This window comes from Thunnus albacares, chromosome 10 (genome assembly GCF_914725855.1).
Source record: "Thunnus albacares chromosome 10, fThuAlb1.1, whole genome shotgun sequence".
NCBI lineage: Eukaryota > Metazoa > Chordata > Actinopteri > Scombriformes > Scombridae > Thunnus > Thunnus albacares.
This window is the reverse complement of record NC_058115.1, coordinates 17,959,572-18,078,883: the sequence shown is the minus strand read 5'-3', so window position 1 is coordinate 18,078,883 and position 119,312 is coordinate 17,959,572. Positions and strand designations below refer to the sequence as shown.

The window sequence follows — 119,312 nt, the reverse complement described above, 5'->3', positions numbered from 1 at the left end:
AGATGCTACTGATGTCCCTGTGTTGGGTTTTGTTCCTATGATGACAATAATGAGGATGGTAACCATAGTGGAGTTAAAAACCCCTGCCAAATGTGAACGTTTTGAACTTGTGTTTTTTAATAAGTTTCATTTATTAGTGCAGATTGTATCACTGTGTGTAGTTTGATACAGATCCTGATCTAAATTAAGCATCTCCAAACATTTTTTATTGTTAAATTAACAAATTTAGAGGATTCTGCAGCCTAACTTGGGGAACATCCTCTTTGCATGCTTTCTACCTGTATGTATTTTGCAAAGGCTTCAGTACATTACAGAACACATAAAGACCCTTATATTCTCACACACACTTGATCAAGAATGTAGCAAAGGCAAGCAGAACAAAAGGAGAGGGACTGTCTTGCAGAAACAGAGAGAGGGGGATTAACCTTTAACACAGTATAGTAAAAGAGGCTGCTTGTCTTTGAGCCAAAATCTCTGGAGATCTGAACAGAACTAGAACATAAGACATGTTGTCCAATCAAATCGGAAATCAAAAGTGCTGTTTTGAATCCCACTTTCGTAGAGATGGGTAGATGTGGGGAATAACAGCATGCATTTTCAGACAGTCTCTCCTGGAAGGCATTCATAGTGCTTCACTCAGTTGTACACATGAAAAGTGACAGAAATTGTTGTGTTAAGAGTGAAAAAAGTATATAGAGAGAAGTTCAAACCCTGGTTCCTTTTTCCCCTCTCCACATTTGGCCAATCATGGTTTTAAGTGGATGTGAATGTCAGATTGTCTGTTTCAGAAAGTTATTTATATGGTCATGTACAGCCCACTAAATTCAGGCCTTGGAAAGGAGTGCGTGTTGGAGGGAGTTTCAGCGGCTAATCATCATCTGACAAGCAGTTTTTTGTCCTCTGATGTGGTCAGATGTTGCCGACAGTGTCTGATAAACCTTCAGTCTTCTCATGGATCTGTCACTCAAATTGGACTTCTTGGATTTCGTTCCATGGCTCATTAGTACCTGAGGCAACACACCCCCACCAACACAGTTCTTTGCATTGTTTTAAAATGAGGCTGTTTCTGTCTAGCCAAACCTCCTTGAGGACATTATATAGATTTACAGCAATTCCCTGGAGGCTTACCCTACCCTTAACCTGCCTGTAATTCCACGATTATCTCTAAAAACAAGTGTTAAATCTTAACATTGTGCCATTAAATTTCTCTCTCAAAATATGGAGTCCCCATATAGGACAGCTTGAGACAGATTTTTGTTCCTAAAACACGATGACCATAGCACACACGTATACAAATATATGAACATATGGACTGCCAGAGTTCACTCCTCATCGCAACCTTACCATTTGTATACTTAACCTATAATCTAGCCTTGTAGCAGGGATTCCCTGTTTATCCTCTGTTATGTAATATTCTTTATGTGTGGCTTGTGACTGGTTGCGTCCTTTCAGTCCAATCTCTTCCTCTCTCTGTCTTTTTAACCGTCCATTTAAACCAGAATGTAAGGGAATCATGACAGCATATCTGGTTTTGGTTTTAACCTCTTTGCTCTTTGGGTTACTGTTACTCCCTAGAAATCTTTTTCTGTCTATTCCTTTCTTGTTAGACCTCTCCTCCTCTACCACATTGAATTTATCCATATTGCACCCAATTAGTCTGTCTACTCCACCGTAAATGTGACTTTACCTTACCTCATATTTAAAATTGTAGAACTGGGCCAGACATTGCAGCGCTTATACAGTGTGGATAGATCACATACTGTAGGGTCATGAAAATCACAGAAGGGTTAGCACAGCCTTCTTTTTCTGCTTTTAAATTTAAAATGACATCTAAGTTTAATGGTGCAATTGTATTAGGACACTGTTGCATAGCAAATATAGCTGTTTAGCTATTTGCAGTATGATTGGTCCCTCGGATGACAACTGTTATAACAATTAAGCAATGTCTGATCATACAGTTTGATAGATCTACATTCAGAATTTCCTACTAATGCTCTCTTTAAAAAGCCAATTCAAAGTGCTGCGTATCCCTCTGCCCATGAACTGCAGTACTTTCATCTGCCTCCGTCATGGACTGTTTCACTCATTTTTATTCCCATGCCCCTTTAATAAATGATTAGACTACTGACAGTGCAGGAGGCATAGCTCAGCACTTTAGTGTCCCTGTGTGTTACACATATACACACCCACCAACATACACACACACACACACACATAGAAACACATGATACAACCTAGTGTGTATACACATTTTTAGACATCACATTTACATTTTAAAGTGTACGTGTATAGTCCTCAGTGGGCAGTCTTCCCACCACAGAAAAGCAACTAATTCTCCTTTTAAGTATCAGTTGAGTACACCTGTTTTTCTTTGGTTCATTTCTTAAATATGGTTATTTGAACAGTTCTATCTTATATTTAGGCCTTGAATATTTTTAAATGAAGTTGTTTTTTAAAATCAAGATACATTTTTCATTGTTTCAGTTGAAGATTAACTTATTTACAGGTTTCATGAAACAAGTGACAATAGTCAGATCAGACATATAACTCCAGAATTAACAAAGGGAGTCTCAATTCAAGGAAAGCCTTGAAACAAGCTGAAACTTTTCATGTCATGGGCAGATTTTGCAATAATCTATAAAACCTTATTTGGAGAATATATGGCTCTTGTATGACTATTATATTTTAATGTCAACAAGTGAGCATAGTGTTGAAATTGTATGTATTGTATTGTATATTTTGCTTTCTTTGTACCCAAATACAATTTGATGACGGTACTACATCACCCTGGTCTCTAGATGTATGGCATCAACTGTTGCTGAAAGTAAAGTTAATGCAGTCCTGGAATAATCAGGATCACAACATCATGCTTGAGTGCATTTTCCATAAAGAAGCATTGACTGATGTCAGCCAGGTTAGCTATCTTTCAGTCTTAGCCTTTTAGCCAAAATGTTTTTCTATCATTTAACAAGATTAATAAATTGCAGCTCTGTATAATAAAAAGTAAAACCTTGCTCAGTCTAGTGGCCAAGTAGACACACGTCAACAAGATTTAATTTTGTAAAATGCTGCAGCTAAGGGACTCAAGGTGATGCCAAAGTGATTAGTTTCTAGTTGTAGCTTCAAGTGAATTTTTTTCTTTTCACAATGGAGTTCAGTTGATGGACATATTGTGCAATGACTGAAAGATGGCATTCCTGTCTCTTGGGAGGGATCCACTCGGGAATTTTTGATATCCCTCCAGTCTGCAGACATCCTAAAATAAAACTCGATCTCTTTAAGGAATAATTGCACCATTCCGCCTGAAATGTGGGCCTAGTCTTATAGATTGGAGTTCATCCACAAAACATCAAACAATTGGAAGTTGAGAGGAAGGCTTTGTTGGCCACACAAAAAAGAAATCAGAGCACATTTCCTAGACCACAAAAGGAAAACATGCCCCACATTCTTCATCTTCCATGCTTTTTTGGCCTATTTCAGTTAAGATTTCTATTAGATTTCCTCTCCCACTCAATATTTTACTTCCTTTCCTTACATCAGACCAAAGACAATTAAATTTCACTTTTCCTTGTTAATTGGGTGACATTACATTTGCCTTGAGGATCATGGTAAAGACTCACAGTTAAGGCTGACTTTATGTTTATCTTTTCGCCTTTCTATCAAGGTTAGCATGATTCAGCCTATTAAAATAGTGGCATAGTCAGTATTTCAAAGAGATAAAGGCTGGAGACAAAAACACCAGACACATTAATGGCTCACTCATCTGCCTAATTATCACTGGGGACACTGATGTTGACATTCTGTTTGTTGATGTGCTCATCTTTAAATATGCAATTCGTGTCTATTACTCAACTTCGTCACAACCAGTTAAATTACTTATTCTAATTTACCCTCCTCATTAACAGAGCCTTTACATTTTGCACTGCACATATCAAGATGATCTGTTTTCTTCCAAGTTGGCACTCTGATTGAACCTGTACTTTAACAAGCTTGAAACTAAGTTAGCTTATGTTTTCACCTTTGATTTATACAGACATGTGTGGTCAGTTTGTTTAACGCTGCAACTGTATAAATCTAAGGAGAGAATTCAGATTTTATTCACTTTTTGGGATAATGCTGTAAATTCCACCACATAACATGCTCTAATGTCAGGTCATTCACCACAGTGAACCTGGAGTAAGGCTGGGCTATTATAATACTATGAAGATATGGATGTTAACTGGTTACTGTCTCAATGTACTCTTTCAAACATCCCCCTCCCTCCACAGATCTATACAGAGTCAGTTATACAGAGAATAAATAGACTTTTATTAACATAGAAAGCCAAAAACTCACACTTGGAAAGACAGAGAAAGAGAAAAAGAGACCAATGACTGTACCTACAACAAAGAGATGGTTGGGAAGTGGAAGTGAAAACTAAATACATTAACAACTTTGTTGTGTACATCAGTCACTCGGCTCCCTCTACAAAACACACTGACACGGGGGCCTTTTATAAATCTACAGTATATTCTCCAGTGATGGAAGTTCATGAAAGTTTGGAAGTTTGAGCTGTGGAGTATTCCTCTTCCTGTCAAGCCTTTAACTGTTGTCTGTGTTGTCAGAGGTTCAAAAGTCACATCGCTCTTCATCTTCAGTGATCATTTATGTACAGTGAATTCCAAGAAGTTCAATGTTCCTGCTCATCTTTTTAAGGTACGTCAATATGGGTATTTTTACAGCAATACTTCACAATGTTTCTGCAGAAAATTATTAAAATTATTTAGCATGTATAGTGTCAGACCAGATGGTTAAGAGATGTACAATACAATATTCAACATGCTGTATTTGACAGCTGTGCATCTTGTTTAACTGGTCAACACCGCTTCCTTCCAGTCAGCACTGCATTTTGATACAATATACTAATTGTTCTCAATATTACTCTTTTCCAAACTACTCTTATTACATTACAGATTTGATAGTTTAAAATAAAACAGGCGAGATGAAGTGAAAAGTGATCCCAAATAAGCATTCCTACTCTGATATACCTGAAAAATAATGAAAAGGGCTCCACATTTGTGTAAAAGCAATACAGTTGTGTCTAGTGGTCAAAGTGAAAGCAAAAAAACAACAAAGTTCACAGTGAAACATCTCATTTTAGTAACTAACCTAACATTATTACAGAGATGGTACATCATCAGAAAAAGCTTCTTTATGAGAGTTCAGAGAGTGAACATTTGGAGTGTGTGTGACAGAGGCAGTATTTGTACATATGTGTGTGGATTTGCACATACAGGTCAACAATAATTAAGATGACTGAAATCAACCAGAGAAGATGCAGTGAAGTGGGCCTTTGTGTCATTGTAATGTGTAATGTATGAACATAGTTTTTAAATGAATAGTGCAGATAATACAATATTTTTACAATATTATACACAGTTTTCAATAAGGCAATAAGCATCATTATCTTCGCCTTATTGATATCTTACCAAATGTGAAAAAGAAAATTCAAACTGTGCCCTCCTCGACTGCTCCAGTGATTCCCAGCCTTCTGCCTTCTTCTCCTCTTCTAGATATGAACAATTTGTCACTGACATTAAGAATAAGTGGGACTATGAATCAGTGTGTTTTCAATTAATTTAGAATGTGATCATGTAAAATAATGATGTGTCTTTGTAATTACTTGTTCATCAATTGTTCTGATTTTGTCTCCTGACTGGTCTAATTTACTACATGATTCAGCAGTTTGGCAGAACCCCAAGGCTTTACTTTTTTGCACCTAGTTTTCTTCTTTTCACAAAAATCTGTGTAACCCACCACTTCCTTTCATATAGGCTGTAGGTTGGGAACCACTTTCCTACTGCTCTTTACATTTTTTCCTTCCCCTTTCCACTTTCTCACTTCTTTATCTCTTATCGTTTTGCCTCTTCTTCTTTACTTCTCTCCTGCTGCTGCATCCAGCTATGTGAAGTCCTTGGAAACAGCCTCTATGAAGTTGGGTGCTGACATGAGGATGGTGAAGGTGCAAATTATGGAGAAGAGAGAGAAGGCCACCAGGCACAGCCGGTCTACCACCGCTGCTGCAAACTTCCACTCGCTGCAGATGGCCTCAGCCTCATCCTGGTCCCGGAACCGCTGGGCTATGTAGGTCACCTCCTCCAAGATGCGCTGGATCTCTGGTGGGGGGATACCAACTCCCATCCCACCTCCAACACCCATTCCCAGGCTTCCAATACCACTGCCAACTCCTCCAGGTGGCCCAGCCTCCTCACTGATGGAGCCATGGGCACGTCCCCCTAGCGCTACTCCTGAGTCGCTAGAAGGTGGGCAGTGTGGACTATCTATGGGGTGGTAGCTGCCGAAGTAGAGGCTCATGGAACCATTGGAGGTGCCTGTGGGGCAAGGTGGGCAGGAAGTCTGGGAGAGCGGCGCGGTAAGGCTTGGAAGAGCACCCATCTCAATGGAGCTGGTGCTGGAGTGATGCTGGGAGGCGTGACGGTACTTGTAACCGGGGCGCTTGCGCTCATCACCAGGTTGTTTCATACGCAGAAACCAGGCACACCAGTTCAACAGAACCACTCGAACCTGAGAAGAGAGAGGCAGTGGCACACATACAATGTAACATAATCCTGCAAACTTGGGCATTTGTGCTAAATGTTATCAATGACAATAGTAATGATAATCTGACTAAATCAGTTTCAGTCACTTACCCACTTGGGCATCTTGCCTCCCTGAGGGTCATGATGGTGAAACTGTAGGACTATAACAGTCACTACCACAGACATTCCCACAATCATCATGGTGCTGGCAAAGTACTGAGCTGCCAAGTACACAGAAAACATCAACCTTAAAAACCCTAACTTACATATAAGGTAATGTGTTTCTTTACTTTTTAGCCCCTCTTAAACTACCCCATGGTCATTTAATTAACATGTACTAACAGGTAAAACATTAAGCTTGAATTAATTCCAAAAAATAGGTTGATTTCACACTAACATGAAAGGAAAGTAAATGTGATCAATCTGTGTAATAAGTTACATTGCCAAGGGGCAAAGATGCACACTTGGACTAAAAACAGGGGAAACAAATCTATGCAAAATTTCTGACAAAACAGAGAATAGGGGTAAACAAACCAAAAAAGAGTAGGAGACAGAGAGATTAGTGCTGGTTCTGGAGGGATGTTTTCACCCACTTAAGGGAACAGTAAGAGAGAGCTGAACTGAACACTTTATTCTCTCCCTGCACACACACACACATACACACAAGCACACAAACAACCTTATTTGTTTGGTCATGGAAAGAAAGATGGGAGGAGAAAGGGAGGGGGACTTAAGCAGAAGGAGAAGATCAAAAGAGAGGTGGAGCAGAAAATGATAAAACAATGAGATGGGAGGAGAGACGAGTGAAGAAATAAGAGCCATAACACTGAAAATGGTGTTGAAGGATGTGTTTACAAGAGGTGGAAGAAGATTAACGATAAATCACTAATCACTTTGTTTGGGAGGAGTGTCAAAAGAAGACTAAAGATATGATATAAAATAATCCAAAATATAATTGTGAGACATTCAGTCACAAACCTCAATGTTGTTCATGGCTGACTGACTAAATTAAAAATTAGGATTAAACAGAATTAAAATGAACTAAGCCAAATTGTCTTGAAACACATTAGATAGGTCTAACTAAATTAACTACAATGAGTTGAACACACTTAGCTTATATGGTGATTAAGGGCTGATGATAAAAGACATATGTTCTCATTCAGGCAGCAGTGTTTCATATATTTACAGTTGAGTTCAAGCAGCCACGATAACTCACATCCACATTCAGCCACTGTGTTGTAAAGGGGCATGAGTCATTTTAACAAGCCCACTAAAAGTGTCACAGTTGGCCTTGTGTGTGGGAAATAAAGATAATAATAATCACTCTGTTGATGAAGCATCTATCAAGCTTTGCTCAGTGAGGGCACTTAGCTAAACACTACTTGGATCAATACACTTGTACTGTATATTAATACTATGTATGGCATGTTTCATTTTGTAAAACTGCAGTTATAATTCAAAGTATGTGTTGTGTGCTTGGAGTTTTAACACGCCTGCCTCTTCACTTGCTCCACAAAGCCTTTGAAGACTCTCTCTGACAACTTTAGTCCCAAGGTTATTTATTCCCTCCTCTTTGTCTCTTTGCCTCTTCCCTTTATCCTTTATTTCTCCATCCTCCTTTTTTCCCCTTTCTTTCCTCCTCAGTAGAGAATCAGATGTTTCACAGCCTATTAATGGTGCTGACAGCTTTAGTTCTGGCCACCCAGTTTACTCCAGCCACTGTCCAGGGGCAGTGTGAATGATGTATAGATACCCTCAAGCTACTCAAACCAAACCACAGCTTAAACCGTAAGATGGGTTTTAAATCATTATTTTTTCAGGTGACTATATACTGTATAGTGTATCTAGAGGTCAGGCAACTGGCAACATTGAAAAAACTCAACAATAATGCATGTTTTATATTACTGGTGTTTACTGGAAGTGCAAGAAATACTCTGAGGGATAGTCAAGTTGTTACTGTGAACTGGCCAGTAATGTCTGTGTGTTGACAGACTGAATCAATATTATAGTCACTTTAGGCTGTTTGGCTGTTTTCTAAGAAACCCTTTTCCATCAATCGGTTAAGCCTTTCACAAGGAGTAACCATGCTTGAGCAGTAATACAGTGCCAAATATAGCTCTGGTGAGCTCTTGTTCAAAAATGAACACCTGTCTGGAAAATGACTTCCCTTCTTAAGCTGGAATTATGCTTCTCCGAAGATACACTTAAACGTCTCTGTGAACCTTCACAGAGTAGGGTGTTATGAGTAATTGTAGGTCACAGAAACATGCAGAGGAGCCACACACACATCTTCTCAATAACGCATCACGCAGATTCAATTTCTGCTGGGAGGCAGGTCCAAAACTGAGATGAAAACAAACAAACATACTACATGCAAGTATAAAAGAAACAGTAACATAAACATCTCAGAGTGACCCCAGTGTATGTTTGCATATGTGCAGCCTGGAGAAGCATAATTGCCGCTTCATACATGGTGTTTCTACATTCATACATTACAATATGCTACATGTAGACACACATACACAAAATTATAACCCACCGATGAGAGGAACAGAGTCGGACGTGGCCGGCATGATCTCTGCTACCAGAAGCATGAAGACAGTCAGTGAAAGCAGCACAGTGATACCTTGAGACAGAGATCAAGAGAGACAGAGCGAGAGAGAGCATAAGCATATACAAAATTATCTGATCAGGGTCACTGGTGTGTGAAATTATTCTTGTAATTACTTATGTATATAATCAGTTATGTTCTTATGACTACAGCCATTTGTCAGCTCCGACGTGTCCAAGATAGGTTACAGCTCCAGAAATCCCTCAAACACTTTGTAACTTGTGACTGCTCACCTATGGATGGCTATTCATCAAAACTCAGGCACTGATAGAATACCAAAATGAATTTAGTGGCAAGACTCTTATTTTAAAATTCAATTATTCCAAGGGGATTTGACATGCATTTATTCATGGCTTGCTATATGATTCATAATGACAAGAATGCATTATGTTTATGTATTGGTTTATAGTTGTAAGAGTATTTGTATGAGCACCTTCAAACTGGTATATGAAAACCTTATTAGTCCGAGTTTTGATTTTGTTTTTTACTTTCCAAATGCACTGTAGGCCTACTTTAAAATAAAATACAAAAACCTTCCTTCCATATTTCTTTCATTAATCAATAACACATTTTAAAACTCATTTTAGTTGTCATTTCATCCAAAGAATATGTGTTCAGCATCCCCTCACCCAGAGAGATCTTTTCCCCAGAGTCAGCAGGGAGCAGGAAGACCAGCAGGGCCAAGCCAGAGATCAGAACACAGGGGATGAGCAGGTTGAGTCCATAATACAGGGTTCTGCGTCGCATAGTGACCGTGAACGTCACATCAGGGTAGGGCTCCTTGCAGCACTCGTAGTACAGCTCATTACGCTTGGCTGGAACACCTGAGAGACGAGTACACACATACAGGTAGTACACCAATTCCTGTAATTACCAAATGTAACGATCCCATCTTTCCATGTATCCATTCATATAGATGGATGGAAAAAAGGATGAATGGAAAGATGGGTGAAATAATTCATGGACAACAGGAAATGCACCAATGACATGATTGACTGGAGTGGATCTGAATGAATTTTGCTTTGCCTTTATTTTGATGAACTTTAAGTTCATACTAAAAGTAAAAAGCCAAACAAGAGGAAAACAAAAAAAAATTTAATAATTTTTGATTCGTCATAGTAGAACTCACCTTGAACTCCAACTCTGGGGATGTGGTGTGCTGCTCTCACATATGGTCTGGCTATTTGCCTGCCAATGTGTCAAACATTGCTATTGCATGCCATCTGCTCATGTCTGACACCCATTTCCAGCTAACCAACACCCACGGGGGTTCAGGCACTTGGATCTGCTGCTACTCTGTCCCAGCTGGAAACACCCCACTTGGGAGGTCTTCCAAAAAATGTCCCCTTTCCAGTTCATCCAGCTACAACCATCGAAAAAACTGAAATTTATATAACAGTAATTCTTTAATTTTGGCTAAATTTATTTGTGTAGACGTTAAAAGAGGGTCTCAGTCAGTTGTGCCATAATATTTCAGCTTATAATATTTAAAAACCATCAAAAATGTTGATTAAAGAAGGCAAGGGATTGTTGTGTATTGTTATACTCTTTTTTTCAAAGTTGTTTGTGCTCTTATTGAATTATACAATCACTATGGATTCTCAAGTACGTTCATCTACCCTGATAGTTATACTTGCAGTGAAAAACCCACTTACCGACAAGATCCCACTCGCCGTTGGATATGTAAGTGGATGTGTCCACATCCAGCATCTGGAGGTCCAGCAGCCAGCCGTTGTGTGTCCAGGAGCCAAACTTCAAGTCGCACTTCTGTACGTCAAAGGGGAACCAGCGCACATCGATGTAGCAGGTGCTCTTCAAGATGCCGGGGGGGATGTACTGGCAGTAACCTGATGCATTCACCAGTACATTGGTGTGGAAGGTGGCGTCGAAGCGCTCGTCCGCACTGGAGAGAGATTAACAGAGAGTAATGTGTGTGTGTTCAAACATTTAATCATCTGGCTGTGAGCTAAAGGTGTGTTTTGTTGAAATCTCTTTATTGCCTTTTTAATTGTTTTTGACATCATGCTCGTGTACCACAAGCTGGCAATTACTTCAAAATGGGTTTTGTCAATTTGTTTGAATGTAGACTGTGATGGACGATGTCAGAAGAGGGTAATTTTTCATTTTTTCTTGTTTGCTCCAATAGTCTGCACATTTGTTAAAGACAAATTAAGTATTATGAAAAGTAGATATTTGGTTTTTGGTGCATATCATATCTGTATGTTTGAGGTCATTTGTTTGTGTGAAAAAAGTATAACAGGCCTGAGAGTCTCTTTGCTGTTTCAAATTAACCTGCCACAGCAGTGAGCAGGCACTTGATGTATCTATCCAGCCACCTGTGGATCAACCAGCCTGCGGCTTCGGTCCTCTAACCCACATACAGACGTTTAAAACCCAAGTGAAATCCATGGTTAAGGAAAATTAATTATTTACTTCCATTGCTACGCCAAATAAGCAGTGACAGGAACCAAATCAGTGACATGAGAAAAAGTCACAGATGCCTCCTTCAAGGTTCCTCAGTTCACAACCTGCTGCCATGGACAGGCTTTGTTTGTGCAAAGTTTCAAATATTCAAAGTTTGAGATGCAATTGACTTGACTTGCCAGATTCTCAAACAGTGTTCATTTTGCCAATTAAAATTTGATGATGAGTATTCATTGACGACCTTTATTTTCATGACTAAATTGTAATGACAGCATAAATTAAAAAATATTGACAACAAAAGTTACAGCAAAATCTCTGTTCATTATGCACTGACGAGTAAAGATGAGATGAAATAGCTGGCGGACAACCTAGATCACAGTAGCCATCTCAAAGCCTTGGTTGTTTTTCTTCACATTTGCATCCCCCCGCATAAAACCAACACTTGCAACACCGACACATGCATGCGCACACGTACACACACACTTCAGCATATAACCAACACATGCATTTACAGACACTCTCTCTCGCTCTCTCTCTCTCTCTCTCTCTCTTTCTCTCTCTCACACACACACACACACACACAGACCATCCTAAACATCTTATTAATTTATGCATTTTTTTACTAATTTATGCAACTCGTCCAACCACATAATCGACCGCTTAACGGGAGAGGGGAAGAAGCAATTTAACTTTAATTAGTTTGTCTTTTTTGTACTGTTTTATGTACTTTCTATTTATGAAGTAGGATTATTGTAAATTGTGAAAACAAACATGTTTTGCACACAGTTAAATGCTTGTTTAATGGGTGTTTTGATGCCCTAATAACAAAAATTTAATCAAAATGGGCATACAGTTAAATTTGACGGCTTTTTGATGCCCTAATAAAAAATTAAATGGGGAAAAAGTACAAGTAGCTATGTGTTGTAGATATATGCAGAAAATAAATACGACATGAAGGAAATATGATTGTATTGCACTTTTTCTAACAAACTTTAGGCATTTGTTTTCATATAATATATGAAAGAAGTATGGTAACGGTAGATGACTGAACACGCACAGTAGTTTGAGGTATGCTTACTTCTAAACGGAATTTTTACAGCCAGGAGAAATGTCCTTCGGCAAAATCCATTATAGTATCATGAAACTGTCTGAGAAAATTATGACTAAACCATTAACTAAAATTAGACTACAATTAAAACTGTGTTCCACTGACTAAATTCTGACTAAAACAAAACCAAAAAGGACTGAAATGTGACTTTAACCAACTACAATTTTCAGTAAGCGACAAAGACTAAAACTAAATTAAAATTTCTTGTCAGAATTAACATTGCTCTCAAAAAACCTCAAAAGTCAATAAGTAACTTGAAGAATTTGTTGAACATAGTAGAAACTGTGTGTACTGAAATTCTGGGGACACAAAGTACACTTACAGTTAAAAAGAAATGCTCAAGACATCTAACCCTAGATCTACTTCAGCTTTGGCACTCCAGCTGAACTCTAATTAAGTATTAAAGAGTCGCTCCTCTGGTGTTGGTGAGAGTGTGAACTCTTAAATAAAGTGCCAGAGGCAATGTGTGAACTTTGAGAGAATTTAGGCAGTACCTTCTGTTTTGTTTCTGTGTATAGTATATAGCCAACAATCTCATACAAATAGATTCTACACTGTAGCAACTAGCTCTCTCCTTTTCTTTATCACTAATTTTTATTTCTTCCCTGTTGTTACACCCTTAGGGACACCATGCAGGAAGCCAAAGAGAAGAGATGATTTATATTCAACATTAACCAGTGATTATTTTGAAACTTCAGAAAAATATAGAAAATACAATTTGTTGTTGTGCTATATGTGTTTTGGATTAACCTTTTCCCCTCACAGAGAAACTAATGTTCTTTAATTGAATGTCAAAATTTATCTGGATTTACATGCCCCCATTTACAGTTACATAACACTTGTTTTAAATCTGTTTTCATCAGCCAGACAACAGGCACAACACTTTGTCAGTTGTTTTTCTAAGGAGACAGTTTACCCCCAGGAGTGATAGCAGATTTTTCACTTGTTGACAGTCTGCATGGAGGTAACTGAATAAAAACCTCCACAGGACAGTCATATACAACATCATGCAACATTTAGGGAACAGGAGCATTTTTAAAGCCCCCAACTAATTTCAGTTTTCTGAATTAAATTTCATCAGCTAAAGCCAAGTTTTGCATTTTGAAAAATGTACAACATTTTGGTCTAGAAAGCAAAAAGAGGAAAAACTTATCATGGAAAATACTGAAAAAACTGCAAAACATGGTCCAAAGTTTAGGGCTACGGGAAATAATTATTTTGGATGCTATAAATATCACATGAAATTAAAAATGATAAACAACACATTCACAGATTTATACTTGTAATTTGATCCAGTATGTTCACATTTAAGTTGCAGTTAAGTTAAGTAGTATCCCCCCGGGTTGCTGTGGGTGATAAATGTGGTTCTTAAAGCATGTTCTGACTGAGAAAACTAGTAGTTTTTCATCAGAAAATAATTGAGTGCAGAGGCAAAAGCAGTAGGAAATGTTGCTGAAATGCAACCCCACACAACACCACATCAAGAAAAAAGGAAATTGATACTGTAGAAAACTCAATAATCAGGCAGGGAAATGACTGAGTGAGGACAAAATCCCCCCTCTACAGGCTCCTGTCAGTTTTTAGTAGTGGGAGAGAATAATAAATATTAGTAGTATAGTAGCATGGAGATTTTATTCATTCTATGCAATGCCCCTGAAATGCACACTCACACACATTCCTATCAGCCAAGTGCAGCGTTTGTCATTAAAGACCATACAAAAACCCAGTGGAGAGTTTTTCACTATCCACACCAACTTGGACGTACATTGTCAGTTGTACATACATACAGTCTAAAGGCGCACACAATACATCTATACATCCACTCACAAATCAGCACACTCAATTCAGTCCCCAGCAAAAGAGATAACGCCAGTTTGTCAGAAACATCCTAGAGCGTCTTTCAAAGCCTTGAGAAAAGAACATGGCCTACATCTTAAGAGAATTTGTAGGTGGACCCATTTTATTTGTCCCTGCCTTCCCTGAGATTGAGTGATTTACCTTTTCAGTGGGGTTAAGTGTTGTAATTTATTTCTTCTGTGTGTGTTGTTATCAGCTGTGGCTCTGGGTACCGGGGGAAGGGATGTGTGGGTTTGCCAAGGCGGAGTCATGCGATGAATTATTCAAGCTTGGGCCTTACTTTATCTGACGGTGTGCGCTTTCCTGCAATCAGCGCTTACACACATCAAAGCAGAGTGCGTGTGCGTCTGTGTGTGTCTGTGTGTGTCTGTGTGTGTGTGTGTGTGTGTGTGTGTGTGTGTGTGTTTTGAATTTTGAGTACATACTGTACAATATATGCACATGTGCAGAGCAGTAAGTAGAGATGTGCAGTACCACACAACTTTTTTTTCATTAGGTCATGCACACAGAGACAGTGGGACGCATTCCCTGTTTTAAAATGTGAAATGTGCCAGAAGAGTGAGACGAGTTGTTTTCCACAACTTTATTTAGCTTTCTTCAAGATAGAGATGGACTGAAAGCAAATGCAATTATCTCGTCAGGACATTAGAATATTTTTTATATTCCTGTTAAGACAAAATACTGTTATATTTTGAGACAAAATACTTTGAAATAATGATCTTTTTTTGCAATGTTCATATTTTAATTATTAAAAATACATACATTTGTGACAAGTTCTATGTGTTGTGTGACAAGCGATAGCCCTGGGAGAATGGAAAGTGGTCATATTTGCACAATGCACCCTCACACACACACACACTAAAGACAGAGTACTGTGGACATGTGAGAGCTGGGTATGGGGGAGACCGACCAACAATGACAATGGTGGCAGTGACAGGTTCCTGCACCATGGGACATGAGTCACCAGGCTTTCATCTCACTCACTCAACACCTGCTGATGTCCTCACACAGATACACACGCACACAGATTTACTAATGACAAAAAGAAGGAAGTCCTAACATAAAGAAGTGTATCTGCGATAGAAAGAAAGCCATGCAGGGTGGAATAAATTATCATGTACAATTAAAAATATGTTAAATGCACTGTCTTTAAAATGAAGTCTTTAAGCAAGAATACATAATATAATAATATCATGTGCCTTAAATGTTGTGATTTGATTTTTATACCTCAGGCTTCTCAGGCTAAAAGAGCAACAAGGACCACAGAGTACATTTTTGCCCTTAGCTATGATATTATTTCATTGTAAACATTTATTTTAACTTTTCCACATCAAGACAGATAAGAAGAAAAGAGCGCTCCTCTGCTAAACAAGAACATAAGGCTTATCGCTCATGGGGAGAAAGCTAACACCTTCCCTGAAGCTGTTAGCGACTCACAGTTAGAGCTACACAGGTCAGTGCCTCCTTACCTATCCATCCATGTGTGTTATGTCATATCCCAGGAATGAAGCATTCAACTAAACAGCCTCAGGGGGTCTTGACATCAGGCATTCTCTTTGACAGCCTTAAGGCTCTGTGGTTAACTAGATGGGCAAGGAAGCTGCAGGCAAGAAGTACAGTATATTTCCATTTTACAGTGGGATATATTTATAACTAGGAAATACAGGCAGAGCGCAAATACACATAATGAGCCATGCGGAATAGATTACTTAAAACATCTTCATCTTCAAATCAGCAAGTAAGTAAGGAAAGATGGAACAGGAGGACTGGAATGATTTTGTTAGGATAATGATATGTTATATAATTGTTCTAAGTGTAAATTCTTTTTTTTTAATCTTGTGAGAAACTCACAAAAAAAAAAAAAAAAGGAAACTCCCACATTGTTGATAAGAAGAATAACAATTGTGAACAGGCGCTCCATTGTGTCTTTATGTTCTATTTCCTAAATATAAATCTTGTTATTATCATGCTTTTCAGTGTTTTTAATGTTAAGCAAAATCTTTCCTTCAGGGCTGCAAATAACAATTATTTTCATTATCCATTAAGTTATTACTTTCTTGATTAATCAATTAGTCGTTTGGTCCATAAAACTCTAGAAAAATGGTGAAAAACGACAATCACTGTTTACCAAAGTCCAAGATGCAATCTAAAATGTCTTGTTTTTTTCCCGACCAATAGTCCACAACCCAAATATATTCAGTTTATTATTGTAGAGGACAAAAGACACCATCGACTAATCATTGCAGCTCTAATTTACTTACTTAATTAGGCTCCTGGGTGCTAACCTCCTCAAGTAAAAGTGATATTCATAGGACAGTACTGGACTTGATACCCCCAAACTGTACTCTTTTAACATTTTGTATACACACATGCACACACATGCAAATAGTGACTGGTTCAGCTAGTTTTAAATTTTAAACAAATCTTAAGTATAACATCATTTACTGTAGAGATTTACAGAAAAAATGTTTTTACTATCACATTCATGTTCACTGGGTCTTTTATAAAACACATATTCCAAAAGAAAATGTGCTTTGAATACATACATACATACACATCAATAAAAAAGATCTGTCTGCCTTCTATGAAATGTATGTTACTAAATTATGCTTCTGCTCCATATTTTCTTTTTCTTTTGTTTGTTCATTTAAGTAATTACAGAAAAGTCATCGAATCAGTCCATCTGTCCAGTCATTCAACCATCCATCCATCTAAATACAAAAAAAATCCCCCAAACTACCCATTTATTTGATTATTTCCCCTTTCATCTTTATGGCCTGTCACAATGCTCTGTCTGTGTTGTGCATCCACCTTCCCTGCTGCCAGCATTAGGATTCTGTCTGTGGTTTACCTGAGTTGGACGTCCTTCATGTGCCTCATCGATCCTCAGTCAAGTGAGACCATTGACTTTTACCTCTAATCAGAGAGGGGGTCAATGGCTTATATATCTGTTTTATATCTGTCTATTCCTTATGCAAACACAATCCCACATGCACCACTTCATGCACAAGAACAAGCTTAAACAAAACATTCATGCGAACACATGCATGCACAAACCCTCGTGGCTTATCAGCCGTTATGACAAACGAGATGGAGCCAAACAACCAACATGAAAGTTTACAGTTCTCATGAAAGAAGTGGAGCAGCTTCAGTATAAACATGTTACTCTGTTTCAGTAGAGGCCAAGTGCACAACATTTTGAGACTTGAAGTATTCAGTTCTTTGGATTTTCTTATGTGTCCTGCCCCATGTTTGCGATAAATTCAATAACAAAGGGGGTGATAGCCAGAAGACTGGAATGGGAGGATAATCTCATATCACCAGAGGGTTTACTTTTCAAGAGTCAAGTAAAAAATAGCCAATTAGTCTGAGCCATGCTAATAACACCTTGACATACAGTTAAAAGCCTTTTGATCTGAATTGGAAGATGGCTGCTGTCAATCACCGTATGAAACCATTGCAAATATAGTGAATAAGAAAATATTCTCCTCAGGCGGTATGCCCGGATATGGTCTGGATGGTAAATCCATGACTCACAATATGTATTATCCATGCGTGAAACATCATTGTGACTCAGTGAGAGTGCGATGATCTGAAAATATGAAAAGCAATATGAGAGTGATATGAGAGATTTCACACTGGGATAATATGAGTTGAATGACTCATCACAGACAATATCAGATTTTTTCTATTCTTTTCATTGAACACGCTCCATGTTGAGATGGTATCTGACATCCTAAACATCATTAACTTCATATTAAAACAATAGAAACCTATGAATGGATTTATGGCGAGCTCTCACCTGAGCAGCATTGTATTAAGTCTGAATGTATCCGCTATTCAACAAAAAAAGAGTGAAGCACCGTGTTATTGGCTGCGCATTGGTGGCCCACTGAGTAATGGCGTGTGTTGTACCATTATTGCCTGTAATGGTGTGACAGAGTATATGTGTGTGTATGCAGTGTGCTGGTGAAGTGCGTACTGCCTGCACACATGTACTTTTGTGCATCCCTGAGCTGGATTGCATCACATACTAAACTTGTGTGCATGTGTGTGCATAGATATTTACTGTGCACTAGTGGATGTGGTGGAGAAGAGGAGCTTAGAGGTGAGTGGTGTCATTAATTTGGTGTGTGTGTGTGTGTGTGTGTTTCCAGCAGCGATCCATATTATTGCTGGAATTGCTATAAATTTTCATCTCTCCTCAGGGTGCATGTAAACCTTCTGGCTCGACTGTTAACTGAATCTTCCCCTCCAGCTTCACATTATTGTTCATATCCGCCAACTTCAACAAGGTTACCAACAGCCTGAGGGAGAAAACTAGCAACATCAACACAGATTTTTTTTTTCAATTAACCATACTGAAATAGAAATGGCCGATTTCATCAAGTTGTTGTGAATGTATTTTTTGGTTTTCAATCCTGTCTCCTAAAAAATAAATACAACTTATTTACATTAGCAAATAGAAAACGTAATGCTATTAATTTAACATACTGAGAAAATGCATGTTGAACCTATCCCTGTCCATCATTTTGGTTCAGACTTAAATATCTCAACAACTGTTGGACAGATTATTGGGAAATTTGGCAACAGATCAAAATTTTCACCTCTAAAGTGAAATATCTCAACATTTACTAGATGAATTGGTTACCCACAGGATGAACCCACAGGATAACCGTAAAATCTAGCGCCATCCTCAGGTCAAAACTCTGATTTTTCCTGTCCTGGTTTATGACCAAATACCTACAAGACATAAATGCTGTACCTGCTAAACATCAGCATGATCCATTAGCATTGTCATTGTGAGTATGTTAGACTGCTAACATTAGCAAAAAAACAAAGCATCGTTGTGCCTAATTACAGGCTAGACTCCATTTGTGTCCATTTGTTTGGGTTCGCAGGCAGGGAAATGGAGGAAAGTTGGCTGGGTCTGGGATTAAAGTTCACAGCATTACATCACACAACTGGGTCCTCACCATTGCACACCCCTGCACTATAATGCTGCACTGGCATTTTTGGTATGAACATACAATATTTAACCAAAATGAAGAACTTTCCTTTCCTTAACGTAGCCTTAGCTTTAGAAGCCTAAACCTAAACAACAAAGTTCGGTGCTTTGTACACTTTCCTGAAAAAAAAAATAATATTTCCATTGAACATAATCCAAGCATATTTGGCAAAGCAAATTAGAAATATCTTAAGGCATTTTTTAGAAGACAGAGTTTTTGTTTTCATGTGGGCACAGATTTTGAGCAGGCAGCCAAGTAACACACAGAGAGGAGAGTCAGGAAACTAGCGAGACATAAAAGGAGGAGAGTAACATGCTGACACCTTGACAGAGACAGGTAGATGGGATGATTTATAGAGAGGAGCGCTGAAGGCTGGGAACGATAAAATATGAAGGGAAAGAGTTGATTGAATAGAGTGAATTATGGTGAGACAGTGAGTTATGAAAGAGAGACGGAGGGAGCCACAAATGGAATGAGAGAAGAGGAGAGGAGAGATGGTAAGGCAGGATGGATGATGAAGGGAGAGAGGGAGGAAGGGAGGGAGGCAGAGGGTAAAAGGCAGAGATGGGGAAAGAGAGGGGTGAGAGCAGAGAGATTAGGATGGGTAATCCTGGCAGGTCTAAAAGCTGAGCTTTTAAAATTTGGGTTAATACGCCCAAACCTTTGTTTTGTCCTCGTGTTCCCTGTAATGGTGTGTGTGTGTTTTTGTGGGAAATACGGGCATGAAGAGAAACATCTGAGGTTCCTTTATTCATCCATCCATCCATCCTTCCATCCATCCTTAATGTCAGTGAAGATCAAAAGCAAAGCTGTCTATCTCCCTTGTTTTACAATATTCTTTCCATGGAGGGCTATATACACACTTTATCTGTGTCATTGTCTTTCTCTTTGTGACTGAATCTATCCATCTCACCTCTGTCTGAGACCCAATCATCCATCTCTCACTCAAGCACGCAAACCCAGTGCAATTAGTTGTTTTGGAGAAAAACAACTGGCCCACATTTTTAATTGACCTGAGCGCCACACACAGAAGCGTGACGAACAGCTGATTAGCAAACAGCAATAGCATGACCTGAATCATTAAATGCAATGAGCTCACTCAGCGACACTTATAAAAAATAAAATACTTTGACCTAATGCCTCCTTAAAAAAACAGCGACTTTTTGTTTTAATATGAAGAAAAATTACCTGCTTTTATTTATGACATTAGTATCTTTACTGATAACAGGCGAGGCTATTCCCAAAGAGACTGACAGACTTTATCAGCTACTACATTACATCAACAGGTTGAGCTGAGACAGCTGAGATTTAGTCACTGACAGAAAGAGTGAATGAAGTATTTATCATGGCAATTTTCTATCAGTGGGCAAATCCATCAGCTGCATAAATGCAGGGAAATCTCTGTTTAAGTTATTAAAATGCAGCCTCTCCTCCTGCTGCCTGTGTCACTGGCTTTTGTGTTTGGGTGTGATTATTTATCAGTCTGGTTTATAGTAACCCTGACACTGCTACGGTTTGTAGAGATTAAAGACAGAATTTAATAAAATAGTGGCTTGTAAGAAGGATTAGAATGATATTTCACTCCCCCGATATACTTCTTCAAAAATAAAAACAGTAAGAAAACACTCCGTCTCTGACAGGTGTGTTTATCTGCTATAGAGGAGTGACAGTGTCAGATTACACCTATTTTATTACACTTGATTACCCAAAAAAGAAAAAAACAAAACATATATAGGACAATATTTAAAAAGGAAAGAAAAAAGTCACCATTTTTCCAACTTAAGTAAAGTGGTGATGAGTAGCAGCAGGCAGCTCTGACCTGTTGTAAAGGAGGATGTCAGGGGTCCAGATCTGGTCTGAAGGGAATCGGAGGTTCTGGACGCCGGGGTATTTTTCTGGATTCCAGCTCAGGTAGATGTCTGTCCAATACTGAGACAGAGAGAAATTTTCATAAGAGACTTTCAGATGATGTTCCTTTTTTTTATTTATTCATTTTTTTTTTACATGTATGCAATAACTCTTAAACTCTTCAACTCTGAAAAATCCCTTAATTTCTAACGGCTACTTGAACTAATCTAATTAAATTTTACAAGGAAAAGGCAGATGAAATGAGAAGGGTCATATCTTGGAAATGAAAATAGAGTAAGTGATCAAGGAAAGAAAGAAAAGTTAATTCTTCGAAAACATGTTTCTCACCATGACAGGTATACTACAAGGCTTAAAATGTAGCAGCCTCTGACCAGCTTTCTGCAGTTATAAAACAGCTACATTCAATGTGAAACAGCTACTGTGGATCTCATGCACACATACTTTACTTTCAGATCTGCTTTGACTAACAGATCCTCATGTATAGCTTTCTGTTGAACTCTGGATAGCAGCACTGTATATAACCAATAACCACCAGTGCAACTAGCTAGAGATGGTTCTTCTCTCTGCTTCTTGTAATCTACTTGTTCAAGCTACCACGACTTCTCAAAGCATCAAGTTGAGATTTCAGTTAACAGTAAGCACTGCGCAAATTGTGTCCTATTTGAAAAACCTATAACTGATGCACAGATTATTTTGGCTCGAGGCTATGAATCTATCTGTAGAAGTTTTGGCCCGTTGGCATTAACAATCAAGTTGACTTCCACTTAAATATGCTGCTTAAATATGCTGCACTGTTCCTCCCTCCCTCTTCATTATTCTCCTCCTCTCCTTCTGCTTGACAGTCTGCCTAAAGTGAAGCTTTCTTGAGTATGCTGATGCCAGCGTTGAACATGCTCACACAAATGCATTCTCTCTCTATTTCTCTCACACACATATACACATGGATGGATGGATGGACGGATATTGCTTTTAGACTGTGAGCAAGTACAAATAATTAATCCAGGAAATAAACAGTGTCTCTGGATGTGTTTTGTTAAAATTGTATCTAATGTAGTTGTACTAGTAATGAGAGACACACTCACAGAAGATAATTGGATAATAAAATCAATGAATATAATTTAAAAACATTAAATTGGTGATAATGAGCTGCCACTCACCAGCTGCAGCCAGGCGTTGGTCATGAGCACTTGGTTCTTCTCATCCTGAGGACAGAAAAAGATGAGAAAGAGAGGAGGAAAAAAGAGAATAAGTTTTTCTTTTATAGAAGAGAGGACAACCAGGCCAATCCATATTTAATATAGTTTAATATAGTGGAAAGGGCTTTGTCATCAGCAAGTCAGTGCAGTTGTTTTGCATATCCAAAAAAGAACAAACCAGGCTATTTAAAACTGTGTAAAAACTGGTTTTATGTAACCAAATGTAGCTCTGTTGAACAGTTTCACAGTGGAGCCATCTTACAAATTACAGCCCTTTTAAGGCAACTTAAAATACAAAAGTCCTAGTGGGTTTACACTGTGGTGATGAACTTTAAAATGTCATGGTGTCTCTACCAAAAAAAACATGAGATGAATAAAATCATATTCACAGACAAAAATACAATTACAAAAGTAATGCTCTGACTTTTTCTTTTCTAAACTCACAGATTAAGTTTTCATTAAGGTGTACGTTATCATTTAAACACAGTCTGGAAATTTTAGTGAATGTTGTCATCACTGTATCAATTTAGGAGCACTACTGCAAACAGCCTACTGATCATATACAGACCTTAATTATCCATAAATGAGGAGTAATCCAGAGCATTAAAAATATCAAAAGCAATCAAATTTCATATAAACAACATATAAACATAAACATGTTTTCAAAATGGACAAACTACTTATATAAATAAATATAGGATTTGGGAAATTGCAGTATGTTGCTCATTTTCTTAAAGCTTAAAGCTTAAAGAAATTAGCATTTTTGCAAGCATCAGAATTTTATCTCTCAGTTCAGAGTAAAAAAAGTGTGAAGATGAATACCTACATGGATTCTTAAGAGAAACAGAAAGGCTGCATGAGATCAAAAAGGTTTCCTATTTCAAAGCATTGGATCGGTTTATCCGCTGTACATCCATCTTTTGTTCCTCCTCTATAAGTCCTTTTTTCTGAGTTTGGAATTGGAAATGTGTATGGAAACCACTTTAATAGTGTCTTTTCTGAAAGCAGATGACCCAGATGATGGTGCAAAAGTCACAGCTGAAGGTAATGATTGGAATGCGTGTCTCCTCAAGGATTTCAAATCCCCCAGTGGTTTGCGTGTGTGTGTGTGTGTTTGCAATTTTTTGAAATGACAAAAATAGTACTGTGGGTCGTGTAAAATTTATTACTTGAAAATATTAACTTTACCTCACTATTCAAGGTCAGAATACTAGAATGCCTGAAGCATTCTGCTGATGGTGAACATACACACAATATACACACTGACACAGACTTCACTTTCTTTAATCCACTTGAAGTAAAATATTTATTGTCCATCACTCTACTATCAAAAGGCCAAGCTTGTAACTCTTATACAGGCAGGAGTGTTCATCCACATTTCCAGGAACACTTATTTGACAGTATACATGGGCAATGAAAAGCCTATCAATGCAGAAAAACTGATCCTGGGTGGATTCCACCCATAAAAAAGGAAACTAAAACCTTGTGTTCTCTACAATCACAGTGAACCATCTGCAAACACTTCTTTACTTTTATATTTCTGTTAGATAAATGTGTGCATGTGTGCTTCTTTTCTTTTCTATGTGTCTCTGTATGAAGGATTTTACCTATACTGACCTAAAAACATGTTAACACCAGCCAGTCAACACTGTTTTCTTTAAAGCTGATGAATAAATAAGATGAACGAACCATCGGTGCTCCCATGACATCTGTACATTAAAAGTCCAGCGTACATGTTAATTTTGAGCAGCTCTCAGCTATTTGCTGAGAGATGGGATGAAAGATGTTTTAAGTGAATTGAGGGGTGTGATTTTTACCTTGTCATGTTACAGAAACAGTTCATATAAACTATTATAAACATCTGAACGGCTGGTTTGACTGCAGCTGAAGTATCTCACTCAAAGCGTCCGTGAAAGTAAAAAACATATTTTACCAACCAGTTGAAGGATTTGCTGGCCTCTGACCTGAATTGATTTCTAGGTCATGGGTTGAAGGACAGAGGAAGGGATGGTAATTTTCATAAACTGGGAATGTGTCAAGGTGTCAAGCTCAGGTAGACACATGCACTGTCAGGACAGTGAGGAACGGAGGTTGACATCTCCGAACTACAGTTTAAACAACATGTGAAAATGTGGATGGGAAAAGTAAATAATCAGTGCCAAGTGAAAGAAGACTTGGAATCGCTGCAGAAAAGCAACCATTCTCAGCCAGATTTCCCTGGATTAATATAGATTTAAAAGTGTTAATAGAGATATCAGACATACAAGATTTCAGTTTAGTTATGATTTTAGTCTGCAAGAGAGCATTAAAGAGATAAAGTTAAACAGTGTATGAAGATCTCAAAGTCCCCAGTGTGCTTGTGTGTGTGGCAAAAATTATCATGTGTCCCAGTCCAGAGGGTCTTTATGTAATAGAAGTCAGACAGCAGAAGTGCATTATTTCCACCAAAATGTTACTGTTTCATAAGCACAGACTGTCCACTGAATGTGTCACGTATTCCATGAATGCTCACAGCATCAAACATACACTCATCCGAATAAAACACATTCACAGAAACTATTTGTTATATTAGTTTGTCACCTAACAAAACATACTGTATATCCAACTTTTTTAAACATTACAATGTAATTTGATTTAAAAACATTTAAATATTTTTTTTAGTTTTTCATTTTCAAACATTTCAATCTCTTTTTCTGGGACTTCTTTACTAAAGAGTTGTCCGCCATACATCATCATTCAGTGACAATGGAATGTTTTTTCATCGATCCAATGCATTACTGTGATGCTGACCCTTACTTGCGATGATTGTGTTTATGGTTTTTTTCCTGTTGCCATCATATAGAGTCCATCAGCTAAATAACTAAAATGTAAATTATGCAATAGTCGGAAGCACACTTGAGGTTTCCATTAAACAACACATGCCCACCATAACACAAACCACATAACCTGCCACCTATGTACACTTTCCACCGCCCAATACTCTGTCACACACACACAAGTTGTCCTAGGTCACTTATGGAGACATTACATAGACTTACATTCATTTCCTGGAGATTTACCCTAACCATAACCACTGACCCAAACATAAGTATTTTAACAACTGGGGACACAGCTTTTGTTGTTTTGTTGTTCCAGTTGGACAGGCCGTCCCCAATCAACTGGTCTTTAGTCAGAAATCTGTCTCCAAAAGTAGCCTATGACAGACCTACACACACACACACACACACACACACACACACACACACACACACACACAGGTTTACTTAAGTCACTTTTGGGTTATTTACATAGACTTACATTCATTTCCTGGAGACTTACCCTTACCCTTACCACAACCATGACTTGCCTAAACCTAACTCTAACCCTAACCTTAACCACTTACCCAAAAATCTGCATTTTACCAATTGGGGACACAGCTTTCGCCTCAATTGCACAAGCTGTCCCCAGTCAACTGCTCTTATGTCTGGTGTATGTCCCTGAAAGTCATACACAGATGCACACACACACACACGTTATTAATACCAACAAATACTGTTGTCCTCACCACATCTATGATCTGCAGCAGTGTGAGGCCTAGCTCCACCAGGATGGCGGCTGAGTCATTGACGACAGGTCTCTCCAGTCGGTTGTAATTAGCCAGCAGCTCTTTGTACAGCCTCCTCTGGTGTTCACCCTGCAGGGACCCTGGGAGAACAAAAGAAACAAGAGGAAAAGTGGTTTGTGTGGTGATTATTTGGAATAAAAAGCACCATATTCACTAAAAAATGTTCAAAAAAACCTCTGTGGAAGTGTGGATCTTTAGCAACATGATAACAAGTAGTTGTAAACTTGTCTCTGGATTGTTTTTGGCATCCCTGTAAATGTCTTCTTTGAACTTTCTTCAGTTGACCACTGACTCCTGGTTGATTTTGGTCAGTGGGAAGCCAGAGAGCTTTGGTGTGGAATTTATGACATATGATAACACCTAAGCCAGCTCCATTTGATGACGAATACTGTGTGAAGAGGTTGAATGCAAAGATAAAGCTAGTTAGTGGATCTTTGACTTCAGATTATTTTGTCACAGATAAGCACCAGCAGTTACCACATATTTCAGAGTTGAAAGGCCAGCCCTCCAGTCACTACAGTCAGTCTGGGAAGGTCACTTCTTGATTTACAGACACAATGTGCGTAGTCTTTTTCTTTCCATTTTTAAACAATAAATCTAGTGTTGAAATAATTATGTTCAGGAGCAGATTTTTTTTTTAAAATGCTATCAGTGTTTTGGCTTAGGCTATCTTTTTTTTGCAAACTGTACCTTGGCACATATTCTTGTGGACTGAGGCTGAAATCTAATCCAGAAAGTAGCTTTAATAGTCTACTTAACCTTGTAACCTTGCTTTGCTTGCACCAGCCTGCAGCCAGATTATAATTTGCCTAGTGGTCTTTCAAATATATATTGCATCTATTTGCTCTAATGGTCCCTGATTCATACAGTAAATTCTTTAAACTGACCTTTGGTGTGAACAATGCAAAAGAGGGAAGTCAGTTGCAGAGCTGAAGATTTTGACACATGTGCTGAAATCTGCATACATCCATAGACTGAAGCATGCACACACACACACACACACACACACACACACACACACACACACACACACAAACGCAGAGTGGCAGAAGTAAGCTTGTGTGGTCTATGGTGCAGGGTGATTAGGATGATGTGTTTGTTGGCCTGACTCTCATCACCATTATTGATCCTCTCCACCTCACCTTCCACAGACATCAAGTACTCTCCATTTGTCCCAAAATAAAGACACACACACACACACACACACACATACAAACACGAACAAACACAAAAAACATTTTATTGACATTTAGAAATAAAATAAATACAGTGCACTAAAGAAAAGTTTCTCTCTTACAAGTTATTAAGTCTCATATTCAGCCTTAAAGACACTTTTTGGGGGGGCGGGGACACTGAGACCCAAGTGCATTATTTCTGGTGTAGTTTCCTTTTCCCCTTTTCCAACTTTTCCAAAAATATTCAAGAAAATGGTGTCAGTGTCTTCAAATAAGACTGCACCACAAACAACAGCAATTAAAGAAAAATATGTCCCAGGATTTTGTTTTCCAGCACTAATGACAAAGACCTTATTTATTTCTGAGAAGCAAAAGAGAGCATATTCTTTAAAAGCATAAATTCATGACATGATCTTGGGTTCATTGGAACTAAGATGGGAATCTGCAACATTCACATATTAGTTAGCTCAATAGTTTGTACTCGTAATATGGACAATGTTCACACTGCAGGTGGCAGAGGCCCAAATCTAAATTTTCCCTTCATATGTGACACGTTGGTTTCTTTATGAGCAGATCAAATCACACATGAATCTGTCTCATGATATCCAGCTTTGACTTCCTGGATCCATGTGATGACAAAAAAAAAAACATAATACACACACACTCTCATAAACAGCATATAGATTCGGAAGAGCATTCACATAACATTTTCCATGTACACAGATACATGATAAACAGACACAAAGAAATGTAGCTGATAACAGGCACACATAAAAAACATGATACAATAATTCACTCTCTAACATATTGAATGAGCACAACCTGTCATTGATATGCAGACACAGTGCTCAGCAGGTCACTCCATGACCAGACAGTATAATCACTCCTCATACAGTACAAGTACACTTGGACACGGTGTGAGAAGGCGAAGGGCAAAAGTGAAATATGAAAACAGACAGAGAGAAAAATAAGATGCAGTGTGGGTGAGAAATAAGGAGAGAGGATTAAAGAGAAGTAGGGAAAGAGCTCTACAGCCCTGTAAAGCTGTGAAGGGGAGTGGAGTGTGCCTTTGGCCCAGCATGGTGCTGATTGGCCCATTAAGGCTGTAATGAGGAGAGTTATGGCAGGACTGAGCCTGAGGTCAGAGAGAGAGGAGCTACGAGAAGCTGCTCAGCGCAGCAGAATCCCTTTCACTGCTCCTAAGGAGTCACCCCAATCTTGATTAATACATGATCAGACTTTATTCATTCCTTTCCGTGCAACCATCTATCCAGGTCCCACTTCCTCATGTGGAAGTTTGACTATGTTATGTCTATAAACATATTTGAATTGACACCCAGGCAAGTGATCTAATAGCTGTTTTGCTCATGGGTTCAGCACAGACAAAAACACAATCTCAATAAATCAATACACAGCACAGAGTAGTCATAAATCTGTGCATCTATGCACAACAAATATAGCATACACATGTGCATGCACACACACAAATTTGAATACAGCCTCAACTACAGCTGCTTTACCATGTATTCCATCCTATGTGTTTGTGATTTATCACTGTGATGTATGAACTGAGGTCCAAAGAAACATAACTAAACTAATAAAGTCAGTGACGAAGAACTGAATTCTCTGTTGAAGCTTGTCTCATAAAATCATGTTCGGAAGGAATTAAATAATCAAATAAAATAAGCCACTGTGCCAACTTTAATTCACAAACAGTGTGCAGCGTACACCAGGGATGAAGGGATAGATCCATGCCTTTCTTTTTTTAATCATCTCACTAATGAAGCTGATATGAGAAGCTGGCAAGAAGACATCATTTTCCAAACGCAGCGAGAAGCCTCATCAAACAAACTCCAGCAGAGGGAGGGAATGAGAGCGGGGGAGTGGGACAATTTGTCGCTAGTTCAGCACCCTCTCTGTTTATCTCCCTGTTCTCCACCTTTGTCCTTTTGTTTAAAGAGCGTGACAGAAAAACCTCTGGAGAGGTGTTCCTCAATGGGGAGGAAAGAAAGTCAATTGTAAAGAAAACTTTTAACAGTCTTATGTTATCTTTAATCAAGTATATCTTTTGATTTAGATGGATTTAGGCCAATAACAAACTGTAGCACAGTGCTGTAATTCTTTTCAAGCTGTCTTGTTTAAGTACCTAAACATATGTGACACAAAACATTGATGAGAAGTTAAACAACTGTTATGGAGCAAATGCAACTAATGTAAGCACTATTACTAATTATTTCTTAATAATCTTCTTTATTACCCTCTTCCACCCTTTACTGGTACCACCTATGTGTTTATGTATATTAAGCAAATTGACTGGATAGAAATGTAGGATTGTGGTCCATCTTGCCTTTATCTTGTCCCACAGTTATTATTAAACCTAAAGCCATTTCATGACAGCTTTGCCTGTCAAACTCAAGCAAAATAAATACCATGGCTTTACAGAAGATGAACAGAAGATGAAGAAAAATATACAATATGTATCATATTAAAAAGTACTTTTGAGAGTTATGTTTAAAAAAAGCAATTTGTTTTTGCATTTGTCCTCTGACCCAGTTGCCTTTTTGACACTAAACTAAATCACTGTTTCTTTCGTCATTAGATGTCACTTTATTATAGCTGCACTGACCTTTAATGTCTTTTATACACACACACAAACACACATAACCTGCACTATTAACCTTACTTCCCTGCTAAAGAGAAGAAAGATGAGTGTCATCATTAGTATATCTGTGTTTAGAAGTGTGTGTGTGTGTGTGTGTGTGCTAAACTCAGACATGCTAACAATAAGCAACTAAAGCTGATCAATACTCCATCACCATGTGGGTCATTACAGGAAATGTCAGGGGTCACCAGTGTGTCCTGTTCAGGTCTATGAGAAGGTCATTCATTAGTGGAATTATCTACATGATCAATTATCAGTAAAACATACAACAGAGAATATGTCCATTATTTATAAATATCTCAATATGTAAAGGTCAAACATTTTATATGTATTGTCATTGGAGGAAGAGGAAACATTCATCTTAGTTCAGGGCAGCAAACTCAGACATCTAGCCTGGTGATGTCATCTGAGAAGTTCCTGCCCCCTCTAATGAGGTCACAAATGTGCCCTTTGAACACAACCCATAGTCCAATCCTAAACAGCAGATACGTGTAACTTATTTTTGTTACTGTGGATTATGAAGTTGCTACAAAAAATCAGAGTGCTTAGTCGTTCTGTCCCGGTTAACAGCTAACTGTACTTGTCAGTACAGTATGAGTGAAAGACACCTTTGAAAGAAATGGTCAGGATTTGTAGAAGCCTGTCTTACTTCAATCAGAGACAGTAACGTCAAGGAACTGATTATTTATAGCAAATGGCTACACAGTTACAGTTGTGTGTGTGTGTGTGTGTGTGTTCAAAGCCTGTGTACACTGATGTGTGTATGTTATCCAGCACACTGAGGTTGCCCCTGAGCTCCAGCGTGTCTGCGTATAGAATTAGTTCAAGTTTAATAAGCAGAACCAAACTGCTTCTGGGCACCTCAAGACCCCAAGGGTATCAGCGCCCAGGGGGAGCTTTTATTTCAGCTCGGCAGCACCCCGCAAAATATTAATGCATTTCACATATTCACAAGGTCTCCTCTGAGACCAAGCCAATTTTCTTTGTGCACGCGTTTCCTCGACATCTATATTTATTAGAAGAATATTGGACATGAGAGCTTTCTAGGAGATTATTGAAGGTGAATCAAGAGGAAATGAAAATGTGAGACATGTAGAGATGTAAATTTGGTCTGTATATCTTTATGCACTATGCTTTATGCCCTGTGGTTGTGTGATAATCTGTCCAAGAATGTGTCACTTTGCCTTTCAATCAGTCTGAGAGCCGTTCCAGCCCCTAATGTTAAATTTTAAAGATGTTCAAATACTAAAATAACACCCACAACATAAATTATGTTGCAAAGTGGAAGGAGATATATCAGGCGCCCTTGGTTTCATTTTCCCCATAGAAAATTTTATGTGACTCACAGTTGGAGCACTTGGATTGGCATTAAAACTGAGTTTAATCATCAGTGCAATAGAGGAACAGCCAGTTCTGGTTCTTAATGTCTAATGTAAATACCTGTGTACATAAAAACTCCCATGGTACAATTCAGGAAAAAAACATCCAATCACTGAGCTTGAAATTTGTGACAGGCACTGCTAATGGTGGACAGAAACTAAAGGTTATGCTATTGAGAAAACAGGCAATACAGTTTGCAGCTTAAATCAATTTACTTGTGGATTCTAGGTCAATTTTCGGTTAATTCAGCAACTTTGTCCTCAAATGTTCTGCTCAGCATGCTTTGTTCTCAAATCATTCTATGACAAAGCGTTTAATTCGCTAATGCTCTGATTCACATCTCTGACTGGCTTCTTCTTCATAGCAGCGGCAGCACAAGCTCATGTGTATTGTAGTATTTTGACCCGACTGCCATGCTGAAATGACATAATAACATGATTTCCCAGAAATTAAGATGAAAGAATTAGTTCTGGTGGTCATGACGTAAAGCTATATGATCATTACATTATCTGGCAGACTATCATATTTCTTTGTTAAGCAAAAATGAGGAAAACTATTTAAAACGGGAAAAGGAGGACATTTCCAGACCAAGCAGCCTCTCCCACTTTGCTACCCTGAGTCAGGATGGGACTGTTGGAGCCATGAATCTACAAATAAAGCATAATTTGTTTTATTTATACTTGTTCATACTTCTTTATTTTTTAGTCTTAAACTCATGCTTGTAAACTTAGTTTGGAATTTTTTAATTCAGCCTGCTAGTATAATTTTCAAGTTTCTACATTTACTTTGTAACTTGAAACTTCCATTTTGCCATGATAGACATGAAGGTCTTTCAAACTTAACTTTGCAGAGTTTGCAAGTTTGAACATTTAGTTCTGTGTTTGCATGTTTAACTTTACATGCTCTGAGGCAACTATTTCAACTCAACCCAATGTGTATCCCCAACACATTTGATAGCTTAAGTATCCTTAACTTTCTGTTTGCTGCAGGCGAGAGTGAACCCGAAGAGACAGAGAGGCCTTGATGTATAAACTCGCAAAACAGAATTTACAAGCACTGACCCAAATGTTAATGCTTGTAAACATAAGGGCTTTTTTACATTTAATATTTGATACCGGACTTACAATTATGTATAATTCAATGCTTATAACATTTTGTAATTCTGTTAGAGTTTCTTATAGAGTTGAGGCTCTAATAAGTAAAGATAGAAGATCAGTGCTGGGAAGTTCAAGTGTTTGAGTTGTCTCAGTACACTCCAGTACAGACGTCTAAATGTACCAAGTATTTAGCGTACTGTCAAGTTTTCTAGTATTGGGTGTTGCTCAACTCTCGGACCACTATAATGCAGGACACTCTAACCAGTGGTAGCAAATACATTTATGCTTCATTGTCCTCCCACAATATTAGGCTGTATGCTAAATACAGCTGATAATTTTTTTACATCAGTTCTTTTTTTACTTAACTTACAGTGATAATTGTGGTGATGCTACATGTGTATGATTCTTACAGTAAATAAAGAAAAATACAGACTTGTATTTGTACCATGACAAAATAAGAAATTATATGGAGAAAATAAAAACATTTCAATCAAAATGCAAAACAATTATTAACAGCCACTAAAGTAGTCTAACTATTTGATTGATTTGATAATAAATCATTGGGACAGTGTGCAGTTTTAAACATTAAAGCATCGGAGCCCCCCACAATCAAAACATACAACAGCACAACAACAAACAATACAAAGCAAAAAAAACAACAACAAAAACACACGGAACACACCATACAAAATACAAAGTTACACACAACAGCACATCACATACACCCACAATGTCAATTGGAAATTAATAATGTAAACTAGACTCTGTATCAACTAAATTGCAGCAGAGAGTATCTCAAAAAGTCTGCAAGCAGTGAAGTATCCACAGGCTAACAAGCAGTGTGGCCCTGTTCATACCTGGCATTAAATGCATCTTGGGTGATCCAATCACAAGTGGACAGCTCTAAGTACAGGTGTGAATGCACCCAAGACACATTGAGGACGCACTGAGATCCGATCACTCAGACCAAATTTGGAGGTGGTCTGGGCCACATATGGCCACATCCTTTTAGCAGTGTGTATGCAAATGTGTCCTGAGCCACACCACCTACTCAACTGATGTCCTATGCATGATAAGTTTTAAAAGAAGAAGAAGTATTAAAGTATAAAAGAAGAAGAAGAAGTCTCAACAACAGACAAAATGGATTCTCGTGGATGGAGTACACACAAAACATGCTGTCTGATTTCCATTTGGGCCAAAGAGTTTTGATTCTTCCTGCACGCAAAAGTCTTTACAGACTTCTTTTTTTAATTTCTGGCAGACTAGGCACAGGAGGTGCCAGTTAAAAACAACAACACATTTGGTCTTTGCAAACAGAAATGGGAAATGATGTAGGTGTTTATTTCCATATAGGATGAGGAAGTGAGATCCAATCACAAAAGGTCACTCAAGACGCATGTGGAGACGCATGTTAATGCCAGGTGTGAACAGGGCCTGAGTCCTCTCTCTCCAGGCTAACAGGCTAACAAACTGTCTGACATTGGAACAAATGAACGAATCTGGTGAGCCTCGGGTGGTGTTCGGTATTCTTCAGTATACGGGCAGTAGATCAGCATAGGATGTGTCGAGGGCAGCAAGTCTGTATGAGAGCTGGTATCAGTATCAGCAGCCGAGTTGAGTCTGGTACACAGGTTTTAAGTATTGAACTGTCTCAGCACAGCAGTCAACTTGAGTTGAGTTGAGTTTGCGGGTTTTCAGTACTGAGCGGCCTCAGCACAGCAGCAAGGTGAACGCATTCAGCTACAGCAATACTCGAGGGACAAAACGTGTCAGTCAGTTACCACTTGCACTGCTCAAAGCAAGCTAAATGTTGTCACACAGTACTCAAGTAAGTTTTTAAAACAATTTAAGGTTGTAATGCTTTCATTTTTATCGCTGGCACCTAGGCTGGTGACATATAAAGCAGTATATACAGAAAGTATTCAGGAGAAAGCGAGGGCTCTTGTATATGAGTATATGGCTACGTCCCAGAGGCAGTACATACCAGTACAGACCCAATACATATTGAACCCACAAATGAGTCATCACTTTGGGTTTGTTCGTTCATTTTATACCAGCACTAATCTCAATTCCTCACACCGTCTGTATAAAAGCTCCAATTTTTGCAAACTCCCCATTCTGCTGCACCTTTTCTGTTCCTCTCTATTCTGTATGTGCCTCTCTTCCTCTATGAATGCTTTATCCCTTTACAAGCCTTTCCAAATCTTGTGATATCCCCTCTTTTGATCTCCCTCTATATATATACCTATCTCTTGTTACCTCTAGTCCTCCCTTTCAGTCTTTTAGTCTACCTCGAATTTGCTTGTTTTTTTCTTCTGTCGACATTTTTATTTTTATTTGTAATGAATGAGTGAATTCTAGAGTGGATTAGAATGCGTTCTAGATTAGTTTGTGAGGAAATAAACAAAAAGCCAGAAAAACATGATCAGTACAGTCTCCAATTGGTTGGGGTCATCTACAAAGAGGGAATTTAGTAAAATGTCACTTTGGGTAGAGGACAGTTGTAGCCAAATATAGCAGTAGAATGTGAATTATGTGCCACATTGTGATCTGTAAAGTCAAAAATATAGGTCTTTGTTTGGGGTTGCATCTGAAAGTAGAAGAACTGTGCACACAGGCACTTTATTATTCTCTCTCTCTCTATCTCTCTCTCTCTTTCTCTGTCACACACTCTCACACACACATTAACATATACTGAGAAAGACAGCTAGGTGAATCTGTCCCATCTGAATATTTTTTACTGGGTCAATGTGTTCAGATGAGGCCTCCAAACACACTCATCAGACACAGGCTATCCAAACACAGACGGCCTGAGGGACCCATTCTCCCTCTCTCTTTCTCTCAAACACACCATCTCATAAACACACACCCAAACACAGAAACAAACAGGAATGCTATTTTAGGCAGAGCACTAAATGACCACCTCTTACATCAGGGTGTTTTAGTGCCCCTGATGAGACTAAATCCATCCAGACTGAGCCGCTGTCCAACACACATGCAGACACATATGATGCAGAGGAATGATCATGGTTTTGTTTCTCAGTCTCTTTCTGCCAAGGTAAATTAAGTACGATGATTTGAGGAAATAATGTCAACAAACCTCTGAAACAACTGATTGAATAATCCTCTCAAATTCAACCAAAGCTAATATGAGGCTTCAGCAGTCTAAGTTAGACAAATCAAGTGCATATTTTCTAAGGTCTTTTATTATGAGATTCCATCTTTGTGTTACTATCCCTCCATTGCACCTTAGAAAAGAAACATAATTATTGTTTAATGAAGAAGATGGCACTGACTGGATCTTTTTCTTGTTTTAACAACATATAGAATTTTATTACCAGCTCATGTTGAAAAACTCAAGTTTTTTTTTAATGAGATACTTTCATTTTGTAAAACAAAAAGATAGTTTTATAACAAGATAAAGTGATGTTGTTATTACATGAATCATTTCTTGTAAAAACAGAATCATCTGGTATCTACTACTAATAATATAATATAATAATAATAGAATAATATTTACATAACACAAAAAGTATCTTGTTATAACATGCAAAGTGTCATTAAAATGAGAAACTGAGCAAATAGTTTTTGTCATGGTGGCAGCAATGAACTGCTGTAGTTGGGGCTAAAAATGTTTGGTTGATTGACAGGTGTCTCATCCTATTACTATTATTTGGTGGCTCCTTACTCCAACTTTCTAAACATACCTTCAGAAATCTAAGGGCCGCATCAAAGATGCTACGTCCATGTTTTGGTACAACTGAATTGTCTTTGTCACTTGGTAGATAGACCCTGTAGACAGGTTTAACATGGGGTCTCTAGCTTGGGCCTCTGAGGTTCACATTAATGTAACATGAATCCTGATGAATGTGGTGAGAAAAAAAGATTAGCAAGGTTAGTGGCTTGAAGAAAAGACACACCATTTAATTAATTTAATTTCAGTTTGGCATGACATTAATTTACATGCTGACAGCAAGTTACTATTGAGACAAATCCACTCCTCAATTAGTGGTAGTGTATCTTATTTCATATGATAAACATGCCTGCTAAACCTCAAAAACTGGTGCCATACTTGTGAAAAGCCAAATCTATTATTTGGTCTGGAACATAAAAGGGCTCTGATCCCAGAATGCTCTGGGACAGTGGAACCAGTTATGAATCTGGACGGATAAGAGCGTTGCACAAAGAAACTGCTGACAGCCTGCCACTCCCTGAGGCCCCAAAGATTTGACACCATGACAAATGCTACACATCTACAGCCATTCTGATGCAAATATTGTGTGTTAGTTTACGTGTAAGTGTGTGGAGAAACAGAAATAAGTAGTACTACACATACACAATCTAATGGTGACATTGAAAGACTGATATGACTGAGGCCAAGCTCCTACAAGTACATTTTTGTACTAATAAACATGCTGGAATAGTTAAGGGAGTTATGCAGTTCATTTGCAAATACCCATGATACACTTTTGTTTCAAAAACAGTTAGAAAAAAAGCAAGACATCATGCATGAGACAGAGAGAGAGAGAGAAACAGAGTGGGTGCATGAGAAAACAATACTAACCTGAAACTGAAAGCTATGACTATCATTTAATTGGTCTTTCTGACTAAATTAGAAATATCAACAGAAACACTCAGGTACATCACATACTAAAGACAGACACTGCTGAAGTTTGCAATGAGTCTTACAAATATCAAGCATGCAGCACAAATTGGACTTCCACGGTAGCAGTGTGGACGACCTCACATGAATGTATGAAACCATCTAACCTGACGCACCAGATGGTTTGTTACACAGAACCATATGAGAAGTCGTCCTTGTTAACTTTTTGGAAAGGGCAGGCACTTTCAAAAAATACTTGGCAGGTGAATGGATGAACCATCTGTCTATCACCGTCTATAGAGACAGAGTGCAACTTGTCATGCTCTGGAAACCACACCCACCGGAGGGGAAAACAACCGGCGCAGTAATATGCAACGAAGGGCCGAAACGCTAATAAAATGCCTGTAGCTAATTAAAAACATTAGATTTCAGCATGTCAAAGGATTATTTTAACACCATATGTCTACCAGAGAGGAAAAGATAGTTAATAGCATAAGCTGAAACCTGTCACATTGTATATGCTAAGATGTAATACATGAATGCCACTTTTGAATGACACTTTTCACAGCTGATATGGTGAGTACAGTTTGTAAACATAGGCGGAGAAATTACACACATAGACATGCAATGATTTCCAATTCAGGCTCCTTTTATAGGTAGCATTTTAGCTGAATACAGGTTAGCTACTAGTGATTTAAATGTCTATTACAAAGACTGCACATCTTTCAATGAAACAACTGTTCTATTTTTACATTTACACTTTTGTCTTCTTCAGTTTTTTGGTTCAGAAGCTTATAAAAACTCTCTCTTTAGCCTGTTGGTAGTGCATCCCACCACACAGCAGCTTTCAGACATTTTTCTGTTGTTTGCTTGCAGACAGAAATGACAAGGAGGCACCTTCACTCAATACAAAGTCAGTGGAGAGTAATGAATTGTTTTCCCCTCCGGGGTGGGTGGAACATAACTGCACTCTGTCTCTATCACAGTCTTACCTTGCGAGGCAGCTGGATTCATGATGCTGATTGGTCCGAACAACCAGTGGTTGAGACACAAGAGCATAACTTGAAGCCTGACAAGATGGATTCTCACGTGATGTTGTGATCTTGAGAGTCCAGCTGCCTTGCAAGGTAATGTGCCATCAAGACCCTGCCAAATGTGTACTCTGACAATTTCACTTCTCAAACCTGTAAATGGATGCCAGCCATAACAGAGGCCATCTATCTCTCCTTTAGATTATGACCAGGACCTTGACAACTGTCATTTAACTGTCTGTAAGGAAAGCCCCCAAGGTGAAGAAATAATGAGACCCTGACACTATAATGTCTGGTGCGCTGCAACAAAGTGTGTGTCTATGTCTGTGTGCATTGTCTTGTATTCATGCTTGTGAGGAACACAGGTCCTTCAACAGACAGGAGACTAAAGAGGATACTTGTATTGGCTCCTCTGTTGTTGTGTTTGGATTTGTACTGTATTCATGTGTGTTAAACCCACACACTGTTCTGCCTCTAAAACTCACCAAGTGTGCATTGATCTACTTTGGCAATGGTGTAGCACCTCATTATTTCACTATCAATCATTTGGTAGGAGAATAAGTGAGTCAGGGGAGGTCAGCAGTGAAGCATCCCAGCTGTTCAGCAGCTTTAAACCTATACCCAGGTGGCTAGCCTATTACCTAACCTGTTTAAAAACAAAGACAGAGATACAGGTTGATAACAGGAGGCACAAAACAAGGGAGACAGAAGAAAAGTAAAAAGAAGACAGAAAGGAAAAGAAAGAGAATTTGAGTCAGATGAAGATGACAATGGAGGGCAGCTATGTGAGAACACCCAGAGAATCCAAGGGTCCTTAAAAATCTTGAATAATTCTATAAAGAAATACATATACTATCTTTTATCATGTTACACAGGTTTGTAATTGCACTTACTTTTGATGCAACAAAGTTTTACATCTTGTGAGATTTCCTTGAAGAAGGGTTGTGAAGGCAAAACAAGTGCTGTGACCTATTGTATGTTCATTAAATGATGAAAATGAGACTAGCTGTAGTGTCTGGTTTTTTTTTGTTGTTTTTTTTTCAGGATTAAGGACAGGATTCATATATCAGATACACTGTGTACTGTGTCTTTAAATATTTAATTATTCTGTACCCTTTAATTATTTATTTATTTATTTTTCATTTGCTATGTTAATGCTGTGTTGCTATATCTTCCATCCAATTTCACTTGACAAGACAAAAGTTGTAAGGATTCAAATTAGGGCATCCTAAACCTGCAGAAACTAAAATAGACAAAAAGACAAGAGAAGGGCAGCATGTCAATTGCAAAGCAGTAATGTATAAAATCCATAATGATGAGGGTAACAGGGGGTGTCAAGGAGACAGGAGGGAGAGTGAAACAGAGACAGATGAGAGACAGGAAAGAAGACCACAGGGATGAATTAACACTGAAAAAGATCAATTTTACATGAGGGACTTCAAAAGCAATGCTACCCTTTACACTTCCTATACCTTACTAGTGATGTTCATCATTTCTTTGTGCAAGTCTGAGTCTCTGTGTATGGGTTTCCATGTGGATGTACATGTGCTCATTACCATTTCGTGTGTGTGTGTGAACACTGATGCTTAAAGCGACCGACGAGCCATTGCCTCAACCATTAACACATCATCTCCAGCAACATGTGACGGGCTACAGTGGCAAGCAGGGATCAGAGCGTATGGTGTTGTGTGTTAATGGAGTTTTGGACGGATGGATTCATATAGGAGAGATTTATAATCTATGGTCGACGGCTCAAAGCAAGCCCTAAAACCACTGGATGTTTAATCCTAATCCAGGGGCTAAGACCTCTGCAACACTGAGTGCGTAGCTACATCCATACTTCTCCACCATGTTGAAGACAACCTCCTGCAAAATTCTGTATATATTTCTACAACTAAAACTGCTCAAAGAAAGCTCCTATATGTTTGAAATGATATTACATCTGGTAGACTCTGTTATGAAAAGAGGAACATTTTTAAAGAGTCTGCACGAAAAAAATAACAAAGGTTTCAAAACTTTTATATGTTAGTTTACGGCAACTATATAGTTCCATTGTTTTTTACTTTCGAGGTTACATGAAGGCAGCACAGACTTCATTTTAGTGTTGTCAGTGAATGAACAGCAGCACTTAAACCACCTTAACACATGATTGAAATTCTGAACGAGGCATAAAAAGTCTAATTTACATGAACTCCATGATTAAAGAGCATGGAGTCCACGAACGTGTTAAGTCTTGCTGACCATGGAAAAAATAAGAGACAGACGGCCTGAGAAAGAGTCTGCAAGAGATGAAGACATAGAGTGAAAGAGATAGTGAAAGACACGAGGGGAGAGATGAGGCACTGAATTGAAATGAAGCAGATGTTAGTACAGCATCTGCGCTAGGCAACTTCACTCGTACCAGTGTCTGATCCTGAGTGAGCGTCAGGGGGAAAAGAAATCATGTGAGGAGTATCATATTGTATTTTTGGTGGGTATGCCTGAACAAGAGGCTGTTCAAATCTACAATTGCAGATGTTAAGGATTTAGTAGTCTATCTCCCTCAATCATCTGTCTACACATTATGTCTTGCTGTGTGGAGCACAACTTGTCACAAAATCATGTTTCCATTTCAAGGAAGCTAAATTGTCCTGTCTCTCCTCATTGGGCTTTTGTCTTGTGTTTCCCCTTAAGCTGCTTATCAATAGCAGAATGAATATTCACATAGGACTACAAGCGGCTAGCTGGTTCTTTAATCCCCATGCCCCAATCCTCATGAGCATGCCTACTCTCCTTCAAACAGTCAAACGTGACACAACATGACACTGAATAATGAGGAGATCCATAAACATTCATCTATTCTTCCACATGTAGAAAAAGCAAACTGTAGGGGGTATCTATCTATCTATCTATATATCTATTTATCTATCTATCTATCTATTTATATATCTATTTATTGCTATTGTTTCATTTGTTGTCATTTTCACATATGTATCTATAAATTTCAGCCTCAAGATTAAAAAATTGCAGCAAATTCTTTTAAATGGTTAATTTTCAAATACCGACACATTCTCACCTTGCTGGCAGATTTTTATCAGTTCTTTGGGGAAAAAAATAAATTTTTTGTCAGTTTTCTCAGTCCTAACTCACATGGTTTGTTGAGATTTATATACAGTACTGTGTGTCTTTTGCAGTAGCCTCACAACTTTGACAGTAGACAAGACAGCAATGTTGTCCCACCATGTGACTGCACTGTCCATGAAAGACATAAGAGGCCTCCTGTCATGGTTTAGCATGTAATCCATCCTCTTTATCTCTCCCTTCAGTCTTTGTTTCAGTCATTAAAGCCATTTCTCCTCCCCCCTCTGTCCCCACAAGAGGACCAATGACTGGATCAGTATGGAGAGGTGAGGAAAGTGGAAGGTGGACGGTTTGCCCTCAGTGGACATACTTACATACTGTAGGCACACACACACACACACACAGAATTTAAGGGCATATCTTAAGCAAAGCCGCTGTGTCATAAACTGTTAAGTAAACAACGCAGATGTTACAGATGATGATGCTGATGATGCTGACGATGATGATGATGATGATGGGATGGGGCTTAGGAGAGAATTAGAGTTATGCATGCACATCTCATTGCACACGAATGAGCAAACATTAAAGTGCACACTCTTATCATACACTCACACACACATAAATACACGCACACCTGCAGCGTTTAAAAATACCTCCTGAGAAATTCTCAAATGATAAAAAAGTGTTGTTGACCAAACTGTTGGAAAGTGCAGAAAACATTCAGGGTGCAGAGAGAAGTGGGAAAAACTAATTCACAGTGTCAGTTATTATTCAATAGAATATTTGGGACAACTTAAAATGATTCAGACCTTAGGCTGTTATTATGTGGGCTTCATTCTCACAATTAAATATTAAAATGTGAGCATCCCACCGTGAAAACCATGAAAGTCTATTTTGTTAATTATGATATGAGAAAAACAAAGCTGCATGAATTTGCCACCAAAACAATTTAGGTTTAAATCTTTAAAATTAAATCCTTTCATTTGTAATAGTTTTTAATCCTAGAGAAATGCTTTCTAAAAACCACATCATGGGTTATTAGTGCGAATTAGTACGAATATGAATGCTACCACACAACAGATGAAGGCCAGTTCACTCCTGAATATCCAAATTACATCTAAACCCGTACGCGGACATTAGTTATCTTCCATTAAGAAAGTGCCTAAAAACAAAACAAAGGAGAAAACTTAAGTATACGCGGACCTCCAGAGCGACTTTGTCCAAAACATACCTCTGAAAAGGATGGCTGTCCACATGTAAAATCCAAACGAACATGGTCCCCAAAACTTGTGGCACCGCATCCTGGCACCGCTCAGACTCCGCCGGCGCCACCGGCAGCGGGCTCTCAGTGTCGACTAGACCGGGGTTCTGCTCCGGCTTGGCGGTGGTATGAACATGAGGCTGGAAGGAGACAGAGTGTGTGAGATACTAAAAAAGACTGACAGACCTGAATGAGTGTGGAGTTCAGATCGGCGCGTTCACGCTGCTTCAGAATCACATTCCCACACACACACACAAACAGACAGCGCTGCACGGGAGCGCGCGTCCGAGCTAGAGTTGGCCAGAACAAGATGAATATTTCACAGTTCATCCCCAAGCCATCATAATGACGACAATAAAGTTTATGTAGGCTAATATTCTATGGTCGATGTTGTCGATGTTTTCACGGTGTTTATGTTTAGTTTACTATGGTTCACTAAAATTTATAGATAGGCTACATAGGCTATTTAAAAGTGTAACAACTTAGTTTAGTGTCTAATTGAGCTCGACTCACTTCAAACGTCAGTTGTTTTGACTCTCCTGTTCTCACCTGTGTCCTAGCGATGTTCACCTATATTTAAGTTGGGGGCACGCAGCAGGTCTACCGTGTGACGTAAACAGAGAGGGTGTGTCGTAATGCTGCGCCATCTGTCTGGAGCCAAACTGACTTTGTTTAGCTGTTGACAAACTACACTGAACCTTTTACTGGCAATGAATTTATCATTGAAAATAAAGGTTTATTATTAGCATTATACAAATATTTTGGCATGTAGGTCTTGTGCCCCAGTCAATTATGTCATAACAAGGGTTAAGTCTTTAAAGTCCTCCTCCACTCAAAATTGTGTTGTTTGTTTCATTGCTACACTTTGGTGTTTGACCTCCTTTCTAGGTAAACTTTTGAAATGAACAACATTCGCATAGAATCTGGATTTTTAACAGTGTAGTTTAACTTTTTTTCTGGAAAAAAACACACAAATTATTAGTCAAAGCAGAGTAGATTTATGTGTCTTAAACATGTCTGGAGGATGATCCATGGAAAACAGCATGTTACAACACTTACAAAACAGCTTGTAAGTTTCAAGCCAAACAGAGCAGTGCAGCAGTTTTCTACCTTATGTGACTTGTTGTTGACTTACCTCTCAACAATACCTTGAGCATTTTAAAATCACTGTAAGCTTATTTCTTAAGGCTGCTCTAATCAATATTTTTTAAAACAACAAAGTTAGAGACTAGCTGGTGAACAAAATGGATCATCATGTGGAGAAAGAGATGACTCCAAATGCATGCTAATGTTTTTTTGTGTCTGCTGAAAGTGTAAATAATCAACTGCTGGCCAACACCTTTGCCATATCAACTTTATGAATTGATAATATGTCAATGTTATGTTTACAGCTTGTTGTAACCTAACCCTAACACATGTAAACACATTTCCTCAAGTGACCAAAAATCAATGAATATTGAATATTGAATCATTTGTTTGTCTCAGTGCTGAACAGGACTAGGCCTGAAACACAGACTCATACAGTTGGCACAGATCACCACACAACCCTCCTTCTCCCACAGCTGTAGACTATCTTTTATGGATGTGATGTGTGTCACACTGCAATTTCCCACTTCCCGGTGATACAAAGAGGTTCATCAACTGCATTTTTGTCATATTTGTCTCCTTTTTGTGCCAGACTGGCTCATAATCAAATGACCTATTTATCCCAGTCCATAAATAATTTCAGTCGGAAATGGGATCCGACAGGCGATGAGGGGGAACACTGCACATTTCTCCAAATGTTCTCACTGCATGGCTCCCTTTCTCTCTCTCTCTCTCTCCTCCTCTCAATGGAACAGGGGCGTATCATCTAAGAAGCAGTCTTGTGCCAGTAGTATTAGACCATTCCTGCTATTTTTCATACCCCACATGTCTCCGTCTCGTGGAGACCCATCAGAGGAAATTCATGCTGTTAGATGTGATTTTGTACAGAATTCAATATCTGTCTGTACTGTAGGTGGGCCAACAGCCACAGTGGGCACAGCAAAACCTCTGATCACCACCTTCATCCTTGTACTTGCTCTCACAGGGCAGACCTTCAGTCAGAGAAAAGTGGCATAAAACCAATCCTCATTTAGAGATCTCATTCTGGTTACTATATTGAGCAAACTGTGAACTAAAAGCTGAAAGTTTTGTGAGTGTAATATCTACAAATCACTACTGAGCTGTCCGTTGTGCTGAAAGCAGCATTAATACAAGGATGTCAACAGGTATGAAAGAAATCATCCTAGGAAAATGACAAACGTAATTTATTTTGTCCAACTTGACAAATTCACATGACATACCCAACACATGATATGCAAAAGTTTTAAACTGATGTGGAAATCAAACATCTGTACAAGGCAATCGTCTCCTAACTGTTGTCAGACTGACATCAGACTTATAAACTTTGACCCATCTGATTTAGGAGCTTGTAGATAGAAGTGTCAGATTTGTTTTGGCATGGAACAAAATGACATGTCTAATAAGAATACAGAGAAGACAAAAAATTTCAATCAATTTCAAAACTGACGAAAAGGCTTTGAACTACAAAAGCAACAAGTACTTGTCTGACAGCAGGAAATATAAAGAGCTGCTGTCATTGAAGATGGGTCTCATTTGTAGGCACATAGTATCGCATTAGAGAGAATGACTTGAAACTTCTCTATCAATATTAATATTTTTGGTATGCATTCGCAAACACATTTTGAGTGAGTATTTATGTATTGAGTCTATAAATCTGGTGCATGGTAAATATATTTTTTCTCCCTATGTGTTACCTCCTCCTACATTCTCTACATTATTTTGCCCCTTGGGGGGAGTGGTTGCAAACACTAACACGCTAGAGAAAAAGTGCACAAACACACACTGTATACACACACACAACAAAGCCCCATCCCTTTCCTCATCCCTCCTCCTTCAGTATCTCTGCTGAGATACTGAAATGAATCTAATTAACTTAAATCTAAGCCCTTCATTCTTTTTGAAACAAATGACAATTATCAGGTAAAACAACAGAGCAAGAAGATGTCTCAGCAGTAGCATAGATGCTTGGCACCTACAGGACCTGTGCAGGTGCCAGCCAAACTGTGTTGTTTAAATATCAAAAATCAGCAAAAGAATATGATAAGTCCTCCTGTCCCTGTGAATCTGAACACACTGAGCTGTTGACATTTGCTGATTTTGAACCTCTCAATATCTCTCCAACTTTCTCTGATTAAGGACAGTGATGGAATCTGCATCATGGTTTGGCATTTTTAAACGCACTGATCCACTTACTGTACTTGAGGTGAACAATAGCAGAGAGGCAAGACTAATCGCAGAGAATAGTGCAAAGACCAGAGGGGGCTGTTACAGTAATTCTCTATCTTTTATAAATGAGGACTGTTCTGCTAATGGACTTAAATGTTGTGGAGTTATCATTCCATCCTTTCGTCCTCTTTCTCTCTGTGTGTCTCCTTGTCTATCTCGCCCCTTTTGTCCTCTTCTACTTAAATCAAAATGGCCACATTCCTCTTATGTTAATCGACGCTTTTAAAATGACAAAAGCGTGAATGATTTTTTTTAGTATACGTTGTTAAACATCCATCTCACGTTCCTTCCAAGTTTCTAAATTAAATATGTGAAATATTCGCCGGTCCCAGCAGGGTGCATATGTGAGCATATGTGTGTGTGTGTGTGTGTGATAGAATGGGGTCAGATGAGTTTTAGTTTTTGTCTGAGTCGCTACCTTTGATGTGTGGAAGACGCAAAGCTTTTGCTGTGGCAGAGAGCACACAGGTCCCAGAGCTACCCAAGGTGTGTGTGTGTGTTTACATGCGTGCATATGTGTGTGTGTTTTTAATCTTGATATGCATTTGTGTGTATGTGTGTAAGTGTGCATATTACGTGTCTATGTCTGCAGTTGTGCATACATTTCCTTATTTGTGCACATGTCACATGGTTGGGGAAAATGATTGAATGAGCAACAAGGAACTCAATAAGGAAGTTTGAATAAATATACAGTGGTTGATGATTAGTAAAATAAGATTAGCAACAATGAATATGAGACTTTTCTCATACTCTGTGCAATTCATAATCTTATGTGTGTGTGTGAATATCTGCCCACATGATGAAGTGCATCTTGGTCCTCCTAAAACAACTCCTCCTCTGTTGCCCTGCCACCAGCCAGCAATTTGTCTCTGTTACACTGTGCAGGTGGCTACTCAGTTTATTATTGGGATGTCAAAGAAAGGTCAGACCTCTCACACACACTTAGGAGTTCACTTTAGAAAAGGTCAGCGGTGCACACAATGGTGAGGGAGAGTCACAAAGTCTGAAAATCACCAACAAAACACAATAAAAAGAGATATAGAGTGCATTGTGTGGGTGTACAAAAAACAAAGAGAACTTTATGTCTTCTACAAAGGCCTCACACAATGCATGCAAAAAAAAGATGGTCACACACCACACATATGTTATATACACATACTTAGAGATGCGTAGGTTCATAAATAGAAGTAGTTTGAATTATTAATGTAGTTTTGTTCTGTTGGACTTTAAGTCGTTGTCTCGGTGAATTACTGCAACTCTTATTTTCATTTCAGCTTTTAGGTGGTCATTTGTGTATAAGTGGGTGCGACGCGTCACTGTTCGAGCAAGAGTGTAAATATTACATCACACAAAGAAATTCACAGGAACACTCCTGCACATATATTAAAGGATGAGAGATTTCATGCAGCACCTTAAAGAGAGGAGACCCAAATTAATACCTGAGGGAACTGCTTTGAAATTTTGAAGGTCTTAGCGAACCTTTCTTCACTCGAAAAACAGGCTTTGAATTCCCCTCCATTAGGTACTGTGTCGCTTCAGTGTGCCTGTTTAGTCAAGTTGGACATGTTACACAATTTAATTAATTTCTTTAATTGTTTTTTTGTCAAGTTTTTCATGAATTTCTGTCCACAATTTTCTGCACTGCACTTTGCTTACATATTGTTTTGTAAAGGTCTACATTTGAACAACTGTTTTTTAAATTCATCATCTGATATTTTAAATCCATCAACACATAAAAAATCTATCGTTTTCCATTTATTTTACATATACATATATCGTACACATTGCTTAAATGCCTGGTGCTCAAACAGTGAAGTGTCTACCAGCCATGAATGTGGTAAGCACTCCACCCAGTGGAGGAAATGTTGATGTACACAAAACTATATTACTGTAACGGCACACATTATACTTCCATGACCATAAAATCATGTCGGTCTTAATTATGTTTATTCAAATGCCACATATTTCTGTCTTAACGGTAAAATCTGAGTAAGTCAAGAATACAGTTTCAAAGTCAAAGTATAAAGTGGAAACTATAGAACTGAACAATTTAAATATATAATGTGAGAAAAGTTTCACAACATATAACAATATCTTTACATTTGGAATGCTTTTCTGAAAATAAGCTGATATAATATTTTTTAAATGTAAAATATATATTTGTTTGCATATTTTGTGCACTAAACCTTATTTATTTCAGATAGTTCTTATTGATTTTTTTTTTTTTTTATTGAAAAACCATATTGCTCCCATAGACGTCAACAAAAATGTCAACTGGAAAAAAAAAAACAGAAAATTGCGTTTGCTAAAATCAAGAGTTTTGCAATGAATTTGTTTACAGACAGACTGGTAGTCTATACAGAGTCTTCTTTATGTTGAATCTCAGAGCCTGACTTGTTCCTGCGGGGGAAGCACCAGTATGTGAGTGTGTGTGTATGTGTGTGTGTGTGTGTGTGTTTGTGTGTGTGTGTGTGTGTGTGTGTGTGTGTGTGTGTGTGTGTGTGTGTGTGTGTGTGTGTGTGTGTGTCGTGTTGTTTTGGATGGTCAGTTAGAGCTCTGGCACCCATATAAGTGGTTACCTTGACAGGCTGCCTGATGCTTGACTTCATTCATTCCTCTGGTTGCTGGTAAAGGCTGTGAAAGAAACTCTTGTTCACTTTTACATTCATCTGTGAGATTCTGAACTCTGGAGAGACTTGCACATTCAGCTCACTGGTCACTCTGCAGGTAAATCTTATCTTTTTTCCTTAATATTTTTTCCCTTATTATTCAAATTACTTTCTTCCTTTGATTTATTTGTACATCTGAGTTTTACATCACAGAAGGAATGAAGGAACAAGAGATAGAATGAAGCAGTTGTTAATTTTAATCAAAATAACTGCATGAATATATTGTGTGTGTGTTTCTGCGTTTTATTATTTATGACTTTGACTTTATAACATTTGTTTTGCATTTTACAGACATGAAGTTTGTGATTCTGTTTGCTCTTCTGAGTGGTAAGTCAGACAATTTCATGAATTATATGTTTTAGTCTGTGTGTTTTGTAAATGTATGTGCATGTTGTTTTAGATTTAGGTCCATGATAATATTATGCTTTAAGCAGCAGTGTAAGTCACTTCAGTACTCAGACTGAGCAATGCGATATGATTACCCCAAAAAATTTGCATTAATGCTGCGTTTACATTGTCTATTAACATTCAGCCATTTAAGATGTCCAAACATTTTCTAAAAACACATTTTCTTCTGTGAAAATGTGGCGTTTCTTTCTTAATTTCTTTAAGTGTGATTCTGTACATATCTACGTACATTTTAAATGATATATTGTTATTTTAAATGTCAAAGAATTACTTGATGTTTTTTTTTAATCAAACCTTCATTACAAGGATAATTCATTAGTCTTCGACCGTGAAAATGCCCTTGTGTTCAGGGTATTTTGTTCCTTACCTGCTTTTAATATTGTGTTCAGGGGTTTTTGCCGCCCCATTCATGAAGGAAGAGCAGGCAAAGCGATTTATCAGGCTGAAGAGACAGTCAGGATATTGGGATCCAAACCACTCTCAGAACCAATGGGGTTACACCATTCAAGAACAGGTGACAGACACAGCACTGTGGTGTGAATTATGGTCAAGCACCAGTCTGAACATAATTCATAGCCAGTAAATGCAAAATCCAAGTCTTTGAATGAAAGAGGCTTTATATGACAGAGTGTCTTTCTTCCTCAGGCTAACGAGTACTGGACAGCAATTCGAACAGATGCCCAGTACTACATGGACATGGGTCACCTGATGTTTGACCGCTCTGTCGCTGAGTGAGTGAGATAATCAGAAGCACAGCATGTGCCACTTTTTATCTAATTGTCCTTACAGTATAGTTTTGTAGTGTAGTTTTGTTTTGTATGGGTAAACACAGTTTAAGTGCCATATTCTGCCTATTTTACCACATGTCCATCCTCTGAAGTTCATTATTGAATAGCTCTGGTTTTCATTTTGTCCTCCAAGGACTAAACAGTCACTTCTATTGCCATTTGGAGTTGCTAATGTGCCCAAATCACCCTGTGCTTTAAATGGTGTGTGTGAGTGAGTGCTAAAACTCCCTATTAACATGCTATTCCAGTGACATCTTTAATCACATTTAGTTGATGTATATTATGTTCTTTCTTTTTTTTTGGTTCTGTCTATGTTGCAGTGAAAACAACAGGATGTACATGGAGATGCTGCGCAACGCTCGAGCTCACCTGGACAGCCACACGGGGCAACGCAAATAGAAAACAAGAAGAGGAAAACTGAGGAGATGAGACATCACACTGCAGACAAAAATAATGTAGTGTAGACTTGCTTATACTAATTTGACTTACAGAGTCAACAGGAAATACATTTCAATGTATTCTGAGCTTCAACCACATGCTTTTATAATGGAATGTATATGTTTTGTCATTAAATACAATATGTAGCAGTTTTAAGTACAAATGAGAGATGAAAATAATCAAACAAACAAGAATTCTCATATTAAGGCTCCGCTTCCATTGTTCATTTTATTCTATAACAACTCATAATATCAGTGAAAATGAATAAAAGTCATAAAAGTTTTTGAATTGTTTTTTGCTAGTTGGATGTTGCTTTTTATGAAAGTATGGATTCTTTTAGAACAATGATGCCTGCAATCAAATATTATCTTCAATGAAATGTGATAGATAAAATTAAACTGTGCTTTTTAAACAGGTAATTGCAAAGTTAAGTTCTTAACAGATCTTTCATGCAGTGTTTTTGGTAGTTCAAGCCTCGGCTTTGTTTTGACAGGGAAAAAGAGAGAAACTGTTCTGTTCTGTTCTGAGATGAGAAAAATTGAATAGAAATAGAAAAATAGAAACTGTGTTTGCTTTACAGACATCAGAATATTTCCTTTCAGAAAGTTCTTTGGGGAGCAAACATCCTGTTTGTGTTTTGTATTGTGTGTTGTTTGTATGCGTGACCACTGGGTGGTGCTCTCAACTGCAGATATCCCCTTACTTCACCCATTTCACCCATCATTTACTACTTTCCTTTTTTGATAAATCCTATTTATATGTAGCTCAGTTTCTCCTGATGTGTGCATAGTTTGCTGATAAACTGTCCCTGACTTGTTTGTGAAGTGTTGCAATTTTCTAACTGAACATTTGCTGATATTATAAACATGGAATTTTCATATAAACAGACATAAACATGGCGTTAGTTATGAGAAATAAGGCATTGTGTATTCAAAACAACTTTATTAGTGTGATAAAGAACATCTAAACAGTACAAATGCAGTACATTTGAGAGTTGTGTAATTTAAAGAATAATTGTCTTAATTTATTCATCACACTTCATGTTACGTTGAGAGAATTGAACAGAAAATAGTACAGTTGAAGTTGTTGATTGACACAAAATTAATCAGCAATTATATCCTAAAGTTTTGGACAAAAAATCTGAAGATGTCACCTTACCCTTTAGGAAATCATGATGGCCATTTTTCACTTTTTCTGGAAGTTTATAGACCTAATGTGTTTGATAATTCTAGACACTCATCAATGGATTAATCAATAATGAAAATAATTGCTAGCTGCAGCCTTAATGCTAGATTCTTCAAAACATTTGCATATAAAAGTTGCATCTCGAGTGAAGGTAGTTAAATGTTGTTTGTACTTTGCAATATTAAATAATCTATTTTTCTTAAAATATATACATTATTACAAAGTACAGAAGTTACCATAAGCGGTATGTTGTGCTTCAGGTATGTGATAACTCGAGCGATCCTCTAAGTGCCAGAATAGTTATTTATGAAGAATCTGATGAATCTATGACATGAAGAAATTGTTGAATACCTCAAAATTTGTGACAGACATTAATGAAGAAGTCAGTGATCAAGTCAATAGTAGAACCTGTAGTGCAGTTTAGCAGTTTTATTTAATTTTGGTTGAAGCTGGTGTTTTTACTACACGTTTTTAAATGTTCATTTAATTTAATCTTAAATCCTTTACTAGCATTGTCAGCATGTGTAATCTAAACCAAGGTGTCTTATGGCTGAAGCTATGTGTAAAATTTGAGAATGAATGGGCTAAATGAATCAACATTGTTTAGCACCAATCTTCACCGGGATTGTCTTATTTTTCTACAGCAACACATTATGCATCATAATAATTTAAAATATGGTAAAATATCCATAAAGATTCTACACATAGTGTCTCTAACTGAAACTTAATGACATAAAGCACATTTTACACAGTGGATTTGGGAACGAAACCTAACCAACAGAAAATCTAACAGTCAAAGTTCTTCAATAAGCACCTGTGGTTGCTTTCTCTTGCTTCAGTCTTTCAAATGATTTTAAAGACTCATCTTGAAAGTGGATCATCAGTACCCTGCAAATGAGATGTGTTATAGCTGTTAGTTTGAAGGTGGATCCTCACTTGCAGTTGGAGGTGGGATTTTGAGGAACTTCTGCAGAGCAGGAGTAAAGATGAGGATGGTGCCCAGTACTGCGACAGTAAGGAAAGCCCACAGGAAGATCCTGTCTAACACCTGGGCCACAAACTTCCAGTCTTGTACCACCTTGGAAAAAGAAAAAAATGGAGAGATATGACAGCAATATTTAAATTGCAATCTGCAGACAGTTGCCGTTGTTGCTCAAGTCTTCACTAAGACTAAGAAAGTGGATCATATCACCCCAGTTCTCAGATCTTTACACTGGCTTCCTGTCTGTCAAAGAATTGATTTTAAAATACTGCTGTTGGTTTATAAAGCACTGAATGGTTTAGGGCAAAAACACATTTCTGCTCTGCTGCTACATCATGAACCATCCAGACCTCTCAGGTCATCTGGGACAGGTCTGCTTCCAGTCCCGAGTCAAAACTAAACATGGAAAAGGAGTGTTCAGTTTTTATGCTCCACATATCTGGAACAAAGTCCCAGAAAACTGCAGGTCTGCTGCATCTCTCAGTTCTTTTAAATCAAGGCTGAAGACTTTTCTGTTTGCTGCTGCCTTTGATTAAATCAAATTTGAGACTTCTGATTAATATCTTATACTGCACTGTAACTTTTAATCTCCTGTTTCATCTGCCTTATTCTATTTTAGCTTTTTAATTGTATTTAAATGTCTTATTATATTGCCTTGTGTTGCTTCAATATTCTGTCTTGATGCCTTTTATCTTTTATGTAAAGCACTTTGAATTGCCTTGTTGTTGAAATGTGCTATACAAATAAACTTGCCTTGCCTTGCCTTGCCTAAATTATATATTCCTTTATATTTCTGGTTTGATCATACATACACTTTATTTTAATACAATGCAGCTAAACACACCTCTCGAATGAAGTGCTCCTTGCGGATGTGTCTGCTGATGTAGCGCACTGAATAGATGGCCTTCTCCAACATGGTCGCCCAGGCCTCTTCCTCTTTCCCCTCAGGAGTCGTCTGTCCATGGGCTCCGCTGTTCGCTCTCTGGCCTCCTTTCCGACCTCCAGATCGCGCCTTCAACTCAGGACTTTCAGGAGCCAGTTCTGGGTAGTGGTAGCGGTCGGTATGACCTCGCATGCACAGCAACCGAGGAAGTTTCTGAAGGAAGAGGTTACGAACCCACGGTGACATGGGGTGGTAGGTGGCTGAGGAGCGGTGGTGCACGTTGATGACAAAGACAGTGACGATGATTGAGAGAGTGACAAATATCATGATGAACAGCAGATACTCTCCAATAAGCGGAATCACTTTTGAGGAGGAGGGGATGATCTCTTCTATGACCAAGAGGAACACAGTGAGTGACACTAAGACGGAGGTAGAGAGTGACAGCTTCTCCCCTTCATCTGAGGGAAGGTAAAACACCAGGACAGTCAGAAAGGACAAACCCAAACAAGGGATAATGAGGAAGAGTGTGTAGAACAAAGGCAACCTCTTCAGGATGAAGGAATACGTGATGAAGGGGTAAGAATACAAGCCATCCTTCCTGTTCCCTCTTGCACCAGTGGCACTGAGGATCTCCCATTCCCCATTATCGAAGAAGTCCTTCCGATCTACCTGGTTGTCCATCAGAACCAAGTCCACCATGTTGCCATCGTACGTCCAAGAGCCAAACTTCATGGAGCAGTTCTGGCGGTCAAAGGGGAAGAAGGTGACATCCATAGTGCAAGCGGACTTATAACTGGCAGGTGGCGTCCAGGTGATGGCACCGTTGAACTTGACAATAGCTTTGGTCATCAGGGAGCCTTCAAATCGCCCATCAGCACTGACAAAATGAAACAAAAGTCAGTAAAAATTCTGTTTTTTTCTTTAGAATCATATTCACAGAATCTCTGCCTCTGTGTTCGGGGAGAGTGATATTGGTTATGTTAATTTATCCTTTGTAATTTTATTTTATTTTATTGTGATATATACATTTATTTTTCTTATATTGTTATATAGAATAACTCACAATCAACTGTGATATTAATGGACTGAATGAGTATGGCACTTTTGATCACAGCTCAGTATCACATGACCCTGTTTAGTGTGTCTTACTTCTCGTAGAGGACAATGTCTGGGAGCCAGATATTTTCAGAAGGAACTCTGATGGAAGTGATTCCTCCATACTTGTCTGGATTCCATCGCAGCTTGTAATCAATCCACTCCTGCTCAGCATAAACAAAGGACACAAGGTGCTATATTATTAAGCCTATACACAACACTAAACAATACCAATGTTATTTTTAATGCATAAGCATCAACACTTGGATCACATCCACCAGAGATTCATGCGTCTCCCCAATCTGTCACCTGTATATAGGCTGTATACATTATTACATTGATTGTTTGATTTTTTTTCTATAAAGAAAATTACTTTTAGTCAGAGTACACTGTGAAAAGTGGGTCAAAATTTGCTATACAAACAATAGTTTTTAAATTTATCAGATGATACAATAGGTGCTCTCAAAATGTAGTGCTGAATTTAGTATTTAGATTTTCTGTATTTTTGTAAAGAACACCAGTCAGTTCCCGTGTTCAACAGACGATTGCTGTATGTGTCTGTATCAGCCATTGAGCCGCAATAAAATTTTGAATTGCAAAATTCTTTTATATCGGCACATTGTTATTCTCTTTATATTGGCCAAGACCTGATGTTATCTAGTTTGATAATAATAATGAAACTAGATCATAAAGGCAAAAATTACCTTTTCTTGCTCTGTTAAACAAATATTAGCATGTGTCATCTTATTGATTTGTTGTTCAACCATGTAGACTCAGTTTATTTTTGTCTCTTGCTTACCTGACACAGCCAAACATTAGTTGTCATTAGCTGGTTCTTCTCATCCTAAAAATGGACAAAGACAACAGACAAAAGAAGGATATTTGAAAAGTAGAAACTGTCAGTGGCACATTTCATGATCAAAAAGGATTGAAATTGATTGAAACCTGCTGTCACTCTCAAATTCTCCAAACAAGTCTTTAAATACAAGACAAACACTAAATCTGAGTAATATTTGTAAATGTCAAAGTAAAAGTGAGAAAGACTGCTAATGTCAGCCGTCAAATTCGACAAGTTTGGTTTTTAAGGCTCTGATATCTCCCACTTCGGCTAAAAAAATCAGATATCAACATAGATGGCAACCACACATATATTAGTAGTACTAAACTGTATATCAGTGATGCTCAGATGAATTATATGTATGTTATATTATATGTATGATTGGATTATATGTATGTAACTTATTTACAGCACTAAGCATGGGTGATCTGAGTGTTCCATCATGACATTAGATTAGATTAGTGGACTAGATCAGAAGCTTGGTCGAAAATAAATAAATCATATTTTTTCATTTCCATGAAATCAGCCGGAATTTAATTTACCTGTCTATGCCACTTCCTTAGCAAACAAGAAAAAGGAAATATAACACCAGAGGTGGGTGCAGTGGACCAAGCTGAGAAAATATAGGTACAGTGAAAGGTAAATAGAGAGAGACAGAGAAAGAGAGTAGCGAACATGGGCTTGCTTCCACATCACTGGAGACAAGTTTGAGACGTTGGGGAGAGACTTAGAGAAAAATAAATCTTGCAAAGGTGATACAAAGATATACAAAGACATAGGTGAACAGAGAGACAGGGAGTGGTTTAGCTGCTCAGTGTATCCGGACCAGGCCTCAGCTGTCAGACTGAGTTGGATGTTTTGGTGATCACATAGAGCAGAGGTGAACCATAATCTAATACAGAGCCATGCAGCAGCCCAGGAACACTGGGGACAATGCAGTACAAAGTGTACCCTACTGTAGCTGTTAGCAGTTAGCTCTCTGTCCCTCTCTTTTTACTAAAATCCAGCAAATCATCAACCTAAACCTTTTTTGCCATGAAGGACTTTTGTTTAATTCATCATTGGTTGTCTTTGCCCGGCATATGTGTTAGTTGGATGGATGAAGAGTTCAATCTAAACTGGTTGAGATGAATATTTCAAGCCGAGAAGCGTGGCTCCTCCATTAGCATCTTCCATTTTCTCCTCTTGAACACCTAAACCATCTCAACCTATCAGAGCCAGCCTTTGAAATATTAAAGGAACACTCCAGAGAGAGACTGTGTGGTTGTAGATGTGAAGAGAGTGTTCCAGATCTATTTCAGGACCACGGAAAGCTCCACATAGTGACGCGGCCAGTGGTCTGTTTGGTTTCAGCACCATGGACAGTAACACTGCTCATACATTAGAATCAAATGGGAACCTACCACACCTAACCTTTGTTCTCAATTATAAAGAGAAACTGTCCATTTTTTTTACCATTTGATTGATGCATTTGAGTGGTTTTCCTTTTATCTTCTTTTGTGTATTTTTTTCAGTCCTCATCACTTTTGTTATTGTCAACAAATCACATGAAAAGACCAAAATCAACAATGCGTTAGTCCACCTCTCAGTACTTCATCACCCAGTCTGCGACTCTCAGCCCCAAGCCTGTTTTTTCTTACTGAAGATTTAAATATTTAAAAACATGTTACAAGTACATATTGTAATTTTTTTTAAAGGCTAAGTGATTTCCAAAAGCAGCTGGGCACTTTAGCGAACTTAAGCCAAACAGAAGTAAATGGTGCATTTAATGGGGACTATTTTCAGCCACAGATTGAGATAGCAGTAATTACAGCAGCAGTGTATGTGGGAGTGACTCAGAATAAACTATGCAATATGTGATTTAATAGTTTGAAGGTCTGTGGGACAGAGGAATAAGCTATAATTAAGCTAAAATAATAATTAATTGTTGGTTTTGGTATTTTTGTGTGATTTGCAGACAACACATAAAATATAGAGTATCACCAGACTTACCATTTAACATCCGAGCCATGATTAGGTTTGTTGGGGTTAGAAGTTGGGTTTAACCCTTTAATCTCCAACTATATTTCCCCTTAAGTTGCTTCAAAATTAGAAAAATCATAACTTTCCATGGTGTATGTCATGTTCTACATCTGGTCACTGATGATATAAAATGCTTACATTCAACAAAATATTCAAACCACAATGACATTAAGTACTTAAATACACATTTTTATGTGATTGGCCTCATTAATAAGTCTAGAAGTCTACCTTACCTACCTCTATCTCAATTTGTGAAGGTTTGTGAGGGTTTGGTGGAAGATTCAGCTGTGCAACATATATTTGTAGTGATGCATCCACTGGCGGGGCCATTAGTTTAAGACATTGTTAGGGTTTGGTTTACCTAAAGGTAAGGATTAAGTCTCAGTTGTGTATGTGCTATTAGAGTAAGGGGTTGGGAATGCATGAAGACACTAAATATCCTCACAGAAGAGCGTGGGTATGTTATTGTATGTGGATGTGCATTCATCCTCACCACATCAACCAGCTGGGAGATCTTGAGTCCGAAGCGTACTTTAACAGTGTCATTGGCGCGTTGAATTGGCCTGACCCAGCGCTGGTAGCCTTGGAAAAGGTTCTTCAGCAGGGCATCCTCCATCTCCGCCAAGGATACAAACTCACTTGGAGCTTCAATGAAGAGGAGTGAGGTGGATTAACAACTGCTCATTATTACATTGCTGTTATTACTGTCCTCCACCATCACTACCCTGCTTCTGCCATTTCAGTGACAGGGGTGAAAACAGACAATTACAGTGAATTAAATGCTTGCTGGTACTTGCTGTATTTGAGTACCTGTTTTATAATTTTCTAGAAACATCATAAAATCAGTAACACTATTGCCAGTTGAGAAGCTCTGTATCAACTACCTTAGAAGAATTTTTTAGACGAAACAATTGATTGAAAATAATCAACAGATTATTCAGTAATGAAAACAATCATTAGTTTCATTCCTAGTTGGCAGAAGCATCATTTAGACATTCAAAGTAAGTTCACCTTGAACATCTCCCTCATTCGGTGACCTTTCAAAGTGCTGATGATGGTTACAACTTTGGACAACACCAGTTAATTGGATAGGTATTGATTGATAGTGCTTATTGGCCTTTACATATGCTAATTCTGTGTAGTTAAAAACTGTGTAGTTTAGTGTAGTCTTGAGAGTTGTTTTTTTTTATTGGTATTTGTTCTTCAGTAATGTTCTTGTTGATCTTGTGATACTCTTGAGTCAAGTCAACAAACAGCACTTCTATTAGTATTCTTTTCACCCATGTCTGTGGCTGTGCTCATTAACTTCTGTTTGATGTTAAATGACGTGTTTGGCTGCTAATTAAAAGTTTAGCCCAACAGCACAAGCGCATTTGTAATTGGTTTAAACATTTACAGTCCTCTCACTGAGCACAAGTCTTGTTGGACATGTATTAACTGGAAATAGGAAAGACAGCTGAGGAAAATGAATTTGCAGTTTTACAAAAGAAATTCATCTAATGGATTTATTGTCATACTTGTAGACAGTGTTATGCTGGGTGTAAATGAACAAATTGAGCAAATTAATCTCATTTGTAAATACTTATTTGTGTATAATTATGTCACTCAACAGAAGAAAAAGTATAAAAACCAGTCATTTCATTCCAAATCCAGGTAATCTTCATCCCTAAATAGACATAAAGTATGACCTCTCCCCCGTCAAATCACAGCAGTCAGAACTTCAGTCCTCAAGCCGCGTGTACAGGAAGGTATTGTGGATATATCAGACCACAAAAGAGGATGAAGAGTGAATGATACAGCTCTGTATAGAGTTACAAACGGAGGGGGAGGAGACAGAGATAGAATAACTGCGTCCAGAAGCTGGGCAGTCAGCACATCAGTCAGCCTCAGGCAATATGATGTCTCCGGGGGGACAAAGACAGTAACATTCACAAGCGACAGCTATAATGTCAGACACAGGGGATGTCAAGTGCATGTGTGTGGTGAGGGTGAGGGAGGAAGAGTGGTGGTAGAAGAGAGATGCTGGTTTCACCTCTGTCTGGCTGACATCATCTGGCTGGATTCATGGGTGAATAAATGTAAAGTATACACCATATGAAGATAAAACCAACGACTGTAGGAGTTTTCACCCCCATTGGATCACCTCTGTCTCTGGCTTCAAGGACTCAGTGAGGGCTGCTGAGTGCTGGACACTGATATCTGACACCTGTTTCCGTTGGTCTGATGACAGATCAAAGGACAGAGACAAAGCTGGGCCCTAACACATTATTGTGGAGCTGATATACTGCTTAAAAGCTCATAGGATTGATGCAGAAGTGCAGTGGGGCGTGGGGTGATAACTCTTGCTCAGTACTAGTAATCAGAGTAACAAAACAAATCCAGTATTGCCACATCCTACAACTAAACATCCAGAAACAGTATGACTTTGTCAGCACTCCCTCTATCTGTCAGACAAAAGTTGAGGGGCATACTGAACAATTTCAATTTCTGTCCTTATATTGTGTCTAAAGGAAAGAGAAATGTTCTCTCCAAGTACAAACAGCCCACTCTCTTTGATTTTAAGGAGCAAAATGAAGAATAATAACATAAAAAGGACATATGGTGAAAGTAACAAAGTAAGAAAATGCTGCAAAGTAGCAATAACCTGTTCTAAGTATTGAGCGAGAGTAGGTTATGGGTGATAAGGTCATCAAAGGTTATGCGGAGTTGATTTAAATCTTTATAAGTCTTTAAAAAAACGTTGCACCACATGCTTTGTCGATTATGATCTTGTCGCCTAAAAATACTCAATAACGTGTATTTTTGTCAAAGTTTGCTTACCGGCGATGTTGGCGAGGGACAGCGGGCAGGACACCGACAGGAGGAGGAGGAAGAGGAGGAGGACCGCCAACTTCATGATGATGTCCTGGTCCGACTGAGCTCAGCTGGTGCAGCCTCCCGTTACTGACGGCTGTTCTGCTGGAGAGAACTACACACACACCGAGATGGAAAAGACATCGAGATTTCCCATCAGTAGCAGGTACTCGAAACCATGCGGAAAAGAAGACCTCTGCCGTCGTTTTACAGAGGGCAGGGACCCGGTGTGAAGGCGCATGTGGCCGGTGTCCGTATGTTGTGACTCCGGTCGGGGCGTCAAGGGGGGCGGCGGTCAGCGGGACGGGGGGGCGGCTCTCTAGAAGAGGAGGAGGAGGAGGAGGAGGAGGAGAGGAGGAGCACGGGTGGAGTTTAAAAGCCGCTCTAAACCATAAAACATCTTTTTATCTTTATCTCTGTAGTGCTGCTGTCCAGAATATAAACTGTTTTTTTTTCACAACATAAAGTGTATAAAAATACTGTTATCATTTCTGGACTTGGAAGGAAACTTAACCTCATTGTGATCATGTGCTTTAAATTTCATACGCGTGTTTTACAATAGTCCTGTATCATCCTGCGAAAAATGCGAAAAAAGACTTTTGTAATGTTTCCTTTTAGAAATGTTGAATATTAGTGGGGAGGAGTTGTAATTGTAGTGGCGTGTGGCTTAAGACTCGAGGATCATGCGACATATAAAGTACTTAATTCCCCGTAGACAGTATTGCCCCCAGCAATAGAGTAATAGGACATAGTCTAATTGGCAGATGTTGTTACATCAAAATCAGTGATGGATGTTCATGTCACTGGCGTCGCGTGTCCACTGGAGAGCGCTAATAGGAGCAAACCAGGTCATCACATCAGTGAGCACTCAGAGGTGATATCATATGAGACCCTTTTTCTGGAAAGTCAACGGGAAACGAATAGCCAAATAGATAATGGTCTAAAGCTGCGATTTTATTCATGGTCACAGGTTTAGAGAAGAGGAAAGTAGTGAAAAACCTCTGTAAAATTCCCATCAGAGCATGTTTGTGCTCAAGTGTCATCATGTTTGTGGTGACATTATCACGATTTGTGTGTTTTAATTTCAATATTATAGACTTCGTACTACAGTGGGATTTAGTTTTGAATTCCTGAAACTGATTTTATTCATCTGCTGTTACTGATACTCACAGGTAGGTGATGTTCTCTACCTATTACATACAACAATACAACCAGGAATGAAAGTTTATTTTCTATGCACATATTACTTACACATGAAATTATCCATTCTTTTCAGTTTTACAGTGTCAAAATGCTGCTGATGTAAATAAGAGAAAAGTCAGAATATTTAATTAAAGTGGTTTAATGGATATGAAATTCTGGAACAAAACATATGAAGCCACCTGCTTCAGTATAAAAAAAAATGACATTCAAAACCTCACATCAATCAAAGCATAAATACTGCCACCCCCTTCAAAGCTTGTACACACACAGATGGGGAAGGTGGAGGCTGGATCACAACTACAGAATTCAAACACTTAAATATAAAAAAGCATTCACCTTGCACATGCCCTCACAAGGATGAAACACTCACACATGCAGACACACACACACAAACAATCTGTGTAGATGTTTTCCATGTTGTGAAGTCTGTTGTGTCGTATCAGTGAATCAGTTGCTATGAGAGACAGTTTCTGATTCTGAACGGACTCCTGGAGACTCAGCCAGCACACACACTATCTTGTGTCACAGATGTTTCAAGTGTCAGCCAGAAATATATTGTCTCTCAAGGATACGTTTCTGTGTGTGATCATCTACAATAACGCACCTATAGACAGAACAAGTGTGAAAGTACTCACACTCAGACTCATGGGAACATCACCAGAGACCAGTGTGTGCGTGCGTGTGTGAGGTATTGGATTCAATGCAGCAGATTGAATGACCAAATGTTGTGTCACTGGTGCTGACAGAGAGAAGGAGGAAAGATTAATTATGATATTAGCTTACATAATTAATCAATTATGTAATGTTTTGATCACATTGTGAATTTTAGGAGGACACAAACAAACAGATGTTTATGAGTGACACTGCAGTTAGCCACCTGTGTAAAGGACAAATAAAGAGAGAGAGAATTTTAAAAAGAATGAGAGCAAGAAAAAGACATAGATTGTGGCGAGGACAAAATCATTAGAGGGAAACATAAACTCATTAACATCCCCCCACACAAACAAACACTGATAGCGATGGTAGGGGTGGTTTTATAAATAACAGCTGAGAATAGCAACACATTTGATAAAGACGTGTGCTGAGAAATCTGTACTGTGCAACCAACTCACTTCCAGGAGAGTGTGGAAAATGTTAAGTTGAGGTGAGAAACACGCTGTTGATGAGTTTTATAGGTTAGTTAAGTATCTACAAGCTTGACTACTTCTTTACTGTAATAAAACAAATATTAAAAGCATTGTTTTGCACAATTAAAGTGAACACGAACCCTCACACACAAGTAACAAATTCAAATCAAATATGAGACGTGTATAATATAAGATGTTGTCTTTGGAATGCAAACCCACCCTCTTTGAGCTGCACAGCACATGATTTATAAAATAATAACCCAAGGTTTGGCTAGGATTTGACTAGTAATGTATTTGCACTATATGCCATAAAAGTATCTGGACACCAACGTGTCAGAAAATGGAAAATGCATGGACACGTACGTCCATGTGTGCCACCACCCCAGTAAAATTGATGCAAAAAGTAAATTTGTTTGTTGGACTGAAAGCAGTGAATAAATAAATTAAAAAAACAAAAGCATGTCTTTCACAATGAGACAATGTATGACTTACTCTAGAGGTCCACACAACCACCAGTTTGTTTCTGGAAAGTGGACACATTGGTGTCATCAGGGTCATTGGGTCATCAGAAATCTCAAAGACCAATATCTCAAAACTTCTGCAAGTAAAATCAACACTAAATTCTGACTAAATACAGCAAAAAAGAAAATGTGATTTCAGTGAACTAACCCTCTTAAAGAGACAGAATGAGGAATATGGGAATGAATGTAAGTGCCCTATGAGAACCATGCAACATACAAATATAGAAGAACGCAGACTCCAACACACACTCACATGTATATATTCTGTAGTTAACCAGGCATGAAGCAAACATTTTCTCTTTTGTATTTTTATTCCTTCTCTCTCTCTCTCTCTCTCTCTCTCTCTCTCTCTCTCTCTCTCTCTCTCCTTTTCTCTCTTTCTCTGTCATACACTCCCTCTCCCCTATGCTCTTCCTCTTCTCTCGTCCATGGGTTGAAGTGACGGGGATAACGGGAGGCTGATTATCACAATGAAATTATCCTGATTTTCTGCTCCACTTGGAGCCGTGGGGCGGGCAGCTGCTGCCTCCGAGATCGTCCCGTCCGCCTCGCCTCTAATCATTTGGAAACATAAATTCTCGCGGGCTGGAAACCTGCCGGTCCCTTCCCAGACGACTGTGGGCAGCTGCACAGTGTGTGTGCATTTGTCTGTGTTAGTTAATGTGTGACTGAGAGGGAGAAGACTGAAAGTGAGAGAATACATTTTCTGAATCTCTGTGTGTTTACCAAAATGTTAGAGCTTGTTTGTGTGTATGAGTGTGCGCTGTGGTGTTGCTGTTGTTTTTGTTTCCTCTGCTGGCTGTTGTTGAGCTCATAATTAAAGTCTACATAATTGGACTTGGTGCAGATATATTGAATAAATAAGAGGAACAGCCCTGTCTCCTAAGGCCCACAGGTTTAATCTTAATCTGTTTGTTGTTTTAAGGATTTTAAATAACTGGTGATAAAAGCAGGATGGGGATACAGCAAAGGAAGTCAAATCTCACAAAAGCTTCAAAGGAAAACACAAAGTCTTTGGTCTCACACATGCTAATACTATTAGCCCTCTAATGCTACCACCAGCACTTAAAATGATAACCTGATAAACTTGAAAGCTTTTTTTATCAGTGGAACTCAAAGTAGCTTATAGAGGATACATTTCTTTCAAAATCAGTCGAACTTTAAAGTGATCTGATGCAAAAAATCTCCACTCATCAATAATATGCGAGTTATTTGATATTTCAATCATCTAAAGTGCCAAAAAAAATCTGTGGCAAAAGTTTGATGGAAAGATTCTGACCAGATCTAAGAGGAAAAAAGTCACTGGAAATTTTGTCAAAAGTTACAGCAGAGACAAGAAAGAAGAGGGAAAGTACTGGATGGAGGAATTTCAGGGTCCAATGTCAATTATAACAACATCAGTCACTATTGAGGGGAGAGAAAGTTAGTCACAGAATAAGCTTATTCACTCAGCAGACACACACACACAAAATATTTATCAACCACTAACATGATACTTCAATCTAGATGGCTCACAGTGATTTTCCTTTTGTTTTCATCTGACTGACGAGATGAGAAGAAAAGGCCTCTGATGGTTTGAAACTCAAGCCTGGCAGGCAGTATTACAATACTGTCTCCTTCGGATAACGTAGGAATGGCTGAAGAGCAACAATCATGTGCAACAACAAGGTAAAATAATATTGCAATGTCTGTGTCTGGGTCTAACTCATGTTGTGTGGATATACATCTTTTCACACAATCACATTGTGAGGACTCACATTCCTTTTGGCAACAAAAGACATGAACTTTTAGGTTAAAGTCATGGGTAAGGGTTGGGATCAGGTATTCAGTAGATATGGTTTAAATCCAGGTGGTTAACGTAAGCCAGTGACCTACTAAGTCCTAAGTGATGGCAGCAGTTATTTATTAGACATAAAATGTGCAAATATGATGTATTCAAATTTAACAGTTTCTTAATTTTTGTATTGCATTTCTAAGATTTCAGTACAAAACACAAATTACATAATCTTTTAAATGAAAAAATATATCTTTTTATTACGCAAGTGAAGCCTGCTCGGATGCTTGGATGAGAATTTAAAGTACAGTAAGATTATTACAGTAAGATACAAAGCACATCTCTGTACTTTGTTGGTATGACAATGTCCACACGCTTTTAAACTAAACAGTATTTCAGGGAGCAATGAAAACCACTGACAGGTCACAGTGTTGATGTATGTAATTTAAATGAGCCCTCTGACATTTATTGTATGTATGAACTGTGGACCCTTTGGGAGGCATAATCGATAAGATTTATATACCATCCATTTTTCCACAACTATACTCATATTTTTGTATTTCAACACATCTTGAAATATTGTATTGTGCACCCTCATTGTGTGTGTATGTCTGCGTGTGCATGTGTGTGGATATATGTGTGTCTGTCAGAACACTTCAGTCCCGAGCCAGTTGGCAGAGATTGAATAAACTCTGGCACACCAAAGATGCTGTCAGATGTGACATCAGATGTGAGTCAGCTGTGCTTTGTGTGTCTCATCTGTATTTGTGCATATATGCATGAGTGTCTCTATGTACTGCATGTGTATGTATTTGTGCATGTGTGATGTGCACATATGCATAATTGTGTGTGTGCACGCATGTGTGTGTGTGTGTGTGTCCACCTGTGTGGTGTGCCAATATGTATGTATGTAAATCTGCATTTGCATAATTTTGTGTGTGTTTCTTCTGCCTGTGCATGCTCTGTATTTGTGTGTCTGTCTGTGTGCAGCTATACAACTGTATGTATATGTGTATGTACAATATGTGTGTTCTTGTGCTGTGGTTGCTCCTCAGGGCTTTTCACCCTGGGATGTCAGCAGTGAGGAATGGGCTGGGTGTGTGTTTCTTTTCTCTTTGTCTGTCTGTGTGTCAGTGCCCATGAGGAGTTCATAGTGCTTGCTGTCCCGGGAGAAATTAGTCTCCATTTCTCATCTAGAGTCACAGAAATGTTGTGTAACCTTCATCTGCCTCTGGACAAGACAGACAGATAATGAGGCACCTTCTGTCATGCACCCACATATGCAATGTGTCACATTCACATGAAGCTGTAGCGATGGCATCAGAAAATTCTTGACTCGTTGGAGCTCTTGGCAAAAGACTTCACATTGTATTTACATCCTCATCCTGATTTCTAACATACAAATGGAAAGTTGAATGTGTAAACTGCTGACCACATTAGCAGATAATGTAACAAGAACAATTGTTGTGGCCCCCAAAAATCAGTCTAACTGCTGTTTATTGTAGGCAGGACAATGACATCTCCACCCATTTCTACCAACTTTATACTCCTAATCCAAAAATGTTGGATTTAGAAATGTACAATCGCTTTTTCCTCCAACGGATCCTGTAAAGATCTGTTATCCCTCTGTTAAATTATGATGCACTATACACTTAATAATAATCATCAATAAAATCATATATCACCCTGTGCTAAATCTAAAAGGAAATATTGTAGATTTGGTACCTGTGTTAACTCTAACAACTATGGAAGCTCTTCCAGTTCAGGCCTTGTTCTTCTCAAAGCCACTAGAAGTAGCATATATAGCTACATTTGTACAAAACTGAGTGTTTGCAACATACTGAGGGTAGGAATTGGAAGACGAGAAGTAGATTATGTAACATGACAGATTTGAGAAGTTTCTTTGGACCTATTGCTGACGTTTTTTGCCAACTGTAACACATTTGGGATTCCTTTTAACTGACATGACTTCAGCAGACCCACAGTCAATTTCTCCATGAAGACGGAACCTACAAACCTTTTACAACCACCTTTCAAGTTTTTGATGTATTTTCGATGGAGCATCACCCAAAATTTCAGCTATTTTGGGTACAGCATGACATATCAGCCTACACAAACTGTGTTTTGAAACTCTGAGAGTTTGCCAAAGCATTTTTTATAGCTCTATGAAAATAGAGTATCATTTCAGGAAGCCTGTTTGAGCAGATGTGAGAGACCGTAATAATATAAAGATATTATTTTATTGTCAGAGGGACAACATTCACTCACACACACAAAGAAGGACTCCAAAAACACTCAGGGTTGTTGTATTAATATAAGTCTCTCTGGTGATACAGGAAAAGGGTGTGAATTGGAGACTTTTTGACTGCCTCACTGCTTCCTTCATAATCCAAATAATGGATTATAAAGTTGATTGACTGAAGTTATGTCACGGTGCTCTCAGGTGATGTGGGATTTCAGGGTTTTGCTCTGTTCTGTGTTCCAGTGTCCAAGGTGCTGAAATGGCATCTGCAGGGCTGATCACTGCTGTCGCTGTCCAGGGTGCTGATCCTCTGCCTATAGAGCACCACATGGATCATATGTCCTAGGGGTTTGGGTAGTTTTCAATGCTGTCACACACAAAAAACAACAAAGCACTTCAACAATGAAGGGTTCTTTCTTCGTTCTTCATTCTATTTTTCTGTCTTTATGTCAAATGTTTTGGCCCACAGGTGTGTGTATATTTTTTTATTTATCGTTAATTGCCTCAGTACTCAGCAGGTAGTCTCTGTACTTACAAACATGAGGGCCCCACCAATTAGCATGCTCGTTTGACAATGCAACAGTAGCCTAAAATGGTAAGTTAGTGTGGGTTGCATTTCTTCATACTGTTTTTTTTTTTAAATTTTCTACCTCTAATTTATGTTGTCATAACCTCATATGTATTTTTTTTCAAACAGCGCATAAATACATTAGCAACACAAACAGAATAAATTCATTATCTGAGGGTGATAATGAGCAGCAATGCATCCAGTATTATCATTTTAGGGAAGATTTAAGGGAAAAAATAATATGCCCTACCACCTTTCTTGTTCAGCACAGTTCAAGGCAAAAAATGGTTTCTCTAATGTGAAAAAGAAAATAACATGCTGCACAGACATGCAGACTTCCCCCTTAATCAAAGTACAGTATGCATTTCTCTCGATGATAACTTTAAATTTCTGTGATGTTTGCTCTCAAATCCAACACGGTGCCAGAAGCATTTTCTCTTGTTCCACCAAAATGCTCTTTTAAATTCTAAGACAATGTTTCTTCATCCATCTATAAATATTCATCAGAGAGTAAAATTAGAAGCCTGCTCTTTCTGAGCATGTGTGAGTGTGTGTTCGGTGAGTGTGCGCGCGCAATATTCTACTTCAAGAAGCAACTATTTATGTGTGGGAGAGGACCCTGTATATGTGTGTGTGTGTGTGTGTGTGTGTGTGTGTGTGTGTGTTCAGAAGGCTCCCATTGGAATGAATTATTTAGAAGAGAGTCTCCTTTACTTATCCATGGTCGACTGGCCACAGGCACGTACCCTTCTGCTCATGATGACACAAGAGACTACCCTAATTCACCATCTACCCTTCTGCAGTATGCCCCCATCTCACCCTCCAACCCCACCCCAACTTTTCCCAGCATGCTCTAGTTCACTGCAGATGTCTCCACAACACATCCTCAATCCCCCAAACTACTGTAGGAAGACTGAAAGGGAAATACAGAGGAAGAGACACAGAAGGGGCAAAAAAAAAACGCCATTTGATTTCACACACAAGGTGTTTTTAGAAAGTGCATGAAAGATGTAAAACAAGTGAAGTATGTAACACAATTATACATTTTTTTCCCAAAAGCTTAATCATAAGAAGCAAACGTGAAATTAAATCCTAAACACACACACACTCTCTGTGACAAGTCCATCATCTTGGAGTCCTGCTATCCAGGAGCTCGATGCTAACAGTCGGCGTCAACAGCGAAGAATCGTGTAAAATATTCATCCATGTGGCTGGCTTAATAATGTATTATCCCTCAGTTTAGCACCCAGAGCTTTGCTGTGCTCTGCTTTGCTCACACTGCCACCAAATACTTGAAGTCCAATCATTCAAGAAAGATGCGCAGCGCTCAAATATGAAACTTACACCATTACAAATTCGGATGTAGCTTTCAAAAGCAACTCCCAGCCCATCCTGTGTGTCTTTCTGAAAATATTATGACAGCCAAAAATATCAGGACCTTTGTTTAGGAGGGACAGGTGGTGTGTTAAGTGTTAAGAATAACATTGTCAGACTATTTAATTCCTCATTAAAATTTTGAAGAGAATCTCAGAAAGTTGGGCGAGAGCCAGTTAGGAAAATTGCATGCATCATACAAATACTGTCCAGACATAGCTGGAATAGCTGGTTCTCTGGTTGATCTCTTCATTCTGTGGCAGCCAGGCGCTAATGTGACCCTGTCAGCCAGTAGACTGAGACTGATGGGATACTATGTACATCTGTAGTACAGCTGCTGCTACTTCTGCTGCTGCTGCATCTCCATATTTATAACTAGATTCAATCCACTCCATAATCTGCAAGTAGGAAGATCCAAGCTGCACATATGGACTCACATAAACACACACTGAGACTGTCTTAGACTCTCGCTCTCACTTCCCCAGGTGCACACGCTCATTCAGTGCACGCAAGCGGGGATTAAGTGTGAGTGGTTGAGTTGCAGAGAGCCACAGGGTAGGCCAATTCAAAGACGGAGTCAGACTCCAATCTGACTTCAGGGGGGAAAGAGTTGCATGATGTGCCTACATCACCCTGAAATTTCAGTGTGTGTGTGTGTGTGTGTTTGTGTGTGTGTGTGTGTGTGTGTGTGTGTGTGTGTGTGTGTGTGTGTATGTCAGTGCTGACAGGCACATTCAGACTCACCCGTGACCTTTGATAGAGGAAAGGCAAGAGAGGGATAAGTCAGAAAAAGAGAGAAGCTTCAAAGAAAAATGCTTTGCTGTGCTTTTTGCTTTGGAGATGGGTTTGGGCCGCTTCACCCAATGTGCATCAATATGTGTGTCTGTGTGTCTTCACATTGACACTGTCTTGAATTGACACTGTCCACTAAAATAAGTTGTTGAACAAATTGTAGTTTTGGATATTGTAACTGCATTTAACTATATGCAGTTACAATGTCCAAAACTACAATTGATAAAATAAACCATTAAATAAATCAAAAATAAGCCATAGCCATGAACCAAATGATGAGTAGAATAAGTAAATTGATCATTTTACTAATGTTAAATAGAATAAAGATAACCTGAACTTGACGCAAACACATGGGTACTTGTAAGTTCTGTTCACTACATGCTAGTTTGAAAGTACCTGCACTTGGAGTTTTTATATGATGATAGAAATTAGGACCCCTGCAGAGTCAGCAAGGACCTTTGGAGTTTCACGCCAGCTTCACCCCTTCCTCTTATCACTCCTCCCTCTTGGTGTTTTCTGCCTCATTTGTCAAATCCTCCAAATCTGTGCCCTCCTCTCAATATGCACCTTTTTGGTCTCACTGTCCTGTTATTATGAAACCCAGCTGCAGAAGTTGATGCTCAAAGATGCATTATATGTGAATGACTGAGCAATATCCATTCACTTTCTCACACATATTTCTCAGGGGATTTTCCAGTCACAAGTTTATCACTGTTAGTTCCACTGGTTTCTTCATTAAATGGACATACATACTAATAATACAGGCTATGCTACAGGTCTTTGGGAAATTTTGACAAAATTTAAAAATACAAACATCAGAATCACCCATGTATCACTGACAGATCATTGGCTCTAGTGCAGCTTGATAAAAGTGAAAGACTTGTGCAATAGTGCAATACAAATCTGTAACTATGCAAAATTATATTCTACTTTTGTAAAATTTTTCAAATAGCTGCAGTAAAAGCTAAATAAATGGCCAATGATTTAATCAAAAATCCATTTGGAAATGTTTTCAAGGATCTCAAAACACATACGCTGATTATGGCATATTCAGCCATTGACTCAAGAGTGACGCATTGAACCAAACCCGGTCAGAGCTGCTAAACAACAGGAAAAATTAAATTCAAGTTACTGCATTTGCATTGCCCATCTTATTGCTTGTGTGTTGTGGTGCTGAACAGAAAGGTCCTGTGAAGTCTTCTTTTAATCAGTTGCAATACTCTTCACAGTTGCTTTCATTGTCATCTATTACTGAAATATTAAAAGGACCACAGTTGTTTCATCTCTCTCTTGTAATAAATATGGAAATGCTAATGCAATCTGACACTTGAGAGTTTAAAAAAGCGACACATATCCTCGGTATGTCAACCCTTAAGACTCGGTTGCTAAAACGTCAGTGCTCTTATTTAGTTATTGCAAGTTGCTGTCACTCAACATAGTAAATGCAAACGAAAAAAAGGAGCACTGCAGCAAGTGATCTACTGGAAACTGGATAATTATTATGTTTATATGTTCACAGCAGTTAATGATGTTGACCAACATGCCAATTATCCAAATCCTGTGTTGGACATTTTTTGCCTCAAAAGGAAAATAACAGTTTCATTTCGCCTATAAGCTACCAGCGATCCTTTCCAGTGACCTATTCTGGTAACTGTAACTACACTATGGTTTCATATATTTTCTCTCCATTTTCCCTCTCTCATTCCTTTCTTCCTTCTGCATCATCTCTCCCTCTCCTTATACCCTTTGCCATTATCTGTACATACACACTTTAATGCAATTACACATGAGGTCAGAGGGCCTTCGTTCTCAAGCAGGACTACAACATGTAGACAGGCAGACATTAACATACATGCAATCTTGTTTTAATAAGTATTTAATGTGAAACTGATCTGTCATACTTGATTCTGGCCTTTTTGAGATGGCCTTTTTCTTTTTTTCAACATCCATTCATTCATCCATCTCCTTTCTACATCTTATGCTGATAAGGTTCATGGGGGCAATCCCAGCATGCAGTCTCCATTTCACCTAACCTGCATGTTTTAGGACTGCTTGAGGGAAACAGAGCACTGGAGAAAACCCAAACAAACGCAGGGAGAACACGCAAACTCCACACAGTTTGAGTCTGAGACCTTCTTTATTATTAGAAATGACTTGAGACAGTTTGGCCATTTTAAGTCTTTTTACAGATTTAATCTACATTGTGCAATACAAAGAGTCTCTATACCTTGTACATTTGCACTGTTGTGAATTCATGCGCGATGCATACTTATACTTATTGTGACCACATGTGGAAAACACAGTATCATGTGTGTACAGAAATAGCCAGTGTCCTTCTCAGAGGCCATGCATTACTCACTTGTATTTTACAGAGATTTGTACAAAGACACAAGAAAGGTGATTGCAGGTATTGAAAAAAAAAAGTACTGTACCACATTTCTCCAAAGCGTATTGTCTTTATTGCACTGACTTACAATGACAAAGTGCTACTGTAAAACTCTCAATGTCTATATTCAGATTTTTCTTTCTTGTTGTTTTTTCATTCTGAGAGGGCCTTCTATAGTAATTACAATAAAAAAATGTACAGACTGTACAATAACAACGACTTAGTTGACATTTTCAGTAAAGCACATAGAGTGAGAGTAGAATGGACACAGTGGGTGAGATGAAGATAAGAGTGATGGAGAGAAATAAGCTATAGGCAGTGGGAGGTCATAGCATGGCACAGGAGAGGAGAAAAACAAAGAAAGGAAAGGTGATGTCTGATGAGATGTCTGAAAAAATAGTGACGTAGAGGAGGAAATTGGATAACAGCCTTGCATGTGCATTGATGGGGTACGGCAAAGGATAATTGGGGTAATCTGGGTAGGTCATGTGAGGAAACAGACAGCTGAGGGCTAAGAAGTGATGGCTGACGATAAGAGTCCCGCAGAAGAACAAGATAGTGAAAGACGAGGGACAAAAAAGATAGAAAAGGAGAAATAAAGAGAGTCCAGTGTTTGATGTGAGAGAGCTGCAGGAAGCATAATTCCCACAGTAATTCAAGTGGGTTACAGAGACAGGATGAGATAGACAAAAAGAGAAAGAGAAAGAAGACAAAGACCAAAGTGTCTCATTTTAAGAAGCTGATGAGTGGCTGAAGGAAGAGTCCCAGAGTTCCCAGCACACAGACTGTCACAAAAACCCAAAGGAAGATCCTATCTATGACCATGGCGACGTACTTCCAGTCATCTTCCACCTAAGGAGAGGAAAGGAGATGATTTAGAACTTTCTCTGAAATGTGTGTGTGAGAGAGAGAAAATACAAAATATCCAAGGCACACAAATTCATATGCAATAGCACTTTTCTCTCTCTCCTCCCTAAAAGATTCCAAGTGACCTTTCCTTAATGGTAATTGTGAAATTTTGAGCAATTACACAAATGCTCACATTCACTGTCACTGTGTCAACACCAGAGCTTTATAGCTATGAGGTGTGTTTCTGTGTAAAACAGGCAGAGAGAACCACCAATGTTTACTACCATGTTTCTATGTGGTTATTGGGTTCATTTGTACGGACAGTGTGTGTGTTTGGTATACTGTTTATAAGTATTCCATGATCAGTCAGCTGTGTACAAATGGATCATGGCTGCAGTGGCCATAATGCCATTGTGTGCCTATCGAAGAGGCAGTATGGCATCAAAGAAAGAGCAGCGCTTTGCTAAGAAGAGATGGAGATGAAGCAACAAACATATCAGGACCATCCAGAGTGTGAGGAAGGCGTACACAAAGCCTTCCATCTGCAACAAACAAGCAGCTTTACACTCCCTTTATAGCTCCGTGTAAATGGTTTCAGCACCATTTACCAAGCTAGGTATAAACTAGCAGAGATAACACACTGTGTGGTGTGTGTGTGCGTGTGTGCGTGTGTGTGCATGTGTGTGTGTGTGTGTGTGTGTGTGTGTGTGTGTGTGTGTGTGTGTGTGTGTGTGTGTGTGCACCTATGTGTGTCTTGTGAGTGCTATGTACATAGTGGGGACACTATGTTCATATCATCAAATATGGGGACTCACCTTCAATCTGGGGATAAAAATCTGGTCTCCACAAGGCTAACTATTTATGTTTGTTTACTTCTTTAAGTCCTGGTAGGCAGAATATGTTTTAGTAGCTTTGGCAAATTAGAAATTTCCAACCTAGATAATTAGAAAATTCCAACCTAAAATAGAAAACAATACCTTATACATATTCAAAATACAACATTCACAAAACACACTACTGTCACTTTGTGAAGTTGATTCACATGTTCTTAGTATGAAATGAAAATATGAACATAAATATTATTATTATTAGTGAAGTAATGAAGTTAGAGGGCAATAGCACCATCAACTGACAGGATAGAGAGCCAGACAGATAAATATAATTATATCAATTATTATTATTGATTAAGAAACATACAGGTTTTGGCTTTAACAAACCAATCAATCTCATATTCAGGATTAAATGTTATTTTTCTTAAAAAATAATCCTGCGTTTCTGGAAATATTATTATGATACCTCTTTGGCTTTGTTGCGAGTCCTCATGTTTTCGGCAATGTACTTCACGCTCTCGATGGCCTGCTTGATCTCTGGTGACACCACGGAGAAGGCAACCACAGCATTCACCGGCGATGGGGCACTCAATGGCCTCGGTACTTTGGGCAGCTCCGACTCCTGGGGCCCCTGGGTCTGGTGTGCCTGAGGAGGAGGGGGCACCATTGGGGGAGGGACAGGAGTCGGTACCTCCTTGCCTCTGTAGGGGCACCTTCTGTTCATATCCCGGTTCATGTCACGGTTCATTTCACCATACTCCACACAGTTCATGGAGCCGCCAGCTGAGGAGGCCCCTCCTCCACCTGCACCACCATCCAGCGGTGGACACGCTACACCCCCAGTGATACCTCCAACGCTTACGCTTCCCGTGCCACTTCCTCCTCCCAGGCTGTTCTTTCTCTTCTTGTTCCCTCCGCTGCTTCCTCCTCCTGCTCCTCCCGTGCCTCCTGTGATACTGGCAGAAGAGGAGCAGCCTTGGTCGATAGGCCGCCTCATCAGCATCACCCTGGGCAGCACCCCAAGGAACACCGCCCTCACCCACTCTGGCATTGTGTGAGTCATGGGGGTGCGGTAGTGGACATTCAGCACAAAGACAGTGATGACAATACTGAGCGTGACAAAAATCATGGTGAAGAGGAGGTACTCGCCGATCAGAGGGATGACGAGTGACGTTGAAGGGATGGTCTCGGTGATGACCAGCAGGAACACAGTGAGGGAGAGGAGCACAGAGATACACAGGGTGACCTTCTCCCCACAGTCAGACGGGAGGTAGAAGACCAGCACTGTGAGGAAGGAGATGAGGAGGCAGGGGATGATGAGGTTGATGGTGTAGAAGAGTGGCAGCCGGCGGATGTAGAAGGAGTAGGTGATGTCCGGGTAGATCTCCTCACAGCAGTTGTACTTGATGTCGTGCTTGTAACCTGGTGCATCAATGATCTCCCACTCTCCACTTTCCCAGAAGTCTTTAAGGTTCACCTGGTGAAATGTAAACGTGAAGTAAATAGAAGTTATTTGTAGGAAAATTGTTTTCTTACCTACAGTTTCTGTGTATGAAAATTTAAAATCAAGTCAGTTTAAAGTGTATTGCCACTTTAGAGGACGTGATCACATGAAAAGGTATTTGTGGCTCAGTATTGAAATGTTCCTGCTAATATTTCTATGATTGCAAAGTTATTACAAAAGGAATATTGTGTTGCAAATGTGTCATGTAGAATAAAATTGCCGTCTGACTTTTCCTCTGACCTTTGAGCCAATGAGCACCAGGTCAATCTTGGCCTTGTCGTAGGTCCAGGAGCCAAATTTCATGGAGCAGTTCTGGTAGTCAAAGGGGAAGTAGGTGATGTCCATCGGGCAGGAGGATTTGAAAATAGCTGGAGGAACCCAGGTGATGGTGCCATCAAACTTCAGCAGAGCCTTGGTCTTGTCTTCCACTAAGAAATCACCTACAGCACTATGAGAGAGCATTTTCAAGGGGATGTAAATGCCATTTCACTTAAAGGCCATTACAACATTTAACTGTAAAGGTCAGAAGATGGTGAGCATAAATAACTGAAATACCATTAGCATTTCAGAAGAAGTATAAAGAAATGTGGACTGAGAAAAAAAGTTATTAAAGTTTCTACTGTCCAGTTATTTATCAGAACCAACTGATGGCTACAACAACCAAGTGGGTGCCAAGTGGGTGCCTAATGATGGGTGATGTCTATTTAAATTCAGCTGCGACAGCCTCAATGCCAAAAACTGGAGCAGAAGTGACACACATGGCACACATCATCTAGCTTTTCACAGAAAAGTGACACACTGGGTGAACACATGACATAGTTGATTTCAGTGACAGCAGTTTGCACACATTTCTTTGTAAAGATTAGGTGTGTTATTTGACAACATTTTTCTGCTTTCAAAAGCTCAGCTAATTGGTGGAGTGGCTTTATTTTCATGTCCTGTAATCCATGTAATCCATTAACACATAGGTTGGACTGAACTACATGATAAATTGTCAGAGCTTTTCACCTCTTAACATTTGTGTACTCAGACTTACTTGTTGTACAAAACAATGTCTGGCCTCCAAATCTTATTGGATGGAACTCGTATGAACTCAATGCCGTCGTACTCAACAGGGATCCATCTCAGTTTGTAGTCATTCCAGACCTGAAAAACAGATAGAAACAATGAAGTCTTTACATAATTCACTGAAACATAATTTGAAGCCAACCCATGAAGGATGAGACATGAACATTACTTACATGTCTGAGCCACAGATTGGTTTCCATAATTTGATTCACCTCATCCTGTGACGACAGACAAGGCAAATTAGACGGCAAGAGATGAGGAACTTAAGGATGAATTACATGCCTCTAAAAATATAATAATACACATGATTTCTTCATTTAGAGAGAATGAGTTGTTGTATTCATTCTCTAAATCCTTACCACTTTGACTAGTTGAGATATGGACACCTCGAACTCCACTGTGACTGGATCAGATACATTCTCCACTGGTCGGATGAACTGGTTGTACCTGCGGAACAACCTCCGAAATAATCTGTCCTCTGCCTTAGATGAAAAACAGCCTAATGAAAGACAAGAGACAAAGAAATGGGAAGAGAATAAGAACAAAGTTAAGTCCCAATTTCGCTCTACAAAGTCAGTGCTTTTTTAACACTAGCAAGTGCTATTCCTGTGATAATGGAGTTGAATTAAACCTGCAGTGCAGAACTTTTACATAATGAACATCCGTTACATTCAAGCCCTTGCCAAACAAGTTCACACAATGCTGATTAAGCCTATCACCGCCAGATAAATCTCTCTGTATTTCACAGTACAGCTACAGAGATTTTAATCTGGTGTCCGGTTTAACATTCCCACGCTGGCCAGATGAATGCATACTGCACATGCTCTATCGGCAAGGCATGCGCACTAGAGATTTCCGCTGGTATAGCCAGCTAACTTCTGGTTAGCCCTCTGCTAACTTGAATGGGGATAAAATAATATAATTATGCAGCTCTTCTAGACTTTCCAAATGTAATCAGAGCAAATGGATCAAATTCTGATAGTTAAATTTATCCACCGTTTTACAGCCGCAGCAGTAGCAACTGAGTCGGCTACGGCAGATTCTATGACGTGCCGACAGTGTTTTTGTAATTACTCTCACTGCCAGAGGGGGAGACAAATGTCCAGCACTTCAGCTTTAAATTCTGTTTATGGTGTTTACTGTAAAGCATTAAAAAAAATACGTTGGGAAATTTCACACACAACACCATCCTTTACTTTGAACACCACAAACTAAATTCCTTTCACTTCCATTGAGAGATGGCTTACATCCTAGGCACATAACGCCAAATCTACATGCATCTCTAAATGCTACTAAGGGTAAGAGGTAAAATGGAAAATCTGTTTCAGTTTGACCCTTTTACTGTTTAATCAATGTCTCTTTGCTCTGGGTGGAGTGAGGGTTGTGACAGACTGAATTGAGTGATAAAAGGCATTGCACTTGCATGTTTACACAGTGAAGGCAAAGCTTTTAAGAAATCTGTAAACACAAGATGCTTTGACAAAAAAAGAATGCTACGCCTTTGGCCTCAGTGTGTCTGCAGACGTGTGTGTGTGTTTGTGTGTGTTTGTGTGTGAGTATGTGCAGTGTATCTGTACTTTGTACGGCTGCTCTGAAGGTCATATTGTGGAAAGCTGCCACTAGTAACACTGGTGCCTCGGATGGCACATAGACCCACGCCACGCCTGTCCAAGCAGAAAATGTTGCCTCACTTGGGACAGTACAGTAAACCACCAGCACAACCTCAGAAATGCTGGTGGCTTCAAGAAACTGCAAATCCTCTCTACTATTTATACACCTCTAAAAAACATAAAAACACACATAATCTCTCTTTATCTGCCTCCTTCAGTATCTTCATCACAGTTTCTTCATCCCATATTTCCTTCATTGCGTTCCTCTTTTTTCTCTTTTCCTTTCATCATATAAAGTGCCTCCATTTCCTGTCACCTCTGTCATCTGCTAACTAAACACAATAGACACAAAGTTTGGTCCAGTCTATGTCAAGCCTGGAAACATTCATAGTCAGCTCCTCTGTTTTGAATACTGACTGCTCAGTTTCGCTTCGGCACAAATATGGAGGACAAAAAGCAATAATTAAAACACATTTTTTAAAAATTAGACATCAACCACTCCCATCATAGCTTTCAAGTTGAGAAAGGATGCACACAGCATTCAGCACTAGTCCCAAACCATAAAACTTGCACTTACCAAGCTGCATGAACCATTAGATGGATGGAAAAGAATGTGCTTCACCAAGAGGGCAAATGGGGCGCAACCCATATATACACAAATAGCTACGCTTGCTTTCGCTAAAAAGGTTTGTTTCCTTGACAACAACTAAATAAAACATGGTCCTTTAATGGGACACTTTCTATCAGGGCAAGTCAGTTAACTCTCTACAAACCAGTAGCATTTGCAACTGATTGACAACCTTACACTGACATTTTTTCCCCCCTGTCAATTTATTCGTCATCTTCATTATCATATCTCAAAAATGTGTATGTCATGTCTTAATACTGAAACTTGTACAAGGAGGAATAATAACTGCAGTACTGTGCAGGTTATATTCATATTTTTGTACCCAAAATGTGTCTTGGAGAGAATATTTTCACAGTAACAGTTGAAAAACTGATGAAATATAATTAGAAATATAAACTGCAATGGTTGATGATTGATGGCAAGCTACTGAACTAGTTGAACTATGCTAGCATGGATGGAGTGTAGGCTCAGTTAATTAGGAGGTGGTTGTTGTTTTTGTGGACTCAAAAATGAGAGGAGACCAGAAGCAGGATTAACTATAATGAATTTATTTGCCCACAGGACCTTCTCCATTACCCAAGAGTGTTAACTGTATTTTTATTTCTGATATGTTCTCTACTTTCATATTAGTAATGTGCATGTTTTCCACTGACATAAGACACTATAACAAACACATTCACATTGAAAGTGAACTTGAAATAGGGATGTTACTTTCATAAAACATCTTTTTTTAAGAATCTATATGCTGGAACAAATATTTCATATGCACCGTCCATAAAGTCATAAAGCAGTTCTTCCATTTATTGCCACTGGGAGTACACTTATATTGATGTCATGCCGACCTCCCAGATTACAGTCTGTCTGGTTTCTTATTTCCTGAGACCTGTTCATTTGCTCATGTTCAGGGAAAAGGCCAGGGAAATAACAAGGTAAGTGAAACTCATCCCTCATTAGTTCATTTGAAGGGGTATCTGACTGACCGAGGGCAACGTGAATCTGAAGCATGTAAAGGTTAGAGTCTAAAAATGATAAACACAATTAAAACACTTCTTCGGCCTTTTAGAGATTTTAACAACTGTTTTGATTTAACATTACAGGGGACTAACACAGCTCAGGGGTGGTAACCTCACCTTACTGAGCTAAAAAAAAAATCCCTCACAACACTTACATAATCACAACATCTGCTGCACATAAAACAACGACCAAACACACTCACATATGTGACCCAAGACAATATTAACACCATAAAAATGAACAGAATGATGCAGCAGAAGGGAGAATATGCAATGACTTAATTCATCCATATCTATTAAAACACATACATCTGAGTTCAAATCTTTATCACTCCCTCCACTAAATTTTACTGAGTTGCAACTTTCAAACACCTCACATGCACCTATAAAATTCAAACTCAGATGGAGCACACACAATGAAAATCAGGTCACACAGCTTTTTCACTGTTATCTTTGTTCCTCAAAACATTTTTCAGCTGTATTGCTGTCACCAGACTCACTGCACTGATCAGGATCACCACCCAGATGAAGGCAATGTGGCCATAACATTTGGAGTAGTGGATATATGGGAGAAGGTTCAGGCAAGCTTATATCTCAGTGAAGTTCTTTGCTTAATTTTAACAAGTATTGTAAGAAGATGATTAACTCAAAAAAAGATTAAAACATCAGCTCTGGTTTTAATGCTACATGAGTAAGAAGTTGCATTATAGAGCAACTCCAAAACTCTCAAGAAGTTTTCTGAGGTCACTGGCAGAGGCGAGCTGAGTCTTAAAGCGTAATGAAAAGGCCTCTCTCCCGAGACACTTGTGTAATTTCAGCTCTTGGTACCTGCTTTAAAAACTGCCCGCTGCATTCCCACAACCTTCTTTAAGCCTCTAATTGGGTGAGGGGGAACCAGGGCAATTATAATCAGTCAATTAATTGGACCTTTTGTTCACTGTGACAAAAAAAATTAAGCCAATATTTTTCTCTCTCTCACTCTGTCAGCATAGCCACTCTCTTAATTCCCTTCCTTTATTCTGCCACTGGAGATCTTAAGTAGCCTTCACTTAAAGGAAGTTATTTGTAACCTTTGCCCTTTCATCTCAGTTGATACTTTTACTGCTCGCCACACTCCCTGGTATTTAACGAAGGGTTTTAGATGTAGGAATTTAATTTGTGTGGTACAAGAGTGTATTTATGAGTGTGCATGTGAGAGGAACAAGCAGTGAGTGATAAAACATTCATGGTTTAGGATGTTTTATGAAGAAGATATGCATTCTTTATAGCAACTGTATGACATAGTAACATGCTGTAGTGAATGTATACTACGTAATATGTGAAGTATAGACAGGTCATTCAAATAATGTTTTCCATATAGGGCTTAAAGGTCTAGCAAGTGCACATATAAAAAATGGGCAAAGTTGCTCCTGAAACCACAAACGACATCTAAAAATAACTGTGTGTATATGTAACAAACTCACTTGTCTAAAGCTTTAACACAAAGTTGTTAATCACTGTAGACAAGACCGCATTTGTGTCTGATGATGAACAATGAAATCAGCATGACAGGCGTGTTTCATTTTAACAGACGTGGACTCTTTCCATCCCCAGTTTTTGTGATGTGGCAACAAAGTGACAAGTCTTTGTTCTGACACGGATGAAGCCAAGTCAAGCAGTCACGCATTTCACCCTTAAAAAGCTACATTGATTTAGAATTAGCGAGCTAAACAGTGAGTCCATTCCCATCTCTCATGACTACAGGAGCCTAAAGCTGAGCAGAAAGACTTGTGGCTTGCGGGAAGCTCTTTGATCAGGCATGTGCTTAACAGGATGAGCCCGAGAGCGAGTGGTGGACACTCTGAAGGAACTAATTACCCTCCAATAATATTCTGCTGGCAGTATGTGTGAGAGGAGAGATAGAGGGGAGAAAGTGACAGCAAGAATAAGCAGAGAAAAACTAGATAGCGTGTCTCTGCTCTCCAGGGTTTTTGATGGCCTGACTGTGACATGGTGAATGACGCACTAGAGGATCCACAGTGATTACTGCCTGTGCTGTGGCCATCCCATTATGCATATGCTGCATGTTTTAACCTATGTGTGTCTTCATGTATGAGGGATTGCCTATACGAAGACCATACATGTAACTGTGTGTGTGTGTGTGCGTGTGTGTGTGCCTGCATATGCATATGTTCCTATTTATGTCCAGTATGTCCTTTCACCTTTGATTTGACTCACTCTGAACAGCATATGAATTTTTTCACTGACGCATGAAATTCAGTAGCTTCTTGCGTCCCTGTTTTGCACTTGTGTATGCGTTTTGAGGTCAGAATAAGATATTATATGTGAATAAACACATTTATAAAGAGAAACATTTCTCTATATGTAAAGGTGATCTAATGGTGAAACGGCTCATGTAAGTAGCCCAAAATATATATATAACCCCTATAATATGTTTATTTTCAAAATTCAGAACAAAACTTAATCAGTCAGAAATTTTTAACTTGACTGATATCAACCAGATAATGGCTGATAGACATGACGGATTACGAAAATGATCTTCGAGTTTGTTTTATCTGTCATGGTGGAAGACTGGTCGCCTCACAACACCCCGACAAAAAGAGCAGCATGTCAGAATTTTTGTGCCTTCTCTTGCTTTGTGTGACAACTTCTACTACATGTTCTGTGATGTTAACCAACAGGAGCTCAAAACATTTTTCCTTTGCACATCTGTACACATGAGAGGAACATGCGAAGAAGGAATCATGTTACTGTTGCTGCAAGATGTAAGTCTGTCCCTTGCACCTCTTCCCTGATCATCTATAAGCTATGAATTATCTTGAATATATCTCTTGGACATGTCACAGCAAGTATTCATGACCCTATGACAAAAATAATGTGTAGTCTGATTCCAGCATGTCACCCCTCACATTCACGCTTATGTTGTTGCATGTATCAAACAGACAACATGGTGATAGTCTTCTGTAACTCAACACCAAAAGAAATGAACATGTAATGGCATTGAGAAAGAGTGAACTCAGACGTCAACATAAGTTCCAATGAAATTTCCCTTGAAAAGCTCAGAGATAGAATAAGGACAACAGAACGATAGACACTCTTCATGACATTTGAATTCCAGTGAACATTCATAGCTGTGATAAATGAGATGATCAGATAGACAGCCAATCGCAATCTACCAGGCAACCTGGTGATGCCATGTTCAGGTTATATCAGAGTTATCATAATTACAAGCTTCCAACTTGTAAGAAGTCAACATCCAAGTCATAATTATGACGTGGCATTTAGTAATATGGAAGTGCTTGAAAACCAAAGAAATGTGGATTCTGCACATTAGCCAAAGACCAACATTCAGTGTAATGGATATGGTGTTATTTTGTCAATGCACAGTATTTGAATCTTCACACGACTGATTCTGTAATCATTCAACACTCTTGATGACGTGAATGCCAGCAAGTAGTAAACATGAGAATCTTTCCCATCTCCATCATCTGTCCCATATGATGTGAACGCGGCATGAGAACACTCCAGCTGAGTGCCTCTGAAGGAGGAGGTGTACCAAATGGGAGGAGTACTTGGAGCAGAACCAGGGCATGTTGAAGAGATTTTCTCTGGATCCATCAAAAGGAAGGAAACAGCTGTGCTGTTATTCCATGACTCAGACATGGATAAGTAATGGAAAATGTAATAGTAGAGGGCTTACTTAGGTAGAACTACACTGTTGGACCAGTATACTATATAAGCTATGGCATATTTTGAAGGATTTATTAATAAAATAGACGATTAATGTCACAGCACACCAGGCTGCAACCTGTAATAGCCTGCATTGTGTGTTATGAGCTTGACAGAGTAGAACACAACAAAGCAATAGAGGATCAGAGGCAAAAGAAAATGGACAGGGGTCAGAAGGAGAAGTGGAGGAAAAAAGTAGGGGATGAAATGCTTGAATGTCCTTCTCTGCACCTGAAGCCTATGTTGTCTTGCTCAACCCACATCTCACACTCTCTCCCTTCATACTTAAGCGTGACTCAGTTCATTGCCAGCACTGAAGACCAAGATGTCCCAGAGGAATCCGGGAGCAGGGCTGTCTGGAAGAGGATGTCTGTGTGTATGTGAAAAGAGATAGAAAGTGTGTGTGTGGTGGTGTCGGGGGGAAGTATGATGGTTTAAGCCAATCCATAGGGGGTGGAATAAGGCCTCTGCCTGTGGTGGTTACACAGTATGTGTGCGAGAGAAGGGGAGGGGGGGGTTCGGTTGCAATAATCACACGACAATCGTGTTAAGAGGATCCTCAAGCCACCACACAGTCCTTAAGCCACACAAACACTAACACACACATACACACTGATTGCCTGTCAAGACTTTAATGTAACTATATTGCTTCTGGGAGGGAAATCAGAGAGCTGCTCTGTAGTTCCAAGCTCAGAAGAGCATTTAAGTTGGGCAGAGCAGCAAATATTCTTGATGATGCTGTGATGCAAGCAGACAACTGCATACAAGCAGACTTAGATAAAAGCAACAGAGGCTTAATATAAACCATTTCAAATACTGCTGAAAGAAAAGACACACACACCGCAACCTCCACTGATTTAAGACAATCAGTTGTGGTGACTTTTTCTTTCCTTTGAGTATTTTTTTTTATCGTTGGCAGCCTGCATTCATTGCTGCAGAACTTATCGGAAAAGGCAGATCCTCTTTACGCTGTCAACACGCAGCTGCAGCCTATTAAAATGCACAGCAAAGTGAGATAAAGGGTCAGGCCTGAAACATAATGCGGCTCAGATCAGTATAATGCCGGCATGGCTGGACATTTCTGTTAGCTGTTTCTGCTAAAGATAATGCAGGCAAAAAAAGCATTGTGCAGTTTCACTGATTTTAATAGCTAAATCCCAAACCTCAAGAAACCAGTCTAGTCCTGAAATATGCTGATGTCCACCACAATTTATCCCAAAGGCTGTGACTGTGGGGCTGTGTCATAACTCCAAATAACAACCCTACATGCTGTACAAACCTGTACTTCGTACCTCCAAGCTACTCAAACCAGATTCTATTTTGGACTAAAAGACCCCAATCCCATGGACTGCAGGATCAGCATTTCCTCTGTATGGGGACAAATCATCCAATTCTGGATGGCAGGAGACAATACCTTCTGTAGCTCACTAATCAGACCCCCACTGGGAGCATGTGTGTGTCGATGTGTGTTTTTCAGACACTTATCTGCATACACAGCCCTGTTTAGAATCATACAGCCAATAAGGGATTGAGGGAAGGAGGGAGAAGAGGTGGAGGACAGAATGGGGGTAAAGAGGAAGACGAGGGCAGAATCTTTTCATTTATCTGGGTTTTATCCCAAATAGCAGAGTGAATTGCCTCTGACTAGTATTGACACAGAGTGGATTTCCTTTCACATAAGTAAAATCTGTTCTTCTGCTAGAGTATTGACATTGTCACATTGACATTGGCTTGTTCCTTTTGAAATTCGCCCAATTCAAGGGCAAAGCAACAAAGCAGTCAGCTGTGGCAAATCTCTCCAGTAGAGAAAGAGACAAGCGAGGGTGTCCATCCCACGTGTCACACAGAGACACATCCCTTCCACTTGGCTCTGAGTCTGCGTCAGGTTACAGCATGTGTGAAGCCAGCGTCTTTTACATGACGACTGGAGCGTGACGATACGAAAGCACTTAGTGCTGCTCCCAAGGGAGGGACTCTGGGTACCACATCCGGGACAAACTCACTGCTGCACTCTGGGCTTTAAAGTAAAAAATCACAACATTCTCATATAAGACAGCAGTGATCCAACCTATATCCGGATTAATTAAAAGCTCTTACATTCTCTGCTCAAAGCACGCAGCGGTAGGTTCTTTACCAGGAAAAGTTTCTCATCATTTTGGGAGCAAGCTAAAAAAGACACAAGTATTTAGTATGAGCAGCATTACCCACCAATCCTGAACAGACCGAGAAACGAGGGGCACCTATAGTAACTCAAACATCAACAACAGAAAAACACGCTTCAGTACATCCCACACTGTTTGACTGACAGCCTAGGAAAGTGCAGAAGCAACAGCTAGAACTTAGAACAAAAGTGCTGCCAAAGACATATTACCACTTTAAAGAGAGTTATTTTATCCTCCACATGGATTCCCATTACACTTGGTGCTCCCAATGGTACAGACAATCTCCCAAGGAACCTTCGTACTCTTTGCGGATGTGAATGAGATGAAATTCCAGATTAAAATAACCATTCAGTTACATGTGAACGCAGCTCAAAAGTTTAGTTTTAAAGCATTAAACTATTATTTGTTCTGCTTGAGCTCCCATGGGACATACTCAAGGACCTCACTTCAAAACTAGCTGTTTTAAAGCTTATAGGAGACTGGCAGCCTTACATGAACAAAAGAGGTTAGAAACAAGAAAATATGCATGGAGGTGATTTTTTGGAAGAGGAAGAGGAAAGAAAGAAAAGGATCACACACAGAGAGAAAAACAAGAAGACAACTTGCCAGAGCTGCGATTTAGCTGATATTAAATTAAACCACCAAGGAAATCATACAGTTTTACTTATACTTTGGACTTAAAATTTGATGTGGCATCAGGATGAGTTTACATGCTAACTACTACTGGCAAGCATCTGCCCTGCTGAAGTGCTTATGAACACGACACAAATCCCAGCAGCTCCAGGTTCTTCCTTCCTGCACCTAACAATGACCTCTGACCTCTGTGTGTGAAGGGGACATCCCCTGCACATCTGGGAGATACAGGGATGAAATCAGCATTGACACTCATTGGGCTGCAGCTGGAGAGACATATAGTATGTCATGCATGTGTTAGCTCGTTTTGTGCATGGATGGGTGCTTCACAGTCGCTCCAGGGCCTGAGGTATCGGCTATAATGTGACTTGTCACGATCGCAGATCATCATCTCCAGAGAAAACTGATACCAGGGTGCATGTGAGAATATATTGTTTAAATGACTCCGTGCGTCCTGTAAGTGGACTCTCTGCTATATGACAGTGACTCTACAAGTTTTGAGAGCATTTAGGATATAATATTTTGCTGGAACGAGTGACTTTTCTCAGATAAGAACAAATACTCATGATGGAGAAGACAAAGTTGTCTCCGTCAGTCTGAAATAAATAGGAAAGGTTGTCGATGGAACAGCAGCACGCACAAGGACGCGCACACTATCCTTAATGACAATGTGGGAGGAGACTTTTCTCACTTTCAGCATCAGCTCCTGTTTTTCTGGGAGTTGTGCGCGCTTGAACTCTCGATGACAGAATATTCAAGAAGCAGCAAACGTCGAATAATTGCACAAACTGATATGTCACCTGCAGCTATTAAACGTGCTTGCATTTGTCACCATCACGTTCCGTTCAAGTTTCGTTTATAACCATGTCATCCAGCTTGGTTAATAAACTGAAGTGAAGTTTAGCCTGTTTTCTGCAGATTAAATCATCCGCACAGTTTTTACCAAGCTTTTCATTCTCTGGGTTGGGAATACACACGGATTATTTTCCCTGATTTTAGGAGGTAACACGACTAAAGATAACTTAAAACATATGTAACCGTTCACTTGACCTATAAATTCAAAGTGATGTCACACCTATAGTAACGAGTATAATGCCACTTTTTTGCTTTGTGAGTCCAGCACCGATCCACGGTGCGCTGTGTCTTACCTTGCGCTGCCAGGAGCACCAGCAGGAGGACGTTTGTTAGTTTCCCGGGGAAAATCATCGATGCATCGGCGCTTGGCGATGCTTTCTGTGGATAAAAGAGGATGACAATGAATGAGATCTTGTCGATAACCTACTAAAGACGTCTATGGAGCCTCAAGAATAGATTAGTGCAACATTTTCCTTTGCGCTCCCGAGCGTGGAGAGGTTGGACTCGCGGTGCGCTCTCCCGACATGGATAACTTCAGCACGTCCCGCCTTCCCCCTCCCTCCCTTCGTCCCTGCGTTACACTCACCCACCCACTCACCCACGGGCCAAACCTCGCGACCTGACTCACCACTGTGATTCAGAGGTGATAAGTTTGGAATAGTGAAATGGTTTACAAATATGGCTCCAGGGTTTTGCAAAAATGTGCATCCATTTTCATATTCAATCCTGCAAGCTGCTTATTTCCTAAAATAATTGGGTCGATTGCAGGTTTTCAATGTTTTTAATTGTTTAAGAGAGTTATTAATATTCTAATCTATCTATCTATCTATCTATCTATCTATCTTTAAAAAGAAATTTAAATCGATATAAAGTTATAGTTAAATATCTCTAATCCAATCACCACATTTAATATAGGCTACTGTAGCTCCAGAGGAAGATGCTAGTACACACACACACACACACACACACACACACACACACACACACACACACACACAAACAATAAGATCACATATTTTCACTGCTGAGTTGTAAATGACCTATTTAGTCACTTAATTGATTTTGTACGCATAACAATGTTCAGGCAGCTTAAAGCATTAGCTGCTGTAATCTGAGTCTTGAAGGCTGCAGAGTCTGCCCAATTCAAATAATGGGAAGTTATTAATGTATAGATCTATTGCATGGAATTGGAACTGAAATTATTCTCCATAAGCAAGTCCAGACTGAACTATATATCCTCTATAAAGGAAAAAAATGCAATTATAGTGGGTTTTAAATTCCTGATACTGAAGTAAACATCAGAATTAATTTAATCTGACTGAAAGGTCTGTAATCTGTATTTTTGCTCTGAGTTTGTGGAGTGAAATACATCCTAAAAACCTTCAAAACATAGGACATTTATCCTATTGTTGAAAACAACTAACATCTGAAGTTTCTTCTGTTTGTTTGTCCAAATTCCTTAACCTCATCTTTTGTAAAACTTAGTTACATGTGCACAGTAGTGATATTTTATAAGCCAACAAATAACTGGATGAACAAATAGCTTTTAGTTGATTTGTCCCTTAATATTTCATGAAACTGTGTGTGTGTGTGGAACATATGAAGGTGGGGGAGTGTACAGTATGTGCATGTGTACTATATGTTTTAGTATCCAGCAGCAAAAGATGTATTTATATGTACTCTGACATGTATTCACTCCTCTTAACCCACTTACCTTGCACAGATCTGCTAGAAGAGGTCATATATGCACATGTACACACACACTCACACAAACACACATATCTGTGTGGACATGCATTGATGTACATGGAAAACAGTCCATTAGATTGTCTAGATCCCCACATGTCCTGCCATTTTATAAATATTCACATAAAGTCAACATTATATAGATTTTTTATTATGCTTGACAGAGTTTATTGTACGTTCTCCTGCCACATCAAACAAAAAATCTGTTTAACAGCAGTGTAATGGACCAGTGGGTCTGAGTGCGCTGCAACAGTGCTGCTTCTTGAAACAGTACAAAGTCCCATGCATGTTTGCAGCTGGCAGGTCAGAAGCCAAGAGGCTGAAGACAAGTGGAACTGCTCAGTCCTCAATTTTAAGCTCAATTAGTTTTGTCGTTGGGGAGTGAAGTCAACCAAGGTTGTTGAGGCTTGGAGGGTGGAAGTTGCAGTGGTTACAATGACTCACATTGGCCAGTAGGAGCCCTGAAAAGAATAAAAGACTGAGAAAAGAAGGAAGACAGCAAAATACAGAGTATATAAAGAAAGGTTTGATGGGAGAGAGAGGTGCAGGGAGGGCGTGAGAGAGATATACACTCCGATCAGCTGACCATGAAATGTTAAAAAGCTCCAGAATAGATGTCAACCAGAAACGTATGAGAGAAGAGAAGAGAAGAGAAGAGAAGAGAAGAGAAGAGAAGAGAAGAGAAGAGAAGAGAAGAGAAGAGAAGGGAAACTAGGACCAGTTTTTGCTGCTTGATGTGCCTCAGCGTGACAGAGCCAGTGAATCTATTTGCAGAATTTTATTTTTTGATTCAGCAAGATGCAGAGAAAAGCTGAGAAAGAGTCTCCACCCACTGGCCCAGACTGGAGAGAAACAGGACATCCTCCTTCACTCTGTTATTTTTTTCTCCCTTTCTCTGATTTTTTGCCACCAATTTTACATTTTTTTTTCTTTCTTAAGTTGTTTGTGTCTCCTTTCACTTTGTTACTGCCACCTTAATAACAATATTTCCATTCCCAGTGACACAGGGAGAGATATACTGCACTCTAGATAGTGATGGACATTTAAAGAGGCACACTTGACATTTAAAAAACAAACATTTGGAGGTCTTTCCCATGGCATTAAACTTTAAAGCTAAAAGATCAATATGTGACTTTTTCCATTTATTGAATATTTTTGCTAGTAATTACTTGACCTTATATGTTTTAAGAGATGGAGTGTATATTTGCCTGAATTGATTTTAAAGCCTCATAGTTTTAGATCTATAATTGGTTTTTTGGATATTATACAAAGGGAAATGTAAATGTTTGACTTTCTGACATCATGTCCAGAAGGAGATGTTGTGCACAAAATGTACAAAATTGTTTTCACCTCTTATTTCTTGTTGAATTTCGGCCCCTTTTTACTCAATCTACATCTCAACTGTCTCAATCTCAATTTAAAGCATTTCGTATTTGCCTCTTATCTCTGTTTCTTTGTTGGTGATTTATTTCAATCTAATTAGTGAAGTAAGAAGCGATAATAGCTTTACCTGGATCAACAGTCCTTATCAGTGTTTATAATGGAGAGTGTAAACTGATATAGTGTATTGTGTAACATGATATAATGTGCCATTACACACAATGACTTTCATGTGTGATTTAGAAAACAAGGATGACATCACTGGATAAAAATTTAACATGACCCTTCAAGTGTCTTTTGTTTGTAAGAATGAATATAATCTTTATTTATGTGTTTCTCCTCTGTATTTAAACCAAAGTGTATTAAATCAGACAACATACTTATATAAAAAATAAAACCGTAATTTAAACAGTAGTATAAGATACTCAAATATACTCAATATACTCAAATATAATTCCTCATAAGATTGCAAGTTGTGTAGACTATACAGTATGTAAACACACTCAGATCCAGAGAAAGAAGAAGAGAAAAGGGGCAGAGCCGCTTCAGCGATGCAGGAATTAGTCAGGTTCACAGGAGGAGACTATTGCCCCACAGCATCATAGTTCAACCGACTGGTGTTTCAGGACAGTCTCCAGCCAAGATGACGTCCCAAAACTGCTCCAATAGAGCACACAAAAAGTACAAAACAATGAGTTGTCCTTTTTATCACTTTGTTTCTTCTTCTCTTCCTTTGTCCTGTCTCTGCCTCTGTGCAATCACACAGCTGGACGCACTGTTAAATAACAGCAGGCATCTGGTTAGACAGCTCAGACAAAGCAGAAGGACCTCGAGGGCCTAACAGAGACAAAGGAGGAAAAGGAAAAGGGCAAGTGTAGTTACAACAGTGTGTGTCAGACAAGACTGTCCTGGCTCATCCGCGTCAACCTTGCACACTTTTTCTTCTCTCCTTAACTGAGTCTATTTGGGTTTTATCTCTTGCCATCCTCCTCTACATCTCTTATTTCATACATCATATTATCCTCTCCTTTTTACTTCTTTCCCCTGACTAAAGGTTTGGGGACATCCCACTTCTGTTGAAATAAGTAAAGTTTTCATATTTGACTTTCTATAATAGACCTTTTTTTACAGCAGGAAACATGACTTCTGAAACACAGCTGTAACTAATAACATCACTAATTGCTGCATTGCAGATCATTAATGTTATTAGTTTCATTTGTGCTTTTCCTGCTATGACAAGTCAAAATGTCTGCTGTGAAAAAAGTTCTATTACAGGTGAAGGTGAAGGAAATACAAGAATGGGGAAATAAAGGCAGTTTAAAACTGACATTAGAGAATAAAGTACAAGTGGGTTTAATCTTTCCATTGCTAATTAAGTGCATTCTTAGTTATTTTATTCTTTCTCTCAGCTGCTCACTGTCTTACTTAATTACTTATCACTCACACGGATGAGATATCTGCCTTTAAACAACCTGCAATCTGAAGTTGCAACAGTCTGATCTGTAACCTGTATTATTGGAGAGGTCAAATGTGGCCTCAGCTTCAATCTTTAAAGTGACATAACATGCTTTTTTGTGATTTTCTGTCATTTATACCCTGTTATTATGTCAGATGTCTATGTTAAACATAATCAGTTCCAAAACATGAGGTATGTAAAAATGCTGCCTGATAGTCAAAAGCCCAGGATTCAGCCTGCTCTAAACGCTCTGTTTGCAAAGTTACCTCTACTTCCCCATTAAATTGACATCAGATTGTTTGCACATGGCTACAAACGGCTGTCCGCTGGTAGCCTTGGTGGTTGGTAAGGTTGTTCCACGGGTTGTTTGCATTGTATTTCAGATTTCGGTTCGAACATGTGTGGCTGTATTTGAAAACGAAAGAACATAAAGACCGAGAAAATAAGTGACATCTCTCTGCTATTGTTTGTTTACGTACGGGTGGAAGAGTGTCAGCTTCCAGAAGCTGATCAATCAGAACAGAATAGGCTCATCAGGAGGGCAGCCTTAAAGAGACAGGAGCTAAAACAGCCTATTTCAGACAGAGGCTAAACTGAGCGGCTGCATAAAGGGCCAGTATAAGATAAATAGGTAATATTTTGAGCTGTAAATCATGCAAAGACATACCAGTATAGCCCCAGAATAAAAATATAGATCTGAAAACATACATGATATATGTCCCCTTTAACATTCAAATTGTCCACTTTTTTACCCTTACAGTAAGTAGCTAAAGAAATTATGTTATTCTATGCTGTTTGACTGTAATATGTTTTGAAACAGCTTGTCCCAGCTCTTCATTAAAGCTAGTAAAATATGCATACACAAGACTGCATGTTTGGACTGTGCTATTAAATGAAAATATTGTAGATTGTTGTGTATAGTTTTATATATATTTCTGCAAAATTCAGCCTGACCTATTTAGAAACCTTGGAAACGTTGAGATCTCCGCTAAACTTTGAATACATTTCTGTGGGTTTGAACGATGTTTGACTGCAGAGCATGAGTTTGTAATAACTGACTTACCAGCGATCAGTGAGGTTTAAGGGTTAATGCTGTCCACCATTCTTTCTGCTATTATTTTTCATATAAAAAGATATCCCCCCGAAACATTTCAAACATTATAGGAAATCCAGTTGCAGCTAAACAAATATTGAACATTTGACAGGCATTTTATTTTTTCTCATAGAGATGACTAAAATTTAATCTCAAAATTCATAACTGACCTCTCACCATCTTTCTTTCCTTGCATCTGACCAACTTACCCTTTAACCCCATCTAAACAGTTTACAATTCTTCCCATGATCCCCTTCTTCCTTCTGTGCTTTCTAATCCTACTACTCCATGGTCACCACCCGTTTTAAAGGCCCTCAGCGTCTCCTTTCCTCCCACAGCTTGTCCTGTTCTGCCAGTCACGCTACACTCTGTGACCCCACTCAACCCTCCAGCACTCCCATCCTCAATCCCTCCCTCCCCAACCCTTCCAGGCCTGCGCTCATTGCTCCATCTTCTCTCTCTCAGACCCATTAACACCACTTCCTACTTTCCATTCATCCAGTTCTCACTATATGCTGTGTGCTTGGTCATGCTTTGGCCTGTTGCAGCCACCAGCAACTAATTAAAGTCCCTTCACTGCTCGAATCACAGTTATCTGATTAAAGCCCTTTGCTGTTAATTAAACTGCCATCTCTCTGCACCATGTTTCTCTTTTTTTCCCCATAAACCCCTCCCCTCCTCCCTCTCTTGTTCTTTCACATACGCTCACAGTCAACACACATACAATACATCGTGACAATTTGTTTACAATCAAGCTTACAACTCCATTCTGTTTCCTGTTTTTGCCCTCGCTGTCCATCTTGCTCTCTGGATGACCAGTGGTGTCATTTTCGATTAAATGGCTGCAGCCTAAGGGGTCAAACACAGACACGCAAAGCTTACTCATTATCTGGTCCACTCACGTTTGTCCTAAGATGAAATCTGAACAATTGTCTGGGCCTCCTTTTGCCATCAAAGCAGATGTGCTCATCATGGCTCCAAGTGATTTTTAATCAGTTTGAAATGTGTTAGGAACATTTCATTAATAGTCTTGGCAATCCTAGTTGGTGGCCTCAGGGGCAAGTGTCAAACTGGAGTATTTAATCCCTTTCTTATAATATTGCAAAATATGGTAACATTTATGTCACAAACTGTTATACAAATAAGATGAATATGTGTTTATGTGACCTTTGTGTTCAACAAAGTTCTCCTCTGGCATTGAAATTTAAATCTGATTCATTTTAGAAAATAATGGTTGAACATGTGGCTATGGGCACATTCACCAAGATGATATGACATTGTGCCAAAAACAATCTAAATGAGGATCTAGACCAGTGGTTTCCAATCTTTTTGACTTGTGACCTTTAAAATCAAAGCAATGTATTGGTGCGACCCCTTGTCACCAGATGCATAGATCTACCAGTTATGACCAGCTCAAATAAAGAGTATTTTTTTCCTTGTGCTATTTGAATGATTGTCCTGAAAGTGATCAAGTAAAAGAAAAGATTAAAGAAAAGATTAACATAACTTTGTGTAGCAGGAGAATAAAAGGTCTTATTCTGTTAATAATCTCACATCCCCTCAGATGTATGTTGTGACTTTTGTGGGGGTCCCAACACCTAGGTTGGGAACCACTGATCTAGACTCTGACCTAGTCATACATATGTGATGTGTTGTTACTTAAACACACACAACAACTGATTATTACCAGGATATACTTGAAATGTGTGCATTTACTGCAGTGCCATACCAAATAAATTATAAATAAGGGCCCATGCTTATTTTATATGGTAAGATGTAGTAGTAAAGTAATGACAGGACTGTTTTTCTTACTAGTACAGATTCTAAGCATAACATTGAGCTCTGCAGTGTCTCATACGACCACTAGTGAGCAGCAGCAGGCACCCTGAGCTGTCAGCAGGTAACAGACTTGAGGAGAAATATATTGCTCCAGCAGGGACATATCAGAGCAACCCCTGAGCCCAGTTTAAAACCCTGTAAAGCGTTTGGACCAGGTCTCTGCGTCTGTCCCCCTCAGCTCAGTGCTCACCAGCTCAGAGGGGAGGATCGATGGCCCCCTGACTCAACTGCACAGCAGCTACGCATTCTGTAATGCAGTAATGTAGTTCATAAATATCGATCACAGAGTTAAAATGGCAGGTATAAATCCTAAAGGAATGTCCTGTGGAGGATAATGGGGCATTGAGGGCAACAGCCGACTACAGGAAACACATCAAACTGCTGACACCCACCATGCTGCATGTGAGGTACAAGGGTCTGATTACAGCAGGTTGAGGAACAGAAGAGAATAGAAATGTTTCAGTGTAGGCAGAGTTGTAGTTTGTGTGTGTTTGTGCATATCTGAATGCCTTTCAACCTTCTGCTCTCTACAGTACTGATTAACTTCTACACCTCTCTCCAAATAGCCAGTACACTACATGCATGCAATACAACTTTTCAAACATTTCTTACATTAATTATCTTCCAAAGTTTCTCATTCTGGTATCCAAGATCAAAAAACAAAATAAAACAAAAAATGCATGTAATCCTGAAAAAGTGTTATTCAAAAACCTTCATGTTCAGCACGCCTTGCTGTTTGCCTATATGCATGCATTTATGCATATTGAATGTCTGTATGTACTGTATGTGGGGTCGTTCTGCTGAGAAGAATAAATGCTTATTGATCTTTCAGTACAGCGTGAAGAGGTCTTTAATGTGGGCTCCTCTGTCAGGCCAGCAGACTGCAGAAGTCTTGTGTCTCTTGTTTATGACCGACCTTTAGTATCTCTGTCTCCCTCTATCATACCTCTCTTTCTCTTCCTTTCCCACCCAGCTTGTGACCCTCACTCCCTCTCTTTCCATCCATCCAGTTTTATCCCTTCTTTCATGCCCCATGATCAGACCTGCTTGGACACCATAACACCAACTCTGCCTGCATAGACCTAGTGGTGCAGCCATCTTCACTGATTAAAGGATGTCACACACACATACACGCCTTGATTGTATTTAAATGGCATCTGGGTTGGTCGCTGACTCTACAGTATGACATCAGAGAGACAGGTAGGCAATTTTAGTGCTGCTGAAATCCATCTTTCTTACACCTCAACAAAGTTGTTGTCTAAGAGAAGCTGGCAACAGCTGAGCAATTGTAAAAACCAAATCAATCAGATTTCTTTTTCTGCCAATAAAATTCAGTTTCACTCCTACTCTATACTTCTCTGAAAAAACCTTTAAAAAGTTGGCCCCCTGGTTGGGTAATATCTCTTGGTTTTCACTATGTTTGCCAGCAGTGATGTCAGCTACCTTCTAAAATGTAACATTAAATGAACCAATATGCTGAAGGGGAAAAGGATGGAGTGTCTTTGTGTCTTTGTGTTTGCATTCCTTGAGGATGTAGATATTGGCTTCAATTTGAAGCCCTCACATTGATAAGCAATAGGCAAAGTGTGTGAATGGAAGCTTCTTGCTGGCTGCACCTGATGACTTCATGGGTGTTGGGAAAGATACATGGGAGTCTACACCCTCTTAGTTAGAAGCATTAAAAGCAACATTAAACATTTGGAAGAATAAGGAAAAATACAAAAAAAAGTATAATTTTGAAAGGAATAAAGGATAAATGTCCATTAATGCAAAAGATAAGTCTGAAAAATAACCCAACAGAGAACAATACAAATAAAAGTGTGATGTTTAGAGAACAGAAAAATGTGGTTCACTCTGCCACCCTCCACACTACGAAAACACAAGCTATCTAACCCTCCAAACCCTCATGTGGTCATTCGCCTAATGGAAATTGATACAGATGTCAAGAATCTAATTTATGAGTCGTACGAACATGTACAGAGGAGGACGGGGGTACAACTATGAGTAATAATTGCCAAACCCAACTCCAATTCAATGGCTGTCACTACATCTGTAGGATTATGTCACATTTTGACTCTTGAGTGTGTGCGTGTGTGTGACTGACATGATGTTGTGTTTGCTAGAAAATTATGATGCAGTAGTATTGTTTCTGGAAGTATCAGCCATTACTGGAAAACAGCAGCTCATGTTCTTGTTGGTTCTGGAAAAACAAATCATCAGGGATCTTGTAACATCCATGCAGACGCCAACAGAAACTGAAATTACATCTAATTTGGAAATTTTCCATTTTAAAATCTTAGCTAATGCTGCTGATAATCCAATTATGAATAATACTAATACTGCTACAATAAATATGCCGCAAACTTTAACTTAAAAGAAGTTAGAGTGAGTGAAATTTGATCAGCAATGGCATGTGACCAACAAATAGCCAGCTTTATGTGATGCTTCTGGCTCCTTTTTAGGCCCATGTCACATTTTAGGAAGCAGCTGCCAACTGATAAAGAGTGAGGAAGCATCATAACACATACGATTTTCCAGATTTATGATCATGTGCATGTGTGTGTTCACATGCTGTGTCCCTTTAGCAGTCATACCGCCTCACTGCCGTCTTAAACTAACAGAAGGCGAAGTTACAAACCCCGGGGATACAAGACTATCTAATGAAGCCTAAGTCAGCTGACTAACATTTATCCCTGGCCCCGGATAGTTCTCACACATATAGAGAGAGTGCATACACATGCACTCCAGAAACTTCTGTCCAAAATGCCAAATGCCCGCAGACTATGCTTAGTTTTGAATCATCTCAACGTGGCTGAAAAATGTGTGAGGTGCGAGAAATGAGCCTGGAGGATGTTTGAGCTTTTACTTTGTCAGCTCCTGAACAGGGTGTTTGTCAAATCACCTCAAACACACATCAAATAAGAGAGGCAGAGGAGACAACGAAATGACTCAAAGGGGGCTTAATACAGAAAATGTTTATAATGTTGAATGAAAGATTGCAGCATAAAATGACCAATTAATGTGCATGTGATTCATCAGATCTGCTTGTTGGGGCAGCTGTGGCTCAGAGGTAGTGCAGGTCGTCCACTAATTGGAAGATCAGCGGATTGATCCCCGGTTCCTCCAGTCCGCATGTCGAGGTGTTAGAACTCCTGATGAGCAGGTTGGCACCTTGCATGGCAGCCTCTGCCATCAGTGTATGAATGTGTGTGTGTATGAATGGGTGAATGTTGGCATGTAGTGTTAAGTGCTTTGGATGGTCGGAAGACTAGAAAGGCGCTATATAAATGCAGCCCATTTACCATTTACCATGTTGCATTCATTTCCCTTTATTGATCCAGTTACAAAGGTCAGGTCCCATCACAGTCCCTTCCTGTAATTCGTAGCGTTTATTGTCTAGACAGACAAAACTCAACAAGTCACGCAACATGACTGGCCAGTGGGAAGAACAAAAAAGCATGTTTCATCCCATCCACCAAGAAAACAAAGTATTTGAGATGAAAGAAATCAATACAGCTGGATTAGTACAGTACACTTTTTCCTTGGCTAACATTGGTAGCGGTGACGGATGAGTGTGTTATGACAGTGAAAGGTTATAATTCCTCTTAGAAATAATTGCTGGACACAGATTAAAGTAATGTCTCTGAGAGTAGACTGCAGTAATCAAGCATACAATATGATGGAAGATAAAGCAAGTGAAGAGCCAGACTGTTCCTCCAGGTCAGTGCGTATAAAATACTGTACAATATTATTGCTGCTGGTTTCCTTGGTGATGGATGCTGATGAGCACTGCTTTGATGAAACCAGCGTACTGTACCTTTTTAAAAGAAGCACGGTGAGCAACAACAGCCATATGGTCATTGGTTTTAAGTTTTGTATTTTTTAAGCACTATATTGCTGCGTCCTTCCCTCATTCAAAACACAGCTGTATAATAACATCACAACAGCAGCTTGTCGTAGATTTGATCAGTCAATCCAGTCAGGCCAGAGTGTGTGAGGGTAAAAACAGGCTGGGTACCTTCCACACCCCTCATCCATCGTTTGTACAATACAACAATTAGAGCACAAGCTGTTTTGTGTCCCCTCTCGCTCTCATGTTCAAGGCAAATATTAGAATTGTACAGTATGTGTGAGGAGACCATAACACCAAGGAGGTGATCATCTTCTATGTCTCTACACAGAAGGGAATCATCTTTTCATCAGGGGTGTGGTGTAAGTGTGAGGCCCTTATCTGCAGAATGTGCTTGTCTGCTTATGTGTGGTTTTGTTCATCTTTGGGCTATTTCTCTCTTTGAGGTAAAGAGCCTTGTTTTATGCATGCTAGCCTCCATAATGTCTTATCGGGGCCATCAAGATGCGATTATGACAGAGAGATATGGGAGTATGGTAGAAAAGCGTGAAATTGAGTCTTGCCTAAACAGAAAGAAAAAATCATGTCCTGAGTTGCTGATAGTTGGGTAAACCTTTTGTGAACAGTGACAAGGAGACAATACAATTTCAATTCAACCATTTCAGGTAAAGAAATCTCTTTAAAAATTGCTACATTTCTATTCTTGGTGAACTGCAGGGCTATATTGATAACCAAGACAGAGCATGATTACTAAATGGTGCTTTTCACTTCACGTTTTGAATTAAAATAAAATTCTGGTTTATTACAAATTGGGACTTGCTGTATTATTGTATTTTTGGCCATATATTTGCTAAGTTCTAGAGACTCATTAGCACTGCTACAACAACATCCAACCAGCCAACAGTACAACTAGATTATGTATTTAAACTAGATTATCTATTTAAACTTGATTATCTATTTATCTCTGAATAAAGTGAATGTTGGAAAACTATGGTAAGAACCTAGGTCAAAGTAATACTGTAGGAACAGCACCTTAACTGTGATGGATGTTTACAACAGATAGTTTGGCAATAATCTTATACAATATGTTTGGCTAACCTGAAGGTTTAGAGACAGCAATGTTGCCACACTCCCAGATCTCTTGGTGAATACAGTGTTACAACTGACCAGAATCATGGCCAAAATTACAAAAATTAGACTAAATTTGAAATACACCAGAATTATCCTATAAGTTCACCAAAAGCGAATGGATCCTGGTTCTTCTGTGGGCGACAGATGAGCAGAGGATGGCAGGTTAAGTGGAGGATGAAAAGGGCAGGTAATGGAAGTAAGGAGGGGAGCAGGTATTGGAAGAGGGCTAAAGTGCATTATTATCATTTCCCAGTGAGAGTGCAGTGCGAGGCGGACGTGTGAGTTCATGTGTTAAAATGTTATCAGAGCTCTGTTTCTGGGGGGACTCAAAGTTGATTTCTGGGTCATGTTGAGATCAAAGTTCAGGAATCGGGTTTCAGTTATGGTCCATGTCATCAATAATGGGGGTGTTGTAACTCTGGAACAGAGGCTGCATGAAGAGACCGACTGTCCCGACCACACATACACACACAAAGATCCACAGGAAGAGACGGTCGATCACCATGGCTACGTACTTCCAGTCTTCAATGATCTGCAGGGAGAAAGAGAGAGAAGTTTGATGTTAAATATTACCATTGTTGTGTTTAACTTCCTGAACTAAAGTGAACTGAATTCAATTCAATCTGGTTTCAAAGTTGTTTTTTATATGAATTCTCATCTTTGGTACTTTTTATTTAGTGGCTGAAACAGCAGTGACATAATACTAAGGAGTATGAATTCACAAGTCACTGAATTAAAGGTTTTGCTCTGAGGGCAGGCACAATGTATCAGAGCTAGGTTTGTTTTTTCCTCATGCTGTGACAAATTTTGCATCTAATCAAATGCAGAAATCAAAGTTAATTTGAGAACTTAGTACAAATGACAATCTTGTGTAATATTTAAAAATATGCATAAAGACAAAGTGACTGAATGTGATACAGACAAGAATGCTCTCACTCCAAAAACAATTTCATAATTCACCAAACACATATGATATAATTACATAATGAAACCCATCACATAACATAGGTGGCTAGAAAATAAACATTTGAAACACAAATAATTAACAATATGTACACAATCAGATATGCACAGATTCCACTGTGACAGTCTACTGAGATGCTAGCAGCTCTGTGAGGCTGTTCTTAGGCACAACAGTTATTTGAGTTAAATGCAAAGTCCTCATGTTACATGCTTGCAATGACCATGCTAACATTCTGACATTTAGAGGGTATACAGTTTATCAAGTTCAGTATCTTTGTTTAGCATGTTAGCATGCTTTGTACCAAATTTTAAGGCTATCCATCCAACATTTGTTGAGACATTTCACTCTGAACCATAAATTTGAACCTTTTGGTGGCGCTAAAGGAGAAATCCGTGGTTTAGGATACATTGTCTGGAGCCATGAATGTGTGAATTTATGCCAATCCATCAAGTAAATGTATAATTTGACATAATTGTGGTACGAGATGGGAATTCAAGGGATAGACAAAGTCATGAGAATTCTTCCTCTGGGAACCATGGACAACAGCAACAAATTTCATGGCAATCAGTATGCTATGTTTTGACTCACACACTTCAGTGCACACATTCAGTCACTTTTGTCAAATACCTACCCCTTCATCATCATCCTCAGTCTTCATCTTCTCAGCAATGTAGCGCACGCCATCCACTGCATCCTCCACATCAATGTTGCACTTGAGCGTCATCCTCTTCCTGAACTCTGTGTTCTCTGACATGTCGCTGATCTTCCAGCCATAGCGTTTGGCCGACTCCTCATTGACAAAGAAGGATGAGGAGGAATCAGCCATTCCTGCAGAACCTCCAGTCCCCCCATCTGCTCCACGCAGCTTCTGGTCAGAGTACGATCGCTGCTGGTGTTTTTTTCGAAATTTCTCACGGATGTTGGAGCTACCAGGTCTCCGCATGAAGAGGTAGGAAGGGAGTCGGTACAAGAAGATGCGCTTAACCCAAGGAGGCATGGTGTGTGTACTGGGGGACCGATGGTGCACATTAAGGACACAAACGCTGGTGACGATGGAGAAGGTGACCAGCACCATCGTAAACATCAGGTACTTCCCAATCAGAGGCACTGCTAAAGACGTAGGTGGCACAATCTTTGAGATAAGGAGTAAAAACACAGTAAGGGCCAGGAGGACAGAGATGCAGAGGGTCATCTTCTCGCCACAGTCTGACGGGAGGTAGAACACCAGAATAGCCAGAGAGGTGATCAGGATGCAAGGGATGATCAGGTTGATGGTGTAGAACAGAGGTTTTCTCTTGATAATAAAGTCATAGGTGATATCCAGGTATCTGATGTCGTCAGGGTCTTCATTCTTGCGTCCAGGCAGTGAAACAATATCCCACTCACCGCTGGGTTTGAAGTCATCACGACTGGCAAAATCACTGAGGAGGATGAGATCAATTTCAGTGTGGTCGTAGGTCCAGGAGCGGAACTTGAGGGTGCAGTTCTGCTGGTCAAAGGGAAAGTCACGGACTTCGATTTTGCAGGCTGACTTATAGATAGCTGGTGGAAGCCAGGCCACCTCACCATTGTTGGAGACCACAGCATTGGAGTAGAAGGAGACTTCATAGGTCCCATCAGCACTAAGAGCAGGAAAAGGTGGGAGAAAAGCAAAAGAAAGAAGAAAGATAAATGATAACTGTAAAGATTTTGACAAATCTTATTCAAAGATCTCTCACTCATTGAAATACACATCATTATCATCTTCCACATAATATTTACAAATGCAGTAACTCTACAGGGACTGGGTGAGGAGCTAAAACATCTGGAAGTCAAGTCAAGCCAGTTTTATTTATATGGCGCCAAATCACAACATAAGTTATTTCGGGGCACTTTTCACAGAGAGCAGGTCTGGACCGTACTCTTTCATTTACAGAGACCCAACAGGAGCTCTGACTAGAACAACCGCTCCTTTGCATTGAAAGAAGGTAGTTAAAGTTGTTTGGGCATCAGATTAGGATGACTCCTGAATCCTTGCCTGTGGAGGAACAGTATTACAGGCACATCCAACTGAGAAGAGACCCTGGGGCAGGCCCAGAACACACTGGAGGGATTATATATCCCATCTGGCCTGGGAACACCTCAGGGTTCTTTCAGGAGTAGCTGATGGACATGACTGGGAAGAAGAGTGTCTGACCTACTTTATTTAGCCTGCTACCATGGATGGAAGTTTTTTTGGTTGTTTTTTTTTTTTAAAGAAAAAAAAAACATTGTTAAAACAAAAATATTTATAGTTCAGTCAGAGGAACTGTTGAGGAATATTGAGGAATTGACCATTTATAGTAAATGGTTATACAGTTAGATTCGGTGTAAAAGGCTCTTCTCTTTGAGAGAGCTCTCAGATAATCTAAGCAGTGATGAGGATTCTCCTGAGAGAATAAACATACATAAAAACTTCAACAAATTAACGATACAAAGTGGCTGGGGTGGCAGAGGGTGCTGCAGTAGCAAACAGCATTGGCACATACGTATTAGCAGGGTAATACACTTGCTGTACACTTACATGAATATGATTGGGCATCACTTGTCAGCTGGTAGCCAAGCAGCTGGAGAATGAACCAGCGATCGTGAAGCATGAATGAAGCAGCTGGCGCCAATCAGCCAATGCAAGCACGATTTCAGTGTTCTGCTTGAACTATGTAACCATTACACTGCTCACTAAGGGCATTTCTGAAATTATACTTCGTTCTGGTTCGAAGCAGTGGATGAGTTGGAAAATTTGGCATGTTTTCTCTGTGGTTCACTTTCTTCTCACACAAATCCAAGCAAATCAAAATGCATCACTACAAGCCATATGAGAATGATCAATCCTCTCATAGGTCAGATCTGCCTGGGGCAGGAGAAAGAACATAATTAGCTCTAGTCCAGGTTGGACCCAATCGGACCGTCATTCACTCTCTGGTTTGCTGCTAGCAACTGATGATTTCAATTATCCAGTGCACTCTGCTATGGGAGCCATTTAGCTCAACCTTCACAGTATGCCTGGTACACCTTGACCAAGACTACATCCACAAAGGGTCTCGGTACAATTGTTTTGGTCCACATTCATCCAATTCAACTGAACTAACCAGTGCAGGTCTGAAAACGCCCCAACAGGCTCTGTACTGTATGTCACTTCTTAAAATATATGTAATAATTTGTCAAATCCATTACAATCTTGAGCTAGTTCATCATCTTAGTGCAACTGAGCATGGATTTAATCTGTTTTGCAGCACTGTCATCAAAAGAAAACATTTATTTGAGTCTAACTGATGGCATGTTGAGAATTTGCTTTCATGACATGTGTGTCTGCAGAGGTGACACATGCAACAGTTATATGTATTGAAAGTTACAGGATGTGTTTATCATCCCTAAGGAAAAGCTCTGTATTGTACTCCTAGCAACATGGCAACAACTGTCCACCCCCCCAAAATGCTGCTGAGACTGACTTTTTTTCTTTATCTCACGAAGGCTGCAGGTGATGCATTATACATAAGTGGCCTATCAATTATAAAGTAGGTCAGGAATCCAGCCATCACACTCAGTCTCTAATGCTTTGGGGCTGGCGTGAATATGCAGACTAATTAAAAATGCAGAGGCCCCACCTGCTTCTGACTGTGCCAGAGACCTTGACATGAAGTCATAAAGTAATGCTGATCATCTCGTATCAATTTGCTTTTTAAGCCAGTAAGGTCTTTAAGCGGTCTTTAGCTGACCAGCAATCTGTGTTCGTAAAAGTTTAATGCCTACAAACCCTGTATAAACGGTGGGGTAACACTGCTGACCAAAACAAAAATGTTGCGTGTCTGCACATCTGTGGCTGTTAAACCATCTCAGTCAGGTTTAAAGTTCATTCCTGACCATGGAAATAACAATCACACCACCAGTTTAATTTAGTGGCTGTTCTGCAGCTTTTGATCATATCACATTGTCTTCATCAGCAGATGGAGTTTGATAAGTTACCTTGGAATTGTAGATCTTTCCCTTTTCTGGGCACTTTAAGGACTTCTCAGCCTTCCCAGATAATAGGGTCAAATTTGGACCCTGGATCTGATTGAAAATTGACCTCTGGTTGTCAGATGTTTGGGAAGATGAAGATTAGATGTTTGTCTGATTGTATCATATATATATAAATACATTTGGAAAATGTTAATACCATAAGTTGTGAGAAGTTGAGTTTCTTGAAATATATTAGCCATTGGGGACTATTTGAGTGTTTTTGTAGACTGCTGATGAAGATCATGTGATATGATTGAGCACTCCAAAAAAGCTACTATATGGATCTTGCTTTAATTTGTACCAGTTAATAGTCCAGCTGCTACAGGCTTTTTAAGGCTTTTTCCTTGCTTGTACAGAACTGTGATATCTCTAATCTTTACATTTTGAAAGTGGCTGTTCATATTAATTAGAGTAATTGATGGCTAACTTTCCCTCATTATAAACTGATAAATCAAAGCACCATGTATACAAATTTTGCATAATCACAGCTTACAATTGTCTCAGTATTTTAGCGCTGATTTTATTCTAAATGTCATGTTTTTGCATTAGATCTTGCGTTGTGTCTTTGCTTTGTTTACTGAGGGGTAAATAAAATAGCAACAGTTAACAACTATGACACAAGGTGATATACTCATTAGTCCCATGGAACTAAATTGCCTCCAGTTATTGTATACAATTCACCTTAAAGAAACTAGCAGATGGAAAGGAGACCCAGGTGTTGACCTATATGGGCGACAGATGAGGTGAGGCCCAAAAGCCTTCATGTCTGTCAGCTAACACTTCAGTGGCAGCAGGGCTAATTTCCCCTTGAATGAACGTATTACAGCATTGGGATTCTCATGTATTGATTTTCACTGGCAGGCATTTTATACAGCTGCAAGATGATTTTTGATGTTCACACAAAGTGAAGGTCTTCTCAGATCAGTGATTTAAGCACTTGTGCTCAATATGCAAAAACACACAATAATGTGCAGGGACGTTGTCCTGTTGTCCAATGTAACAGTGCTTTTAAGATTGAGCGTGCAGTTGGGGTATTATAGTGCATTGACTTCTATTAAAAAAGATCAATAGTTAAGGCTGTAATGTGACTGTATTGTTTTAATGTACATATCCAGGTCTATAGTGTGAAATGCAGCTGAACTGTGTCAGAAACTGAAACATTTTTACTGTCTATGTAGCTTGTATGTGCTCAAATGCTCAAATGTAAGGTGTGAAGAGGAAGAAAACCCAACAGATATGGAAGAAATCTAATCACAGCTGCATAATAAATGTTCACTGGTAGCCTCATTTTGGTCAGATTTATTATAAACTGAAATGGAAAGCTAAAGATTATAGAGTTTCTGTGAATAAGTATTTTCAGTCCTAAAAGGTGACCAAAGTCCCTAAAAAGAAGTCATTCAAAAAAAAGTCAAATCCTTCATAATGGATCTACAATCACCCTGTTTCTTTTGCCTTACCTGCAGACTTCATCATTAATTCAGTCTCTCCCCATCTCTTTTTCTCTGTAATCTCTCATCCCTTAAAAGACCACTCATCATCATGAGACTATCTGCAGACACCTCTAACAGTGTTAACATTGTTTTTTTATTGTATTCAATTTTCTAAAAAAGGTGACAAGTGGGATAAAAAGGAGAGATAAGAGGATAGGAAGCGTAAGAGGATATGAAAAACATTTTAGAAAAATGGGCTTTTGTAACTATTTGAATAAGTTGCTCTTTGTTGTCTGATCCTCTTTTAATCACTTAGTTTTACAGCTATACATGCACACACACACTCACATAAGCAGCCTTACTTGTTGTAGAGGACAATGTCTGGCAGCCAGATGTGTTGTGACGGGAGGCGGATTTTCTTGATTCCCTCGTACTCATCAGGGTCCCACATTAATCTGTAGTCATTCCATACCTGATGAGGATAAATGAAAATACAATACATGCATCAAAAATCACCAAAGCTGATATGAAGAATACACACAAAATTGCTCGCACAGATACGAACCAGCTGTTCGCTGACATATTTGTTCTACATGCCATGAGCTGAACGCATCAGCGAACCAGCAACATTTTCACCAAAACCTCTGCATATTCAACCTGTCCCTCAAAAAAACGCAGATACATGGTGGTGTATCTTTATATATTTTTGTGTGTGTGCAGTAATGATTAATACGAGTCAGACACTTATTGAGCCACTAAGAGGTCGTGTTTTGACATGGCCTGACCTCACAAACATAAACACACATCGAAAGAAGAACAAAAGGTCAAGCAGGGACACAAACCTGAGTGAGCCAACAGTTGGTGGTCATGATCTGCTCCCTCTCATTCTGAAACACACACAGACAGAAGGTTTATACATACAGGATGTGGATGGCTAAAAGATGGCTCCAGTATTTAGGCAGCGGCTGAACTCACTCCTGTCAGTAGAAATAATCTCCACCATCTGTGTTCTTGAATTATCTTAAATTAGTAGAATATGCCTCTATGAGTCTGAACGTGGATTTGGACTTGTGTGTGTATGCGTTTCCTCACCACGTTGATCAGCTGGGCGAGGGACACCTGGATGTAAATGGTGACCTGCTGGCTGTTGTTGACAGCTGGTCTGATCAGCTTGTTGTAGCGCTCCGATGACAATAGGTGACTCACCAGCCGCTCCTCCACCTCTGCACACAAGGCAGCTGCACACATACAGAATAATACAGAGTAAGAAACCAGCTACGCACAATGGACCAGGACCAGTAACATGTACTTTATGTCCTTGGTGTGGTCAAGTGAGATAATGCAGACAAGATGAGATATGGTTCTTGCAAAAGCTTGAGACAGATTTCAGTTTTACACTCTTTTTTTTTGTAACCACACCAACAATGTACATTGGGCCAACACATGACGGGGGTGGGGAGGGGGGAGATGTACCATGGAGAGCCTGCCTGTTGGAATGAAAACCTGTTGTTTCTCCGTGGCAAATGTTTCGCTAGCCTATGTCCAACACTTCTGTCCAATGAGATTCACGTTATTGACATTGTTATTGCATATCGACAGACAATAATTAGGAGCTTGTTAATGAAGCACCAAAAATATGTAACACCTTAAAATAACTAATTTAGGCTTAATTTTCATTTAAGGATAGCAATGGGGGAAACAATCTTAGAATGCAATAACAAAAGCATTACTCAATCATCCCAAATGCTGACACCACATGAATGCATTTATCTTGATGTGACCATGGATGGATGTTTGAAACTTGAGGATGGGCCAAATTTTTCACTCGTCCATCACAGTTCATGATATAGTACATCTAAAAGGACATTAGCATCCTAACATAATAATGTTACATTATATTGTGTTCCACTAACAGTAACACGCTAAATATATTATCTTGCTAACCTGAGGCATATTAAAGTACTAAACACTTAATCTTAAACATTAGCATTTCACAATTAACATGTTAACATACTATCATTAGCATATTAAATGTTCCCTTGTTTTTTCCCCTTCCTGAAGTGCTTCCTAAAGCAATAAATGTGTCCAATTCACACAATGTGACATTGCACAGGTGAGATGCTGTGTGTGCTATAAAAAGCCAATCTCCTACTCCCGTCTGTTCTATTAGCACATCACCTTAAGGCCTTAAAACTGGAAAATGTTTGTGAGACTGTGTGTCCATATTTTAAGCTAAATGAGCATCTACTGCTTCATTTTAAAATCTGAAAACAACAAAAACCACTACTTTGTTAGCATCAAACAGCAACATATCCCACATCTCTCCCATCTCCACTGTCAAAGCCTCATGGAGATCTCATACAGTAAATCCAACTTATTCTATTTCATAAGGCCAAAATATCCTCTGGCTGTTATGTAATCTCATTCTGTTGGACGCCATACCAAAAATGTCAAACCACAGCCTGTAAAAAAATATTCCAGCTCTCTGATTTTGACTTCCTTAATTTCATCATCTCAGTGGAGTGAGTGTTGAGACGATGCACTCGTATCAGACTAACATGGGGTGTTGAGGGTACCTCACATTGCATAATGTGTGTGTCTCAAATGATTAGATATGGTGACTAAACACCTGGGGCCACATGAAAAGGGAGGTCTCCCGCTGACTCAATTTGATCGTACAGATGTGCGTAGGTAGAAGTCCATGTCAGAGCAGCTGTTTATAAATCAGTTGTGATCTTGTGTTCAACTTTCCAGCTTTACAGTCTGATGGGATGGATCATATCTGAAGGAGGTATCACAATTTTACAATTTTAGATACCGTACTGTATGTTTGAGTGCAGTTGAAAAAGTTAACACGTCAAAAATGTCAAAAATAATTGCACAATTAAATAGTGAACACCTTAAGACTTGACAAGGACTAGAGAACCATTGGAAGGTTTGTGCAGCGCCAAAAGATGCATGTTGGCATTTAATCTGCACTTGCAAACAGAAGTTAAAGTTTGGTGTAGCTAGAGAATCTTATTAACTTCATTAACCTTATTTTGAGCATTACATCGTACTTTGTTGCCTAGGCATGTGCACAGATAGACCTCAAAGGGGGCTCGAGCGCCTGCCCATTTGGCCCCTAGAGAGAAAGTGCCCTTTTTCTGGGGTTTCTGGGGTATTTTTAATAAATCAATAAATAAATTCCTTTTACATCCAGCGTGACACAACAATATATTCAGTACCTCATCTTGTTTCTGAGAGTAACTGACAGAGAATTTATATAAGTATATGTTAGTATAGTTTACCACAAGGTAAAATGACTGTAGTTGACAGAACTCAGTAGCGTGGAACTAATGTTCAGGGGGTATTATACTATTAGTATATACTATATACTGCATACTCTTATATTATGTACTATATACTATTATTGTCATTGCACATCTGATGCAAAGCGGGTATGGATCCTGTCATGCAACACATTTCTCCAAGTTGTTTAAGTTAGGTATAAAGTTGTGAAAAATGTATGCATCTTTATCCACCACGAGCTACAAGATATCAACGATATGATACACATAAGAAATATGACCAAATTAAGGATGTTTCCCTCCTTCTGCAACAAGCAGCCAATGAGGTGCATTCAGTGTCAATCTGAGTTTTTAGTGTCAAATTGATCTGCATTAACTATAGTCAGCAGTGATGTTGTCATTGTGTTTGTGTTGCTAATGTCAGACATTAAAGTAACGTCTAATATATGATTATATGTACAGTAAGCATACATTTTCCTTTCTTTGTATTTTATGTCTTATGTTTGCTCAACAGGTGAATATTTGTACAAGGACAGTACATGAATGTTAACTGTGCACTAAATTCCATTATATATTTAAGCAAATAGTTAAGCACTTTTTTTTGGTATTTTTTCAGTATTTTTGGAGGGAGAGATAGAAAGGATGAAAGAATGTTAACTGTTAAAATCTTTTATAAACCAGTTTCTAATACACCTCATCTAAAGCTTATGTGTTGCTTTTTAGAACTGTGTCTTAAATGCATGATGTCTTCCAAGCCTCAGTATTATGATATGTTATGTGAAATATATTAAACAAATTTGTTGGCACATAGAAATAGTATCTTAGCCATACAATATCAGCATCCTCTTATTGTCTGTTATTATTGAAGTAGTTTCGCCTTCTGTGGAGAGGTAGTAAGAGGCGAGAGAGGCAGCCATGCAGCCAGAGGAAGTGCATCTTCGTCAGCAGTAGAGCTTCTGCAAGTGAGGATGTCAGTCAGAGGGCTACAGTAGGTAAGAGTTGGGCTGGTTAACATGTGAGGAGAATTTACTGAAAAGACACTTAATTTCTTTGAATGTATCATTAATTAACTGTCATGTAGCAGTGTTTGACCCAATCTCAGTCCTGGGTTTGTTTTAAATACATACATTTCAATATCTCTTTAACAGTGTTGCAAAAGTAGTCATTCCAGGCATATACATATGTAATTATTTGCAAAAAATCGCCTTTTAAGAATTTGGGCACCCGCCCCTCTAACATCCTCTTCATGTCCTTGTTGTGGCCTGTATGGTAATTCAGAGCTCTTGCAGAAATCAATAGAGGAAATGAAACAAAAACAGACTCAACCGGCTACTTTGCCAGCTTCCTGATCACTGCAGACCTACTCTGGATTATCAGTATAGTTGAATGAGATCATAATGGGAAAACAAACACATTAACAGAGGCACACACACATGCCCAGAGCAGCAGTAAGTTGGTGAAGCGATGTTTAAATCTCGTGCTATAAGGTCTCACCAAATTGGTACTGCAATGTAGCATGCTGCACATGCTCAGATGTAATGAGTGTGTAATGAGAGTAATGAGAGTATGCGTGTGTGTGTGTATGCATGCTCACAAACAGATCAGATGTAATTGTGTACTTAGCAACAGTCCAACACATAAATACATACACAAATACAGTATACCTACCTACTTCAAAGCCAGGCTCACTAGTAGACACACACACTGTTTGTTCCTATACAATGAATATATTACATGTTGACAATGCACGCGATATCCAGTTCATATGACGATAATGAGTCACATTTGAGCAGACACACACATACACACACACACACACACACAAAGAGTCACCGCAGGGCTGATTTCACTAATCAACACAGAACAATGTCTGACTGGGTCACAGAGCTTCAGTGATAGTGGGTTTAAAACACTCTGCCAGCCTTTCATACATTTTAAACTTGTGAAAAAAGTCCCTTCTTTTGGCCAATTAAAACTTTCATTTAAAACAGTCGGCAGGACAACTGACACTAAACATCAAAGGCTCTTCACAGCCATGTTTGCTCTCTATAGAGGGAGGGTTCTTAAGGATGACTGAATATTTGCTGTCTCTCTGAGAGGGTGAACATTCGGTAAATGGAAAAGCCTTTTGTTCGGTTCTATTCTGTTTTTGTAATGTTTTGTTTTATTTGTTTTTATGTCCCTTGGTTTCTGGAAGGCATTTTGTGACAGCCTTTTTTGTAATAAATAAACCTTTCTTGGCATGACTGTTGGCTGTGGCTTTCCAGCATGCAGGACAGTATGAACCGGAGGATGATGATAACAGTAAGGAAAAGACAGATAAGAGGTCAACACTGTGTATATCTCAACCAAAAGCACTGAGCCTCCATCTTCAAAAAGTATGTTATTTAAGTTATCTTACTGAACTTTAGTAATATAACTTAAGTTCTGCTTTTATCTTTAACACTGTGGCTCAAGAGGTAGAGCAGGTCCTCCAGTCCGCATGTCGAAGTGTCCTTGGGCCAGATACTGAACCCCAAATTGCTCCTGAAGGCTGTGCCATCAGTGTGTGAGTGTGCATGTGTATGTACATTAGAACTCTTGATGAGCAGGTTGGCACTTCGCATGGCAGCCTCTGCTATCAGTGTATGTGTGTGTGAATGGGTGAATGTTAGCATGTAGTGTAAAGCACTTTAAGTGGTCGGAAGACTAGAAAGGAGCTACATAAATGCAGCTCATTTACTTTACATCTGTCATGGCAGCAGCCAATTAATATTTTTTCTTTTTTTTCCCTGTGTTGTCAGTCTTATAGTCATTAACATTTCCTGTCATTTCATACCCTCCAGTGTATTCCTGTCAGTTTTTATCACCTGAGCTCCACATCCCCTCTGCTCCCACATCTGCTCCCATCTTCAGCATTTGATCAATCCTATACACACACACTAGTAGCAGTGGGCAGCCGCAGTGCAGTGCCCATGGACCAACTCCCTGGTCAGGGGCACTGACAAGAGTATTAACCCTTACATACATGTCTTTGATGATGGGAGGAAACCAGAGCACCCTGCGGAAACCCACACAAACATGGGGAGAACATGCAAAATCCACATAGAAAGGACCTGGGACAACCAGGGTTCGAACCCAGGACCTTCTTGCTGTGAAGCAACAGTGTTAACCATGTTGCCCAATTAGTCATCAGCTCCGGAATGTACAGTGTGCATACCTGCCATTTTGGACCAGTACGCTCTCCTGTTATCTGCTCTGTGGCTGCCTTGTTTTCTTTTTTTTTTACACTTGCCCTTTTACCCTTTTGGACCTTTGCTTGCCTGTTTATGCCTCTTTGGACATGTTTGCCTGTTCTGACTGTCTGTCTGATACCAAATTTGACTTAAATCAAAGAGCCAGTTAACTTTGCTTTGAGTCTGCACCCTGCTTACCTGAGTTGTTCCAAATATCAGTAACAAACACCAAAATACGCCATCATCACTCAGGGATTAGAGCCACAATTTTAAATGATGTTTCGCAATGTTTTGCTGTTCATCCAAAAGGCTCCTTCAGTTAAGAACTAAAATTTTAGTTTTAGCTTTCTCCATACATCCAACCACCTGAATGATTGAGAAGAATCTTCACAGATGATTCACTAGATATTCATCCACTCACCAAAGAGATCAGGATTGACCTTGATGTTTTGTCTAAACATCTGTCAGGAACATACTGTATCTTCAAAATGTTTTCATGAAGTTTTGTGTACAGTTTAAGCCTCAAACTGACAGACTTCATCTTGCAAGCTTGCTTTTAGTGATGAGATTTACAGCTGGAGACAAACATTCGTGATTCTGAAGTGAAGTGACGACTCAGCGAATGGAGCGTTCATCCAGTGTGGTGTAGGAAGAGTTCATGCTGACCTCTCAGTGATGGAGAAAACTGTTATTCATCAACTGTGCAGCCGGTGATGTCTGCTTCTAGTTATTTGTTTTGAACCGGCAAAAACCTAATTAGATTTTGGAGGTGCTCTGGTTCTGAGAAATCTGCCCATAGACAGTTCATCTTTAGTGAAAAGAAAGATGTTGCTGGTTGATATGTTTGGATGTAATAGTCTGCATCCTCGAACTGCCTTCAGGTCTTTAAGCTGGAGAGTTTGACACTGTCCAAACCCAGAATTTTGTGCAAAGTCAAACATACTCATACAGCTCTGCCAACACTTTTGATCTGACATCAGCAATGTACATGTGTCCTGACATCTGAAAACTGTGCAGTTAGCAGCTTTGGACAACTGTGAATATTGTCTCAGTATTTATTCTGGCACTTTATTTACACTGTTTTGTAGCAGCGGTGCCATCTGTGGTATCAATATATACTCGTGATAAAAATGTTTTCTGATATATGTCAGGATCAACCTGAAAAGAAGAGGCACTGTACTTTCAAGAGGTATGTGCTACACTTGGTCACTCTGCATTAACCTCCAGCAGGCCTCCATCTGAGGAAGAGACGGGAGAAGTGTCCAACATCTGAGCAACCATGACATGACACTAAACCCTGAGGGTAAATGTCCTGAGAGACACAGAGCTCTGTCTGTCAGGATTAGACCAAGAGGAGAGACAGAGACACATGAGAGGTGAAGAGGACAATAGAGCGCACACGCACATCACAAAAACAAACAACAGCAACATCAAGGAGTGTGAGACAGAACAATTCCCAGATTACTATAATCATCTGATAAAATGAAGGCGGATCATGCCGTATTACGGTAGTGATTGGGAAGCCACAGTGATTCATGGGATCACAGCCTGGCAATAATAAGTCGTTTATATGCAATAAGGGTGCAAATTGCTGCATAATGGCATGCATTATTCTTCTACTAATTAAAAGCAACTGGTGTGGTTTTGAGATTTTGGCTTCCTGGGAGTTGAGACCACACTTTCTATAAATCCTGTTGGGTTTCCTCTTTGTGTTCCTTTCAGCTTTTTATTTGTCATTGTGCTTTGGTTAATTGGATTAAGGCTTTGTTAAAAAGCAAGAGCTGTTACACCAAGGAGCAGAGTCATAAACAGATGAGGGGCCATAACACGTAGAGGATTCTGAGGAACCTGTTGAAGAAGTTATTGAACTCTAATCATTATCTGTGCTGCTAAAATGAAACAAAAGGTATCAGTGGGAAAATATACTCTCATTACACTATAATTAAGGGAGCAATACACTGATTTCTCATATAAAGGTCAGTTTACTTGTCATGAGGAGCACTGCTCAGCCTGTGAAAACAGTTGTCTGATGTCTTCTGAGAAAATAATCTTGATGATGTTGTCATGGCTTCAATTGTTTGGTTTTTATTAAGAAAAACTAAATCACATCCAGTATAGCATTTCAAATTATAACATATCAAAAACACCTTCAACCCAAGATCTCAGCATGATAATGTTCCTCAGAAAAACACATTCTGCTACTAAACTGGCCACTGCTTAATTTTGGCTAACTTCACAAACAGTGATATTTTTATTATAATTGTTCTCAAATCATACTGAGCTGGACTGAAATGTTTGTTTCTCTAACCCCTGAGCAGTTTTAACACTCCTTTTGTTATTAAACATTTTATTACATTCAGAACATTCTTGAACTATGGAACAATTAGTGGCAATTAGCTGAAAGAGTAAAACTGAAGATGTCATTAGCTGTAGACAAAGATTCAACATGCACATATGTACTGTACACATGCACAGAAAGAAGAGTTTTGCGCAAAATCTATGAAATGAAATGATTGCTGTTTGGTGGCTGAATAAATCAAGTTAACATTTGAAACACACATTTTTAAAAGTTGCTGCTGACGCAGCTTCAGCCTTTGCTTTTCTCTGTTTGCTCTACAAGAAATAAGAGACGTCATATTGCCTTATAAATGTACAGGGGGAAGCATAAAAATAAAACCAGCACAAAAAAATGAATAAACTGTGAAAGACAAATGACTTCATGTGACTAGTGGAGAGACCCGAGGATGATGAAGAAGCACAGTATGGACTGTATAAAGTGATGTGAGGTACTGGGTTTGAGAGAAAACGCTAAAACAGTAGATGAGGCTAAAATGAGATGTGTATGAGGTTGATGTAAGTAGAGACGGAGCATTAGGGAGTCTACCAGCAGGTCTCATCACACATGTATGCACACACACACACATACACACTCGTGTCCGCCTCACTGCACTCTCCACACCTCAATAATTCATCGCCGCTAAAATAAAAATGCCATCATCTCACAAGCACAGAGACTCAAACACAATCGAAGATTATTCTCCTAGTCTTTCTCGGCCAGTTGAAATCAACACATAGTCTCCATCACAACATACAGAATGTGTAAAACAACAACAACAAAAAAACTCATTGTTTGGGTGATGCGGATGAATGGATAGGCTGTGCCATCAGTGCAGAGTACGGAGAGAAAATGCACCCAAAATCTGCATCCTGTAGGTTGTTTTTTAGGGTAGTGAGGTTCACAAAGTAAATTATTCAGTGTCTTACCATCTGGGGTGTCCTTTCTGAGGCCAAAACAATTTAGGCTTCAGCTGTCTTTGACTTTGCTCAGTATACTGCCCAAGTCAGTCATGTTTTAAAGACACCCACATGCCATTCATATACATTCACAGCCACATGGTCAAGCTCCGTCTAAATATTTGGCATTGTTCACAAAAACTTTCAGGCAGTAGATATGCATCTGAGAGTTTTTGTGCTGTTTGGTGTCTCACAGGGTTTGTGTTGGTTGTTTGGCTCTAACTTTTTATCTTCACAGATAATCCTTATGTCTGTGAGGATAAAATCAACCATTCTTTTATCTGTCACAACCCCTCCCTCGTGTCTTTCTGTCCCGCTTTGCTCCTTTCTTCTCACTAGTGACAGGAACATGTGCAGGATGAGAACAGAAGAAAAACAATGGCAAATGGCTTCCCTCTGTGCCACTCTTATGTTTAACCACTTAGAGTGCACCAGTTTCCTCTAAGTAAATGTTCACCTGATGCATCCCACTCTTGCATTCTTCTCTTCATCTGCGTCTGTCTGTCTCTCACTCGAAGAGCAGCAACATCCAATCAAGTGCGCCAGCCCAGTGAATAATAGTTTACTATGATGGGCTGACTCACTGATGACATGCTCCCTTGACTGAACACACATGTGCAGTTCTGAGAAAGCTGGTTTTAAACTTGTGAGACCAAACAGCAGTAGCCTGAGAATAACACCAGGCTAACACTTCGAGCCGCAGATTTCCGCCCACCCACACAGAAAGTTTCACCCAGGGGCAACAGAGTCGCAGAGTCAGGGCTGTGTGAGGGTTTCGTGCAACATGCTAAATGCAGATAGCATGTGACACCCCCTCACCCCCACCCACCCCCCTCTTGCACTCCTAGGCATTGTGTAAGTGTTTAATGAGCAAAACATCTAATCTGGGATAGCTGTAGTACACATTAACGCATTTATACGGCATGCAGCTGATACTGAAAGAATACATGCAAGCAAAGTGGCTGCCTGGATTTTTACTGTAGCAGCCAGGGTGACGTTTGATAGGAGTGACAGAACTACAGTCATGCAATGCCTCTATTCTGGATCTGTTAGGCAAAAAGTGGCATAAAGGGGTCAAGGAAAGGGGTAGCAAGGAAGGAAGGAGGTAGTGGGGACAATAGGAAGAAGACTCACACTGGAGTACTTGATGTTGAGAGCAAATGTGCTCAAAGTTGGTCATAAAGTGTTTGTTTTGGGTTTTATTAATAAAAGTCTCTGGGAGTATACTGCATTGCACTGCAGGCAAACAAATACAAGTAAAAATTGACCTTCATCTGCATAACACCACCTCTCATTCCCAATGTTTATGCCTGCTCTATTATAATAAAACATGTTTAATTAATAATTACCCGCTTTGTTTTATAGTTACAGATAAATTACTTTTTTTCTCTTTTTGAAAGCAACAAAGCTGCATAAAATACTCCAAAAATGAGGCTGACTTTCTTTTGAACTGACTGGGTCATTTTATCCTGGAAGTTTTTACTAGAACCATATTTCTATTATCTGCACACAACATGTCTTTATTTCTAATGGAAACATGTCCAGGTTAGGCTGCTGGGGATACAAGTATCAGTGCTTTGATCTATACTGAACTAGATAAAATTGTGTTCAATTGTAGTGTTAAATAGAGTTTGTTTTGAACTGACGGCCTGTAGGGCAATTTTGCAAAGGTTTTTGTTTTCCTCATACTGTAATCTTTTTAATTGTCTACTGGCTAATTGGAACAACCTGAGTTCATTAAACCTAAATAGGACTAATGATCACGTTTCCGTTGTATGTCCAGATTTGCTATGGCAGAGAAAAACTTTCTAAAATCTATTTATTTTCACTGAAGGAAGCAGTGACATTGGGTCCTGGGTTTGCCCTGTTGAGTGCCACAGCAGATCATGCACTGACACAGTGAGATCCCATTACAGCACCATGGACAGCTCCTGAGTGGGATGCCCCTCCAGTGCCTGATTCTGAGCCTGGTTCAGGACCACGGACAGCTCCTCATATATTAAACTGCTTCATTTAATGGAAACAAAAGAGAAAAAGGCTCCCACATCTTCTGATAGAAGTTATGGTTTTCTGAAAGGATTCAGTCCATTTAGCTCCGACTGTAATTAACATCAGAGGGCCTTGGCACATCCTGCAGGTCATTAGGCACGATGTGGGCCACAGAATGAGATTACCATTATGAGATTTCATCAAGTAGATTTAAACGCCCATGTATGTCCGCATTTAGAGCTCGGTGAGTCATGAGAAGACCACAGTCCTAAATGGTTTAAAATTACATAGTTAATGAATTTGTTGTTTAAATGACAGGCAAACTTCTCAAATCTCACACTCGTGTGCATTTAAACCAATGTCATTATGACTTCGTGGGTTTGTTGTGCAAAGACAGGCAAGTTAGTAATTGAGGCGTGCTGAAAAATCACGTGCCAAAGCAATCTGACGCACGGAAACGCCACTACTTTTCCCCACTGGCCTGTTTTCCGGTATCCCGTGTTAAGCTAAAACATTTCCCAAAATTCAATTAAAGATATTGACAGAGGAGATTAAGCTTCTGCCTAAAGGAGTGGCACTGAGTTGCAAATGTCACATGTTTTCAAGATTTCTGATATTTCATTTCAAGATAGACTCCACTGTACTATTAATTGGCATGGGTAGCCCATTTAGGTAGTGCTATTTCACAACAGACGCCTCAAAACAATGTGATCCTATCTTTAGCTGAAGCTCCATACGCAAAGTACAAGCCCCACTGTCCCGTCCCGTTCCGGGAGGATTTGAAAGGATTACTCACTTGCCACGGTGAGAACCAGAAGAGCCAACGCTGCTTTCACCGGGGCTGCCATCGCTTCCTCCCCTCCAGTGCGACAAACACACGAAAACTTGCAGATGAAGAGTCTTTCTTGCTTGCGTTTCTTTCTTTTCTGCTTTGTGTGTGAAGTAAGTAAGTAAAGAGTGAAATAAAAAGAAAAAAAGAGGTTGGTTATAGCGGTTTCATTGCAAGGGATTCCTCAGATAACGACCGGTAGCTGCGGCTTGGAGGCATGGAGAGGAGCTCTGACTGCTGTCTGAGCCGAGAGAGATGAGGAGGAAGGATGCTTTCTGCCAGAGCGCACCGACTCCACCGCTGGTCCTGGAGCTGTGATTGTGCGCAGCGGAAACCGGCTGCAGAGAACACAGTCGCCCTTACTTCTTCTTCTTCCTCTTCTTCTTGAGCGATGCAAACGAGGAGCTAGTGAGGATACGCCAGTCCTGTTATCGCCGAAGCGGCCATTCTTCAGATAAAAGATTTAAGCGCCCCGGTCCTCACACTGCCCTGCCCGCACAGTGCGCTCCCCAGTCGGGCGTCAGTTTCATTCTCTGCCGTCTTGATCGACAGAGTTTGACATCTGTGACAACAAACAGGATGCGATAACAGTTAGAAATCCCCCTCAGGGAAGGCACTTAATACCCATCAGCCACTGAAACCGACTTTATCTTCTCCAATCAAACGAATGCCTTCATTGAAAATGCACTTTAAGTTAATTAAAACACACTTTAAAGGCTCTCAGAAGGGAGCAGCTACAGGAAATTGAAGTTTTGTTTAAGCTGTGGCTAAAACTACAAACAAGAAAACTTTCTCTTTAGGTTCTGTAATCTGTTAAATTATGAGAAAATAAATGAAAAGACTGAAGCTGTGTGGAAGCAGGTCTTCAGTAAAGGCCTTATTTGCATTAAGCACATTGTGGT

The 119,312-nt window shown here is 39.3% G+C and overlaps 5 protein-coding genes across 6 annotated transcripts; 1 reads left to right on the top strand and 4 right to left on the bottom strand.

Annotated features, from left to right (window-relative positions):
- Positions 1-4,287: 4,287 nt before the first annotated feature.
- LOC122990667 (neuronal acetylcholine receptor subunit alpha-7-like) lies at positions 4,288-43,124 on the bottom strand. Of its 2 annotated transcripts, none has more exons than XM_044364107.1 (10): positions 43,075-43,124; positions 42,496-42,665; positions 26,197-26,336; positions 22,614-22,658; positions 21,407-21,516; positions 10,845-11,092; positions 9,819-10,013; positions 9,118-9,204; positions 6,690-6,799; positions 4,288-6,564 (listed from the first exon to the last, which is right to left on the bottom strand). In XM_044364107.1, exons 2-10 carry the CDS (start codon positions 42,563-42,565, stop codon positions 5,941-5,943), a joined length of 1,629 nt encoding a protein of 542 aa, XP_044220042.1. In that variant the 5' UTR covers positions 42,566-42,665; positions 43,075-43,124; the 3' UTR covers positions 4,288-5,940. The 2 variants fall into 2 exon arrangements, with proteins under 2 accessions (XP_044220042.1, XP_044220041.1); XM_044364106.1 differs by having other exon boundaries at positions 43,039-43,123.
- Positions 43,125-48,481: 5,357 nt separating this feature from the next.
- LOC122990669 (uncharacterized protein C3orf85-like) lies at positions 48,482-50,632 on the top strand. The gene is made up of 5 exons (XM_044364109.1): positions 48,482-48,585; positions 48,819-48,854; positions 49,325-49,449; positions 49,581-49,666; positions 50,044-50,632. The coding sequence occupies exons 2-5, from the start codon at positions 48,821-48,823 to the stop codon at positions 50,120-50,122; spliced, it is 324 nt and encodes a 107-aa protein (XP_044220044.1). The 5' UTR covers positions 48,482-48,585; positions 48,819-48,820; the 3' UTR covers positions 50,123-50,632.
- A 454-nt stretch (positions 50,633-51,086) lies between these two features.
- LOC122990668 (neuronal acetylcholine receptor subunit non-alpha-2-like) lies at positions 51,087-60,297 on the bottom strand. Its single transcript, XM_044364108.1, has 6 exons — positions 59,987-60,297; positions 57,660-57,811; positions 55,106-55,150; positions 54,361-54,470; positions 53,173-54,088; positions 51,087-52,424 (listed from the first exon to the last, which is right to left on the bottom strand). The coding sequence occupies exons 1-6, from the start codon at positions 60,060-60,062 to the stop codon at positions 52,260-52,262; spliced, it is 1,464 nt and encodes a 487-aa protein (XP_044220043.1). The 5' UTR covers positions 60,063-60,297; the 3' UTR covers positions 51,087-52,259.
- An 11,441-nt stretch (positions 60,298-71,738) lies between these two features.
- On the bottom strand, positions 71,739-87,435 carry LOC122991071 (neuronal acetylcholine receptor subunit alpha-3-like). Its single transcript, XM_044364687.1, has 7 exons — positions 87,181-87,435; positions 76,617-76,756; positions 76,431-76,475; positions 76,226-76,335; positions 75,430-75,637; positions 74,152-75,162; positions 71,739-72,858 (listed from the first exon to the last, which is right to left on the bottom strand). Exons 1-7 carry the CDS (start codon positions 87,236-87,238, stop codon positions 72,733-72,735), a joined length of 1,698 nt encoding a protein of 565 aa, XP_044220622.1. The 5' UTR covers positions 87,239-87,435; the 3' UTR covers positions 71,739-72,732.
- A 10,270-nt stretch (positions 87,436-97,705) lies between these two features.
- LOC122991100 (neuronal acetylcholine receptor subunit beta-2-like) lies at positions 97,706-118,744 on the bottom strand. Its single transcript, XM_044364732.1, has 6 exons — positions 118,378-118,744; positions 106,886-107,031; positions 106,636-106,680; positions 106,156-106,265; positions 100,978-101,968; positions 97,706-99,914 (listed from the first exon to the last, which is right to left on the bottom strand). Exons 1-6 carry the CDS (start codon positions 118,427-118,429, stop codon positions 99,759-99,761), a joined length of 1,500 nt encoding a protein of 499 aa, XP_044220667.1. The 5' UTR covers positions 118,430-118,744; the 3' UTR covers positions 97,706-99,758.
- Between the last annotated feature and the right edge of the window lie 568 nt (positions 118,745-119,312).

Excerpts from the sequence above, each read along its gene's own strand:
- LOC122990667 (XM_044364107.1), bottom strand. The coding sequence starts at position 42,565 with ATGCGGTGCCACAAGTTTTGGGGACCATGTTCGTTTGGATTTTACATG. Across the intron at positions 10,014-10,844 it reads CGGCGAGTGGGATCTTGTCG|GTGTTCCAGCCAAGCGTAAT; the intron begins GTAAGTGGGTTT and ends CTCGTCTCTCAG. Across the intron at positions 9,205-9,818 it reads TGGGGAAAAGATCTCTCTGG|GTATCACTGTGCTGCTTTCA; the intron begins GTGAGGGGATGC and ends CTCTGTCTCAAG.
- LOC122990669 (XM_044364109.1), top strand. The coding sequence starts at position 48,821 with ATGAAGTTTGTGATTCTGTTTGCTCTTCTGAGTG. Across the intron at positions 48,855-49,324 it reads TCTGTTTGCTCTTCTGAGTG|GGGTTTTTGCCGCCCCATTC; the intron begins GTAAGTCAGACA and ends TATTGTGTTCAG. Across the intron at positions 49,450-49,580 it reads GTTACACCATTCAAGAACAG|GCTAACGAGTACTGGACAGC; the intron begins GTGACAGACACA and ends TTTCTTCCTCAG.
- LOC122990668 (XM_044364108.1), bottom strand. The coding sequence starts at position 60,062 with ATGAAGTTGGCGGTCCTCCTCCTCTTCCTCCTCCTCCTGTCGGTGTCC. Across the intron at positions 55,151-57,659 it reads TCTCCCAGCTGGTTGATGTG|GATGAGAAGAACCAGCTAAT; the intron begins GTGAGGATGAAT and ends GTCCATTTTTAG. Across the intron at positions 52,425-53,172 it reads AGGAGCACTTCATTCGAGAG|GTGGTACAAGACTGGAAGTT; the intron begins GTGTGTTTAGCT and ends TCTTTTTCCAAG.
- LOC122991071 (XM_044364687.1), bottom strand. The coding sequence starts at position 87,238 with ATGATTTTCCCCGGGAAACTAACAAACGTCCTCCTGCTGGTGCTCCTG. Across the intron at positions 76,757-87,180 it reads GGTGCTCCTGGCAGCGCAAG|GCTGTTTTTCATCTAAGGCA; the intron begins GTAAGACACAGC and ends GTCTTTCATTAG. Across the intron at positions 72,859-74,151 it reads CTCGCAACAAAGCCAAAGAG|GTGGAAGATGACTGGAAGTA; the intron begins GTATCATAATAA and ends TCCTCTCCTTAG.
- LOC122991100 (XM_044364732.1), bottom strand. The coding sequence starts at position 118,429 with ATGGCAGCCCCGGTGAAAGCAGCGTTGGCTCTTCTGGTTCTCACCGTG. Across the intron at positions 107,032-118,377 it reads TCTGGTTCTCACCGTGGCAA|CTGCCTTGTGTGCAGAGGTG; the intron begins GTGAGTAATCCT and ends GTATGTGTGCAG. Across the intron at positions 106,266-106,635 it reads CCAACTGTTGGCTCACTCAG|GTATGGAATGACTACAGATT; the intron begins GTTTGTGTCCCT and ends TATCCTCATCAG.